At 39.4% G+C, this 144179-nt stretch overlaps 1 protein-coding gene and 1 long non-coding RNA gene across 3 annotated transcripts; one reads left to right on the top strand and one right to left on the bottom strand.

Moving 5' to 3' along the window:
- LOC106503234 lies at positions 43477-48333 on the top strand. The gene is made up of 3 exons (XR_001917037.1): positions 43477-43695; positions 44921-44993; positions 48027-48333. It is a non-coding gene; the product is annotated as an uncharacterized LOC106503234 (long non-coding RNA).
- MYL1 (myosin light chain 1) lies at positions 68592-92330 on the bottom strand. Of its 2 annotated transcripts, none has more exons than XM_005676482.3 (7): positions 91912-92330; positions 79002-79029; positions 74057-74200; positions 72172-72345; positions 71642-71719; positions 69747-69789; positions 68592-68912 (listed from the first exon to the last, which is right to left on the bottom strand). In XM_005676482.3, exons 1-6 carry the CDS (start codon positions 92029-92031, stop codon positions 69761-69763), a joined length of 573 nt encoding a protein of 190 aa, XP_005676539.1. In that variant the 5' UTR covers positions 92032-92330; the 3' UTR covers positions 68592-68912; positions 69747-69760. The 2 variants fall into 2 exon arrangements, with proteins under 2 accessions (XP_005676539.1, XP_005676542.1); XM_005676485.3 differs by lacking the exons at positions 79002-79029; positions 91912-92330 and adding exons at positions 79284-79308; positions 80038-80122.

Raw genomic sequence — 144179 nt, 5'->3', positions numbered from 1 at the left:
CCACCATCTTAGGACCACCACCCGCTCCCCTCACCCCCAACCCAGTCTCTGCTTTTTAATATGCTGCTTAGGTTTTTCATAGCTTTTCTTCTAAGGAGCAAGCATCTTTTAATTTCAAAAAATCTTCTTTTCTCAGGAGAGAGTATAATATCCTCGGTTCTGTCTTGCTGCAGCAAAAATGTGAAACGATGGACCAGTATTACAGTTCGGTTACAGCTCAGTTTTATTAAGCAAAGGACAGTACACCTTTGAGAAGTGAGGGCAGGCCAGCCCCAAAGGAGAGGCCTTAATCCTTCTAGGCCTCCTCCTTTTATACATTGGTCTCCTCCTCGCTGGGCCTGCCCTATGCAAATTGGGCTAGCCAAGAAGGGGGAGTGTATGTTTCACTTGAAGTTCTCACTCTGGTCCAGGGCTTTTCTTCTGTTCCATTTTGATGACCTTTCCCCTTTCTTTGTCTTTTAGCCACCACCATTTTGGATTCCCTTTTTCTTATTCTAACTACCTAACATTTCTTCCACAAGAGATGGGAGGTTGAATTCTTTGGGAGTAAGGCTGTTGAAGTATCTCTGGCTACTTCCTGATGAGCTGGGATGGCAAGGGGCACTTAGCCTTCCCCTCTTGCTAGTCTCAAGCCTCAGAGCCCTTATAGTGGTGTCCGTCTAAGGTTGAGTGATATTTTCTGTAGTTGGGTGTAGTTTTGTATATCCTTGTTCAAAATGGCAACTGTTTGTGATACCATGGACTGCAGCACACCAGGCCTCCCTGTCATCACCAACTCCCGGAGTTTACTCAAACTCATGTCCAAAGTCCATTGAGTTGGTGATGCCATCCGACCATCTCATCCTCTGTCGTCCCCTTCTCCTCCTGCCCTCAATCTTTCCAAGCATCATGGTCTTTTCAAATAAATCAGCTGTTCACATCAGGTGGCCAAAGTATTGGAGTTTCAGCTTCAACATCAGTCCTTCCAGTGAACACCCAGGACTGATCTCCTTTAGGATGGACTGGTTTGATATCTTGCAGTCCAAGGGACTCACAAGAGTCTTCTCCAACACCAGAGTTCAAAAGCATCAATTCTTCGGCACTCTGCTTTCTTTATAGTCCAGCTCTCACATCCATACCTGACTACTGTAAAAACCATAGCCTTGACTAGACATACCTTTGATGACAAAGGTGATGTCTCTGCTTTTGAATATGCTGTCTAGGTTGGTCATAACTTTTCTTCCATGGAGTAAGCATCTTTTAATTTCATGGCTACAGTCACGATCTATAGTGATTCTGGATACCAAAAAACATAAATTCTGTCACTGTTTCCATCGTTTCCTCATCTGTTTGCCATGAAGTGATGGAACCTGAGGCCATGATCTCAGTTTTTTGAACGTTGAATTTTAAACCAAGATTTTCACTTCTCTTTCACTTTCATTAAGAGGCTCTTTAGTTCTTCTTCACTTTCTGCCACAAGGGTGATGTTATCTGCATATCTGAGGTTATTGAGCATATATAGTGGTGGCTCTTTAGAATCTTTTGGGTCCTAATTGACACCCCACAAGTGTATATTTTGTTGGAATTGCCCAATGGTCTTGGTATAAGACCAGAGGGTCTGAGCCTCTACATCTAGGAAGAGGTCATTGACATAAACAAAAGGCCTCCCATATAGTATCTCATAAGGACTAAGACCAACCTGTTCCTTAGGGGCAACACGGGTGTGGAGGAGAGCTGTCGGTAAGGCCTCCTTCCAACTGAGGGAGGTCTCCTGGGTTATCTTTTTTATCATGGATTTTAAGAATTTGTTGGCTCGTTCTACTTTTCCTGAAGACTGAGGCCTCCAGGCACAATGGAGGTAATAAATAATGCTCAACTTATATGCAGAGTACATCATGAGAAATGCTGGGCTGGATAAAGCACAAGCTGGAATCAAGATTGCCAGGAGAAATATCAATAACCTCAGTTATGCAGATGACACCACCCTTATGGCAGAAAGTGAAGAGGAACTAAAAAGCCTCTTGATGAAAGTGAAAGAGGAGAGTGAAAAGGTTGGCTTAAAGCTCAGCATTCAGAAAATGAAGATCATGGCATCTGGTCCCATCACTTCTTGGTAAATAGATGGGGAAATAGTGGAAACAGTGTCAGACTTATTTTTTGGGGCTCCAAAATCACTGTAGGTGGTGATTGCAGCCATGAAATTAAAAGATGCTTACTCCTTGGAAGGAAAGTTGTAGATAGCATAACCCACCTAGATAGCATATTGAAAAGCAGAGATATTACTTTGCCAACAAAGGTCCGTCTAGTCAAGGCTATGATTTTTCCAGTGGTCATGTGTGGATGTGAGAGTTGGACTGTGAAGAAAGCTGAGCACCGAAGAATTGATGCTTTTGAACTGTGGTGTTGGAGAAGACTCTTGAGAGTCCCTTGAACTGCAAGGAGATCCAACCAGTCCATTCTAAAGGAGATCAGTCCTGGTGTTCTTTGGAAGGACTGATGCTAAAGCTGAAACTCCAATAGTTTGGCCACCTCATGTGAAGAGTTAACTCATTGGAAGAGGCCCTGATACTTGGAGCGATTGAGGGCAGGAGGAAAAGGGGACGACAGAGGATGAGATGGTTGAATGGCATCACAGACTCAATTGACATGAGTTTGGGTGAACTTCGGGAGTTGGTGATGGACAGGGAGGCCTGACATGCTGTGATTCATGGGGTCGCAAAGAGTCAGACATGACACTGAACTGAACTGAATGCTTTGGAGACCCTTGGGTGACCTTAGAAGTAAATTATGTCCTATTGCCACTTTGTAATGACCTGGGCACACCAAATCTTGGAATAACTTCATGGAGCAGTCTTTTTATTTTTTTTTCCTTTACCACCTGCTCAGCCTTCTCAGTCTGGGTGGGAAAGCATTCAATCCATCCTGTGGATATATCTATCATGACTAATAGGTATTTATACTGTTGAGAAACTGGCATCTGGGTGAAGTGCATCGGCCAGTCCTTTCCTGGGTAGGTCCCATGCCATTGCACAGGCTGGGCCATCTGGAGTCTTCAAGCTCCTTGGGGGTTGTTTAATTGGCACGTGGGACAAGAGGAGACCACTTGCCTTATAGTCATTTGGAGGCCTGTTCCTCTGAAAGACCTTTCTAGTAATATTTGGAGGGCCTTCTCCCCTAAATGAGTGATGACATGTAAGGAATTAAGCAACTTCCATTTAGAAGGTTCCCAGGCAGAAAAAGGAGTCCCTCCTTTTGGAACCACCCCATATGATCTTGAAAACCCTCATTACCTTTGAAAGTCTCACCTTCATCATATGAAGGTGTTTCTGACAAATTTGTCTGTGGAACTAAGGTGACAACCCCTTTTAGGTCATTACTCTGTAATGCTGCTCTCTTAGCTGCCTGATTGGCTGCTTGGTTCCCTTGTGCCACTTGCATGCTCCCTTTTTGGTGTCCTTTACAATGGGAGACTGAAACCTCAGCGAGCAGATGGACTACCTCCAAGAGCCTAAGGATTTGATCACCATACTTGATTGGGGACCCTTGGAATGGCCTCTTTCTTTCCAAGTAGCAGCATGTGCATGTAGCACCAGAAAGGCATACTTGGAGTCAGTGTAAATGGCTACTCTTTTTCCTTTTTCCAGCTATAAAGCTCGAGTCAGGACTATGAGCTCAGTTAATTGCGCTGAAGTACCAGTGGTCATGTATGGATGTGAGAGTTGGACTGTGAAGAAAGTTGAGCACCGAAGAATTGATGCTTTTGAACTGTGGTGTTGGAGAAGACTCTTGAGAGTCCCTTGGACTGCAAGGAGATCTAACCAGTCCATTCTGAATTAGATCAGCCCTGGGTGTTCTTTGGAAGGACTGATGCTAAAGCTGAAACTCCAATACTTGGGCCATCTCACGTGAAGAGTTGACTCATTGGAAAAGATTCTGATGTTGGGAGGGATTGGGAACAGGGGGAAAAAGGGATGACAGAGGATGAGATGGTTGGATGGCATCACCAACTCGATGGACATGAGTCTGAGTGAACTCCAGGAGATGGTAATGGACAGGGAGGCCTGGCGTGCTACAATTCATGGGGTCACAAAAAATTGGACAAGACTGAGTGACTGAACTGAACTGAACTGAACTGAACTGAACTGATGGAAAAGGTTTAGCTTCTAATGTCTCAAACTGCATATCTAGGTCTTGCTTTTCCATTCAAGGCAAAGCTGCTTTGTTCAGTGTACCAGATTTCATCAGGATTGGTCAGAGGATCTTCTGACAATCCCTCTTGGGGTTTTGTCCAGTGGTCCAAAGTTTCTAGGCAATAATGAAAGGGGAGAGAGCCCTTGGGGGTAGGCAGGAGGGTAGTTGGGTTAAAAGCCTCACAAGGGGATATAGTCTGGCCTGGATTTTGCATCATCACTACTTGATATCTGAGGATCCTTTGATCAGACATCCATATGTGGCCTCTCCCATTCAGAAGCTGTCTCACTTGGTGGCTGGTAAAAATAGTTTGCCCCCAAGAGAGAGTTTTAAAGCATCTTCTATCAGGACTGCAATAGCTACAAGATTTCAAAAGATCTCTTTCCAATAAGAGAGTAGGACACTCAGTGACCACCAGAAACTGGTGGGAAAATATTTGTCCATCCCAGCAACAAAGAAGTGCTCAGGTTTTGTAATTGTTTTTCCTGTAACACCTGAAATGGTACAGGTTTTGGAGGAGAAGGCTCTGGAATAGATGGTCAGGACAGAGTACGTAGCCCTTGTGTGAACCAAGAAATTCTCAAACCTACCTGCCACATCCAGCTGCACCCTTGGCTCAAGCCCCATGATGGTTATCTGTGGCAGGCAGGCTGGCTGGCTGGAGTGGGCTGTTTCAGTACTATTGAGCAATTGTGAGGAAATGCTTGGCACTTGACCTTGAGGCTCTTGGATCCCAAGGGTAGAGTGTTGACCAATGTTGATGGCATTTTTAGCCAGCCATTTTAGGGGGCTTGTTTGCCCATTGTCCAGTCTATCTACAGATTAGGCATTTGCCTTGTGCCTTGTCCTTCAAGGACTTGCTGTGTGCCATATGGCTTCCCTGGAGGGCGGCCAGCATCTGGGCATACCTTGTCTCTGCTTCTCTCCCTTTCCTGGGCCTTGGTCTCCCTCTCCTATTCTCTGTTATAAAAGATACTGGTGACTATCTGGACAATCTCATCTAAAGAGGCAGCAGGTTCCTGATACTGTAGCTGTTGTAACTTTATCGTGATGTCTGATGCACATTGGGAGAGGAATTTGTCTTTTAAAATCCCCTGTCCCTCGTCAGAGTCTAAGTCCAAATTAGTAAACTTTTGGAGGGCCTCTTTTAGCCTTTCCAGAAAGGCAACGGGGTTCTCATTGCGCTTCTGAGCTACTGCTGAGACTGGGCACAGTCCCACCACTAACAGGCCCCCTCCTATTAATAGGAGGTCCTCCTATAATAGGTCCTCCTATTTCCATGGGTGGACCTCCTTAGGGATAAGTCGTTCTGAAACTTATCCTACCTAGTACTATTTTAATCTGAGAACCAGGCATCCTTGGGTCAGGCTGAAGATCCCCAGGGAGGCTGAGGCATGACAACCTCCTGGAGATCGAATCCCTGGGCAGGGCAAAGCATGTAGGCCTCCTGAGAATTAGGTCCTTGGGCAGGCTGAGGCATGTCAACCTCCTGAGACCCCTGGACTGGTGGCTCCCAGAGCAGGTTGAGGCATGACAAACTTTCTAGGACCAGATTCGTTGGCAGGTCGAGGCAGGTCGACCTCCTTGGAACCCCATACTGGAGTTGGGCAACTCCAAGTTCTCCAGCATGACCAGTGCTGGGTAGGATTAAGGAGTTGTAATCTTAACTCATTGCTGGTCTGTTCCCCACGGATGGGAATAAATATCATGATGTAAAGCAATCCAAGCCTGTGCCCTGAGATTGGGAACCTGGTGAATCAGCCATAAACCTTATTCTCTTACTGTTCTGAGGAACGCAAGTCACTGATTTCATCCCCTCAGTTCAGTTCAGTTCAATTCAGTTCAGTCGCTCAGTTGTGTCCGACTCTTCACGACCCCATGAATCGCAGCACACCAGGCCTCCCTGTCCATCACCAACTCCCGGAGTTCACTCAGACTCACGTACAACGAGTCCATGATGCCATCCAGCCATCTCATCCTCTGTCGTCTCCTTCTCCTCCTACCCTCAATCCCTCCCAGCATCAGGGTCTTTTCCAATGAGTCAACTCTTCACATGAGGTGGCCAAAGTACTGGAGTTTCAGCTTTAGCATAATTTCTTTCAAAGAAATCCCAGGGTTGATCTCCTTCAGAATGGACTGGTTGCATCTCTTTGCAGTCCAAGGGACTCTCAAGAGTCTTCTCCAACATCACAGTTCAAAAGCATAAATTCTTTGGCACTCAGCCTTCTTCACAGTCCAATTCTCACATCCATACATGACCACTGGAAAAACCATAACCTTGACTAGATGGACCTTAGTCGGCAAAGTAATGTCTCTGCTTTTGAATCTACTATCTAGGTTGGTCATAACTTTTCTTCTAAGGAGTAAGCGTCTTTTAATTTCATGGCTGCAGTCACCATCTGCAGTGATTTTGGAGCCCAAAAAAATAAAGTCTGACACTGTTTCCACTGTTTCCCCATCTATTTCCCATGAATTGATGGGACCGGATGCCATGATCTTCATTTTCTGAATGTTGAGCTTTAAGCAAACTTTTTCACTCTCCTCTTTCACTTTCATCAAGAGGCTTTTTAGCTCCTCTTCACTTTCTGCCATAAGGGTGGTGTCATCTGCATATCTGAGGTTATTGTTATTTCTCCCGGCAATCTTGATTCCAGCTTCTGTTTCTTCCAGTCCAGCGTTTCTCATGATGTACTCTGCATAGAAGTTAAACAAGCAGGGTGACAATATACAGCCTTGACGTACTCCTTTTCCTATTTGGAACCAGTCTGTTGTTCCATGTCCAGTCCTAACTGTTGCTTCCTGACCTGCATACAGATTTCTCAAGAGGCAGGTTAGGTGGTCTGGTATTCCCATCTCTTCCAGAATTTTCCACAGTTTATTGTGATCCACACAGTCAAAGGCTTTGGCCTAGTCAATAAAGCAGAAATAGCCCCTAGTCCTCCATAAAAGCAGTTTTAGGGTGTTTCCAGTGGTAACCATTTCATTGTCATAGACCCACTTTGGGTAATAACAGAAGTAATGACAAAAGAGTGGGTTCTCTGGGCCTGTTATTTTCATAATAAGTTATTTTAATAATAAGCAGGGTAGAATGATGTTGCCTACAAGGGGCATGGTCCTGGTTGCAGGAGTTAGTAAGTGGCTTAAGAACAAATCAATAAGAGGCAACAGACCAGATGTTCCATAAAAGTGGAGTGGAGATTTGATCCAGGGGTATGTTTGTAACTTTAGGAGAAGAGTGGTAAGGGTTTGGGCCCAAACAGCCTTCAGGGCTAACACCCAAAGTGGCAAACATTATCCCTGGAACCCCAATTGCTCTTGAAGGGATGCCACCAACAGGTGGACTTCTAGCAGGCATTGTGTACCTGTCACCTGCCCCAGTGAGTCCACTGAGAGGTGCTGTTAACACACATCTTGTAGGGAACATGGAAGATCAAGGCCCGAATCTCTAGAGGGATTGGATATTATACAGTATTTCCCTCCCAACCAGAAAAGCTATTTTCTGGTTGTCCCTTCAGAAGATTGTAGAGGCAACATTGTGAGCCCAGACGGGGCTCAGGAAAACAGCATGAAACAGGAGGGAAGAGGGCAGGGCACAACTTTTGAAAGAATGACATAGCCCAGGAGCATAACATAAACCAATTAAAATCACATGGTTCCAAGATGACAGACAAGTCAAATTCAACTAAAGCTTGATTCTCAATCTGCAAGCTAAGTGACACACCAAGGGGCACCATGACAGTTCCAAGGCACTATCAAAAGACCCAGGAGTGGATGGTTCCCCAATTGTTGGAATGATCCTCCAGCTCATTCCCCAGCTCACAAAAACTAACCACACCACATTTCATGGCGCCCATACACCCTCAGCAATGGCACACATTCTGTGAACCTGTGCTTCTCTCTGAATCCAAACAAATGTACCTCTTAGCTATGTCTCTCACTGAATATTTTTGCAATGAGACACCAAGAACCTGAGCTTCATTAGGTCCTGAAACAGGCACATGGGTTTTGGCTAGGCTCAAGTCCCAGTTGGATATGACTGACTGACTAAGCATAGTACAGAGTCCCTGCCAGGTGGGTTTGAGTCCCAATCTTAGGTAAACAGTTGCAAACACAAAGTTCAGAAATGGAAAGATGATGTCCTGCCCAATACTTTGTAAGCAGTGGCATGGATGGAGAGAAGAGCTGAAGGATGGGACAAAAAAGCAGTGGGGAAAATGTGCCGAGGAATCCCCTTCATAACCTGATTAAAAATCTGCTAAATACCTGACCTGTGCTCACAGTTTTCATTGGCCTGATCTTTGGCACAAAGAAAATTAAGGACAGAGGAACCCTCACCCACTTGGGCAACAGTTAATAGGGCACAACAAATAGTGGAGCCTTCAGGACACACTGGAGAGAAGCTCCTGCCAGAGTCCCTCAGTTGCACCCACTGCCGCTTGCCTGTTCACAGGGGTTTCAAGGAAACAAGAAAAGAAAAATTGTAAAGGAATTACGATTTTGTTAGCCTTCCAACCATAGGGGTGAGGACCTCCTATCGTAACTGGAGGTCTGGAATCTGAGACTGAGCCGTGTGAGCTTTCTGCCAAGTTTGTTTTTGTTATCCTGGTTTCCAGCACACTAGGCTTCTTGTCCAGAGAAGGCGATGGCACCCCACTCCAGTACTCTTGCCTGGAAAATCCATGGACTGAGGAGCCTGGTAGGCTGCAGTCCATGGGGCCATTAAGAGTCGGACACGACTGAGCAACTTCATTTTCACTTTTCACTTTCATGCATTGGAGAAGGAAATGGCAACCCACTCCAGTGTTCTTGCCTAGAGAATCCTAGGGACGGGGGAGCCTGGTGGGCTGCCGTCTATGGTGTCGCACAGTCGGACATGACTGAAGCGACTTAGCAGCAGCAGCAACAGTAGTACACCTTCAAGGGGTGAGGGCAGGCCGACCTCAAAAGAGAGGCCTCAGTCCTTCTAGGCTTCCTCCTTTTATACATTGTTCCCCTCCCCGCTGAACCTGCCCTATGCAAATTGGGTTAGCTAAGAAGCAGGAGTGTTTGTTTCACCTGAAGTTCTCACTCGGGTCTGCAGGTTTTCTTTTGTTCCATTTTCATGGCCTTTTCCCTTTCTTTGCCTTTTAGTCACCACCATTTTGGACTCCTTTTTCCTATTCTAACCACCTAACACTTTCAAGGAGCCAGCATCTTTTAACTGAAGCTATAGGAGAGAGGAAAATTTGTCATGCAAGAAACTGCTCAGTCTTCACTGTAAAATGTAAAGAACTATTCATAACTAAAGGCATCTATTTTTAGAAAGCTAATATCAATCACTTCTCTTGCTGATCATGTGGTAGAGATGTTCTGATTTGAAAAAACACCTTGATTAACAATAGAATCGATACTCTGATAAAAGATCCTGATGCTGGGAAAGATTGAAGGCAAAAGGAGAAGAGGGCAGTAGATGATGAGCTGGTTAGATAGCATCACCAACTCAATGGACATGAATTTGAGCAAACTCTGGGAGACAGTGGAGAATAGGGAAGCCTGGCATACTGTCCATGGGGTCACAAAGCGTTGACATGATTTAGCAATTGAAGAACAACATGTAAACTGGTAGGGAGTGCTGGAATCTGAAGGAGCCCAGACTCAGACCTAATTATTCCTGTTAATTTTCCACCATGGTCTTTTGGTAAGTAAGAGGAAGTACCACTAACATTATACATTGTTGATGAGAAGTGCAAATTGTTACAACCTTTAAGAAATAAAATTTAATAATAACTATCAAAATCACACAAGTGCCTATACCTTTTGACCAGTAATGCAATTTGGGGGAATTTATCCTATAGCTATGCTTCCATACTTGGTAAGTGAACAATATATAAATTATTCTTTGCTCCTCCGTCCATGGGACTTTTCAGGCAAGAACACTGAAGTGGGTTGCCATTTCCTTCTCCAGGGGATCTTCCCAACCCAGGGATCGGACCCGGGTTTCCCACATTGTAGGCAGATGCTTTTACTGTCTGAGCCACCAGGGAAGTCCTCTTTGTAACATAGTTTGTAGTAAAAGAAAATGTAAATATTACACATGTATGGAATTGAGTAGCTAAGTTATATTCAGTCATATAATATGTCATGGGTGTATAAAAATGAGGACATACTCTACGTACAATATGAAAAGATCTCTGAGATATAGTTGTTAAGTGAAAAAAAGGGAAGGTATAGGATAATGTCTGTGGTGTGCTACCTTTTGAGTAACAAAGGGAGATAAGTAGAATATATTTTGTATTTGATTGTGCAGGTGTGAAGAAAATCTGACAAGATATACAAGAAGCAATAGTTCTTACTTGTGGGTTTTTCTGAGGGGAAGGGTAGTATTGAAAACTGAATGGATGGTGAACATGAGTGAGAGAGAATTTTCACATCTTACTTAAATTTCTAATACTATAGCAATGTATTACATTTTTGAAGTTAAGTTAAAAATTATACTTGAGTTTACAGAAGAGTCAATGAAAATCCAGCTGTCAAGAATGAAAGGAAACATGGGACTTCCCTGGTGATCCAGTGGCTGACTCCATGCTCCCAAAGCAGGGGTCCCAGGTTAGATCCTTGGTCAGGGAATTAGATCCCGCATGCCACAGCTAGGATCAGGTGCAGCCAAAAAAGAAAAAGAAAATGAGAAACAAACAAACAAACAAACAAACAGGAAGTGGGCATTGGAAATTCCATTGCCTTTGGAAGCAGGTAGGGAACTTCCCTGACCTTGACAATTTAGAACTTCCCCGACCTTGAGTTTAAGTGATTATCCAAAAGGTGTGGACAGAAACTAAGATCCTACATTAAACTGGAAACCTTAAAGGGCTACAATCTAAGTGAAAAGACAAAGAAAAATTCTGCTGTTGTTAAAAGAGTAGATCTTAGAAGTTATCACAAGAATAAAGAACTTGTAACTATGTGTGGTGGTGGATGTTAACTTATCGTGGTGATCATTTTGCAATATATACTTGCAGCAAATCCTTATGTTGTACACCTGAAACTAATATAATATTAAAAGGTAATTATTATCTCAATGTAAAAGAAAGGAAAAAACATTTGCCCAAAAGCCCAAGCAGGTAAGTGATCAGGAAACTTATGCATCTCAACTTTGGCTCTGAATATAGGGAAAAATATTCTCCTAAAGATTCATAACGATTGGCCTGACCTCACTTGGGTTAGGTTTCAAATACGCAGCCACAAGAATGGCTATAAATTAGAATAAGGCCAGGTTGCCCATTATTGCTGTAGTTAATATTTTACTGGAGTCAAAAGAAAATATATATGTAAAAATTGAAAAGGGAAAAATAATTGTAAATAGTGTTCTATCTCTGAACACCTAAGAAATTAAGTAAAGTAACTCTTTATACAATACAACAATTTAGTAAGGTAGCAGGAAAAAAGCAGTGTACAGAAACAGTAGTCTTCCTATATATGAACAAGTGGTTTGAACAAGCAGTAGACAAAATATTTTGAGCTGATGGAAAGAAGACACAAATATGTGAAAGACATCCTATGAAATAAATGTAAGTGAATTAAGCTTGCCAACTGAAAGACAGAAATTATCTGGTTGGATTAAAACCATTAAAACACTAATAATAAACTCCTAAAAAACACACTTAAATTCAGCTATAAGCTGTTTGTAGAAGACAAACTTAACACTTAAGAACCTGGGGACTTCGGAAGTAGAAATATAATAAATATGTTAGAAAAGACTGAACCAGTGGAAAGTCACGTACCTATTCAAGATGAGACAAAGTGGATTAATGTAAAAAAATGATAAAGAATAATAAGGTCATTTGATAGAATCCAATTTTAATCATGATAAAAACCTTTTAATAACCCAGAAATCTTAAACCCAATAAAGGGGTATATACAATATAATCTGCAGCAAATATTACAATAAATGTCAAAACCTCACAAGTATTTCCTTAATTTCCTTTCTAATATTATTTCTATCTAAAATTAAATTCCCTTAAATTAAATTAAAATTAGAAGAAGAAATAGAAGTTCTAAAGATTGAATAGGAAGTACAAAAGTTATTATTAGCAGATAAAGATTACCTATATTGCAAAAAACCCAAAAGTATTGCAACTGATTATTAGACATAAGATCTCATAAAGTATGAGATCAATATTGGACATTCAGTTGGGCTCTTATACATCAGCAAGTCAGAAAATGGGAATGTGAAACAGGTGACTGTGTACCAGACCAAGCACCTGTTCTTCATTATTATCAAGACTTTGTTATGTAACCTGCAACTGATGAGTAATTATGCCAATGATATGCAGTTTCATCAAAGAATGGGCACTAGTCACGTAGCCCTGAGGCTTTCAGTTCAGTTCAGTTCAGTCATTCAGTTGTGTCTGATTCTTTCCGACCCCATGAATCGCAGCACGCCAGGCCTCCCTGTCCATCACCAACTCCTGAAGTTCACTCAGACTCACGTCCATCGAGTCAGTGGTGCCATCCAGCCATCTCATCCTCTGTCATCCCCTTCTCCTCCTGCCCTCAATCCCTCCCAGCATCAGAATCTTTTCCAATGAGTCAACTCTTCGCATGAGGTGGGCAAAGTACTGGAGCTTCAGCTTTAGCATCATTCCTTCCAAAGAAATCCGAGGGCTGATCCCCTTCAGAATGGACTGGCTGGATCTCCTTGCAGTCCAAGGGACTCTCAAGAGTCTTCTCCAACACCACAGTTCAAAAGCATCAATTCTTCAGCGCTCAGCCTTCACAGTCCAACTCTCACATCCATACATGACCACAGGAAAAACCATAGCCTTGACTAGACAGACCTTAGTCGGCAAAGTAATGTCTCTGCTTTTGAATATGCTGTCTAGGTTGCTCATAACTTTTCTTCCAAGGAGTAAGTGTCTTTTAATTTCATGGCTGCAGTCACCATCTGCAGTGATTTTGAAGCCCCAAAAAATAAAGTCTGACACTGTTTCCACTGTTTTCCCATCTCTTTGCCAAGAAGTGATGGGACCAGATGCCATGATCTTAGTTTTCTGAACGTTGAGCTTTAAGCCAACTTTTTCGTTCTCCTCTTTCACTTTCATCAAGAGGCTTTTAAGTTCCTCTTCACTTTCTGCCATAAGGGTAGTGTCATCTGCATATCTGAGGTTATTGTTATTTCTCCTGGCAATCTTGATTCCGGCTTGTGTTTCTTTCAGTGCAGCATTTCTCATGATGTACTCTGCATAGAAGTTAAATAAGCAGGGTGACAATATACAGCCTTGACGTACTCCTTTTCCTATTTGGAACCAGTCTGTTGTTCCCTGTCCAGTTCTAACTGTTGCTTCCTGGCCTGCATAATGTAATAATTTAAAGGATAAATAATGTAAGAATATGTACTCTGTCATAGTTCTACAATAGAAGACTATGCCAGAGTTAAGAGGATGAACTAGAATTGGATGTATGATATGTATTTATATACTTAATATTACCTTGAGCATTCTTTGGCATTACCTTTCTTTAGGATTGGAATGAAAACTGACCTTTTCCAGTCCTGTGGCCACTGCTGAGTTTTCCAAATTTGCTGACATATTGAGTGCAGCACTATCACAGCATCAACTTTTAGGATTAGAAATAGCTCAACTGGAATTCCTCAACCTCCACTAGCTTTGTTCGTAGTGATGCTTCCTAAGGCCCACTTAACTTCACATTCCAGGATGTTTCAGCTCTAGGTGAGTGATCATACCATCGTGATTATCTGGGTCATAAAGGTCTTTTTTGTACAGTTCTTCTGTGTATTCTTGCCACCTCTTCTTAATATCTTCTGCTTCTGTTAGGTCCATACCATTTCTGTCCTTTATCGAGCCCACCTTTGCATGAAATATTCCCTTGGTATCTCGAATTTTTTGAAGAGATCTCTAGTCTTTCCCATTCTATTGTTTTCCTCTATTTCTTTGCATTGATCACTGAGGAAGGCTTTCTTACCTCTCCTTGCTATTCTTTGGAACTTGCATTCAAATGGCTATATCTCTCCTTTTCTCCTTTGCTTTTGGCTTCTCTTCTTTGCACAGCTATTTGTAAGGCCTCCTCAGACAGCCATTTTGCTTTTTTGCATTTCTTTTTCTTGGGGATGGTCTTGATCTCTGTCTCTTGTACAGTGTCATGAACCTCTGCCCATAGTTTATCAGGCACTCTATCAGATCTAGTCCCTTAAATCTATTTCTCACCCCACTGTATAATCGTTAGAGATTTGATTTAGGTCATACTTGAATGGTCTAGTGGTTTCCCCCACTTTCTTCAATTTAAGTCCTAATTTGGCAAAAAGGAGTTCATGATCTGAGCCACAGTCAGCTCCTGGTCTTGTTTTTATTGACTGTATAGAGCTTCTCCATCTTTGGCTGCAAAGAATATAATCAATCTGATTTCGGTGTTGGCCATCTAGTGATGTCCAGGTATAGAGTCTTCCCTTGTGTTTTTGGAAGAGGGTGTTTGCTATGACCAATGCATTCTCTTGGCAGAACTCTGTTAGCCTTTGCCCTGCTTCATTCTGTACTCCACGGCCAAATTTTCCTGTTACTCCAGGTGTTTCTTGACTTCCTACTTTTGCTTTCCAGTCCCCTATAATGAAAAGGACATCTTTTTTGGGTGTTAGTTCTAAAGGTCTTGTAGGTCTTCATAGAACCGTTCAACTTCAGCTTCTTCAGCATTACTGGTCGGGGCATAGACTTGCATTACCATGATACTGAATAGTTTGCCTTGGAAATGAACAGAGATCATTGTGTTGTTTTTGAGATTGCATCTAAGTACTGCATTTCTGACTCTTTTGTTGACTATGATGGCTATTCCATTTCTTCTAAGGGATTCCTGCCCTCAAACTACCACACAATTGCACTCACCTCACAAGCTAGTAAAGTAATGCTCAAAATTCCCCAAACCAGGCTTTAGCAATACATGAAACGTGAACTTCTAGATGTTCAAGCTGATTTTAGAAAAGGCAGAGGAACCAGAGATCAAATTGCCAGCATCTGCTGGATCATTGAAAAAGCACAGAAGTTCCAGAAAAACATCAATTTCTGCTTTATTGACTATGCCAAAGCCTTTGACTGTGTGGATCACCACAAACTGAAAAATTCTGAAAGAGACTGGAATACCAGACCATCTGACCTGCCTCTTGAGAAACCTATATGCCTGTCAGGAAGCAACAGTTAGAACTGGACATGGAACAACAGACTGGTTGCAAATAGGAAAAGGAGTATTCAGGGTTGTATATTGTTACCTTGCTTATTTAACTTATATGCAGAGTACATACATCTGAGAAATGCTGGGCTGGAAGAAGCACAAGCTGGAATCAAGATTTCCGGGAGAAATATCAATAACCTCAGATATGCAGATGACACCATCCTTATGGTAGAAAGTGAAGAAGAACTAAAGAGCCTCTTGATGAAAGTGAAAGAGGAGAGTGAAAAAGTTGGCTTAAAACTCAACATTCAGAAAACTAAGATCATGGCATCAAGTCCCATCACTTCTTGGCAAATAGATGGGGAAACAGTGGCTGACTTAATTTTTGGGGGGCTCCAAAATCACTGCAGATGGTGATTGCAGTCATGAAATTAAAAGACACTTGCTCCTTTGAAGAAAAGTTCTGACCAACTTAGACAACATATTAAAAAGTAGAAACATTACTTTGTCAACAAAGGTCCGTCTAGTCAAGGCTATGGCTTTTCCAGTAGTCATGTATGGATGTGCGAGTTGGACTATAAAGAAAGCTGAGTGCCAAAGACGCTTTTGAACTGTGGTGTTTGAGGAGACTCTAGTAGCCCCTTGGACTGCAAGGAGATCGAACCAGTCCATCCTAAATGAGATCAATCCTGGGTGTTCATTGGAAGGTCTGATGCTGAAGCTGAAACTCCAATACTTTGGCCACCTGATGTGAAGAGCTGACTCATATGAAAAGACCCTGATGCTGGGAAAGATTAAGGGCAGGAGGAGAAGGGGACGACAGAGGATGAGATGGTGATGCCATCACCGATTCAATGGACATGAGTTTGGGTAAACTCTGGGAGTTGGTGATGGACAGGATGCTGCGGTTCATGGGGTCACAAAGAGTCAGACACGACTGCGTGACCGAACTGAACTCAACTGAATATTACATTGAAGAGAGAATAATTTTACATATAAAATGGATTATATGGGGAGATACAGTGGCAACTAAAGCAGACTGGAATCTGTGTACCAGCCAAACAGGGCAGCCTGCACTCAGGGCTAGCTCCTTGTTATCTGGCAGGAATGTATACCCAATTGCCGACCTTCCAGTTTTTGAAGATGTCAAAAATTAGAATTTCTCTATTCAATACCCTACTATTTGAATATTGGTAAGTAATTAAAATGAAATCCAGCAGACAGATCTAACCAAGTAGAATTGTAGTTAGCTTCAGTTAGCAGGTTAATAACTTGCTTCCTCTTTGCAGTATAGATATGCCAACTTTAAGGCATTAAAAGTTTTGATTTCAGATCTGTCTTTTTATCCTATATATAGATTCAAATTTACTGCGTGGTGTTATAGGTATAGTTTTAAATATATTTTAAGTATAATAAAACATATGTATGGATGTGAGAGTTGGACCATAAAGTAAGTTGAGTGCTATAGAATCGATGCTTTTAAACTGTGTTGTTGGAGAAGACTCTTGAGAGACCCTTGGACTGCAAGGAGATCAAACCAGTCAATCCAGAAGAAAATGAAGCCTGAATATTCATTGGAAGGACTGATGCTGAAGCTGAAGCTCCAATACTTTGGCCACCTGATGCGATGAGCTGACTCATTTGAAAAGACCCTGATGCTGGGAAAGATTGAAGGCAGGAGGAGAAGGGGATGACAGAGGATGAGATGGTTAGATGGCATCACTGATTCAATGGACTTAAGTTTGACAAGCTCTGGGAAATGGTGAAGGACAGGGAAACCTGGGGTGCTGCAGTCCATGGGGTTGCAAAGAGTCAGACATGACTGAGTGACTGAACAATATAGTATAATAATGGATAGTGTTCTCCAGCTTGTATGCAGCTGACTATGATGTCTCAATAATGCTGGGCATTAAGTTCAAAGAATGCATAAATGCATTAACAAATAAGTAAACTAATACATAAACGTTAAGAGCTTAGTCTAAAGTTATACTGTCTGTTGCAACCTTTAGAATTTACATGTGTGATACAGGATGCTATGAAAATATTTCTAGCCTATCTGCACAACCAGATAACATTTATAAAATGCATTTTGGAACAAAACCAGAAGATGGCAATAGAGTAGCATAAATCTCAACTGTTGAGGCACTTTATGTAGTCTTATGTAGCCTTTGTCCTTCAATATACTTACATTGACTACTTCTTCGACCTTTTGTCTCATAATTCCTACAAATAGCTTGTTATGCAAATGGGTTGAAATGCATACTTATAAAAAGAAAAAGACAAGGACAACAAAACCCCACTAGTATCAGCATTTTCTTGCTCTGTACAAAAGAAGATCCAGAACTCTTTCTCAGTGAGTTTTCATTTCAAAAAGTTTGTGGGAATACAAAAGAGTAAAGACTGTCCAGAGAAAGAACTACACCCTAAAACACCCTAGAATAATCAAGAGACTTGCATGTAGGAATTGCTTTCAGCCTTAATTTCTATGGGTGATGTAACATCATTGACTTCCCAGATGGCACAGTACCTGCCTGCCAATGCAGGAGACACGGGAGATGTGGATTTGATCCCTGGGTCAAAAAGATCCCCTGGAATAGGAAATGGCATCCCACTCCAGTATTCTTGCCTGGAAAATCCCACAGACAGAGGAGCCTGGTGGGCTACAGTGCATGGTGTTGCAAAGAGTCAGGCATGACTGAGGGACTGAGCATGCACGCACGCAGAATAACAGCATGGGTAAGTACTTGGGCTCGCTGACAGGTCTGGGTTCAACCCTGATTTTATCATTTTACAGGCTCTGCGAAAGTTAATTTCCTCTTCTGTAAAACACTAGTAATAAGATATGTCACCTTAGGGTGAGAGTATAAGGATTAGATGAAATGATACATTTACCTCAGTGTCTGACATGTAACAGGAAGCTAAAAATTATTCTTCCCTCTATGTTTGGATGAAAGAAATTTGCTTTGTAATCAGTTTTCAAAGAATACTAACAATTGGAGTGTATCAGATCTTTTTATTGCTTGTTAAGTATGCAATTGAAACAAAATAAAAGAAAAATAAAAATTTCCTGAAACATATTGCAAGTTTCTGTTTATAGTGAACTGACTTCTGTGTCAGAACTAAATAGAGATTGGTGTCTTATTTAGAGCCCCCCTCCTTTTTTTTTTGGCCACAGATATATTATCCTTAACACTAAATTTAGTCTCCTCTAATCAGTTTGTCAAGTATACAGATTCATTTCCAGTTATTGATTATGGGATTATAGCTTTATCAAGCTGGACTATGTGAAGTGATCTTATTTGTATCAGTGTTAGTAAAAATATAATAATAAAGCAAGCTCTTTCCATTGCTCTCTCTGAGGTATCTGGTATTCAATAGGAACATATGAAGTTTTGCATTTTAATTTGCATAAAACAACAAATGGCATTCAGGCCAGCAGAGGGGCTCTGACCTCTCCCAAGAAGAGGATACCATTAAGGTACCACTTCATAAAAGTCTGTGAACCTGTAGGGAAAAACCAGCACCATAATTGATCATTTCTTTCAAAGTAGCTAAAGCAGGGATGAAAGTCAGTGAACTGTAATATATAGAATTATCCTGTTCACTGTCTTTATAGACATGAACAGTAGACCCGTCTACTGTCATTTTTTTCCTGTCTTTAAAATCCAGACAGCATCAATAATGAATGCTAAGCATTTTCTGTTTAAATACTGAAGTCAGAAGTTCTTATCTCACATTAGCAATACTTAAGGGTTTTAAAAATAACAAAGCCAGGGTGTCTTTCTAGATCTCCTAAATCAAAATTTCTGTAAGCTAGAACATAAATTATCTTAAAAATAAAAAGTTACTCAATTGATTCTAATACACATCCAAGATTGAGAACAACTGAGCCAAGTATTATGAAGTTAGCACTCCTAGCTTGGACCTGAACAAGCTTTTTATTAATTCCCTGTCCCATTTTCCCTAACTTTCTTGCAAATGTATGCCTCCCTGCACTTACCTCCTTCTTAACCAGATCAGCACATTTGATAGGATTTCCTCAGCTTTCCTACACTCTCTATACTTTCATGGGTCCAGTTTTTTCCCTTTGCCTCAAAGACAGAAGTGTCCTTTTTGCTTTGTTTTCAGTTTTCTCTTCCACCCTAAAGTCTTCTACTTCCTGTAGGACCAAGTTCCTTCAAATATTTTCTTTTGAATTTTCAGTTCAAGTTCTACAAATTTCTGAATGACTGCTACATGCCAGGTGCCAGGTCTTCAAAGGAGAGACAGTCAAAGAGTTCAGTCAAGAAGGGGAGACAGAAACTCAGGCCTAATACTGTGGTGTGATATGGATATATGTTAATATGTAAAGAACATGGAAGGAGCAGAAAAAAAAGGTGATTGTCAATTTTTCTGTTCCCAAATCCTCCTGTGCTAAAGAAAAATTCAGTTTTATATATCCTAAATGACAGTTGATTTTCCTTTATTCTTTTTTTTTTTTAAGATTTTCACCATTTTTAAAGTCTTTATTGAATTTGTTATTACATTGCTTCTGGCTTATGTTTTGCTTTTTTGATGATAAGCCATGTGGGATCTTAGCTCCTTGACCAGAGATTGAATCTGCACTCCCTACATTGGAAAGTAAAGTCTTTTTTAAAAAAAAAAATATAACAAAAATAAATATTTTCACTGAATGAAATATAAATGAATATAAATGAATAAACTGGGTAAGTATGAAAACATTACTGTTTTGTGGGAGATGAAGTCTTAACCACTAGACTGCCAGGGAAGTCCCAATTTTCCTTTATTCTTAAATTAGCTTAAAAAAATTTTTTTTTGGACTTCCCTGGGTCTTCATTGCTGTTTGACCTTTTTCTGGTTGTAGCATGCAGGGGGCTACTCTCTGGCAGCTGTGCACTGGGTTTCTCATTGTGGTGGCTTCTCTTGTTGCAGGGCACAGGCTCTAGAATGTGGGCTCAGTAGTTGTGTTGCATGGGCTTAGTTGCTCTGAGGCATGTGGGATCTTCCCTGACCAGGGATCAAACCCATGTCCTCTGCATTGGCAGGTTGATTCTTAACCACTGGATTATCAAGGAAGCCCCAAGTGTCCTTTTTTTCCTGCCTTTTCTTTCAGTGCCGAGTTTCTTCTGAGGGTAACTGACATTCATGTCTTTAGTTTCCCATACATTTCTTAACCTTTTTCCATTTTAGCATCTGTTTTTACTGTTAACATTGTCTGGGTCACCAATAACCTGCTTTTCAATAACCTGATTTCTCAACACCATCACATGCACTGAAATCTTCACTTCTGCTGGCTTCTGTGATGTTACATCTCCTCCATTTTCCTATTGAAAGTGAAAGTGAAAGTCGCTCAGTAGTGTCTGACTCTTTGTTACCTCATGGACTATACAGTCTATGGAATTCTCCAGACCAGAATACTGGAGTGGGTAGCCTTTCCATTCTCCAGGGGTTCTTTCCAACCCAGAGATTAAACCCAGGTCTCCCACATTGCAGGTGGATTCTTTACCAACGGTGCTATCAGGGAAGCCCCCTGATAATGGTTTTCCCATTATATCTCTCCATTCTGACCTCTCTGAGAAGTCTTCGTCTGTCTCTCATTTAGTTATTCTTCTCACACAGTAATTGTTGCTTTTTTTTGCTAAGTCGCTTCAGTCGTGTCTGACTCTGTGCGACTCCATAGACAGCAGCCCACCAGGCTCCCCTGTCCCTGGGATTCTCCAAGCAAGAACACTGGAGTGGGTTGCCATTTCCTTCTCCAATGCATGAAAGTGAAAAGTGAAAGAGAAGTTGTTCAGTCGTGTCTGACTCTTAGCGACAGCATGGACTGCAGCCCACCAGGATCCTCTGTCCATGGGATTTTCCAGGCAAGAGTACTGGAGTGGGGTGCCATTGCCTTCTCTGCACACATTAATTAGGTGCTCTTAAATAGTCTATCGAACTTCTGTCTTTTCCTACCTTGAAGATCTAATCAAACAATCACTTTTATCCAGAAAAACAATCTGAATGAATTTCCAGTCAAACAAACCATTAGCACATCCAGGGTAGGAACAGTAGTTTATTATTCTTTTTGTTTTCTTTTGTTTTTTTTTTAATCTCAAGTCCAGGTTAATTTAAAAAGATCCAATAAATGTTAGATTAATTCAACATAATCTCACAATAAACTTGACCATCCCCCAAGATTCAGTTCTTTCTTTTGGTCTGCCGGTTATCTCTATACACTCTTAAAAACATAATTTGTCCTGGCCTCCCCTGGTAGCTCAGTGGTAAAGAATCTGCCTATCAATGTGAGGAAACATGGGTTCCATCCCTGGTCCAGGAAGACCCCACATGCGGTGGAGCAACTAAGCCCATGAGCTGTAGCCTGCCAGGCTCTTCTGTCCATCGGATTCTCCAGGCAAGAATACTGGAGTGGGTTGCCATTTCCTCCTCCAGGGGATCTTTCCGACCTATGGATCAAACCTGAGTTTCTTATGTCTCTTGCATTGGCAGGCAGATTCTTTACCACTGTGCCACCTGGGAAGCCCTAACTAAGCCCCTGCACCACAAATATTGAGCCCATGCGTGCTCTAAGCCTGGGAGCTGCAACTACTGAACCTACGTGCCCTAGAGCCTGTTCTCCACAAGAGAAGCCTGAGCACCACAACGGAGAGTAGCCCCCACTCACCACAACTAGAGAAAAGCCTGCAGAGCAATGAAGACCCAGCACAGCCATAAAGAAATACAATTACATTTAAAATGTAATTTGCTGTAAACCTATCTTTTAATTCATTATCTTAATTTATTCATTTTTAAAAATAAAATGGACAGAACGACCACCAGGTACCATGCTAGCTGCTAGTGAACTGGTGAACAAAGATGTTGTGGTCCAGTTTCTTATCAGATTACCCTTTAAGGTAGTTCCTAATTACAATATTGCTACCATTTTTTTCGATATCTAGGCCTAAAAGGTTAAGATAACATATGGCTTCTTCTCATTCATTGAACAAGTTCTTAATAGTTTACCTTCCCAATAGCTCTAGTACAGCTGGATCACTGAGATATTCTCACAAATATTTTTCAATTTCCTTTTTTTCTAAACATGTTCCTAGAGCCCCATTCCAAGTGCTTTAAATTTCTGTTGAAATGCCTGCAGTGTTTTCCATTTCCCACTTCTCTGTTCACTTTCAGTGTGTTCAGAACCCACAGGCCAATATGCAGCATTCTTCTGGATCAGGCCCCGCCCACCTCTTTTGCAGCCACGCTCTTGTGTTGCTCTGTTTCATTTATATTCACATTCCAAGCAGACTGGTCTTCTTGCTGCTCCCTGGGCACAGATTTCACTTTCTTACCTCTGTGCCTTTGCTCTTGCTCTGTGTTCTGAGAAAATATTCCCTCCTTTTCTTTTCTTATTCATTGGAACCCAAGCTCAAATGCCTCTTTATCTCTGACCCCTTTAATCTCTATTCAGCATAAACTCTTCTACTTGGGAACTGCTATAGGGATTTGTTGAAATCACTGAAATGTTTTCCTAGAGCTTTGTGATCATCTCTTGTTGTACTTGTCACATATTATCTGCATTTATCTTTTCTGATAGCAATATTAATGCATAAGACAAATAGCTCCAGTTCAAATTACCTTTTCTATACAACATATCTTTTTTATTGCCCAAGTACATCAAGTTATTTTATAATATTAAGTTTTTTTATACACTCTTATGAGAGAATGACACAAAGAATATAGATTGCTCATCAAGTAACTGAGTCAGAACTCAGTATATAAATACTTTTAATAATCTTAATTATTCATAAGCCCAGAAAGAAGTGCACTGTGGGCTTATAATGTTCCGTGTTAGTCTGTTTATAGTTTTTAAAATTTACTTATTATTTCCTTTTGAATTCAGAAGATATTAAAAAACCAGTATGTACATTGAAGTGTTCAGGAATAAAGGAGAGTGATGTCTGCCATTTATTGCCTTATGTGTTATGAAAATGTTACTGATTATGAGTATAGTGAAGGATAGAAAGGAGTTATTTGTATTATTCTTGCAACTTTTCTGTTAGCTTGAAATTGCTTAATGATAAAAATTTTTAAAAATTAACCTGAAATATAAATATAATTCCTTCAATTCTTTGTGTTGAAAATAATGCCTGGGGAGTTCCCTGTTGGTCCACAGGTTAGGTCTCTATGCTCTCACTGCTGAAGGCCGTGGTTCAATCCCTGGTTGGGGAACTAAGACCCCACAAGGTGTTCTACTTGACCAAAACAGAACAAAACAATACAGTATATTTATTCATCTTTAAAAATAATTTGGGTAGCTATTATATTTTTGCATCAGAAATAAATATTTTCCAGCAAATACTGAGAACCTATTTTGTGCTAGGGCCTATTCAAGGTGCTGAGCATCATTCCTGCCCTTATAGAGCTTACATTCTGTGAGGGAAGAAAAATGCTGAGAATAAACAAGCACCCAATGGCATATCTGAAGATGATAAGGTTTAAAGTGATACATGAAACAAAAACGACAGGTGGTTAGGGTTGGTGATAGCATTCATCTGAGGAGAGAATCAGGGAAAGTAAAGGAGTTAGCCAAGAATGTAGCCAGTGGAAGTGGTGTCTAGGCGGTGGAATAACAGGTATAAAGGCCTTAAATGCTTATCATGTTTGGGAAGCAGCAAGGGGACTGGGAGAGCTAGAAGAGAATATGGAAATGGGAGAATGATTAGGGATGAAGAGAACGATGAAGTAGTAGTTGTTTAGTCACTAAGTCGTGTCTGACTCTTGAGACTCCAAGGACAGTAGCCTGCCAAGCTCCTCTGTCCATGAGATTCTCCAGGCAAGAATACTGGGTTGCCATTTCCTTCTTCAGGGGATCTTCCCAACCCAGGAATCGAACCAGGGTCACCTGCATTGCAGGCAGACTCTTTACCAACTGAGCTATGAGACCAGCTCCCAAAAGACACCTTATATTATTTTTCGGACAGAGCTCTATAAGCCAGACTCAGGCAAAGATAAATAACAGTCCATTTTGATCTTGGGAATGTTGGACAAAGGAGAAGAACTCTGTTTGACCTTCCCTGTTTGAATGATGTACTGGGTGCCAGATAATGTAAGGCCTTTCCAGACTTTGTAAGCTTATTGGCTTTTACTCCAAGTAAACCAGAAATGAATTGGAGGGTTTTGGGGAGGAAGTGAGATAATCTCATTTCTGAAGATAACTGTAGTTATGTTGCAGAAAACACTGTTAAGATGGATAAGACAAAGTTGATAAGTGAATTCTGAAGCTACTGTTGAGTTATATATAATCTAGTTGAGTTATATAATCTAGTGGCAGCTTGAAAACCAGGTTGCTATCTGTAGAGGTGAAGTGAAGAGTGGCTAGAATTTGAGACTATTCTGAAGATAGAGAAGACAGGGTTTATTAATAGATGGGATGTTGGTAGTAATAGAAAGTTGCAAATCAAGGAAGAATCCAAAGCTTTTCACTAAGAAGGGGAATACTGCTTGGGGAAAAAACTTTGGAAAGGGAAACCAGAATTTCAGTTTCAGATATGTTATGTTTGAGCTAACTTTGAGACATACAAAAGAGTCATTTCATTAGGAACTTAGGTATATGAGCTAAGAGAGAACTATGCTAGAGAACAGATTTGGGGGTAATCAGTATATAGATAGTATTTAAAGTAATGAAACTGAATGAGATCCTCTAGTAAATGATGAAAAGATAAACAGATGTCTAAGCTTCAGAACATAAAAGAGGAGATTAAAAAAAAAGATGACAACAACAGAGAATGTAGAGTTCTGAAGAAAGTGTTTGAAGGAGGAGAGAATAATCAGTTTTGTTAAATGCAACTGATAGGTCAATTAATTTAAGGGCTGAGAATTCAGTTATGAAATGAGCGGGGGGTGAACTACTGCCCTGATAAGAGGAGCTTTGAGCTTTGGTGATAAAAGTGGATAAAAGTGGAAGGCCAGTAGGCTCAAGGAGAAGAGGAATTGAAGACAGTAGTGGAGACGATGCTTTCAAAGAGCTTCACTGAGAAGGGGCACAGAGGATTGCGGAAGAGCTAAAAGGGACAGTGGGGTCAAGAGGGTTTTTTTTTAAATACACAGGATAAATTATAACAAGGATGTATATTGATGAAAATGATCAAGTAGAGAGGGAAAATTAACAATACTAGGGGTGGAGGAATTGCAGAAACTATGTTCTTAAGGAAGTGAAAGTGTTAGTCGCTCATTTGTGTCTGACTCTTTGTAACCCCCTGGACTGTAACCTGCCAGGCTCCTCTGTCCATGGGATTTTCCAGACAGGAATACTGGAAGAGGTTGCCATTTCCTTCTCCAGGGGATTTTCCCAACTCAGGGATCGAACCCGGGTCTCCTGCATTGCATGCAGACTCTTTACCATCTGAGCCACCAGATGGAAACTCTTGAGGAGATTAAGGGGAATGGAATTCATAGACAATGAGCAAGGTGGCCACAGCCAGCTTTTCCATAGTAACCAGAGGAAAGGTGAAATATGTGAGCAGAGGAATAAGCTGACAGAGAGAAGAAGAGTGCTTATGAAATCTCTCTTCTAATTTCTTTTATTCTTTCAGTGAAATGGAAAGCAAGGACGTCCTCTGAAAGTGAGATGAGGCAGGAAGTGTTGGAGGTTTCAGAGTAGAAAAGAAAGTGTGAGATAATCACCCAGTAGAGAGAGAAAGTAAATGTCTGAGAGAAACATAATGTTATTATTAACATATTGATATAAAATATTGTTAAACATAACAATGCACTAACTAGATGAAGGGTACATAAGGTCACAAATTTAAATTCAGACCAGTCTCTGTGTTTTCAGCCACTGTCAGCTGTGCAGGTGAAACCTTGGGTTTCACCAAGGTTGAGGTTGGCATGTGAATACTGCAGATGTAATACTCAAAAAGGGGCAAGGTATGCAGGGGTATGATTATCATTATGGACTATGGAAGTTAAACCAGATAAAGTGTGAAGTGAGGGCACAGAGGGGCAGTGGATAATCAAGTGGATCTGGGATCAGAGGTTTGCAGAGCTGTTGGATCAAGTGGCTAAAGTGGGTGAGGTAGAAAGTTAGGAAATGCTATGATGTTTAAATTTGAGATTTTAGAAGATATGCAGTTACTAAGAATGACAATAAGACTCTTGAGAGTCCCTTGGATTGCAAGGAGATCCAACCAGTCCATCCTAAAGGAGATCAGTCCTGGGTATTCTTTGGAAGGACTGATGCTAAAGCTGAAACTCCAATACTTTGGCCACCTCACGCGAAGAGTTGACTATTGGAAAAGACTCTGATGCTGGAAGGGATTGGGGGCAGGAGGAGAAGGGGACAACAGAGGATGAGATGGCTGGATGGCATCACCGAATTGATGGACAGAGTTTGGGTAAACTCTGGGAGTTGGTGATGGACAGGGAGGCCTGGCATGCTGCAATTCATGGGGTCGCAAAGAGTCAGACACGACTGAGCGACTGAACTGAACAGAACTGAACTGAAGAAGACAATGTCTAGGGGCATGTCCACGTGAGTAGGCGGCTGAAGTAAGATTAAAGGACATGATCATTGGAGTAGAAGAGGCCATGGTACTGTGAGTTCAGAATGTTGGAAAGATCATTTTCATGGGTATTTGAATCTTTAATACCTGTGACTGTGAGTGATCTGCAAATCCGCAGATGATGACAGCAAAGAGAGACAGCAGTTGAAATGCCTTGATGGCAGGAACTTCAAAGCTGGGGTGTTCCAGGAGCGAGAAGAATGTTCTGGAAGTGACTCAATTCATCTCCAGACCTTGTATATAGGAGGTGTGGAAAGTAAATAGGTCATGCTTGAGGGAGACACAGAGTTCTCAGGGAAAGATCAAATTTCAATAAGAGTAACAAGATGCAAGGACCTTGAAAAGACAGAGGATATACACTTTCTCTCTCTCTGTTCAATGCAGTTTCCTTTTAAAAATTAAGAAAAAAGTTTTAAAATAGAGATAAAGAAATGTACCTTCTACTGCAAACTGCCTGTCTTTTAAGAATGTTGCCATCCTTCATTTACTACATTAGCTGGAGACTAAATGTTTATGAAGTAATCTATATTTCCCTTAGAAAGCGTAGATTTTTTTGTAATAGAAATTTCAGTTGAATGCTCTAATGAACTGTAATGTAAGACATATGAGCTAATTAATCTAGAAGGCTGATACAAGAACAAGATTTTTTTGGTAGCCAGTCAGATGCTCTGTGTATGATTATCTGAACAGATAAGGATCAGTATTATGTAAATAAAAAAGGAAAAGAAAGGTAACTTGGATACACAGTTGTCTTACCTAAAAGTAGTTTCTTTTTTTTTTTTCCAAATGAGGATAATCATTTACAATTACATGGACTGACTTTCAAATAAGACGTCTGAAGACAGATGACTTCATCTAGATTTTTAAAAACTCAATTTCATACACACAACAACTTGAAGGGATCTCAAGGAAATTATTATGAGTGAAAAAAGCCAAGGCTGCTTTGGTTTCATTTTTATAACATTCTTGAAATAACACAATTATAAAGATGGGAACAAGTTAAGGGTTAGGAACTGGAGGGAAGGGTGAGTATGGCTACAGTACACATGGACATCACCAGATGGTCAACACCAAAATCAGATTGATTATATTCTTTGCAGCAAAAGATGGAGAAGCTCTATACAGTCAACCAAAACAAGACCAGGAGCTGACTGAGGCTCAAATCATGAACTCCTTATTACCAAATTCAGACTGAAAATGAAGAAAACAGGGAAAACCACTAGACCATTCAGGTATGACCTCAATCAAATCCCTTATGAATATACAGTGGAAGTGAGAAATAGATTTAAGGGCCTAGATCTGATAGATAGAGTGCCTGATGAACTATGGAATGAGGTTCGTGACATTGTATAGGAGACAGGGATCAAGACCATCCCTATGGAAAAGAAATGCAAAACAGCAAAATGGCTGTCTGGGGAAGCCTTACAAATAGTTGTGAAAAGAAGAGAAGCAAAAAGCCAAGGAGAAAAGGAAAGATATAAGCATCTGAATGCAGAGTTCCAAAGAATAGCAAGAAGAGATAAGAAAGCCTTCTTCAGCAACCAATGCAAAGAAATAGAGGGAAAGAACAGAATGGGAAAGACTAGAGATCTCTTCAAGAAAGTTAGAGATACCAAGGGAACATTTCATGCAAAGATGGGCTCAGTAAAGGACAGAAATGGTATGGACCTAACAGAAGCAGAAGATGTTAAGAAGAGGTGGCAAGAATACACGGAAGAACTGTACAAAAAGGATCATCATGACCCAGATAATCACGATGCTGTGATCACTCATCTAGAGCCAGACATCTTGGACTGTGAAGTCAAGTGGGCCTTAGAAAGCATCACTATGAACAAAGCTAGTGGAGGTGATGGACTTCAGGAGAGCTATTTCAAATCCTGAAAGATGATGCTGTGAAAGTGCTGCACTCAACATGCCAGCAAATTTGGGAAACTCAGCAGTGGCCACAGGACTGGAAAAGGTCAGTTTTCATTCCAATCCCAAAGAAAGGCAATGCCAAAGAATGCTCAAACTGCCACACAATTGCACTCATCTCACACGCTAGTAAAGTAATGCTCAAAATTCTCCAAGCCAGGCTTCAGCAATACGTGAACCGTGAACTTCCTGATGTTCAAGCTGGTTTTAGAAAAGGCAGGGGAACCAGAGATCAAATTGCCAACATCCGCTGGATCATGGAAAAAGCAAGAGAGTTCCAGAAAAACATCTATTTCTGCTTTATTGACTATGCCAAAGCCTTTGACTGTGTGGATCACAAGAAACTGTGGAAAATTCTGAAAGAGATGGGAATACCAGACCACCTGACCTGCCTCTTGAGAAATCTGTATGCAGGTCAGGAAGCAACAGTTAGAAATGGACATGGAACAACAGACTGGTGCCAAATAGGAAAAGGAGTATGTCAATGCTGCATATTGTCACCCTGCTTATTTAACTTCTATGCAGAGTACATCATGAGAAACGCTGGACTGGAAGAAACACAAGCTGGAATCAAGATTGCTGGGTGAAATATCAATAACCTCGGATATGCAGATGACACCACCCTTATGGCAGAAAGTGAAGAGGAACTCAAAAGCCTCTTGTTGAAAGTGAAAGAAGAGAGTGAAAAAGTTGGCTTAAAGCTCAACATTCAGAAAACAAAGATCATGGCATCTGGTCCCATCACTCCATGTGAAATAGATGGGGAAACAGTGGAAACAGTGTCAGACTATTTTTTTGGGCTCCAAGATCACTGCAGATGGTGATTGCAGCCATGAAATTAAAAGACGCTTACTCCTTGGAAGAAAAGTTATGACCATCCTAGGTAGCATATTCAAAAGCAGAGTCATTATTTTGCCGACTAAGGTCCGTCTAGTCAAGGCTATGGTTTTTCCAGTGGTCATGTATGGATGTGAGAGTTGGACTGTGAAGAAGGTTGAAAGTGAAAGTGAAGTGGCTCAGTGGTGTCTGACTCTTTGTGACCCATGGACTGCAGCCCACCAAACTCCTCCATCCATGGGATTCTCCAGGCAAGAATACTGGAGTGGATTGCCATTTCCTTCTCCAGGGGATCTTCCCGACCCAGGGATTGAACCTAGGTCTCCCACACTGCAGGTAGAAGCTTTAACCTCTGCGCCACCAGGGAAGCCCAAAGAAGGCTGAGGGCCGAAGAATTGATGCTTTTGAGCATTGGTGTTGGAGAAGACTCTTGTGAATCCCTTGGACTGCAAGAAGATCCAACCAGTCCATTCTGAAGATCAACCCGGGTATTTCTTTGGAAGGAATGATGCTAAACCTGAAACTCCAGTACTTTGGCCACCTCATGCGAAGAGTTGACTCATTGGAGAAGACTTTGATGCTGGGAGGGATTGGGGACAGGAGGAGAAGGGGACGACCAAGGATGAGATGGCTGGATAGCATCACTGACTCGATGGACGCAACTCTGAGTGAACTCCGGAAGTTGGTGATGGACAGGGAGGCCTGGCGTGCTGCGATTCATGGGGTCGCAAAGAGTCAGACACGACTGAGCGACTGAACTGACTGAACTGGGTAGCAAGAAGGAAACTTGTGGTTATGAAACAGTTCTGTATTTGATTGTGGTGGTATTTACCTGAAGCTACACATGAGATAAAATTATGTAGAACCATACACACACACAGACATCCGTGTGTAAATGGTGACATCCTAAATAAGCTCTGTGGATGATACTATTGTCAACTTCCTGGTTCTGTTACTGTGCAATAGTACACAAAGTGTCAATAATAGATGAGGAAGAATGAAGGATTCATGGAGGTTTCCCTGTGTATTTATGGGTAACCTCATGTGGAAATACAAAAATAAAACTTTGCAAAAGTTCTGCTAGCTTTCCCAAGAAACACAAAAACCAAGAAATCATAAGAATCAATGGATGCATGATATAGAAATAAATAGTGGGTTGTGGGTGAAGAATGGTATGAAATTCAAGAGTAACACTTAAAGAAGTCTTCCTATTTTCATACTGTTTAATAGAAACAATTGACTGCCATTCCAATTGACTTTTCTATATTTAAGAAACTAGGAAATTACTTTTAATACTTTCCACAAATTTTTATTTTCTTGGCTCCAAAATCAATGCAGATGGTGACTGCAGCCATGAAATTAAAAGACTCTTGCTCCTTAGAAGAAAAAATATGACAAACTTAGACAGCATATTAAAAAGCAGAGACATTACTTTGCCAACAAAGATCTGTCTAGTCAAAGCTACGGTTTTTCCAGTAGTCATGTATGGATTTGAGAGTTAGACCATAAAGAAAGCTGAGCACTGAAGAACTGATGCTTTTGAACTGTGGTTTTGGAGAAGACTCTTGAGAGCCCCTTGCACTACAAGGAGCTCAAACCAGTCAATCCTAAAGGAAATCAACCCTGAATATTCATTAGAAGGACTGAGGCTGAAGCCAAAACTCCAATAGTTTGGCCACCTGATGCAAAGAACTGACTCATTAGAAAAGATCCTGATACTGGGAAAGACTGGAGGCAGGTGGAGAAGGGGATGACAGAGGATGAGATGGTTGGATAGCATCACTGACTTGATGGACATGAGCAGGGTCCTGGAGTTGGTGATGGACCGGGAAGTACTGCAGTGCATGAGGTTTCAAAGAGCTGGACATGACTGAGTGACTGACTGACAAATTTGTCTTATCAACTGAGTTTTTTTTTGCTACACTCTTGGCATGATTGTCTTTGGAAATGGCTTCCATACAATATATGTTTCAATGCAGAAGAACTGTTAATGCTTCTTTTAGCAGATAATGATAGTGATATGTTCATTGCTTTTGTTTTTGCCTTGAGTGTTTGAAGTTCAGAGCTAATACATAAGAAATACAAAAAGATTTTCAGAGCAAAAGGGCTAAAACCCTAAAATACAAAAAGTTCAGAGCAAAAGAAATTACTTTCATACATAAGTACACAAATAAGATAAAGATTTTCAAAATGTTATTAGAGGTAAATGAGGAGTACTCTGTCACTTACCCTGACTTTGGTTCTTCTGTGGCCTCAATTTCAGTCTTTCAGGAATTAACCTTACCTTGTTACCACCTCTAATATGCATTTGACTTTAACCAACTTATTTCTTATTTCCAGAGCAGCTTGCCTCTGTTCAGCCCTCTTCCAACTCAGAATATATCTCTGAGAAAATAATCTTTTTAGCTTCATGAGCTACCTAAAGGAGAAATGAAAAAAGATGTCTATAGCAGATCCAGGTCCTAAGAAAGAGTGCAGCTTTTCTTAAGGCAACCTATTACTAACATGTTCACAAGACTCTGTGCTAGTGTTTGGGTGAAGTTATTTATTTAAATTCATACAATCATAGTATTCAGAAGGGAAAATCATAGTATTCTGAAGAGAAAGAATCTGCTTAACTTCATGCAACTGGTCAGGAATGGATCCAAGGGCCTACAGTACACCTTCAGTGAATTTTTTCAAATATTTCATGAGGTTTGGAAATGAATTGTTCATATGCATACACATTATGACCCTAATAAGTTGTGTAATAATTTTTAAATGAAAGGAATAATTATACTTTGAAATTTAATTGTAATAAAACTAGTCTTTGAAAATATGCTGCAATAATGGGGAGATTATATCTAAATTTAAATCTACATTTTCATCAATATCAATTTTTTCTATTTATATACTTTAAAAGATCCCATATAATTAAGCACTATTATGTGAAGAATCTTTCATTATAAAATGTTTTCTATGTCCTTGTGGATAGCAGATAATAACAATAGTTTACATTATCCACTGCTTTTATAGTTTCTCAAATATAATCATTCGGTATTCACAAAAACCAAGTGAAATAAGAAAAAATTGGTTTTGCCATCATTTTGTAGCTTAGAAAACTGGCCAGAGGCTTCCCTGGTGGTCCTATGGTTAAGAATCCACCTGCCAATGCAGGGGATACAGGTTTCATCCTTTGTCAAGGAATTAAGATCCTACATGCCCCAGGGCATCTAAGCCCAGGTGTCACAACTATTGAACCTGCACTCTAGAGGCTGTGTGCTGAAATGAGAGAAGCTAACACAATGAAGTCCACATGCCACAACTCTTTGTGACCCCATGGACTGCAGCCAACCAGGCTCCTCCTCCGTCCATGGGATTTTCCAGGCAAGAGTACTGGAGTGGGGTGCCATTGCCTTCTCCAAGAGAGTAGCCCCAGGTCACCGCAACTAGAGAAAGCTGGCACAGCAAAAAAGACCCAGTGCAACCAAAAAGAAATAAATAATTAATTAAACACAGACCTGTTGTTCTTTGAAAACAAACAAGCAAAAACTGGTCATGGCCATAACCAGTGGCAATTAGAACCCAAGTCTTCTGATGTTGAATTTAATGTTCCTCCATCTAAATCAAGTCAACAAATGTTGCTTAATCACCTGTAATGGAACAAGTTGTATCAACATGCTTTTTGCCACTCCATCAATCAGACCTGGCATATCTAAGGTGTAGGAGAATGCAGTCCAAGATGAATGTGGACCCTAGAAGTACACTTTATAGCTGGCAATATTTATTACTTACTCTTACTTCAATTATGGAGCAAGGTGTTATTCAAAATATAAAATATTTTTTTTCAGAAAGGATTTTATAAAAATTACATTAAACATTCAGGTAATATATAGGACTATTTAATGACAGTAGGGTTTTAACTTCTGTCATATCTATAAATTACATGAGAGGGCTCACCCAAAGTTTCTTTGCATGAGGACCTAGAAGCTACTGGGGTTACTCATTGAGGAAAAAATGGAGTCTTGCACCATACACTGGTTAAGTAAGAAAGCCTAGGATTTCTGTTTGGGGGATGGAAGGAAAGATGGTTCTGAGTCCTACATGATGCCTATTCCTTGATTTGGTTCCTTACTCTAGCCCCACTAAATGAATGCATGTCCCCTAGGGTATGTCCACCCTAGTGTCCACCCTTATGCACTCTATGCAAACTAGCACAACTAGAAAAAGCACCTCCTTTTGGCAGGTGCACCAGGGCTTCCCTGGTGGCTCAGACAATAAAGAATCTGCTCTCAATGTAGGTGACCTGGGTTTGATCCCTGGGTCAGGAAGATGCCCTGGAGAAGTGAATGGCTACCCACTGGGAATAGTTACCCACTCCAGAATTCTTGCTTGGAGAATTCCATGGACAGAGGAGCCTAGCAGACTACTGTCCATGGGGCTGCCAAGAGTCGGATACAACTAACACTTTCACCTTTTATTTTTCTTTGCAGATGCAGTCCTAGGAGCTCAGGGCTCAATGGCCTACCAAGATGATGTAGTCTTTGTTTGAAGAAAAAGCCTTCTCCTCTAAGGAGGTGAAGCCCTTTACCAATGAGTTGGCCCAGAGTGCAAGAGCTAACAACTACTCAGCTCTTACATTTGGGCACAAATGTACAGTCATGTAGTGCTCCATACCTGAACAAAACCTGTGCTGTGCTGTTGCTTCAGTCTTGTCTGACTCTGTGCAACCTATGGACTATAGCCCTCCAGGCTTTTCTGTCCAGGGGATTCTCCAAGCAAGACTACTGGAACCAGTTGCCATTTCTTTCTCCAGGGGATCTTCCCAACCCAAGGATCGAACCTGTGTCTCTTACATCTCTTGCAGTGGCAGGCAGGTTCTTTACCACTAGTGCCACCTGGGAAGCTTAATTTCATTTAAATTGTAAAATATTGACCACGACAGTAGTAGTGTATACGGACTCTTTAATAGCATTTAACATAAGGGGAGAATGGCATTGGCTCCTACCTAAAAAAATTTAATTAATTAATTAGTTTTGGTTGTGCTGGGTCTTCGTTGCTGCATGGGCTTTTCTCCAGCTGTGCTGAGTGGGGGCTGCTCTTCCCTGAGGTGTGCAGCCTTCTCACTGCAGTGGCTTCTTTTGCTGTGGACCTCAGGCTTTGAGGGCGTTCGGGCTTCAGCAGTTCCAGCACCTGAGTTCAGTTGTTGCAGCTCCCAGGCTCTAGAGCACAGGCTCAGTAGTTGTGGCACATGGGCTTAATCACTCTGAGGCATGTGGGGCTGTCCTGCACAAAGGATCAAATCCATGTTCCCTGCATTGGCAGGTGGATTCTTTACCAGTCAGCCACCAGGGAAGCCCTGGCTCGTACTTTTTAAGCTAAAACTATGTTGCACTGAAAATATAAAAGACTTCATTGACTCAACAGGGGCAGGAGATGACATGCCCAAATGCAGCAGATGCACCGTGGCAAATTGTGAGCATCCACCGGACATGCTAGTGCCCAGTGGGCCCTGGTGGAAGGTGGCAAGGGCACAACAGATACGGTAGCACCCAGCAGGTGCCACCATGCCAAGGTGTTCAGTAAGGCAGTTATGAAACTTGGCAGGAAGGACATGCATATGCCTCTGGAGTTTCCTGAGGACCCCCAGAACATTACTGAGGGCAGAGTGAGGGGAATACCCCAAGTAGGAGCTTGGAGGTCTTGTCCTAAGGTGATGGTGGTGGAGGAGGACACATTAGTGAGATTTGGCTTTCTGCTGTTATCGTCTGTCCATCTGTTCCTACAATCTGGTAGAAAGCCTGGAGTAACTCAGGTTTCACAGATAAAACATTAGAGATACACTGTATAATGAAGCCCATCCTTAATATCTTGCTTGAGGTCAAACATTAAAAAAAATTTAGAAAAAAATGTGACCTAGTGTTATTCCTATAGAAACGCTGTAATTTTTTTTTTTTTTTTTTAACAAAGGAAACAGAGTTTTGTACTTTTGTACAGTTCAGTTCAGTTCAGCCGCTCAGGCATGTCTGACTCTTTGCGACCCCATGAACCACAGCAATCCAGGCCTCCCTGTCCATCACCAACTCCTGGAGTCCACCCAAACCCATGTCCATTGAGTCGGTGATGCCATCCAACCATCTCATTCTCTGTTGTCCCCTTCTCCTCCTGCCCTCAATCTTTACCAGCATCAGGGTCTTTTCAAATGAGTCAGCTCTTCACATCAGATGGCCAAAGTATTGGAGTTTCAGCTTCAACATCAGTCCTTCCAGTGAACACCCAGGACTGATCTCCTTTAGGATGGACTGGTTTGATATCTTGCAGTCCAAGGGACTCTCAAGAGTCTTCTCCAGCACCACAGTTCAAAAGCATCAATTCTTCGGTGCTCAACTTTCTTTATAGCCCAGCTCTCACATCCACATATGACTACCGGAAAAACCATAGCCTTGACTAGATGGACCTTTATTGGCAAAGTAATGTCTCTGCTTTTGAATATGCTGTCTAGGTTGGTCATAACTTTCCTTCCAAGGAGTAAGCATCTTTTAATTTCATGGCTGCAATCACCAACTGCAGTGATTTTGGAGCCCCAAAAAATAAAGTCTGACACTGTTTCCCCATTTATTTGCCATGAAGTGATGGGACTGGATGCCATAATCTTAATTTTCTGAATACTGAGCTTTAAGCGAACTTTTTCACTCTCCTCTTTCACTTTCATCAAAAGGGTCTTTAGTTTTTCTTCACTTTCTGCCTTAAGGGTGGTGTCATCTGCATATCTAAGGTTATTGATATTTCTCCTGGCTATCTTAATTCCAGCCTTTGCTTCTTCCAGCCCAGCGTTTCTCATGATGCACTATGCATATAAGTTAAATAAGCAGGGTGACAATATACAGCCTTGACGTACTCCCTTTCCTATTTGGAACCAGTCTGTTGTTCCATGCCCACTTGTAACTGTTGCTTCCTGACCTACATACAGGTTTCTCAAGAGGCAGGTCAGGTGGTCTGGTATTCCCATCTCTTTCAGAATTTTCCACAGTTTATTGTGATCCATACAGTCAAAGGCTTTGGCATAGTCAATAAAGTAGAAATAGATGTTTTTATGGAACTCTCTTGCTTTTTCCATGATCCAGCAGATGTTGGCAATTTGATCTCTGGTTCCTCTGCCTTTTCTAAAACCAGCTTGAACATCTGGAAGTTCATGGTGCATGTATTGCTGAAGCCTGGCTTGGGGAATTTTGAGCATTACTTTACTAGCGTGTGAGAAGAGTGTTAAGCCATGCCATGTGGGGCCATGGCCAGGTCATGATGGAGAGGTCTGACAGAATGTGGTCCACTGGAGAAGGGAATGGCAAACCACTTCAGTATTCTTGCCTTGAGAACCTCATGAACAGTATGAAAAGGCAAAATAATAGGATACTGAAAGAGGAACTCCCCAGGTGGTAGGTGCCCAATATGCTACTGGAGAAAAGTGGAGAAATAACTCCAGAAAGAATGAAGGGATGGAGCCAAAGCAAAAACAACACCCAGTTGTGGATAGGACTGGTGATAGAAGTGAGGTTTGATGCTGTAAAGAGCAATATTGCATGGGAACCTGGAATATTAGGTCCATGAATCAAGGCAAATTGGAAGTGGTCAAACAGGAGATGGCAAGAATGAACATCGACATTCTAGGAATCAGTGAACTGAAATGGACTGGAATGGGTGAATTTAACTCAGATGACCTTATATGTACTACTGTGGGCAGGAATCCCGTAGAAGAAATGGAGTAGCCATCATAGTCAACAAAAGAGTCCAAAATGCAATACTTGGATGCAGTCTCAAAAACGACAGAATGATCTCTATTCATTTCCAAGGCAAACCATTCAATATCACTTTTGTACAAGCCACATCCAAATAATCCTATAATTCATTCTTAATATAAGAAGAAATGATACTCCACACCCCATAAATAGCTTTAATGAAAGTGTGCTAGCTGAACAGGTGCAAATTGACAAGGAAACTATAGTGGGGTCACTGTGTAAGTGATGAATAAATAGAAATTAACTGACTGATTAATTTCAGTGAAGAAGAAAATGACTTTTTGGGAGGTGAGAAAACCACTTAGAAAAGTTCTTTTGGTATTCGATTTAGTGATTAATTTTGCAGAAAGATGGCATGCTCCCATACAGAGGCAGTGCCATAGCTACATAGCCAGCATCGTCTTTTTATATGGAGACGGATAACAAAGAAATATGGTCCAAAAATAACTGCTTGAAGTGGGCTGGCCTTGATGGGATGCAGGCAGGAAATGGCTTGACTCAGTCTCACCACTCTCCTTTGGAGAGTCTCTCTGTTGAATATCTTCCCTCCTGGATCAAATCTTTCATCATTTACATAATGAAATTTCCAGTCACTGTTAGGTAGTAAATACATTCCTGTTACTTTAATGCCTATTAAAGCATTTCTTAAAAGCATATACACCATTCTTCCCCCCAAATTTTTACTCAATATAGTTTTCTACTTCTCATTACATAAAACATGAGTAGTAGAGTTAAATAGACATGAAACTGGAAGTAGTGAAAAATGATCCTTTCATTTGTTGACTTTGTCCCTTATCTGATGGAATACGTCTTGGATTAGAGGAGTCTTCCTGACAGAGAACATCTCCAGTTATTAAGTGATTTAATAGCTGTCCTGTTCCAAACTAGCACTGTTAAAGGGAACCACCAGTGCATTTGCTTTACATAATTGGAGCTTGCAAAGTGAGATAATAAGTGCCAGTAATTAAGTAAATTGGGGCCTTTTTTCTTGGAGGAGCACTTTAATTCTGCTTCTGGAAGCGCGTTAATCCCTCGTTCACTCTCCGCTTCAAAGGCTTGGGTCATTGCAATGACATTCTTAGATCTGCTTGCAATCTTCTGCACATTGAGCTCTGCTCTCTTGCTGTACCACAGGGAGTCTCTAGAGACCAACTCGAATTTCTCCTTTCAGGCAGGCCATTTTTATGACATTCGAGGTATTTGTTAAGAGGCCAATTCTTACATTTTCCTTTCTAAAATTATTTTAGACCTATCCATACAGTGACATGCATCTTTAGGATGACAGACAACCAAATAAAACTCAGGTAAAAGCCATGACCTTTCACTCCCTAATATCTTTTATATTAAATTCTGAAAGAAATTTTCAGAAAGAACTCACCACAAATATTTAAAGAAAAGTTAAGTGAAGAAATCAAAGATATTTGCTGTGATACACACACACACACACACATATAAAAAGAGCTTATGTTAATTATTGACAACTATTTGATATATATGTTAGGCATTTAGAATAGGAAAAAGGAATCCAAAATGGCAGTGGCTAAAAGACAAAGAAAAGGAAGAGGCCATGAAAAATGGAGCAAAAGAAAGTCCATGGACTGGAGCGAGAATTTCAGGTGAAACAAACATGGCCCCTTCTTGGCTAGCCCGGTTTGCATCTGGCAGGCTCAAGGTGGGTAGGAGACAAACGTGTAAAAGGAGGAAGCTAAGATGGATTGAGGCTTCTCCTTTGGGGTCAGCCTGCCCTCATGCCTTGAGGATGTACTATCCTTTATTTGTCAAATAAAACTGAACTGTAACCAAGTGGTAACACAGGTCCACCAATTCAAATCGGTGAGAGAGAATCGAGGAAATTACACTCCCCTGACATATCTGGTGCCATTTCTCGGATTTAATCTGGCTGAAATAACCTTAGGTCGCCTCCGTGAGGCGGAGGCCAAACACAGCAGAAGACCAACTCAGCAAAACCTCACGTGATGGAAGCTGAACGCGGCACAGTGGAAGTGACAAGAAGCCCAGAGTGCTGGAAACCGGGACAACAAAAACAAACAGCAGAAAGCTTGCGCGGCTCAGTCTCAGATTCTAGAAGACCTCTGGTTAAGGTAGGAGGTCCTTGCCCCTATGCTGGAAAAACATATGGCTAACAAATCTTAATTCCTTTACAACCTCTTGGTTCTTGTTTTCTCGAACCCTCTGTGAACAGGCAAGTGGCATTGGGTGCAACTGAGGGACTCTGGCAGGGGCTACTCTCCAGTGTGTCCCAAGGGCTCCACTGTCTGCTGCATCTAATTACCTGTTGTCCAAGTGGGTGAGAGTTCTTCTGTCATTAATCTTCTTTGTGCCAAAGATCAGGCCAATGAAAACTGTGAGCACGGGTCAGGTATTTAGCAGATTTTTAATCAGGTTATGAAGGGGATTGCTCGGCACATTTTCCCCACTGCTTTTTTGTCCCATCCTTCAGCTCTTCTCTCCATCCATGCCACTGCTTACAAAGTATCGGGCAGGACATCATCTTTCCATTTCTGAACTTTGTGTTTGCAACTGTTTACCTAAGATTGGGACTCAAACCCACCTGGCAGGGACTCTGTACTATGCTTAGTCAGTCAGTCGTATCCAACTGGGACTTGAGCCTAGCCAAAACCCATGTGCCTGTTTCAGGACCTAATGAAGCTCAGGTTCTTGGTGTCTCATTGCAAAAATATTCAGTGAGAGACATAGCTAAGAGGTACATTTGTTTGGATTCAGAGAGAAGCACAGGTCACAGAATGTGTGCCATTGCTGAGGGTGTATGGAGCGGCCATGAAATGTGGTGTGGTTAGTTTTTGTGAGCTGGGGAATGAGCTGGAGGATCATTCCAACAATTGGGGAACCATCCACTCCTGGGTCTTTTGATAGTGCCTTGGAACTGTCATGGTGCCCCTTGGTGTGTCACTTAGCTTGCAGATTGAGAATCAAGCTTTAGTTGAATTTGACTTGTCTGTCATCTTGGAACCATGTGATTTTAATTGGTTTATGTTATGCTCCTGGGCTATGTCATTCTTTCAAAAGTTGTGCCCTGCCCTCTTCCCTCCTGTTTCATGCTCTTTTCCTGAGCCCCGTCTGGGCTCACAATGTTGCCTCTACAATCTTCTGAAGGGACAACCAGAAAATAGCTTTTCTGGTTGGGAGGGAAATACTGTATAATATCCAATCCCTCTAGAGATTCGGGCCTTGATCTTCCATGTTCCCTACAAGATGTGTGTTAACAGCACCTCTCAGTGGACTCACTGGGGCAGGTGACAGGTACACAATGCCTGCTAGAAGTCCACCTGTTGGTGGCATCCCTTCAAGAGCAATTGGGGTTCCAGGGATAATGTTTGCCACTTTGGGTGTTAGCCCTGAAGGCTGTTTGGGCCTAAACCCTTACCGCTCTTCTCCTAAAGTTACAAACATACCCCTGGATCAAATCTCCACTCCACTTTTGTGGAACATCTGGTCTGTTGCCTCTTATTGATTTGTTCTTAAGCCACTTACTAACTCCTGCAACCAGGACCATGCCCCTTTTAGGCACCATCGCTCCACCCTACTTATTATTAAAATACTCTTAATGCCCTAACAGGGCCAGAAAACCCACTCCTTTGTCATTAAGTTCAGTTCAGTTCAATTCAGTCACTCAGTCGTGTCCAACTCTTTGCAACCCCATGAATTGCAGCACGCCAGGCCTCTCTGTCCATCACCAACTCCTGGAATTCAAACTCACGTCCTTTGAGTGGGTGATGCCATCCAGCCATCTAATCCTCTGTCGTCCCCTTTGTCTTCTGCCCTCAATCCCTCCCAGCATCAGGGTCTTTTCCAATGAGTCAACTCTCCGCATGAGTTGACCAAAGTTCTGGAGTTTCAGCTTTAGCATCATTCCTTCCAAAGAAATCCCAGGACTGATCTCCTTTAGAATGGACTGGTTGGATCTCCTTACAGTCCAAGGGACTCTCAACAGTCTTCTCCAACACCACAGTTCAAAAGCATCAGTTCTTCGGCGCTCAGCTTTCTTCACAGTCCAACTCTCACATTCATACATGACTACTGGAAAAACCATAGCCTTGACTAGATGGACCATTATTGGCAAAGTAGTGTCTCTGCTTTTCAATATGCTATCTTGGTTGGTCACAACTTTCCTTCCAAGGAGTAAGCGTCTTTTAATTTCATGGCTGCAATCACCATCTGCAGTGATTTTGGAGCCCCAAAAAATAAAGTCTGACACTGTTTCCACTGTTTCCCCATCTATTTGCCCTGAAGTGATGGGACCAGATGTCATGATCTTTGTTTTCTGAATGTTGAGCTTTAAGCCAACTTTTTCACTCTCCTCTTTCACTTTCATCAAGAGGCTTTTTAGCTCCTCTTCACTTTCTGCCAAAAGGGTGGTGTCATCTGCATATCTGAGGTTATTGATATTTCTCCTGGCAATCTTGATTCCAGCTTGTGCTTCTTTCAGCCCAGCATTTCTCATGATGTTTTCTGCCTATAAGTTAAATAAGCAGGGTGACAATATACAGCCTTGACATACTCCTTTTCCTATTTGGAACCAGTCTGTTGTTCCATGTCCAGTTCTCACTGTTGCTTCCTGACCTGCATATAGGTTTCTCAAGAGGCAGGTTAGGTGGTCTGGTATTCCCATCTCTTTCAGAATTTTCCACAGTTTCTTGTGATCCACACATTCAAAGGCTTTGGCATAGTCAATAAAGCATTATTTCTGTTATTACCCAAAGTGGGTCTATGACAATGAAATGTTTACCATTGGAAACACCCTAAACTGCTCTTATGGAGGACTAGGGGAGGAAATCAGTGACTTGCATTCCTCAGAACAGTAAGAGGATAAGGTTTATGGCTGCTTCACTAGGTTCCCAATCTCAGGGCACAGGCTTGGATTGCTTTACATCATGATATCTATTCCCATCCGTGTGAACAGACCAGCAATGAGTTAAGATTACAACCCCTTAATCCTACCAGCACTGGTCACACTGGAGACCTTGGGGATGCCCAACTCCATTCTGGGGTCCCAGGAGGTCGACCTTCCTTGACCTGCCTAGGGATCTGGTCCCCGGGAGGTTGTTATGCCTTAGCCTGCTCAGGGATCCAGTAGCCCAGGTTCTCAGGAGGTCTACCTGCTTCTACCTGCCTACAGATCTGGTCTCTGGAAGACTGTCACCCCTCAACCTGCTCAGGGATCCACCAGTCTTGTTGTCCCAGGAGGGCAACCTGCCTTGACCTGCCTAGGGATCTGGTCCCTGGGAAGTGGTCATGCCTCAGCCTTAGGATCCACTATTTCAGGGGGCCCAGGTGGCCGACATGCCTCGATCTGCCTAGGAATTTAATCTCCAGGAGGTTTTCATGCCTCACCATCCCTGAGGATCTGCACCCTGACCCAGTGATGCCTGGCTCTCAGGTTGCAACAGTACTAGGTAGGATAAGCTTCAGAAAGACTCATCCCAAAGGAAGTCCACCCATGGAAATAGGAGGAGGCCTATTAGTGGTGGGACTGTGCCCAGTCTCAGCAGTAACTCAGGAGCCCAGTGAGAACCCCATTGCCTTTCTTGAAAGGCTAAAAAAGGCCCTCCAAAAGTTTACTAATTTGGACTTAGACTCTTATGAGGAACAGGTGATTTTAAAGGACAAATTCCTCTCCCAGTGTGCATCAGACATCAGGATAAAGTTACAACAGCTACAGTATCAGGACCCTGCTGCCTCTTTAGATGAGATGGTCCAGACAGTCACCAATACCTTATATAACAGAGAACGGTAGAGGGAGGCCAAAGCCCAGGAAAAGGAGAGAAGGAAAGAGACAAGGTATGCCCAGACGCTGGTGGCCCTCCAGGGAAGCCAGATAACAGACCCCAAGTCCTTGAAGGGCAAGGCACGAGACATGTCAGCCACCTGGGCCCCCTGAAATAGTGGATCCTAAGGCTGAGGCATGACCACTTCCCAGGGACCAGATCCCTAGGCAGGTCAAGGCAGGTTGCCCTCCTGGGACAACAAGACTGGTGGATCCCTGAGCAGGTTGAGGGGTGACAGTCTTCCAGAGACCAGATCTGTAGACAGGTGGGACATTGGGGCAAAGAATGCCCAAATCATGATGTCTCCTAAAACGGCTTGCTACAAATGCCATCAATTGTGACATTGGGCAGCACTCTGCCCTTGGTACCCAATAGCCTCAAGGTCAAGCACCAAGCCTTCCCTCACGATGGTTCAACAGGACTGAAACAGCCCGCTCCAGCCAGCCTGCCTGTCACAGAAAACCATCATGGGGCTTGAGCCAAGGGTGCAGCTGGATGTGGCAGGTAGGTTCAATAATTTCTTGGTTCACACAGGGGCTACCTACTCTGTCTTGACCTCCTACTCCAGAGCCTTCTCCTCTGAAACCTGTACCATTTTGGGTGTTACAGGAAAACAAATACAAAAATATTCACCTGAGGACTTCTTTGTTGCTGGGATGGACAAACATTTTCCCACCAGTTTCTGGTGATCCCTGAGTGTCCTACTCCCTTATTGGGAAGAGATCTCTTCCTGCCTTCAAAACCTTGCAGCTATTGCAGTACTGATAGAGGATGATTTAAAACTCTTTCTTGGGGGCAAACTAACTATTTTTTACCAGCCACCAAGTGAAATAACCCCTGAATCGGAGAGGCCATTTATGGACATCTGATCGAAAAATAGCAATAACCTCAGATATGCAGATGACACCATCCTTATGGCAGAAAGTGAAGAGGAACTAAAAAATCCTCTTGATCAAAGTGAAAGTGGAGAGTGAAAAAGCTGGCTTAAAGCTCAACATTCAGAAAACGAAGATCATGGCATCCGGTCCCATCACTTCCTGGCAAATAGATGGGGAAACAGTGGAAACAGTATCAGACTATTTTTTTGGGCTCCAAAATCACTGCAGATAGTGACTGCAGCCATGAAATTAAAAGACGTTTACTCCTTGGAAGGAAAGTTATGACCAACCTAGATAGCGTATTCAAAAGCAGAGACATTACTTTGCAGACTAAGGTCTGTCTAGTCAAGTCTATGGTTTTTCCTGTGGTCATATATGGATGTGAGAGTTGGACTGTGAAGAAGGCTGAGTGCTGAAGAATTGATGCTTTTGAAGTGTGGTGTTGGAGAAGATTGTTGAGAGTCCCTTGGACTGCAAGGAGATCCAACCAATCCATTCTGAAGGAGTTCAGCCTTGGGATTTCTTTGGAAGGAATGATGCTAAAGCTAAAACTCCATTACTTTGGCCACCTCATGCGAAGAGTTGACTCATCGGAAAAGATTGTGATGCTGGAAGGGATTGGGGACAGGAAGAGAAAGGGATGACAGAGGATGAGATGGCTGGATGGCATCACTGACTTGATGGACGTGAATCTGAGTGAACTCTGGGAGATGGTGATGGAAAGGGAGGCCTGGTGTGCTGTGATTCATAGGGTTGCAAAGAGTCGGACACGACTGAGCGACTGAACTGAACTGAACTGATCAAAGGATCCTCAGGTATCAAGTGCTCTCTCCCTTTTCACTCTTACCTAGAAACTTTGGATCACTGGAAAAAACCCTGAGACGGATTGTCAGAAGATTCTCTGACCATTCCTGAGGAAATCTGGTACGTGAATGGACACAGCTTTGTCTTGCATGGCAAAAAAAGAGCTGGATATGCAGTAATCTCCAATTTTGAGACCATAGAGGCTAAACCTTTGCCACCAGGCACTTTAGCCCAATTAGTTGATCTCATAGCCCTGTCTAGCTCTAGAGCTGGGAAAAGGAAAAAGTATCCATTTACACTGGCTCTAAGAATGCCTTTCTGGTGCTACATGCACAGGCTGCTACTTGGAAAGAAAGAGGCGACTTGACCACCCGAGGGTCCCCAATCAAATAGGTGATCAAATCCTTAGGCTCTTGGAGGCAGTCCATCTGCCCGCTGAGGTTTCAGCCTCTCATTGTAAAGGACACCAGAAAGAGAGCAGCATTACAGAACAATGACCTAAAAGGGGGTGCCACCTTAGTTCCACAGACTTATTTGGCAGAAACTCCTTCATATACTGAAGGTGAGACTCTTACTTAAGTGTGAGGGCTTTCAAGATCATATGGGGTGGCTCCAAAAGGAAGGACTCCTTTTTCTGCCTGGGAACCTTTAACGGAAGTTGATTAACTCCATACATGTCATCATTCATTTAGGAGAGAAGGCCCTCCAAAGATTACTAGAAATGTCCTTCAGAGGAACAGGCCTCCAAACGACTATAACGCAAGTGGTCTCCTCTTGTCCCACATGCCAGTTAAACAACCCCCAAGGAGCTCAAAGACCCCAGCTGGTCCAGCCCATCCACCTGAGTGGGACTTACCCAAGAGAGGACTGGAAGATGGACTTCACCTAGATGCCTGTTTCTCGAGGGTATAAACATCTATTAGTCATGATAGATACATTCATAGGATGGATTGAAGGCTTTCCCATCCAGACTGAGAAGGCTGAGGAGGTGGTAAAAAAAAAATTTCCCCATGAGATTATTCCAAGATTTGGTCTGCCCAGGTCATTACAAAGTGGCAATGGGACATAATTTACTTCTAAGGTCACCCAAGGGGTCTCCAAAGCATTGGACATTACTTACTACTTACATTGTTCCTGGAGGCCTCAGTCTTTAGGAAGAGTAGAAACAGCCAACCAATTCTTAAAACCAGAAATAAAGAAGATAACCCAGGAGACCTCCTTCGGTTGGAAGGAGGCCTTACCGACAGCTCTCCTCCACACCCGTATTGCCCCTAAGAAAGGGGTTGGTCTTAGTCCTTATGAGCTGCTATATGGGAGGCCTTTTGTTTATGTCAATGACCTCTTCCTAGATGTAGAGGCTCAGACCCTCTGGTCTTATACCATGGCCATTGGGCAATTCCAACAGGAAATACGCTTGTGTGGTGTCAACCAGGACCCAAAAGATTCTAAAGAGCCAACACTATATGCCTCAGGGACTCGTCTTAATTAAAGTTTGGAAAGATGGGTCCCCAAAGGCTGAACTCCAGCCCATATGGAAGGGTCCTTCAGTTCAGTTCAGTTCAGTCACTCATTCATGTCTGACTCTTTGCGACCCAATGAATTGCAGCACATCAGGCCTCCCTGTCCATCACCAGCTCCTGGAGTTAACACAAACTCATGTCTATCGAGTTGGTGATGCCATCCAGCCATCTCATCCTCTGTCGTCCCCTTCTCCTCCTGCCCCCAATCCCTCCCAGCATCAGAGTCTTTTCCAATGAGTCAACTCTTTGCATCAGGTGGCCTAAGTATTGGAATTTCAGCTTTAGCATTAGTCCTTCCAAAGAACACCCAGGGCTGATATCCTTCAGAATGGACTGGTTGGATCTCCTTGCAGTCCAAGGCACTCTCAAGAGTCTTCTCCAACACCACAGTTCAAAAGCATCAATTCTTCAGCGTTCAGCTTTCTTCACAGTTCAACTCTCACATCCATACATGACCACAGGAAAAACCATAGCCTTGACTAGACGGACCTTTGTTGGCAATGTAATGTCTCTGCTTTTCAATATGCTATCTAGGTTGGTCATAACTTTCCTTCCAAGGAGTAAGTGTCTTTTAATTTCATGGCTGCAATCACCATCTGCAGTGATTTTGGAGCCCCCCAAAATAAACTCTGACACTGTTTCCACTGTTTCCCCATCTATTTGCCAGGAAGTGATGGGACCAGATGCCACGATCTTAGTTTTCTGAATGTTGAGCTTTAAGCCAACTTTTTCACTCTCCACTTTCACTTTCATCAAGAGGCTTTTTAGTTCCTCTTCACTTTCCCTGTAATATTTTCTACCCCAACAGCAGTCAAGTTACCAGGACATGACTCCTGGATTCACTACTCATAAGTCAAGCCATGAAAGAAAACAGAAGAAGACATTCAATACACCTGTGAGCCCCTGGGAGCTCTCAGTTACTTATTCAGGACTACAAATGTGTGCCATTCAGAAAAACAGCACCAAAACTAAATTCTGGGGATAAGTTTTCTCAGGATAGCTCCAAAGAGCCAACATAACTTGGCAGGGATTGTACTCCAAAATAGATAGGAGACAGATCTCCTGATCCCTGAATGAGGAGGGTCTTGAGCCATCTTGAATGAGACATGTTGTTTCTGGGTAAATACTTCTGCTAAGTTAAAGAAAGTCTCACAGTCCGCAAGATAAACATTCAAATCCTATGGAATATCAAAGAAAGAGCTGGAGAGTTCTCAGGATGGCTACAGTCTCTCTTTGAGGGATCCTTCTCCTGGCAAGGCAGGGATTTGGAGTTGGCTGAAGCTGAAACTCCAATACTTTGGCCACCTCATGCGACGAGTTGACTCATTGGAAAAGACCCTGATGCTTGGAGGGATTGGGGGCAGGAGGAGAAGGGGAAGACAGAGGATGAGATGGCTGGATGGCACCACTGACTCGATGGACATGAGTTTGAGTGAACTCTGGGTGTTGGTGATGGACAGGGAGGCCTGGCATGCTGTGATTCATTGGGTCGTAAAGAGTCAGACACGACTGAGTGACTGAACTGAACTGAACTGAACTGAATTCCCCTACTAATCCCTGTTATCACCATATTGATGCTGCTTATGATTGCTCCATGTATTATCAACTGTTACCTCATTTTGTCTCTCCCCAGGTCAACAAGCTATGAAATGCAGTGCTAGTTCAACAAGGATGCATAAAACTACATCCAACCGCAGAAAATACTCCTCACCACTCCTCACTCCTCACTGCTATAAGAACTCTGAGGCTTGAGACTAGCAAGAGGGGGAGGCTCAATGCCCCTCACCTTCCCAGCTCAGCAGGAAGTAGCCAGAGAAACAGTGATGCCCCTACACCCAAAGATTTGCCCTTCCATCTCTTGACGGGGGAATGTTAGGTAGTTAGAATAGGAAAAAGGAGTCCAAAATGGCAGTGGCTAAAAGACTAAGAAAGGGAAAAGTGTGGAAAACAGAACAAAAGAAAATCCATGGGCTGGAGTGAGAACTTCAGGTGAAACAAACATGGCCTGTTCTTGGCTAGCCCAATTTTCACAGGGCAGGCTCAATGGGGGAGCAGACAAACATATAAAAAGAGGAAGCCAAGATGGATTGAGGCCTCTCCTTTGGGGTCAGCCCACCCTTATGCCTCGAGGGTATACTATCTTTTATTTGCTAAATAAAACTGAGCTGTAACCGAGCTGTAACACTGGTCTGTCATTTCAAATCTTTGCTGTGGCAAGACAGAACTGAGGAAATTACACTCTCCCCCAACATATATAATGACTGACAACTATGTATTTCATATATATACACCTTTATCTATCCACACCTATATACAGAGAATAACTGCTACACATGCCAAATTCAGACAAGGGCACCTGGTGGACAGGCTGTCTAATCTCTATCATAGCTGGGAGATGTTTTTAATCCCTGTTTTTAAAGAAAAGGAAAAAGGAATTCAGCAGGATTGAGTGGCTTGCCTATAGTCTCATATCTAAATTTTTCTGACTTTTTAGCACATAACCTTCTATCACAGTAGTCTGCTCAAAGAGCAAAACAAATGCAAATAACTTTCCTCGGTACTTTATAAAATGGTAAGCAAGCCATCATTTATTCAATAAATATTTAATTTCTAATTGTATGTTCTACCTCATTTCAAAAAAAATGAAGAAGCTTATTAAATCAAATAAAGTCAATAGGCTATGAAAGAGAAAACAAAGTACAGAGAAAATAAAGGCAAAATATGTGAGTCATGAGAGAAAAAAATACTAGAAGGTATGCAGAAAAGCTGTATTGCAAGTGTAGACCTAAAGACTTACAAAATAAAAGGAATCCTCCTTACCTTTTAGTCACAGTGTTAAATTATACATTCCCAGGATTTCATAAAAGTTCTTTAATTTTGTTCTTTCACTGTAGTTGAATAGCTAGTCAAGCAACACATGAATAAGGAATTGAGGCTGATTTGCTGCTTTGATATACTTAATGATTTCCATCCCTGTTGATTTGTTTTGGATTTATGGAAACTATGCTTCCTATCAATATCATAAACACTTTCAGTTTTCAATTCATTTCTATAGAATATGTACAAAGTGCAATACATATTCAAATAATTTCAGAAAGACAAGTGCAACGCACTGCACAAACCCAGATAGTATGGCTGGACAAAGGGGAAGTGTTAACTGGTAAGAAATGGCACAAAAAGAGTTGGAAGCAGTGATTTAACTGGAGGCAAAACAAAGAAAAACAACGTATTTGGTATATGAGAAGTGATAAAAGTGTCACAAAATAGGGTCCAAAAGAATAAGACATACAAAAGAGGAAATTCAAAAAGTCATACACAAACACTCATGTCATAGAATTTTGCCTATGCAGATACTAGAGTCAGGTTGCAATTATGGCTAAAAGACATAACAGCAGAGTAAAGAACATTCATTACATATTTTACAGTAAAGTGGAAAAACATTCTTTGTCCTAGACAAATTTTCCTGGTTTCGCTTTTTTTTGAGGAGGAAACCTATGTTATATGAATACCTAATTTCTCTCCCTCTAAGAATCAAGAGTTTGCCATTTGGAAAAAATGTGTTTAATGTATGTAATTGACTTTTGTTCTCCGCAACCTGTCTGATACAGCTCAGAAATTCATCAGGTGACAAGACTGACCTTTCAGTTCAGTTCAGTTGCTCAGTGATGTCCGACTCTTTGCAACCCCATGAATTGCAGCATGCCAGGCCTCCCTGTCCATCACCAACTCCCAGAGTTTACTCAAATTCACGTCCATCGAGTCGGTGATGCTATCTGGCCACCTCATCCTCTGTTGCTGCCTTCTCCTCCTGCCCCCAATCCCTCCCAGCATCAGAGTCTTTTCCAGTGAGTCAACTCTTTTCATGAGGTGGCCAAAGTGTTGGAGTTTCAGCTTTAACATCAGTCCTTCCAAAGAACACCCAGGACTGATCTACTTTAGAATGGACTGGTTGGGTCTCCTTGTAGTCCAAGGGACTCTCAAGAGTCTTCTCCAACACCACAGTTCAAAAGCATCAATTCTTCGGTGCTCAGCTTTCTTCATAGTCCAACTATCACATCCATACATGACCACTGGAAAAACCATAGTCTTGACTAGACGGACCATTGTTGGCAAAGTAATGTCTCTGCTTTTGAATATGCTATCTAGGTTGGTCATAACTTTCCTTCCAAGGAGTAAGTGTCTTTTAATTTCATGGCTGCAATCACCATCGGCAGTGATTTTGGAGCCCCCCAAAATAAAGTCAGCCACTGTTTCCACTGTTTCCCCATCTATTTGCCATGAAGTGATGGGACTGGATGCCATGATCTTAGTTTTCTGCATGTTAAGCTTTAAGCCAACTTTTTCACTCTCCACTTTCACTTTCATCAAGAGGCTCTTTAGTTCCTCTTCACTTTCTGCCATAAGGATGGTGTCATCTGCATATCTGAGGTTTTTGATATTTCTCTCGGCAATCTTGATTCCAGCTTGTGCTTCTTCCAGCCCAGCGTTTCTCATGATGTACTCTGCATATACGTTGAATAAGCAGGGTGACAATAAACAGCCTTGACGTACTCCCTTTCCTATTTGGAACCAGTCTGTTGTTCCATGTTCAGTTCTAACTGTTGCTTCCTGACCTGCATATAGGTTTCTCAAGAGGCAGGTCAGGTGGTCTGGTATTCCCATCTCTTTCAGAATTTTCCAGTTTATTGTGATCCACAGAATCAAAGGCTTTGGCATAGTCAATAAAGCAGAAATTGATGATTTTCTGGAACTCTCTTGCTTTTTCGATGATCCAGCGGATTTTGACAATTTGATCTCTGGTTCCTCTGCCTTTTCAAAACCAGCTTGAACATCTGGAAGTGCTGTTCACGTACTGCTGAAGCCTGGCTTGGAGAATTTTGAGCATTACTTTACTAGCATGTGAGATGAGTGCAACTGCGAGGTAATTTGAGCATTCTTTGGCATTGCCTTTCTTAGGGATTTGGAATGAAAACTGAATTTTTCCAGTCCTGTGGCCACTGCTGAGTTTTCCAAATTTGCTGGCATATTGAGTGCAGCACTTTCACAGCATCATCTTTTGGATTTGAAATAGTTCAACTGGCATTCCATCACCTCCACTAGCTTTGTTCATAGTGATGATTTCTAAGGCCCACTTGACTTCACATTCAAGAATGTCTGGCTCTAGGTGAGTGATCACACCATAGTGATTATCTGGGTTGTGAAGATCTTTTTTGTACAGTTCTTCTGTGTATTCTTGCCACCTCTTCTTAATATCTTCTGCTTCTGTTAGGTCCATACCATTCCTGTCCTTTGTCGAGCCCATTTTGCATGACATGTTCCCTTGGTGTCTCTAATTTTCTTGAAATGATCTCTAGTCTTTCCCATTCTGTTGTTTTCCTCTACTTGTTTGCTTTGATCACTGAGGAAGGCTTTTGTATCTCTCCTTGCTATTCTTTGGAACTCTGCATTCAAATGTGTATATCTTTCCTTTTCTCCTCTGGTTTTCACTTCTCTTCTTTTCACAGCTATTTGTAAGGCCTCCCCAGGCAGCCAGTTTGCTTTTTTGCATTTTTCTTTCCCATGGGGATGATCTTGATCCCTGTCTCCTGTACAAAGTCATGAACCTCCATCCATAGTTCATCAGGCACTCTATCTATCAGATCTAATCCCTTAAATCTATTTCTCACTTCCACTGTATAGTCATAAGGGATTTGATTTAGGTCATACCTGAATGGTCAGTGGTTTTCCTTACTTTCTTCAATTTAAGTCTGAACTTGGTAATAAGGAGTTCATGATCTGAGCCACCGTCTGCTCTTGGTCTTGTTTTTACTGACTGTATAGAGCTTCTCCATCTTTGGCAGCAAAGAATATAATCAATCTGATTTTGGTGTTGACCATCTGGTGATGTCCATGTGTAAAGTCTTCTCTTGTGTTGTTGTAAGAGGATGTTTGCTATGACCAGTGTATTCTCTTGGCAAAACTATTAGCTTTTGCACTGCTTCATTCCATACTCCATGGCCAAATTTGCCTGTGATTCCAGGTGTTTCTTGACTTCCTACTTGCCACAATCAAGGAAAGAAATGTAATGGGATTTTAATTTTAATTCTGGTTACCTGTAGGTTATTATGAAGGACTTTTCAAATGCAAGTTTGATCTCTGAAGGAAGGAAACACACTATAAGAGAGTCCATTTTATCGTTCTTATTCCCTTGAGGGTCTTCAGATTTTACATTATTTTATTGTGTTACTTTTCACTTTAAAAATTTTTTCTTTTTCAGTTGGAACAGGAAGAAATGAAAATTTTTATTGTTTACAAAACTTTAATTCTCCTTTTATCTGGGTTTAGCAAACTCAGCAAATAATATGTTAAACTCACTCTAAAACCATGTGAATTTCAAGGGACATTAAATCTTTCTGATTTAGTTATACATTACTCATTGAAATATTATTTGTTGGAAAATGCTTGATGTCCAGAAATCTTATGAACCATTTTATCATCTTTTAAAAATTTGATTCAGCAGGTTGATTTTCATGGGTAGTAAATAAAGTTTATATCTGGAAAGGTGAAATCACCTAGTCTATCAATATAGTTATTATAGTTTATATCATCAGTTGTTTCCAAACAGACTTGATATGCTCACAATAAAAGTGCTTTCTATAGGGCAGTTAAAAATAAAGGTAAAAATTGAGGTAAAAGATTTACAGAAAAAAATAATTATATATGGAGAATTATAAATGTATTAAATTTATTCTGAGCTTTCTGACCACCAAGTCATTTCAGTCAGTTCTGTCACTCAGTCGTGTCCAACTCTTTGTGACCCTATGGATTGCAGTATGTCAGGCTTCCCTGTCCATCACCAACACGTGGAGCCTACTCAAACTCATGTCCATCACTTTGGCGAGGCCATCTCACCACCTCATCCTCTGTCGCCCCCTTCTCCTCCCACCTTCAATCTTTCCCAGCATCAGGTTTTTTTTTTTTTTTCCAAATGAGTAAGTTCTTCACATTAGGTGGCCAAAGTATTGGAGATTCAGCTTCAGCATCAGTCCTTCCAATGAATATTCAGAACTGATTTCCTTTAGGATGGACTGGTTGGATCTCTTTGCAGTCCAAGGGACTCTCAAGAGTCTTCTCTAACACCACAGTTCAAGAGCATCAATTCTTGGGTATTCAGCTTTCTTTTTAGTCCGACTCTCACATTCATATGTGACTACTGGAAAAACTATAGCCTTGACTAGATGGACCATTGTTGGCAAAATAATGTCTCTGCTTTTTATTATGCTGTCTAGGTTGGTAATAACTTTTCTTCAAACAACAACTGTCTTTTAATTTCATGGCTGCAGTCACCATCTGCAGTGATTTGGGAGGCCTAAAAATAAAGTCTCTCTGTTTCCATTGTTTCTCCATCTATTTGCCATGAAATGATGGGACTGGATGCCTTGATCTTAGTTTTCTGAATGTTGAGTTTTAAGCCAACTTTTTCACTCTCCTCTTTCACTTTCATCAAGAGGTTCTTTAGTTCCTCTTCACTTTCTGCCATAAGGGTGGTGTCATCTGCATATCTGAGGTTTTTGATATTTCTCTTGGCAATCTTGATTCCAGCTTGTGCTTCATCCAGCCCAGCATTTTGCATGATGAACTCTGCATAGAAGTTAAATAAGCAGGGTGACAATATACAGCCTTGATGAACTCCTTTCACGATTTGGAACCAGTCTGTTTTTCCATGTCCAATTCTAACTGTTTCTTCCTAACCTGCACACGGATTTCTCAGGAGACAGATCAGGTGGTCAGGTATTCCCATCTCTTGAAAAATTTTCCACAGTTTGTTGTGATCCACACAGTCAAAGGCTTTGACATAAAGCAAAGTATATGTTTTTTCTGGAACTCTCTCGTTTTTTTTTGAAGATCCAGCAGATGTTGGCAATTTAATCTCTGGTTCCTCTGCCTTTTCTAAATCCTACTTGAACATCTGGAAGTTCATGGTTCACGTGCTATTGAAGCCTAGCTTGGAGAATTTTGAGCATTACTTTGCTAGCATGTGAGATGAGTGCAATTGTGTGGTAGTTTGAGCATTCTTTGGCATTTCCTTTCTTTGGGATTGAAATGAAAACTGATCTTTCCCAGTCCTGTGGCCACTGCTGTGTTCCAAATTTCCTGGCCTATTGAGTGCAGAATCACAGCGTCGTCTTTTAGGATCTGAAATAGCTCAACTGGAATTCCATCACCTCCATTAGCTTTATTCTGACCACCAATGCAAAAGTCAAATCAAATTATTTTACTTGGAAGAAGTCTGACCCTTGGCTTTATCTTCTCATAAAGTACTTCTTAACAGAAATAGTTTAATTTCTGTCTTTTGAAATCATGGATGAAAGTTGTTTTTTTCACTGTAGACAAACTGAATGAAAACTGGGTTATTTGGTAATGGTATGGAAGTTTTCATGAAATATTTAATTTTTATTTGGACACCCATATTTTTTTAATGCTAAACTTCCTTTTGATCTTTTTTTTTTTTTTAAAAAGGTATTTGTCTTTAAATGAAATTTTTATTACTGAGATTTCCTTTTGGTATTAGTTCATGATGTTTATGTGATTTAAAAATTAAAAGAAACTTTCATATTGTTTCTAATTGCTAATTACAAAAGCAATATATCTTCTACTAATCAATCAAGAATGCCTACATAAAGAAAACATGGAAACAAATGAAAATTTCATTGTAAAGCAATTATCCTCCCATTAAATTTTTTTTTTAAAGGAAGAGAAAGGATATATAAAAAAATAACACCTTGGGATATTTTTAATCCTTTGAGTATATGTGTACATTGTATAGCATAAAGTTGTATTAAAAGTGAAGTCACTCAGTCGTGTCTGTCTCTTTGCGACTCCATGTACTATAGCCTACCAGGCTCCTCCATCTATAGGATTTTCCAGGCGAGAATACTAGAGTGGGTTGCCATTTCCTTCTTCAGGGGATCTTCCCAACCTAGGGATTGAACCCAGGTCTCCCACATTGCAGGTAGACTCTTTACTATCTAAGCCACCAGGGAATCTCACAAGTTGTATTGTGTTGTTTTATTTGTTAAAACTAATGGAACTTGAATTTGGAATATTGAGACAAAAATCAACTGCAGAGATGCACTAATTTTACTGGATTCATATTTGTAGATTTTATTTGCCATGTGATGTTCAAGGACTACAACATAATGAATTTGAGAGAGAAACTCTGAACTCATGTTGGTAAGGGGAAATAACGGAATGACTTAGATTACTATAGAGAATAATCTCTTTTCACAATTAAAGGACATTCAGTCACTGAGTTAACTTACTCTCAGCTTTTCCCTCAACTTTCTCTGGCCTTTCCTACTTTTCCTGTCCCTACCCTTCTTTTCCCTTGGGCTCTCTATTCCATCTCCCCTAATATATGTTTTTTTCTAGTATTATCACTTTCTAACTACCTATGATATTTACTTGTATATTTGATTATTTTTTCCTCCATCAACAGAGTGTAAATCCATGAAGAATACTCTTTTAAGAATATTTTATTCACTGATGTATCTGAAAATAGCAGAGCCCAAATGAATGATTTTTAAAAAGTGATCAGTTCAATAGTGTCTTTACAATATTTAATGTTATTGAAATAAACTCATTTGATGAAGAAAATTCCCTAGGCTCTTAGAAGCAGCAAATTCATGGCATGCATGTCACTATTTCCCCCTCTTATCTTACGGCAGATGCCATAACATTCACACACTTTCTTCCAGTTCTAATCAAGAACAACATTCTTTTCTATTAAACATGGGCTATATCATGTTTGCTTAAAAAAAAAAAAGTGTTTCAGACAAACACCATCAATTGAAAAGAGTTTGTACCCATTTGCCATCTGGTTCTGAAGGAAGAGACATACTTCAAGTTTATCCTACCTGTAACTGTGGGAGTTTTCCCTTTACTAATATATTCCTATATTTGTTAGTTTATTAATACATTTGTAAAACTTTTATTGGTTACCTACTGTTTTTTGTCACTCACTTAAACATTCAGGATACAAGTGTTAATATTTATTTAGTGTCAACCATGTACTAGGGACTGTTCTAGTCCTGAAGATACAGCTATGCTGTGATACAAACAAGTATTTTATACAATATTATAACTATAATAAGCACAAGGTGCTATAGGCACACATTGGTGAGTGTTTATGGGTAGGTGAAGTGAGGAAAAGTCAGTAGAAGAAATAAGACTTGAATAAAGTCTTAAAGATGTAAAATCATTTTTCTGAATAGACACTTTCATAACAATTTCAAGAGGTGACAATTATAATAAAAATCATGAGTTTGTTTATTTAGTCCTTACAATAAGTAAGCCTTACATAGGCACTTTATATGTTGTCTCATTTACTTCTTATGGCAGGGCTCCCTATTCTATTTTATATATAATATTAATATAGTCAAAGTTACCCATGTAGGATGTGACAGAACAAGTCTGTGCCACTACATCTTTACATCACGTACCCATGACATCCTTCAGCAGAAGAATAATTAAACTAGCAGGAGACAGAAACTGAAAAATTTCCTAGAAGCTCTTGTGTATCTTGATAATCTTTGAACTTTATCTTCTAGGCAGTGGGAAGTTATTACAGATTTAATCCAATATTTCCTAAAAAAACTCAGAGGCTAGTAGTAAAGAAAAGGAGAAGAAAAATATTTGAATGCTTGCTGCATGCAAAATAATTCACATTCTTAATTTATTTTAATTTAAAAAGCAGCCTTAATAAATGTCATTTTATAAAAAACAAACTTTAAGATTTACAAAGGTCAAATAACTGCAACATAGTCACACAATTCAAAAGTGATAGCAGTAGGATTCTAACCTAAGCCAGACTTCAAAGCACCTGCCTGCCATTTAAGATATTCTTCCTAAGAAAGTCTAATTGATGACAGTGTAAAAGTGAGCAAGAGTGAGAATATGTTTGCCATTTGGCCACTTTTGCTGAATTGTATTTCCAGTTAAGCTTTCCCAGTTGGAATTAAATGATTTACCACTAAGTATGCTTTTATAGATGAGCTATCATTAGTGAACTTTGAAAAAGTATAAAAATATTTCCCCAGATACATTTTTACTTATCACTTTTAAGCTTACATTTTTTTTTATTGTACCACCAAGCATTACTGATTATATACTACTATTCTTACAGCAGTACACTTTTTCCCACCCTACAGGATGAGTTGATATTCTCCTTCACAGGTTGGAGAAATAAACTAGGAAAAGACAATCTTTTTTGTTTTTTCAAGGATAGAAAGTAAAGGCTAACCTATTTGCTACTTGAATTCTTCTTTGCCACCTATATGATTATTGATGAAGGTATTCAACTATTATAATTTTAAATTTTCTTTATTGAAATACAGTTGATATAACAAGATTATGTAGTTTCAGGTGTCCTACACAGTGACTTGACATTTACATCCATCATGAAATTATCACCACAATAAATCTAGTAACCATCTGTCTACATACAAAGTTATTACCATATTATTGACCATATTCCTTATGCCATATTTATTTTGTAACTGGAAATTTGTGCCTCTTAATCCCTTTACCTATTAAGCAACCCCACCCCCACCCTTCACAGCTCTGGCAACAATTTTTTTGTTCTCTGAGTCTCTTTGTTACCAATCTTTCAGTCGGACCCCAACAAGGTTTCTCCTACCTGGTGTTGTGGGTATCAATAGATGGAGACTGAGTTCCATTCAGAAGCAACTGGAAAGCCTTATTCTTTCATGGGAGGATGGAGAGGTGTGAGTTCATGCTCTAACAGGGGTCCCCAACCCTGGGGATCTAATGCCTGATGATCTGAGGTGGAGCTGATATAGTAATAATAGAAATAAAATGCGCAATAAATGTAATACACTTAAATCATACTGAAACCACCTCCTACCCTCATGGAAAAGTGTTCTTCCACGGAACTGGTCCCTGGTGCCAAAAAGTTTGCGGACTTCTGCTCTAGGGCACTGGCTGTCCCCAGCAGGCTGTGGGGGAATACTGCTTTATATGGGTCTCATCAGCGGGGTCCTTACAGGGCGGGTGCAGTACTGCTTACCTTCCAGATCACAGCGCTGGTTGTCACGCTGCCGCACACGTCCCCCACCACCATCTTGAGTAGCAGTGTCTATGCAGGTGTGTTGAGCTGAAGCATCCAGAGCTCTAATCCAATGTGTAAGGTGCAAGGCCTCTGAACACGAACCCCTACAAGCAAGTGAAACCCGACCTAGCACAAAACAAGAGGTTAGACCTTATCATCTAGACTCCAACTTACGTTTCCCGGGAATCATTAACGAGCTTTGGGCTGGTGTCAAAATTCCTTCTCTGCCTTTTGTCCTGATTCTTATTCTTGAGGGGCACTGAGCGCTCAGGTCCCCATTCTGTAACTCCTCACTGCTGAGTGTGGGCATTGTTATAACCCCATGGAGAGAGCAGAGCCTCTCCCCAGGTGCATTTAGACATGTTTGAGTGTCCCCAGGTCTGAACCTTGATAGTTTCTCTCCCTGAGTGATTAGAAGTTTTATAGATTCTAACCTTTTGGTTAGAATGGTGAATAGTTCTGACAAAATGTGGTCCCCTGGAGAAGGGAATGGCAGTATTCAGTATTCCTGCCTTGAGAACTCCATGAACAGTATGAAAAGGCAGAAAGATAGGACACTGAAACATGAACTTCCCAGGTCAGTAGGTGTCCAGTATGCTACTGGAGAAAAGTGGAGAAATAACTCCAGAAAGAATGAAGAGATGGAACCAAAGCAAAAGCAACACCCAGCTGTGGATGTGACTGGTGATGGAAGCAAAGTAAGATGCTGCAGGGAGCAATATTTCATAAGAACCTGGAATGGTAGGTCCATCAATCAAGACAAATTGGAAGTGGTCAAACAGGAGATGGCAAGAGTGAACATTGACATTCTAGGAATCAGGGAACTAAAATAGACTGGAATGGGTGAATTTAACTCAGATGACCATTATTTCTACTACTGTGGGCAAGAATCCCTTAGAAGAAATGGAGTAGCCATCATAGTCAGCAAGAGTAAGAAATTCAGTCCTTGGATGCAATCTCAAAAACGACAGAATGATCTCTGTTCATTTCCAAGGCAAACCATTCAATAATCCAAGCCTATGACCCGACCAGTAATGCTGAAGAAGCTGAAGTTGAACCATTCTATGAAGATCTACAAGACCTTCTAGAATTAACACCCCCAAAAGATGTCCTTTTGATTATAGGGGACTGGAATGCAAAAGTAGAAAGTCAAGAAACACCTGGAGTAACAGGAAAATTTGGCCTTGGAGTATAGAATGAAGCAGGGAAAAGGCTAACAGAGTTCTGCCAAGAGAATGCACTGGTCATAGCAAACACCCTCTTCCAACAAAACAAGGGAAGACTCTACATATGGACATCACCAGATGGCCAACACTGAAATCAGATTGATTATATTTTTGCTGCCAAAGATGGAGAAGTTCTCTACAGTCAGCAAAAAGAAGACCAAGAGCTGACTGTGGCTCAGATCATGAACCCCTTATTGCCAAATTCAGACTTAAATTGAAAAAAGTGGGGAAAAGCACTAGACCATTCAGATATGACCTAAATCAAATTCCTTATGATTATACACTGGAAGTGAGAAATAGATTTAAGGGACTAGATCTGATAGATAGAGTGCCTGATGAACTATGGACAGAGGTTCGTGACATTGTACAGGAGACAGGGATCGAGACCATCCGCATGGAAAAGAAATGCAAAAAAGCAAAATGGCTGTCTGGGGAGGCGTTACAAATAGCTGTGAAAAGAAGAGAAGCAAAAAGCAAAGGAGAAAAGGAAAGATATACACATTTGAAAGCAGAGTTCCAAAGAATAGCAAGGAGAGATAAGAAAGCCTTCCTCAGTGATCAATGCAAAGAAATAGAGGAAAACAATAGAATGGGAAAGACTAGAGATCTCTTCAAGAAAATTAGAGATACCAAGGGAACATTTCATGCAAAGATGGGCTTGATAAAGGACAGGAATGGTATGGACCTAACAGAAGCAGAAGATATTGCTGGGAGCCAGCACGGGAGATCTCACCTATGACAAGGTCATGCAGGGAGGCCTGATGGGCAAGGCGAGTCAGGCCTCAGGGGTTTCCCCTGAGTTTCCCAAAAAACCAGAATCTGCCTGCCTTATTGTACTGTGCTTTTCCACTCTTCTGACACTCTCTGGAAAAAGTTAACTCGGGGCTTCAGTCTTCTGCATTTGAAAGGAATGTTTCAGTTCAACACCCCCCCCCCCCACATTACTCTCTAACTTGCCTAACAGGTTCCCCTGGACTTTTTACAGCTTGTGAATTGTTTACAGAGCCCCAACCACCAGAGGCTCAAAGCTTAAAACATCTTAAAGATACAGAGCCTTTTCTAAAGAGCTAAAAATCCTATTGGTGACGGATTTCACTGTTGCCTCAATGATTGCTGCCAGGCCTCCATATTCTTTATCTTTTAGGCACCTGGGAAGATATTAATCAATGTAATCGGGATATGAAAAAAGGTATATAGTAGTTTTGATGTTAGCAACACTAGACTTTTTAGTTAATTACTTTTCTTTTGCTATAAATCATTGTACTCCTTTTACTTGTTATAAATTGCTATATCTTTGCTATGTGAGAATGTAACTTTATTTAGTGCTTTCTGAGAGTGGCACCAGACTTTGAGAAGAACAACACAAATAAGTCTTCTGGTTGACAAACCCTTATCAGAAAAGGGCCGTAAAATGTTAATTGGCCCTTTGGCTGGAAGATGATGCAAATCACCTAAGACTTGTGTATACAACTAGGTATGCAGAGAGAAAAGCCTGGTTTTGATAAGAGTCTGGGCTGCTAATGCTGCATAACTTTGTGTTACCCATTGATCTCCATGTACTATCAAAAGTATAAAAAGCCTTCTGAACAATAAAGGATGGACCAGTTTCTTGGACTAGTCTCTCGAACTAGTTTCTTGGAAATCTGGTTTCCCCCATGTCTCTTCTTTACTCTATTTTCTGGCTGAATTCCCATCTGGGGCATGGAGGCTCACCATGTCCACTTACTTGCCCCAGCTTTTAAGTTCCAGGGGAGAGGGAGTCCAAGGCGGGGCACCCTCTGATATTCAAGAGGACACCGGTAGCTTAATGTAGATGGTGCAAACTTCTTGTCCTGAAGTTTTATTAGTTCTCCATGCAAACCAAGTTATTCAGCCTCTTTTCTCCACTTTTTTTCTACTATACTATTATTTCCTAACCTTATATTTCTAAATAAATAAGTTTTTCCTCACCTATCCATCTCCCCTTCAAATCGCCCTGGATCCACCAGGGCTGGACCCCAGCAAGATGTTAAGAAGAGGTGGCAAGAATACACAGAAGAACTGTACAAGAAAGAGCTTCACAACCCAGATAATCATGATGATGTGATCACTCACCTAGAGCCAGACATTCTTGAATGTGAAGTCAAGCGGGCTTTAGAAAGCATCGCTATGAAGAAAGCTAGTGGAGGTGATAGAATGCCAGTTGAGCTATTTCAAATCCTAAAAGATGATGCTGTGAAAGTGCTACACTCAATATGCCAGCAAATCTGGAAAACTCAGCAGTGGCCACAGGACTGGAAAAGGTCAGTGTTCATTCCAATCCCTAAGGAAGACAATGCCAAAGAATGCCCAAACTGCCACACAATTGCACTCATCTCACACGCTAGTAAAGTAATACTCTCAATTCTCCAAGCCAGGCTTCAGCAGTACGTGAACCATGAATTTCCAGATGTTCAAGCTGGTTTTAGAAAAGGCAGAGGAACCAGAGATCAAATTGCCAACATCTGGTGAATCATCGAAAAAGCAAGAGAGTTCCAGAAAATCATCGATTTCTGCTTTATTGACTATGGCAAAGCCTTTGACTGTGTGGATCACAATAAACTGTTGAAAATTCTTCAAGAGGTGGGAATACCAGACCACGTGACCTGTCTCTTGAGTAATCTGTATTCAGGTCAGGAAACAACAGTTAGAACTGGACATGAAACAATAGAATGATTCCAATCGGGAAGAAGTGCATCAAGGCTATATATTGGCACCTTGATTATTTAACTTATATGCAGAGTACATCATGAGAAATGCTGGGCTGGAAGAAGCACAAGCTGGAATCAAGATTGCTGGGAGGAATATCAACAAACTCAGATATGCAGATGACACCACCCTTATGACAGAAAGTGAAGAAAAACTAAAGAGCCTTTTGATGAAAGTGAAAGAGGAGAGTGAAAAAGTTGACTTAAAGCTCAACATTCAGAAAACTAAGATCATGGCATCTGGTCCAATCACTTCATGGGAAATAGATGGGGAAACAGTGGAAACAGTGGCTGACTTTATTTTTTTGGGCTCCAAAATCACTGCAGATGGTGATTGCAGCCATGAAATTAAAAGACGCTTACTCCTTGGAAGAAAAGTTATGACCAACCTAGACAGCATATTCAAAAGCAGAGACATTATTTTGCCAATAAAGGTCCATCTAGTCAAGGCTATGGTTTTTCCAGTGGTCATGTATGGATGTGAGAGCTGTACTATAAAGAAAGCTGAGAAATGAAAAATTGATGCTTTTGAACTGTGGTGTTGGAGAAGACTCTTGAGAGTCCCTTGGACTGCAAGGAGATCAAACCAGTCCTTTCTAAAGTAGATCAGTCCTGGGTGTTCATTGGAAGGACTGATGTTGAAACTGAAACTCCAATACTTTGGCCACCTGATGAAAAGAGCTGACTCATTTGAAAAGATCCTGATGCTGGGAAAGAGTGCAGGTGGGAGGAGAAGGGGATGACAGAAGATGAGATGGTTGGATGACATCACCGACTCGATGCACATGAGTTTGAGTAAACTCCAGGAGTGGTGATGGACAGGGAGGCCTGGTAGGCTGCAGTCCATGGGGTCGCAAAAAGTTGCACACAACTGAGCGACAGAACTGAATCTTTTGGAGACAAAAGGACATCAGACAATATCAGGTACATGGACCCATATACCTGCAAGAGAACAACGGTTATTAAGCAGCCCAGGGAAGGTAGAAGTCAAGTGATCCCAGGAAGGGCCTACATTACCCTGCTCCATGGTTGTTCCATTGGGTTCTGGTAGCCAAATTGCATTTTTCAGAAGCCTATCTGCATTTACTCTAACCAAGCCACTTGTGTTGAGGAAAAAGCAACCTGATATATTTTTGGCCAGTGTGCAGACTCTCCCTGGTCAGCTAACACCATTTAGGGCAAATCAGTTATCTTCAAATCTCTACTGCTTGGCAATGCATACAGTTACTTATCTTTTCCTGGTTTCTGGAAAAGAAGACTTAGATCCGAGAGATTCACAAGAATAATGGTCGGGGGGAGGGGTGTGAAGGGAGTTTTTCATTGTCTTGGATTGTCTTTCCATGGGTTAGGGCCTGGATGCCTTCCTTACTTGAGTTTAATGTACCCATGGAGCAGTCCCCTAAAACTTCAGGGAAACATGAGTGGTTCAGGTCCATTCAGTCACTCAGTTGTGTCTGACTCTTTGCCACCCCATGGACTGCAGCATGCCAGGCTTCACTGTCCATCACCAACTCCAAGACCTTGCTCAAACTCATGACCATTGAGTTGGAGACACTATCCAACCATCTCATCCTCTGTTGTCCCCTTCTCTTGCTTTCAATCTTTTCCTGCATCAGGGTCTTTTCCAGTGAGTCAGCTGTTTGCATCTGGTGGCCAAGGTGTTGGGTTTCAGCGTCAACATCAGTCCTTTCAAAGAATATTCAGGGTTGGTTTCCTTTAGGATTGACTGGTTTATCTCCTTGCAGTCCAAGGGACTCTCAAGAGTCTTCTCCAATACCACAGTTCAAAAGCATCAGTTCTTCAGTGCTTAGATTTCTTTATGGGTGGTTAGGATCACCAAGTGGGGTCTGTTCCCGTTACGAGTGAGCTGATCTTGTGGGCTGTTGGTTTTCCCAGTTTTTTGGTGCACCCAGTCTCCCATGTGACCTGAGAGGGGCATGGAGCTGGTGCTGGCTCACTGGTGGGTGATATTGTATCAGCGCATGACTGTCTACTCAGCCGGAATGTGCCGGGCTAGTGCCTACTTTCTGGTAGGGTGAGTAACCTCCTGGCACTAATTAGGCTGGAGGGAGGATTCCAAAATGGTTCTTGCCTGTGCCAGTACTACTGCTGTCAGATGTGCTGCTCAAATTGACTGCTGCCAGCATCTCTGTCCTCAGGGGAAGCCCCAAGGTTCTTTTTCTCTCTTTGGGAGGGTTTCCAAGATGAACAAATGGGTCTGACGAAGGCTCATTTCAAACTACTGCCTCTGCACTGTAATTCAAAACATGTGAAATTTTGTGCACACCCTTTGAGAGCAGTCTTTGTTTTCTGTAGCTTTCTAGTTTCTTCTGAACATAAGTCTCACTATGTTCTGGGGGCTTGTTTTCATGGTGAAGGACACCTAGGCTGGGAATCCCAATATGCAGCTTAGAGTTCCTGCCCTTTAGGGAGGACTTTACAATTGTGCGTGCATATGTGCTCAGTCATGTCCAACTCTTTTGTGACTCCATGGACTATAGTCCACCAGCCTCCTCAGTCCATGGGATTATCCAGGCAGGAATACTGGAGTGGGTTGCCATTTCCTGCTCCAGGGGATCTTCCCGACCTGGGGATCGAACCCGTGTCTCCTGCATTGGCAGATGGATTCTTTACCACTGAGTCAGTGATATCCCTTCTATTTGTGGGTTGCTGATTAGAGTCCTGACTATGTCATGTCTCTGCCCCTCCTAGCATCTCACTGTGATTCTTTCTTTATGTCTTTACCAGTGGAAAATCTTTTCTGTTAGTTTTCAGGTTGTTTTCATAGTTGCTCTGAAGGTAGTTGTCATTTTCGTGTGGGTGAAGAGTTGAATTCAGGATCTTCCTACTCTGCTATCTTGATTGCCCTAACCTCTATTATTTTTTAAAAAGTTCAACTGTACTAGAAGTATTTCTAGTGTTATTTGGAGTATTTATGGACAACCTAAAGATCTGCCCCTAGAAAATCTGAATTTAATCTTTTCTCAGCAGGTCCACCCCTATTTTTGCAGGCCTGGGACAAGAGTTCAATTTGAGGTCCACTTATCATAAATTTAAATAAATTTAAATTGATTAAAAGTTACCAGTCAAATAAAAAAACTTACATAATGTATACTCTGGTACTCCCTTGACAAATATAGCTTCATAATAGCTTGGAAGGCCAAGTTATACTTCTTGGACTCCTTGGTGATATGGTGGCCTGCCCTCCTTCAGTTTCCACCTCCAGTTCCATCCTGCACTGCAGGGACCTTAACGTTAATTCTATCCTCACTTTAAGCAAAACGAAACAAAAGCAGCTGACTTTAGCCATCTCTTGGTGTTTGTTTTGCGGTCTTCCTTTAGGAGGGTAGACCTAGGAAGAATCCCACCTATTCCTGGAAGAAAGCTTGGGGCCATTTGGGCTAGGAAGTCTGGGTCATGGGTATAGAGAGTGTGTAGAAGTGGGGGCATTGTTTCCAGAAGTGGCATGCTCTATTTCTGTGTAGATTCCTTGACTCTGGAGGAGAACCAGACTGTGAGGTCTACAGTGTGAGGTACAGGATGTGGCAACATTGGCTAGGGCGGTTCCGCCTCTCAGTGTCACGGTAAAAACAGACTCTGGCCAGTCACAGTGTAGGAGCTGGCAAATGAAGGACAAAGTAGGGTAGAGCTAGTACTTTTTCCTACCATAAATTAATGAATAATCGAAAAAAAAAGTATCTTGATATGAAGTTTCCGGAAAAATTCTCAGCAGATGTTTTAAACCCCATCATCCTTCCTTTTGCACTGTCTCTCCTTAGCCTGGGGCTCACTCACCAAACTGCAAAATTGAGATCATTGTTTGAATTATTCCATCATTTTGCTCTTCCTTGGTTTCAAGAGAGTATAACTCTTTAATTTGGATTCCAGAAACTTGCTGTTTAATCACTTTGTTTTTTGGACTTGGTTTGTCAACTAAATCTATGGATTCATAATTTTTCTCTTGACTTAGGATTTAAAGGAAGATATTTTTCCTTTACTCTTTTAAGTTTCAAGGTATATTTGCCACTGTGGAAAAAAACATGTAAATCCAGTTAGAGAAAAAGATGTCAAGAGTTATTTTGGATACAATGTTGCTTGAGAAAAATAAAATTTTATTTCTCTAATTTGATAATCATTATTTATTTCATTCATAAAGGAGAAAAATTAAGTTCTGTGTGCTGTTTTAAATATACTTTAAGGCAAAAAATTAACAGAATATTATATGACATTAATATATGTCAGGAAGGTAACTTGAACATAGTTAAAAAACAAACTTGAAAATATTTGCTTTGCTGTGCAGGCTTTTCAAGTTATTTTTAACGAATGAGGAATTAAACACCTGTCACTTTTGCCAGCTGGTGTGAATGTTAAAAATTGCTGTCACTCTCTTTTCTGCTACTCTATTTTGCACCTGCTACAACTTGAGTCATGGGCATCTCACACATGGTAATTTAATAAGGATAGGTCCCATGACGGTATATTCAATATTATCCCATGGGGAGTTAAAGCAGTTTTATAAGGTCTTGAGGGTAAAATATTAAATATCAAGCTTGAGAACTAAATATTCAGTGCCTTGTGGACATCACATTTTTTCTGAAAATCATTAAAGGAGTGTCCAAGATGAGAAATTTAGCCTCATGTTCCAAAATAAAAACGAGCCTTTTAGGATTGGGTTTTTTGTACCAATTGACTTCTCTACATACTGAGTGTTGTAATTTTTAAAAACACATTTTATTTCCTGATGTAACAACACAAATAGGAATGTGTACTGAGAGCTGATCCGTTCAGTATGTATTCATGAGTCACAGAGGGCTATTTTAATTAATTAAAATGAGATACAATTAAAAATTCAGTTCTGCAGTCACACTTGCCACATTTCAAGTTCTCAGTCACCAGATGTGGCTGGCTAGTGGTTACCATATGAGACAATATAGATAGAGATTTCCATTTTTACTGAAGTTTCTATGGGATAGTGCTGTGTTAAATTTCCAATTTCTGGTCTTAAGCTAACTTGACCTTAAAGATCTTGAGGTCATAGTAAATTCTCCTTCGAAAAATGATTGCAATGTCCCAACCTTATCTTGGCTACAGAGACTTAGGCCAAATTTAAAGCTGATGGCTACTGAAATCTGAGTGACCTTTGCTAAATAAAGGAGCATGATGACCTGAAGTGCCTGACATCAGGACAAAGCTGTTCTAGCTTCCAAAAATGTATAGACAGGCAGGTACTTTTCAGAGATTTTAAAATCCCGTATATTTTAGAGATATTTATCATTTCATCTCTTCTAAATATCCAGCTACTAACTTGCAAATTCTGTTTCTATTCTTAAAATAAAAAAGTGATAGGATGTGATAGTATGAAGTAAGTTTACACTGTGAATTTATCTATCAGCTGATCTTACTATTCAGAGCATGTGTTAAAAGATGAAATCAAGATTTTGGGACATGGACATACAAAGTAGGAGAGAGGCTATTAATAGATAGAGTCTTGAGTAAGAGTGTCATTCCCAGAGAGGTTTTTTTTAAAAGTAACAGCTGAAAGGTCACTTTAAATTTTATCCTTGAAGACATTCAGTGAGACAGATCAAGAGCTTATTACAATTTTCCAATAGGCCAGATTGTCACTAGAAGTGAAATAGTTCAAGCTATGTATACGATGATTTACACAAAGCTGAAGAAACGTGCTTTCTCTTAAATTGCCTGGATGTTATTGTTTAGTTGCCGAGTCATGTCTGACTCTTTTGAGACCCCATAGATTGTAGCCCGCCAGGCTCCTCTGTCCATGGGATTTCTGAGGCAAGAATACTGGAGTGGGTTGCCACTTCCTTCTCCAGGGTACCTTCCCAACCCAGGGATTGAATCCACATCTACTGCTTGCCACATGGATTCTTTACCACTGTGCCACCTGGGAAGGCCAAATTGCGTGTATAATTTATATTAAACTATCTCTATCTGAATTTCCTCAGTTTTCTATTTTGCTTTTTCAATAATATATGATTATCATTATTATTTAGTTATTGCTCTATAGACTGTAATTATTCTCTTAAAATTTTATAATTCATCAACATTAAGAAAAGAACTGGGATTTTGAAAAATTAGTTTCTCTAAGCAGGAAGATAACAATGCAATGCAAAATGAACATTCCAGACTGACCAAAATTATTTATTGATTTATTATTTTAAGGATGTTCTTTGGCCCATGGTAGAAAATATAGAGGAGGGCTTGGATCTGAGATTGTCAGTATTTCACCATTCTTGTCTAGATCAGCAGACACTTACTCTGTGTGGTATGAATATAATTCAGAGAGAAACATAAAAGGTATAAAAATTCAGGGAGTCCTTCAGTTTAGAATAGTACAAATTGTTTTGTTTTTCTAAATGATGGTAAACAGATTTGGACAGTTAGTCATGGGTGTTCTTAAAATAAGGTTCAGCCAGTCTTCATAAACAATGCTTGATCTATAAAGGAAAAGGGAAAAAGAGTTAGATGTTGATTGCATCTTTTCAGAAAGAAAATGGGGAAGGAAATAATGTAAAGTGAAAAAGAAGGAAAAAGCACAAAATGAACCATCAGTTCCAAGCGATGGCATCTCCTTGCTGCACAAACCTGGTTTCACGTGCTATACTTTGGACTGTGATAATATGCTTTTCTAGAGCAATAATTATTAAAAACTACTTTAATACAGTTTAGAGTTATTCAAAGAACCTAGGATAAAACCTAGCTTTTACTGTTCTTATGTTCCAATTAAATCAATTAGTTGCGCTCTGGTTTCTTGACTCTCCATTGCATAATTATAGTACAGATTAAGATATGGTCTATTTGTTGTTGTTTAGCTTCTAAGTCGCTTCTGACTCCTTTGTGACTTCATGGACTATAACCTGCCTGGCTCCTGTGCCCATGGGATTTTCCAGGTAAGAATTCTGGAGCGTGTTGCCATTTCATTTTCTACAGAATCTTCCTGACTCAGGGATTGAACCCATATCTCCTGCATTGGCAGATGGGTTCTTTACTGCTGAGCCACCAGGGAAGCCTTGATATGGTCTATAAATGGAAGCAAAAACCTCAAAAGTTTTTGCTTGTACACTTATACAAAGATAATCTATTTCTAAATAACCCATCTCAAGGAGTTATAATAATATAACTCATTAATATTAATATAATATTAATCATATTAATGTGTTCTGGTTAATATGAATATTTATTCTAACTATTAATAACTAATATGAATAACTCTTTACATTAAATACAATGTTGAGAAAGCCTTATATATTAAAGAGGGAACAGATAGATACCTTGAGAGCTCCATTTAGTTAGACATGATGTGCTTGACAAAAGCTGTAGGGATAATACAGTTTAGAGTTAGAAAAGAGTCAAATTTAATAAAAGAACAGTATGGTAAGTTAACTTAATTCTAATTATTCTTAGCTGTAACTCTAGAGTTTATTTAAACTCTGTATAGCCCACTATTAATACTAGATTTATGGCTTTTCCCCTGATTTTGTAAATTTAGCTTTTTAAGTGTTACATTCGCATGGTTAAATGTTTTTCTTGAAAGTATGAAAGAGTTTATAAGAAAAAATGTTCCTCACCACTGTCTCCTAGCTATCTAGTTCCTTTTTATAGCTAAGCTGGTGGAGTTATTATGCTTGCTTAGCAAGCATACAGGAGTGGGTAAGCCTTTTCCTTTCTTCAGGGGGTCTTCACAACCCAGGGATCGAATCCAGGTCTCCCACATTGCAGGCAGATTTTTTACCATCTAAACCACAAGGGAAGCCCCCCCCCCCGATACAAATATATGTTATATAATTATTTTTACACAAATGGTGGCAGTTCTACAAACCGTTTTGCTCTTATTTTTCTCACTGCATAATGTACTGTCTTAGAAATATTACCATAACCATAAATAAGGGTGTCCTTGTTGTTTTTTAGAGCTGTGGGGAATGTCATTGTGTAGATGTACCAAAATCTATTTGATGCATTCTATATTGTTGGACATTGTTCTTTGTTGTCGTTGTTTAGTTGCTAATTGTGTCTGACTCTTTGTGACCCTATGGACAGTTGCCTGCCAGGCTCCTTTGTTCATGGAATTCTCCAGGCAAGAAAACTGGGTTACTATTTCCTTCTCCAGGTGACCTTCCCACTTATGGCAGTAACTGAATGTAAAATGTTGTTTATAGAAAAAAGTAAAGTTTAACCAAGATTGTCAGTGTAGCTATGCTTAGCTGAGTATTTTCTTTTTCTCCTATCCTTTCCTGTCCTCTTCTCTTCTCTCTTTTCCATTTCTTTCCCTCCCTTCTTCTCCCCTCTGTGTTTCTTGTCTTACTTTATCCAAGTTATTAGACTTTGTAAGTCCATATTGACATCAAAGCTATCAACATACTTTATTGAGATGTGGTGAGATTAGTCTTTTTGGGAGGGTGGATAAGTTTCTCAGTTTTATTGCAACATTTCAAATTTACAAGTTATGTCATGCAGTTTTATCTTGTATCTTTTTTTTGGGTGGTGCATTGCTTTTCAGACCCTCTGGGTGAAGCTGCTGTAAACTGGTGGCAGGAAATAGATAATTGGATACTATGAGATAAATTTCGTTTAAGAAAGAACACCAGATAAGGAGAACTAAATTTTAGCACCAGCCTTGCTATTAATTATGTGACCTTCACTAAGTAGCTAAACATCTTCAGCACTCAGATTCTTCATTTTCATCACTGCTTGCTGCAAAGGATTTTGTGATATCTTCAGTTGTAATATTAAAGAATTAATATTACATTTAATATTAAAATTTATTCTGATACAAATGCTGTTTTACAGAGGTGTCGTGAAGATCTAGTAAGATGGCTGATTCATGCTGATATATGGCAGAAACCAATACAATCTTGTAAAGCAATTTTCCTCCAATTAAAAATTTTAAAAAAAATTTATAAAGATCTAATAAAAAAGTAAAAACACATTTTAATCTGTATAACAGTGCACAAAAATGTTAAAACCCACTGAAATAAAGTTTATGTATATAGTCAGATCCTTACAAGATATCTTTTTAGGGTTATTGTGTAATTGGTTGATAATAAATAACATGTGTATGTTCAATAAGAGAGTAGAGAAAAATAAGTTGTTTTAAACTCAAAAGGCATCCGCCATCAACCCAATCAGTTCAGAGTTGCTGTAACCACCAGAGCACATGAAATTATACCTTCGTAGTTGATGCAGCCGTTGGAGTCTTCCTGACCTGCCATCAGGGCTTCCACTTCTTCTTCTTTCATCTTTTCACCTGATGAAACAAAACTCTTTGTTCAAGAAGAAAGCCAGAGAATATTCTCAAAATTACACCATAAGTGATGAGATTTGTACTCCTGGAGACCTCTTATAGGAGAGACACCAAGACTCCTGTTCCTTTGGCAGGAAGTTTGCCAATAAATTGTTTTTGAATAAATGAATTAAATACACATTATACCTGATCATCCACCCTCTATCCGGTAAGAACTACAATGCCATATGTTACTTATTCATAACCAATAATTCAAGTTATTAAGACTATTTCCCCCAAATAAACTCACTGACATTGAGGCTAATTGAAATGGTCATTAACTTTTGACTATTCCTTTTCATTTTCCCTTTTTAGTCTTTCCGCCTACTTATTTTGGTTATAACATGATTCCCCTAAGTCATGCTCCTTCCTACATACTCTATCCTATTAAGTCCACTGAAATGAATTTTTCTTACCTAGTGTGGCTAGAACATGACGAAGTTCAGCACCCATGACAGTGCCATTGCCTTCCTTGTCGAAGACACGCAGACCCTCAACAAAGTCTTCATAAGTGCCCTGGTCCTTGTTGTTGGAAATAGCTTGCAACATGGGCAGAAATTGTTCAAACTCAATTTTCTTGGCATTCATCTCTGAAAGAAATTGCAATTTGGAGAGTTATCAGCTATCATAAAATGCTACCACTGAGTTACAAATTAAGCTTGAATGTTCATTCTGAATCATCAGAAAGATCTTCATACAGCTTAAATTTCAGTTGGTAAATGGCTGCTGACAGAAAGTTTGTAACAGAGAATAGCATGACCTCTGGAGTTCTAGTGCTTGAGCTTTTATCCTTAATTCACCATTTATAAATACGTGGCAAGTTTCTTAACCTCTTTGTGCCTCAACTTTTTAATCTTTCAAAAGAAATACTTTGTAGTGCTATGTGAACATTAAATGAGGTAATAATGCACAGTCTATTACAGGACCTGGGACAAACTGAGTGCTTGATCAGTGTCAGCTACTATTTTATTAGTATTGCCAATTAATAAATACTATAAATACTAGGGAAGCAATATAGAAATATACTGATAACAAACCTATTGGCATATAAATATAGCAAAACTAGCTGAACTTTAATATGTATTCCACCATTGTTTGAGCTTTTGCAGAGCTTTCAATTTCTTTAAATTTTAATTTTAAAAAAAGAAGCCTATGAGAAGAATGTGCATGTTAAATACTTTGTGATCTCCTGACTGCGGTTTTAGAAGTCTGGAGATGATAACAATTTCTTTAGTAACCTTCTGGCAAGGTTAATGGTATTCATAGCAAAAGTATAAAACAGACTAATCAGATGTACACAAATAGATAAAGTTATGTACCCATAAATCAAAATTGCATTTACCAGTCTTTCCTTATAGTGTAGAAATCTAGTACATTGAGAAAATTAAATTCGAATGCTAAATAAATGAACATTTATGTAATAATTCCATTAAAGACAGAAGTTTGATAAGTTAGAAAATGGCAGTTAAGAATGAATTTGGCTAACTGAGCTCTCACTTCATGTGATATTCTCAGCTAGTTTTTGAATAAGTTATGTGGACATTTTTGTCCAAAGGAACTATAATTTGAGGAAAATTCCAGCAGACTGATTTAGAGGTAGTTTTTTTTCTTAATCAAATATTTTTCTTTTGTAACAAAGGAACATAGTCTTTTCTAGAAAAAAAGAGATTGCTTTCCAGCGTTATTTTCATTACAGTAAAGATAAACTGAGATATCTACTTGAAAAAAACTTCAGTTTTGTCTCTTCTGTTTTGTTCCGAGTGGTATTTCCCAACAGACTATTATACTTTGCCATGAACCATGGGATTAGAAAAAATTTCCTTGTTGTTGACTAATACCCAGCAATCACCTCTGCAGTTTTGCCACTTACATATTTCACTAGCTTTTGCCTTAGGATTTTCTTTGGGCAACCAAATGCAGGTTTTGGCTTAAGATTTTTAATTCTTTCCAGAATTTTTCTTAAGGTGTCATCTGTCTGTTCTTAATTAAGATAGCCAAGTTTCTTTTAAGACGGTCACAGAAGCAGGGTATATTTAGATAGCATGATGATGATGATATTAGCATTAGGTATTGTTTCCTTTCATTACACGAAATTATGCTTATGAATTCTCAAAGGAAGGTTAATATATCTTATGGAGGAAAAAACTGAGACTAGATAGCCAAGAAACACAGTTACCATCAGGAGTAAATTAAATCCTATTCTATGGAACTTGTTTCTCAATAACCCTCTCTCTCTTATATATACACACACTCCCACGCATGCACACACACTCCCAGCTTCTTGGAAAAACATGTGGTTACCTTCATTGCTGGGGTTTCCCAGAACCTTCTTGACCTCTGCATTGGTGGGATTTGTGCCCAGAGCCCGAAGGACATCACCAACTTGGCTTAAGGTGATCTTGCAATCACCTGTTCTGTCGTACAGGAGAAACGCCTCCTTGAATTCTGCACGAAGCAAGAAACATTTGGTTGCTTTTTTTCTGTCTCAAACTTATAAAGGAACCCAAACTTCATCAGTTCAAACTCTCCTCTATTTTGTAACTTGCCAGTCTCTGAAGTTGCTATCTTTGGAATTTCCTTTTTCTGAGTTCAATGTCAACCCTCTTTTGACATTTCTTTTTGGGACTGTTTTAAAGCTGCTGCTGCTAAGTCACTTCAGTCGTGTCCGACTCTGTGCGACCCCATCGATGGCAGCCCACCAGGCTCCACCATCCCTGGTATTCTCTCGGCAAGAACACTGGAGTGGGCTGCCACTTCCTTCTCCAATGCATGAAAGCGAAAAGTGAAAGTGAAGTCGCTCAGTCGTGTCCGATTCTTCACGACCCCATGGACTGCAGCCTACCAGGCTCCTCTGTCCACTGGATTTTCCAGGCAAGAGTACTGGAGTGGGTTGCCAGTGCCTTCTCTGTATTTTAAAGCAGCATTTCTAATTTCAAGTCATATTTTCAGTTCAGTTCAGTTCAGTTGCTCAGTCGTGTCCGACTCTTTGTGACCCCATGAATTACAGCACACCAGGCCTCCCTGTCCATCACCAACTCCCGGAGTTCACTCAAACTCACGTCCTTCGAGTCGGTGATGCCATCCAGCCATCTCATCCTCGGTCGTCCCCTTCTCCTCCTGCCCCCAATCCCTCCCATCATCAGAGTCTTTTCCAATGAGGCAACTCTTCGCATGAGGTGGCCAAAGTACTGGAGTTTCAGCTTTAGCATCATTCCTTCCAAAGAACACCCAGGACTGATCTCCTTTAGAATGGACTGGTTGGATCTCCTTGCAGTCCAATTATTAGATATGGAAATTGAGAATCCTCACCATATTTGTTCATATCTCCTTCATCTGCCTTGGAAACAGGACTGGGTTAAGAAATTCTGATGCCTGGAGAAATCTTAAGAATTCCTCATAAAATCCCTCATATAATTAACAAAGTTAATAAAATTTCAAGAAAACAAACATTCAATTTGGGTTGTGTCATGTTAGGTTAACCCAAACTTCTCAAGTTATATAGAAAAACTTCTCTTGAGGTACAAACTTCCTAGACTCTCTTCTTAACTAATTTTCTTCAGGAGTAACTTCATTTTTCAGGAAAATTTTAGAAAGATGACACAAATCTCTAAGTTCTCTGGTGTCCTTTAACCATCGATGCATGACTTTAAGAGGCTCCTAGAGTTGGACACGATGGAAGCGACGTAGCAGCAGCAGTGTAACAGAGTCAGAAGGAAGCATATTTATTTAAATCTATTGTTATAGTGATTGCTTTAAACTTTATATTTTTCAGGCATGACATATGATAACATGTTGCTATATTAGTTTTATTATGCAGATACATATTTTAATTAAAAATTTTGTGAAGATAATTGTAGATTCACATGCAGTTTTATGAAATACAAAGAGATCTCTTAAATACTCTGTCTGGGGGAAATAGCGTTTCCCTCAATAGTAGCATTTTTCAAAATTATAGTATATGATATATATACACTATATATATATGTATATGATCATAACCAGAATATTCACATAACCAGAATATTCACTTTGATAAGAGTCCACATATTTTACTCAGATTTCCCTAGTTGTACTTGTATTCATGGGTGTATGTAAGTACACATTTTAAAAGTGTTGTCTGTTTTTATAACAGTCACTCTGTTGATTGTGTGCGTGTGTGCTAAGTCACTTCAGTCTTGTCCAACTCTTTGTGACCCTATGGACTGTAACCCACCAGGCTCCTCTGTCAGAGGGATTCTCTAAGCAAGAATACTGGAGTGAGTTGCCTTGCCATCCTCCAGGGAATCTTCCCCACACAGGGATTGAACCCACATCCTTTATGTCTCCTGCACTAACAGGCGAGTTCTTTTTTTTTTTTTTTTTTGTTACCACTAGTGCCACCTGGGAAGCCCCATTCTATGGCTTACTTGCCCTAAATTTGGTCACTTTCCTTTGATAGAATTGGTTTTGCCTTTCAGGATTACATTAACCCCAAATTAAGAAGTGTACACCAAAAAGACAGAAAGAGGTGCTACTATGGATTTAGGAGCAAATAAAGACATTTTAATTGAAACTACAAAGCTAAATTGAATCACTTTTCCTGGCAAACCTAAAAGTACTGGTGGTGATCTGTTGGAGTTTAATACCAACACTTAAAAACTCATTTGTGAATGAGCTGGTAGAAGTGAAAGCATTCTTTTTAGGCCATTAGTGGCCTCAGATCAAGAGATACTATCTAGCTAGATGACTCAGAAAAATATCTTAACTATACTTTTATCCTCTAATCCAAGACTACTAGACATTGAATTCACAATCAACTATAGATCATGTTACCACTCTTTGCTGAAACGTCCCCTTCAAATTCTATTCAAATTGACATCACAGATAATTTCCCTTACCTAAAAGACATGCTCTAGGTCCTGTGGGGTCATTAGTCAAATACAATTTTTCATTTTCTAAGGGAATTGTGAAACTGAACTGCTCTTATTACTGGCTCCAGGCTTTCAAGCAGATTGCTCAGGGGGCTCCCTATTATACTGGTCAGATGCTGATATAGAAATAGGGTTTTATGGGCTGTAATGGAATCTCTTTGACAGTAACTCTTTTGTTGATTTAAAGGCCAAGAACAGAAAGATATTGCTCTTCTTACACCAGATTTTTAAAGCTTAGTTATTCCCTTGAAGAGTCTAAAACATGGGTTAGTCAATGACTATCTACAGGCTGGCCACCTCTTTTTGTAAATAAAGTTTGATTGGAATATAGTCAGGCCCATTCATTGATGTATTGTCTATGACGTTTCATACCTCAGGGACAGAACTGAGTTGTCTCCACAGAGACTGTAGTGCCAACAAAGGCTTAGCTATTTACTATTTAGCCCTCTAGGAAAAATTTGCCAGCCCCTAGTGTAGAACAACACTGTTCTAGGATTTTTTGTGATGATTGAAATGTTCTGTATCCAGGCTTCCCAAAAAGGTAGTAGTAACAAGCTGCCCATGGCTTTTGAGCATTAAAATATGACTAGTGCAAAGCAGAAAGTAGACTTTTAAATGCATTTATTTTTACTTAATTACATGTTAAATTTAAAAAGCCTCATGCGGCTAGTGGCAACTTTTCTGGATGGCACAGGCCTTAACACCTTTAGAATGCTATAATTTTCTGGTGTTCCTGTCTTTACTCCAAACTTGTGATACATTCAAATAGAGCAGCCGTGAGAAAAGCTAATCATTGAAGAAGGAAACAAACAAAGTATGCCTTTATTTATTTCTTAAAATATAAGTTTTCCTTTTAATTTAAAGGTCTCTCAAAGGGTTTTTAAGGCTTCTGTTTCTTGGTTCTACCATAGTTTGGCAGTCATAATGACACTGTAAGTTAGATATTTGAGAGGACTGGATACAGTACCAGATATTGTAGAAGCATCATTAGTTAAAATAGATTAAAAATCAAGCAAACCATAGCAGAATTACCAACTGCTTTCAAAGAAAAACTAGTCCTTTTAGTACAATGTCAAGTGATCTTGAGCTGAGTCATCAAATCATCTAATTTGTCTACATGAAGGCATTGACCATGAAATAGATATAAATGAGTCTGCTATAGCAAATATCCTTTTATTTTCTTTCCTTTTTTGAAATATTTAACTGATGTCCAAATGTGAGGTATTCTTGACACTCAAGAAAAAGCTAAAAAATGTTGACTCCTTTAGGTATAGAATGGAGTATAATTATAATTATATTCTTACGAATATCTTCACAATTATTTTTATATTATATAGCATAAATATATAATATACACCTACTTATTTTTATGACCAATATTTGTACAATATTATATAACTAAAATTTTATTATTTTATTCCATTCTTTCTATAGATGTATTGTTGTCTCAATTTATCTAAGTATGTGACTTTTTTCCATTAAACATTTTGTCCTACACTTTCCAGTAAAAAAACAAGATTCATAGGCCATGGGATCTCTTAGATCTAAAGACCTGAAGAAGAAACAACGAAAGTGTTGGTGAAACTATTCAGATTCTTTAGAATCTCTTTGAGCTTAAAGTCTTGCAGTTAGAAATTGTTTCTGTGAAATAAATTCCTAATTAATTCAGCTGGTTTTGATTTTGATGCTATCATTAAGTTTTTGGATCTTTAAGGCAGTCTCAACATCCCTCTGGGAGTCTGTCCTGCATCTCTGAAGATGGACTAGGAAATGTCTAAGTTTCCTTCCACAGTTTTTTTTTGTTTGTTTTTAAATAAATCATTTCCCCCTCTATCTCTGAGTGTACTTTTCCCCCTAAACCCACTTCACCCTCTATTTCTCTCAACTCACTGTGGTGCCCATTTAAATCATGTGTATTTGGTAACTGGGTAGTATTATAATCAATTTTATTTTCTAAAGTGAACAATTTAGATCTGCCAAATTTCTGTTTAGGTATTTGATTAACAAATCAGCCATCCAAGATCCACATCCTTTTGGGGGGTATATGTATAGTATTACCTACTATATCAAATTAGTTCTATTTAGAAATCAGTGAACACAAGGAATTATTTTGTACTGTTTAGCTTTTGTTTGCTTAAACCTTTGATTACTGATTATAAATGAAGCGTTCCTGGTGAGAGAATTTATATTTAGAGGGATTGAGAGCATTTATATTTAGAGTGACAGCACTAGTGGGGATAATCAGAAAGAGCTAATCTCATCTCAAGGGAGTTGGTTTTCTCACATGCCATCTTTATGAGTGTGCACATATTAACAACTATATCGTTTAAACTTACCATCCTGCTGTTGCTTAGAGAACTCGATCTGTTAGAAAGAAATTAACCACAAAGAATATTTTAACCAAACAAAAATGTCCTGATTTTATAAATGTATCCAAGCTCATTCCCTGAGTAATCGTCAAAGTAAGCTCAAAAGGTATGCCTACTTTTCAGAGTTCAGGCATAGCTTGGATACTCACAGTTTGAGCCACACAGTAACATGCCTTGGAGATGAGTATTATTTCAGAAACTGAGCAGTGCTTTGCCTACCTCTGAAGTAGAGAAGCTCAGTTCACTTACCAGCAATCTGCTCAGCACTGAAGGACTGCAATGGCGAGAGAGAGGAAGAAAGAAAGAAACAACTAGTACTCTTTCAAATGCATTGACAGAAGGGAGTGCTCTCTGCTCTGAGGTTTTTAGGAAGCCGTGTAGGTGTCAGAGAATAAGAAGTTTGCCTTAGGATACTTTTGAATCTAGGAAAAATAAAAAGCTATTGCAAAACATAGTTAGGGAATATATCTCTGTATCTTAACCCATGAGTCAATAATTTAACAAATATTAAATCAAATTCTTCCTGGAACAATATCATAGTCTGAGGTGCATTTAAGATATGTCTAGTATAGATATACTATATTAAGAACTACAGACACACTGCATTAAAAAGATCACTTTAAGTCTTTCTTCTATTTAACCAGTATGTTTTACTCAATGCATCAAAAGTAGCTTATTTAATTTTAGTTATCAGCATCATTGGATTGTTTTTTTAAGGTGCAATATTTTGCTATAATTGCAGGTTTCCCCCCTAAATTTAGATATAATAAACCTTATGAGGTATAGAAAGTTGGTGAAGCATAAAGTACTTCTTTTGCAAGTAAGATGTATTTTTCTAGTTGGCATAATAGCTTGAATTAATCTTGTCTATCCTCAACACACCTGGATAAAAACCAAAAGTAGATTCTACAGATTCACACTGAGTATGTTCTCTCCTCAATTTCATTCCTATCTACTATCACATCTGCCTATAAATCACAAATAGTTTTCTCATAAGACCCACCATGATGGAGCTGCTGGGCTGCAGACAGTGGCGAAGCTGAAGAGTGAGTTGAGGGCCGCTCCAGTCCCTGAGTCGGTCCTCCCTTGCTGAGGCTGCCTTTTATTTCTGGAGAAGCTGTGACCTCACAGCTAGCATCAGGTTCCAGAGAGAAGTAGCCACTCCTCTTGGAGGGTTTTTTAACTTTCTTAGGGCAAAGGGAAGGAGAGATCTGTACCCTGAGGTCTATTTTTAGGAAATCAGAACCTAAGAGTGGATGGCCATGGTGAGACCAATGCCTATCAGTACTTTTATGGTCTTTATTCCTGAGACAGTCTCTTGAAGTGTCTTCCTTGAAGAAGATTCTTATTTGTTCAGTGGCAGAGGGGCTTAGAATTTCTCGAAAGACTCTACCTGACCTCTTCTCTTAGTGAATTATGGACTTTGCAAGCTTTAAGTCAGCAGTGTGTGTATAAATGGAACTTACTGGATGGGACTGGTTTGGGGTTTCAAATGGCAACTGCTATAGAAGGAAGAGCCTCTGGAGCTCTGTCCTCTGTGGTAAAGTTCAGAGGACTTGAAAGGGACACACACATTCCATGTGCTTCTTAAGGTCCTACCAAGTGAAAATCTGGTCAGTTTGTGAAATCTCCAACTAAAGACCATTCTTTTGCACATTGTACTCTCAGAAGTATAGAATTCATTTAAGCCAGGTATGGTTTTAATCTCCATTTTTAGTATTCTTCCTTAGCATTCTTACCTTAGGGGTAGGTATTAGATTCCTTCCTTGTTCTCTTTAGGAGAAGGAAATGGCAACCCACTCCAGTATTCTTGCCTGGAAAATTCCATGGACAGAGGAGCCTGGCAGGCCACAGTCCATGGGGTCGCAGAGAGTTGGACTCAGCTGAATAACTGAGCATACACTCTTCCCTTTATGGTGGCTGACTAGTCATATTTTTTGAATTTATGAAATTCCTCTAGGAGGGAAAGCTGATGGGCCATTTTGTATTCTTTTTCCTCTCATTCTATACATATTCTTTTAAAATTTATAAATGTTGCTTACTTTCTTACTAGAACATGCTGTTTCCCTTCCTGTCATGTCAAACACTTTGTGACTCAGTCACCAGACTGAGAACCAAAAGAATCCAAAGTGAAGACTGTGAAATGCAAGTTGTAATTTAGAATTTTGAAGGTGTCCATGGGATTGGTATTAAATTTTCATGGCAGCTTACGTGAAAATAGGTAATTTCCTATTTCCTACACTTCCTAGAATGATATTGGGAAAAGATCAGTCTAGATGCCCACTGAAACTCAGACATGTTTGTCAGTTTTCTATATACTTAAAAGCAGCTCAAAGGCATAACAAATGTTAGAGATAAATTCTAATTTGAGTGCTGTTTTAGCAACTATTTTTAAGAAAATAATCACAAAAAGCATAGTCTCCCTCTGCTAGACAGAGGTATACTTTGCAACTTTCCCCAAGCCATTTGGAAAGAAATCAACATTTAAATGTATGTCATTCTTTTTTTTTCTTTTTGTCCAAAGTCTGCAAGTAGTGAAGAAAATCTGATAGAATCTGAATCCCAAAATGAGGCTTGAAAGTATAACTTAAACAGTATTAGAAGCTATATAAACACATTTTCATGAATAGATTGACATTTTGAAAGGTTGTTGGGAAATAGAAGTTAATAAAAAAATTTAAATCCTTTGAATCATTAGGGGAAAATGAAAGAGAGGGACCAAGGTGGGAATTTGTCACCTTCCATAACTGTAATTGGAATCTCGTGACTTTTGATGCACAAATCAAAGCCATTACAGCATACCATTTTTCTCTGTTTTAGTTTTAGGTATTGAGTCATTGCATTTGAATCGCCCTATGATCAGCGTTGAGAACTGTCGTATTCTTTATTAAATCGTCAAAGCTCCCCTATATCATACTCATCATATACCCTACATCATGCTCATTTTCTTTTTCTCAGATAGAAAAATGAGTCCTTGAATACATATAAAATACAATGTGTGTAAAATCTGTCGTGTAAACTGGAAAGTCAATTTAATAGCTGTATTTATGTTATAAACAAGTTATTCATAGCCACTTGCATATATGTAAAAGTTTATTATTTATTAAAATACAATGGAGGCAGTTATTACACTACTTCACTTTAGTTTTTAATTCATATAGTTATCACATAAAGAATGAGAGTTTGTTTTTCTTAATGCTTATTGAGGAAAGAAAACATTTTTAAAAGTTATCGATAATGCTAGAGAAGGCTACAGTCTAGTCTAGTCTAGAGAATAAAATGTAGTTTAGAAGTCAAAAGACCTAGACACTGGCCTCATAGAATAAATGGAAGATGATATTTATTCTCTGGTACAATTCACACTTTGACAAATGGTAAAAACTTTCACTTGTATCTCTTCCTGGGTGTTATAATGATGGAGTAATCAACCCTTTTCACAAAGGCATGATATGGATACAAAATGTCAGTTGATTTTGGACTCGGTTTGCTATATGGAATCATTTTATTTTGAAAATTAGATTTAAGTCTCTTCTATCTGGAATGTTCTCCTGTCATCTCTGTTTCTTGGAAATTAATTATCCTTCAAAACCCTTGAAAGAACCTTTCCTATTTGTCTAACTCCTTTCTCCCACGTCAGTATGTTTAACCTTCCTGATTGCAAACTTCTGGGGAGCACAGGCTGCTGCTGGAGACCAGTTCCCTTGGTCCATGATGTGAACCTGAGTGTGAGCCAACCGCTCCCTCCTGGAGTGCTGCCCCTGCCTTATTCTTAGATCGTGTCCCCCATGATTCTATACAATACCTTGTCAGCATTAGATACTCAACAGAATTTTCGTTAAATTAAAATCTTTAGAACAGGGACTTCCCAGGCGGCACTAGTGATAAAGAATCTGCCTGCCAATGCAGGAGACCTAGGTTCGATTCCTGGGTCAGGAAGGTCCGCTGGAGAAGGAAACAGCAACCCACTCCAGTATTCTTGCCTGGAGAATCCTATGGACAGAGGAGACTGGCCGGCTACAGTCCATGGGGTCGCAGAGTCAGACACGACTGAAGTGACTTAGCACGTAGCACAGCACAGAACAGGTGTACAGTAAGCTCCTCCTTCAAACATGTTTCCTCCTCTAGAATGTTATCTTCCTGGAGGGGAGAGACTGTGTCAGTTCCTTTAAAGAGCTTATATTCTAGAGGAAGGGGCACTCATGCGCTCATTCTCCTCTGGTACTGCATCTCCAGCACCTAGAACTTCCAGGCACATAGTTAGTAGGCATGCTCATTTAAAATTATTGATATTATGTGCATGTGTGCACATTAAATCACTTTAATCGTGTTTGACTCTTTGCGACTCTATGGACTGTCAGCTGGCCAGGCTCCTCTGTCCATGGATTCTCCAGGCAAGAATATTGGAGTGGGTTGCCATGCCCTTCTCCAAGGGGTCTTCCTGACCCAGGGAATGAACCCGCATCTCCTGCGTATCCTGCACTGCAGGTGGATTCCTTTCCGCTGAGCCAAAGGGAAGCCCTTATTGATGTATATGCCTTTATCTTTCCAGAACATATCTTAGATTTTATATAAATGTTATGATCAGGACTTCTAATTGACCATCCCCTATTTTTTTAAAGCTTTTTTTTTTTTTCATTTTAGTCTACATACTAAAATGACTGTTGGTAAAATAACTACATTCCACATTTTTATGATTCATATAGTAAACAGTATTGGATTTAGATATGTAGTAGATAAGATACTGGTACTAAAAAAGATTTTTATTGCAATGTTTTCAGATTGTTTCTTACTTTGAGAAATATTTTTCTAATAGTAATCATGAGGTTTGGTTAACTGATTAAAGACAAGACAAAGCTGCTGGTATATAGAAAGAGTTGATTTATAGGAAAAATATTAACATGCATTTACTCAAACAGGCTGTTGGACTGATATATGTTAATCTTAAGTATAATACGAAGAGCTATAATTAAAGATGATCTGGGAGATATGTGATGTTGAGTGCTGAGGGCTAATGCCCTAAGAAGGAAGATAGACTGTAGTTTTAAAGAGCTCAATCATCACTGCTAGATACAAAGGAGAATGACTGGTGAGGTTAACTAAAGACCTTACTCTAACCACTTTTCAATCTAGAAAAAGTTGTTGCATGTTCGCTGAGTTAATGCCTGGCAGGGAGAACAAAGACCTGGATGTAAGCAAACCCTAACAAAAACTTAATTATTTTTACTCTAACCTTAGAGTTATGAGGAATTATTGTAAAAGGCAGGCAGAAGTACCATTTTGGAACTCTGAGAGTTTTGTGCTTCAGAACAGTTCACTTCATTTAATTTATTTTATTGCACTTTTTATTTCAACAAAGGATATATTTAGCTTGGTGACTCTAATATGGTGTAAAAAGGAGAAATTAAGAGCAACGAGAATACAGTACCAGCCTGAGTTGTCTAATATAAGAGTGAAGAGATGGCTGTATTGGATAAATTGATCCGAACAGAAGAAGAAATGAGTAATTCTGTGCTTAGGATGCCTTAACTAGTCACCTGAATTCACTCACATTAGAGCAAAGGCTGGATTATTAAAACAATACATTTTAGACCTATAGGAATTAACAGAGAAGTTTAAGTGAATTTTAATAAAAATTTTAAAATGTGACTTAAGTCTGTACTGCTTTGGATTTCTCATCAGCTTTCCCATTGTTAATAGTTGATAAACAAACCTAAGATTTCTTGAGTTGCTCCTGTTCTACTTTGTGCATTTTTGCGTAATTTAATTAAAAATCCAAGTTGTGTTTATGTTCTTTCCTTCCTTTTTTTATTTTTAAAATAAGAGCATTAGAATAAAAGTCTTTGTGTATGTATTTTAAGGAATTATAAGTATCTTCTTTTTCCTACTTTTCTGGAGTAGAACTTCCTTTTGTAACAACATGGATATGTGAATATTGACATTATTATTTTGGTGATTTCAGGTTTTTCGATAGGGTGGAAAAAGTCCTAGAGGGGTTTGAGGTATTCAAAATTTTGTTCTGGTGTGTCTGTAATGAATCATGTCTTTTGATTAAATAACTTCTCTTATCTGGGTTATCAGTTCAGTTCAGTTACTCAGTCGTGTCTGCTCTTTGCTACCCCATGGGCTGCGGCAAGCCAGGCTTCCCTGTCCATCACCAACTCCCTGAGCCTACTCAAACTCATGTCCATCGTGTTGGTGATGTCATCCAGCCATTTCATCCTCTGTCATCCCCTTCTCCTCCTGCCTTCAATCTTTCCCAGCATCAGGGTCTTTTCCAATGAGTCAATTCTTTGCATCAGGTGGCCAAAGTATTGGGGCTTCAGCTTCAACATCAGTCCTTCCAATAAATATTCAGAACTGATTTCCTTTAGGATCGACTGGTTGGATCTCCTTGCAGTCCAAGGGACTTCAAGAGTCTTCTCCAACACCACAGTTCAAAAGCATCAATTCTTCTGCGCTCAGCTTTCTTTATAGTCTAACTCTCACATCCATATGTGACTATTGGAAAAACCATAGCTTTGACTAGACAGACCTTCGTTGGTAAAGTAATATCTCTGAGTTATAGCTTCCTCAAATAAGAAATATTATTCTGCATGGTTTCTAGGATTGTTTGTGGTTCTATAATGTTTTGAGTTTTTCATCCTTTTCTCAGTAGTATCTACAGCAAGTCGCTTTTTTCCATGGAAAAAAAAAATTGCCTAAAAATTTGATATATTACTTTGAACCAGTTTAGATAAAGAGAAGTTGAGCAAAACAAAATTTTGTAACACTGTTCTAATGAGTGTTTTATATCTCACTTATAACAGAAGATGGTATATCATTGGGTACCTAACTAGGAAAAAGAACCTCACTTGTCACAGTGAAAGGAAGAAAGTCAAGTTGAATAAGATGTAGTTTTATTTTAAGGAAAAAATTTTCTGCTCTGGCTCCAATCCACTATTATTGATTTATGATCAAGATGACAAGGGTTTATCATCTATATAATTGACATTTTCACCAGTATAATTGAAGCCATTACTAGTTATATATATTGCAATTTTTGCCTTCCAGATTCTGATTTGGGAGGAGAAACAAACTGTAGAACTTGATATAGGAACAAATTATAGAAGATCTCCTTTTCATACAAAAAGTATTCTAGTATGAAGAGAAGAAGAAAAAAGTGTAGTATCAGCAGACTAAATATAATCCTTGCCACAATTTCCATGAGTCAGATGGTGTTTAATGCTGGGTAATTATGGAAAGGCTTCTAAAGACAACTTGCCAGGGGGTTCATTCGCAGCACTAAAATGTCAAGAGGCTAAATTTGGCACTGTCACTTTGTGGTCTCCTTGTTGCAAAAATTTCATTATCTTTAAAATTAAAAGTGCTATTCACTAATTATTGGTAAACATTCCTATTCCTTTCCAAACTGCCTTTACTTTGCAAAGACATTATCTAGTTAAATGTTATTTAAAATATAATTTTAGACAGAGTTACAGAATGCCCTTTAATATTTTCTCACTCCACTCCACCTGTTCTCTTCTTTTGCAGGGTAGATGTTTCAAAGTGGAAACTTGATACCAATACTTAGTGATAGTTTCAAATAATTTTTGATTTGCTCCTGAAGTTATAATCATGCCACAAATGGATGAATATTGCAACTGGTTGACATTCTAGTTGTATTAAAAGGCCAGGGTAAAATAAGACAGATTCTTAAAATTATATGAAGAAAACTTAGAAACAACTTACATCTTCACATATTCCTTCTAATTAGAAATTGACTATATGTCTCCTTTCTCTCTTTCTTTTCGTCAGACTAGTTACGGTTTAATCATACATGTGGCATTATGTTCCTTTATATCACCCCAAAGAATATTTGGTTGAGATTTCCAGTTGTTTGTAAACAAAATATAAACCCATACTATTCTTAGAATATTAGTTTAATGGCAAAATTTGCATGTCAGGTTTGACATAAGTTCATGTTTAATTAAACGAAAGCAAAATTATTCTAAAATTCAATAAGTTTCACTACTTTTAACAACATTTAAATATACTTTGGTATAATTTTTTTCCAGCTTTATTGAAATATGATTGACATATAATATTGTATAAGTTTAACGTGTACAACCTGATGATTTAACACGTGATGATTTTGATGATTACCACAATAAGTTTAGTTGGTTAATATAACCATCATATTGCATAGTTATCTTTTTTGTGGTGAAAACCACATAATTTGCTCTCTTAGCAATTTTCAAGTATACAACATGGAACTGTTAACTATAGTCATTGCACTGTATTTTAGATCCTTAGAACTCAGTGATCTTTTAACTGCACGTTTGTACCCTCTGATAATATTCACTCTTTTCTCCCATCCCCACCCCACCCTGGCAATTACCAGTCTACTCTCCTAACAGCATTTTTGATATCCATGTTCCATTTACAACTTTTTACGGGAAGCTGGACCAAAGTGATTAGGGTGTCTTTCTGGGATTCTAATATCTCACCTTCCATCTGTAAATGAGAACACCCAACCTGTCAGCAACATGTGTTAAGATAAGGGAAAGCTGAGGAAAACAGAGCAGTAATCAATTGCCAAGATGAAAGGTCTCAATGAACTAGCTCTGATGGGTGCCAGTAACCCCCTCCCCTGGCTGCAGAGGGCTGTGCAGGGCAACATGAGAGTCACTCTTACATTGATCACTCTTACCCTCATCTTTAAGAGCAAAAAAGTTTTCTTTTCACATTCTTAGAAACAGCAACTTACCCTTTATAACAGGAGGTAGTTTAGGAAATAGTTAATACAGTTGACTCTGGATTTATCCTGGTAGGTTATCCTAGGTCTATTACATACTTATTATTTGAACATGGACTTGACACTGGACCTCATTTAGGTTTGGTTTCTTGCAAAATGTAGCTAAAAACAACCTAAGTGTAATGTTTTGACTATTAAATATTATAATTAGGCACAGAATAAATTAATAATAAATATTGATTATTAAAAGAGCTTTATAATATTCAAACCTTTTCATAAGCTATGAGCTCATTTATTTTTCCAACAATTCTTCTAAGTGGGACTGGGTTTGTGGTTGTTAGTGAAAGTCGCTCAGTCATGTCCGACTCTTTGCGACCCCATGGACTATACCATCGCATGGACTATACAGTCCATGGAATTCTTCAGGCCAGAATACTGGAGTGGGTAGCCTTTCCCTTCTCCAGGGGATCTTCCTAACCCAGGGATTTAACCCAGGTCTCCCGCATTGCAGGTGGTTTCTTTACCAGCTGAGCCACAAGGGAAGTCCTAGCTTTGTTAGGGATGAGAAAAAATAACTTAAATAGATTAACACCAACAATCCTATACCTGGACCAGAACACGTCAGATGTTGCAATGAATACATAATATTTGCCTCCACCGAATACTCATCAGTAAAGAGATACATTTATTGGGAATGTTATATTTCCACCTTATCCATTAAATTGAAAGTTTAAGGCTTCCCAAACACATGGTCAATTGTTGCTGTGAGACTTGTTATTGACGAGTTTCTGTCAATGCATTCTGTACCTTTACAACTTTTTTAAAATGTTGCCCGCAGTATATTGTCAGGGATGACCTGACTGAGTGATGACTACAACAAGAATTAAAATTTAAACAGCACAATGACAGACATATTCAAAATCTCATCACTTCAGAGCAATCCCAACATACCAGCTAAGGCATGCATCATGCAAAAAATTTGCTTAAAGTGAAGATCTTTTAAAATCTAGGCAAATGATCATCTCATTGCTTATCTACTTCTGTTATTTCATTTGGTTGTAGTTTTGGGTGACAGGTGTTAAATCTTGTTTGTATTTGCAGCTAAACTCATGGTGGGTTTTACTTCCTACATTTGCAATTCTGCCAGGCAATGTTCTACAGTATCACTCTCTGAAAGCAAAGAGTGCTTAGAACCACCCAGGACAATAGCTTTAACGCTCAGATATCAGCATAGCTGATGTTTGAAAAGGATACTCATAAAAAATCCATGGGGCAAGAGCATATCAGGTAAGCCATCCCTCAGAAAATATCAAAGGTTTAATGTCAGAACAACAAAAGAAATGTCCTAAACAAATAACCAATAATGCGGGAAATAGGTTGGAAAACACATTTAAGAAATTGATAAAACCAGTTCATATTGTTCATAGTTTATGGAGAGTCAAATATATGGCTAGTAACATAACTGGGATAGTACTGAGGGATTAAATATTATGATTGCTATGATTACACTACACAAAGATAGTTCCACTTAAACTTCAGCCCTAATCAAAGTATAAGGAACAGCTAGATTTCTAATCTTATATGATTTATGAAAGACAGTGTAAAATCCAATTAAGTCTTTTTCCCTTTATCGAGTTTTCAGGAAGTTAATGAACGCATATAATAGCTCTATTAATTTCTTTAAAGTCCATTTTCTCTGCTTGAAAAAAGTTTATAACTTATATGAGGTAATATATTTAATAATATCATCGAGTGATTAAAAAATCATAATATGAAATGTTTTAATACACATCTTAATTAGCCTTCTTACCTATTGGGATGAAATTAGATTTTATAAATTTCTCAAGTTGCATCACATTCTTTGGCTATGTTATCATATGTATAAATATGTTCTGATTTCATAGTGTTGAATACATATCATTAAAGCCATTTAAATTCTTTTACAAAAATATATTTCAATTCTGTTTTATTCTTTTTTCTCTTTCTGTTAAGAATGAGCTCTCTGAATAAAAGATAATGTTTCTTCTAGATTCATTTAACGTCCCTTTTCAGTTTGTGTCCCTTATTAAAATCCATCACCTCTCTCATTCTACAATGAAATAGTGAAGATGGAGTATATCCTATCCTTACAGAGACTCTCTAGGAGAAATTCCTTCTTTTTGTGTATGTGTGCTAGCTCACAGTAGCATTAATTCAAGATACAGATGAAAGGAAAACCAGTTTTCAAGATACAGAAAAGCACCACTTCTCTGCTACAAAGAAGCAATCAGTTTAATTTTTGGATTTAAAAAATGATTCCTTACTTGTCTTTTCTTGGAGACTTTTACCTGCCAAACTAAAATTTTATTTACATACTTATTCTTACACAGTTCCTTGGGGAAGAAAATTAATGCCTGTTTTCATTAGTGGGATACTTCATTTTCTCCTTAAGAAGGCACATGTTTTTCCTTTCCAAATGCTTGGAGTCCCAGATACAAAAGGGTGATATTGTCTTATAAATCACGATAAATATAAAGAGGAATCACTTTGACAGTGATTCATATCTTTAGTGTTAATATAAAATGGAGAGTCAAAGAATAGAGGTAGTCGAAATTATTGTAGTGTCTGTAATCTTGCTTATTGTACAATGTAATCAGTGTGCATGTATATGATACATTAACCAGTATTGCTAGAGATGAAAAATTTGATTTTCTCCTAATGAACTGTATGCATACAGTTCTCAGGATAGAAAAACATTTATTGGAAGATATGACATTCATTTCTTCTCCTAAGTGGATATTCATTAAGAATAGTTCCTAACCAATATTAGATTCTATGATGAACTTTTTTCAAATATGACTTCAGTGACTTACAAACTCAAGATAAAATATCTACGATGATCTACTTCTACTTTGAAATATAAAATTTCATGTTTAACTGTACTATTGTAAAAATTTTAAATATATTTACTTAATGTTATCACATACATCTAAGGGTAATCTAATTCAATATTTTTGTCAAAATATTTTAAATATCTACAATTATACTAAAATAGTCAATGAATTATTTTTTATAGGTTAGCTTGATTGTTGCAACTAAACAACATATTAAATACTAACAAGGATTAAGTTAGCAAAATTCAGATTTATTAAGCACAGAACTGTTGGCTTCAGTGAAATGATCACCTCCTAGGCACTTCAGCTACTAGTTTTCCATATAAGGCAGGGTTCCTTTGATGAAGATTTTCAAACTGTCATTTGGACCAATCAGAGCCCAGTGAATGAAGAGACAGTGCACATTTGATAGGTCATATTACTGAGAAGTAACAGGCACATCCATAGCATCATTTTTCCAAAAGCCGATAACCTTTCAGCAGTCGAGAACTTTGATCACAGCAAAACGTTGACACAAAAATCAATCACATTCTCCTTAGTTCAAGATCAGTATGCAAGGAAGAGCTCAAAGACAGAAGCTCAAAGCCATATAACTAACAAGTTTTACAATATTGGTGGTGGGGGAGGTTAGTTTCATTTAGAAGCAACTCACATTTTGAATTAAATGCTGTATATAAATAAGCAAGATGACAGTTATAGTCACTGAAACACTTGAGTGCATAGTTATCTGCACTGAGATCTCATTTAGTGTTGTATCAAATTTTATTAAGCAAAGCTGAAGGGGGAATTAACTTGAGTTGCAAAAATCTCTTTTTCAGATGAAATACAGCAGCTGTCATATACATCTAGGACAACTGGGTCATCAGCTGTTTTTAAACTTTTGGAAACAAGTAGGGACTAAAACTCTCTTTTTAATGTAGCTTTAAGGAAGAGTTTCAGTTTCCAGGGATTTTATTTAAAAAAAAGAAACCATTGGTTTAAATGTTTGTAAAACATAGACTTTGACAATTGAGGGAAAAAAAGAAACAGAAAACAAAGAGTACAGCAAACACAGGTTTCAAATATAATGCCATACTCGTAATAATTTTTACTGAAATTGTATGCTGCAGTTTTAAGTTTTTTAAAATCAGGATTCTCCTCTACCCAGATCTATCAGTTTGCTTAGTAATTCCATTCCTCTCCATGAAAAACGTGCCCCCTCTCCAAGTCCCTAGTGTTCCCCACTGTTAAGAGATGTTTCAGTGACCAAACAATTCACCCTTTTTGTTACCTTGATGGCAGAGAGGTCAATCTTTTCTTCTTTGGGTGGGGCAGGTGCAGGTGCTGGGGCAGGGGCCGGGGCGGGGGCAGCAGCAGCAGCAGGTTTCTTTACATCCTTCTTTGGTGCCATTTTGTTTAAAAGGATGGGTTAAAAAAAAATGAGAGAGAAGGAGCACCTCCAAAAGAACCTGTCAAAGTGATTCTTGGAAGAGGAGTGGTGGTTCGGTTGATCCACAGCCCAGTGTCTTGCAGGTGGACCCAGAGTGTTAAACGGTATAAGGGCATGCATATATATTTCACTTAGTGCCTAACAGAATCTTAACACTTGGGGCTGGATTGGACAGTTCCCTAGTCCAGGGGGATGGCATTCCGGCTCAGACTATAAATGGAATCAAAAGGGTCAGGGCTTCATCAATTTTTTTAACTCCTCTTGCTTTCCACCCCATCCTCCCTGCCCCCACCACCTTCATATATAAAGGTGAAAGAAGTATGACAAAGCCAGCCAGCTTTAGATCCTTTGATGACAGTAAAGTAGATTGATTGATACTTTCTCTTCATAGAATTACAGTTCTGCTGAAGTTGTAAATCATTTTTTTTTCCTATGCCTAAGAAACTTTAGTGAAGGATTTGGTTTCAGCTTAGAATTTTGGCAGAGTATCACCAACTTTCACCCAGCTTCTTTGTGCATGCTCCTCCTCTCTTGCCATAATATGCAAGAAAATGTTTGTCAGCAGAAAGGTAGTGGTGTTTAAAAATAAAAAGCAGACGTATAAGGAAAGCCCATTAAGTCTTAAAGTGGCTTCCCTTCTAGGGAGCACAAACTCTGACTCCCTCTCTCTTAAACTGTGGTGAACAGTATGCTAAAACGAATAATTCGCAGCTGCTTCCTATCACTTAACTTTTTTCTATAATGAAAAATATAAAATGGGGAGGAAATAATAGGAAGATTTACCCTCTTGCCAAACACTTTTTCTAAGAGTAAAGTAACTTTCAATCACAGTAGATACTTAATCCATTTTACTTCCTAAATGGAACAAAGTCTAATTATTTATCATCTAATTTTTTCGTCCATACTAGGGACATAAGATAAAATTTTAAATTTACTTAAATGACCAGAGAGATAAAGAGAGAAAAGGACTTTATCATTAGGTGGAAATTTTGGTGAGTAACTTGTAAGTTTTTCCTTTTCTGTCCTTGACTTTCTCAGTTAACAAGACTAGACTCATATTAAGAAACATGATTAGCCAATGTACCATCCTCACTCTTGTTAATTTGTGAGATATCTAATTACTGAGTAGTGATTAATTAGTCAGAAAAGAACCCAATAGCAAGTCTGAGATTTTAAAAGAGCATATTTACGCATTGTTGTTGTTCAGTTGCTCAGTCACGTCAAACTCGAACTGCAGCATGCCAGGCTTCCCTGTCCTTCACTGTCTCACAGAGTTTGCTCAAGCTCAGGTCCACTGAGTCAGTGATGCCATCCAACCATCTTATCCTCGGTCACCCCTTCTCTTCCTGCCCTCCATCGTTCCCAGCATCAGGGTCTTTTCCAATGAGTCAGCTCTTTGCATCAGATGGCCGACGTATTGGAGTTTTTTACATGTTATATATATTTACACATTAGATGTATAAGATTATATATATATTTATATGTATACATATTATATATATATATAAAACATGTAAACAGATGATATATATTCTAATTGTTGAATATAATTGTGCTTATAGATTTTAGCCATTTTCTTTTGGTCTGATTAAAAGCATTCCCCAACTTGGTCACTGTTCCTCTCTATTGCTAAGAAGGATTGAGACTCATATTAGCAATAATTCATTAAGTCATAGCTGATCCACAGTTAGTCTGATTTCACATCGTGGCCTGACCCACTGGATTATATTATCCACATAGGTTCAAGAGAAGCTTTTTTTGTTACTCCCTCCTCCTTGCTGTCCCACATCAAAGACTCAATCATTACCTAAATTATGCTACTCATTTCTTATAGACAAGAGAGTCATGAGAATCTGAACATATTTTACCTAAGTATATTGCTTGTCTCAAATTAAAATAATTAGAATTCAAAAAATAATGCTATATTTGTAATAGAAACTATTTTTGTAAATAGCAGAAATTTTGTCTACCACTTTGTTTTCCTTCGGATTATCAAAGAAAGTACTGAATAATGGAAATGTTCTTCCTTTAACTCATAGCCTGTATTAATACTTTGCTTCATGTGCAGAAATCCCTTAAAATCTGTGTCAGGCTTACAAGTAAAAGAACTTTATGGGCTCTGAGCAAATCAATTTGAATTTGGAATACTTTATTTCATGATAAGGGGGAAATGGCTTGATCTCACTATGTATCTAAATCCTTTCTTGTTATCAAATAAATATCATGGTTTATGAATTCACAGAGGAAAAATATATTGGTGTAGAATTTTCTGCTTGAAAAGTGGAAATCACAAAGGTATAATGTCATTCATGTCTTATCAAGGGTATATGCTGTCAAAACATGACATTACTCATGATATTAATGTTGACCAAGAGGGTGAGATGGTGTTTGACAGGCTGTTCCTCAAAACCCATAACCTAGTCTAATCATGTGAAAAATCTAAGCCCCAATTGAGGGATACTGTACAAAATTCCTGAAGAGCACTTTAAAAAACAGTCAAGATTATTAAAATCAAGGAAAGTCTGAGAAACTTTCAGAACCTAGAGGAGACTAAGGACACATGATGAGTAAATTAATGTGGTATCCAAGATGGAATCCTAGAATAAAACAGGGACATTGGGTAGAAACTAAGGAAATCTGAATAAAGCATAGACTTTAGTTAATGCTAGTATATCAGCACTGGTTCATAACAAATGTACCATATTAAACCAAGATGCTAACAATAGAAGAAACTGGGTGTGCAGTACATGGGATCTCCCCTCAACTTTTCTATAAATCTACAACTACCCTAAAATAAATACTTTATTTAAAAATCCCAAGAATGAAAAACCCTAAAACTAATTCACCCTGAAACTTCAAAGAAAGGAATTGTAAGATCTCATTCCTGCTTAGTCAACAATCATTGTGTTTTGGTCAGGCATATTATAGAAGGGAAGTCCAAGCATGCACACCATTTACAGCCCTGAGGCCTTTTCTGAAATGGTTAGTCTATTGGACATGATGTATACGTTACTTTGATAGATGTTACTAACCAGACAGAGAAATTATCTGTGGAGAAAGAAGAATTTAGAGCCTTTCTTGTAACTGTGATCTTGAGTAATTTAATATAGTAATTAAAATCAAAGTGAAATTTCTCTCTTGACTCTTCCTTTTTATAGGCCATGTGACAAGGTTTACTTGTAAGGAGAAAGAAGGGCAACAGCTGAGGAGTCATGTTCTCAGTGACAGCTGATTTGCCAGTGAGCAGATCTCCAAGTGTTCTTCATGCTTAACTGTGCCATTTGCTGTATAAGTTTTTTTGAGGCTTACCAAAGTGCAGGGGAATAGTAGAGAAGGGATAAATTCACTACTAAAGGTGGACTGTCATATCCTACCTTCTAAACCCTTTGTATTTTTTTTTTAACTACACGGTCAAGATTTGATACACATCAATCTTTTTCTTATGTAATGGTGTAGGTTTTTAGGTTCTTTTGGACTAAGATAAAGTATTTGTTTTCTATTTGGAAATGTAGAGCCTGGAAAACGAGAGGAAGCAGTATTTCCCCTTCTCTGCCCTGGTCCTTATAATAGCCTAACAATCTCATCCACCGACCAGGCAACCACAGGGATTTATTTATCACACCTTCTGATCACTTATAATATGCTAGGTGCTTTTATAATAGCATTCATTAGGCTTACTGGGTGAACAAGATGGATTTGGTTCCTGTTCTCTTGGAGTTTTGCTGGAGATGGGGGCTGTGAAAAACAGTAATCAAGTAAATGAAAGGATGGCAAATTGTCACAAGGAATAAAGAAAACCAAGTGCTGTGAAAATAATTATTTGAAGTGGAGTGGACACTCACTTGTATATTTGAGGAGATGCCATTTTAGCTTAAAAGGAGACCCTTTCTTTGTACTTGATTTATACTTTTAGATTTTCTGAAACTTAGAACAGAAGAAGTAATGATATTATAAAATTTGCAATTATATGGAATTTAACCATTTACAAAATGAGTCCAAAGTGTAAAATGTATATATCCTGCAACTCTGCAATGCTAATTCTTCACAATTAGTAATGACTAATTGGATGACTGGTTGGATATTAAAATTGCTTGTGAAGATTTTATTAAATTCCCATGCCTGGGTTCAAGAAATTGTTTCTTTCAGAATTTCTTCCAGAAATTCTGATCTAATGGGTCTGGTGTGGGGAAGGGGCAGCAGAGCATGGGCAGCAGTATTTTTTTAAAAGCTCTGTGGATGATTCTAATGTAAAGCTAGTTTTGAGAAACACTAGCCATAGTGAAACACTCATGCCTATGAACCAAGATCCTGTACAGCATTGTTTCTAACAGGAAAAAGATCACAACAAAAATGCCTATCAATGAATATTGATTAAATTGACATGGTCCATGTGGTGTTTTTCTATACGGTTCCATGGGATAAGGAAAGATCTGTAAGAAATGAAAATAGCAAGTTACAGAATTTGATACCATATATGTAAATATATCCACAAAAATCTACATAATTACCTTTGTATGTATAAATACATGTCTAGGTTGATTCCTGTTGAGACAGGTGAGAAATGAGTTAAGAGGACTGCAAAAATTTCAAGGGACTTCCCCAAAGGTCTAGCGGGTAAAGAATCTGCCAGCAATGCAGGAGACACAAGGCATGCAGGCGTGATTTTTGGGTTGGGAAGACCCCTTGGAGAAGGGCATGGCAACCTACTCTAGTATTCTTGCTGGGAAAATCCCCTGACAGAGGAACCTGGCTGGCTACAATCCATGGGGTTGCAAAGAGTCAGACGTGATTGAAATGACTGAGCATACACAGAAAGCTCAAACTGAGTGCTGATGGAGGGATTGTAGAGAAAGTTTAGGAAGACTACTTCCCATTACTCCTCTTCTGAACACTGAAGCTGTTATCCTGATTTAGGATACGACTTGAAAGATGACATTCCTGTGCTTCTCAAAATGCTCATGGCTGTGTATGTTGCAGAAGAAAGGTAATAGTATAGGGGGGCTTGAGATCCGTGAAGAGAAGCTACAGAGACTCACTTCTACAATCTCATTTGTTGTGATGCTCTCTTTGATGGCACTGTTCCTTCCTCTCTACTCTTTCTCATTTGTGCCTGAACTGTGGATCTCGGGGATACATACCCTCCACACACACACACACACACACACACCCCTTTACAAGGACACACACTCTCTCTCTCTCTGTCTCTCTCACACACACACACACAGCTACAAGGACACACATACTCATACACACCTTTCTTCAGCAACCAAACATAGCCCTGAAGAATTAGATCATGCTAAGAGCTTCTTACTACTTATCAAAGGAGATGAGTTTTGAATGCTTATAATATTCTCTAGGAGTGAGAGAGGAAGAGACTTGGGAGTTTTGAAGTACTAGAGAATGAAACGACAAAAAATTGTAATAAGAGTTGTAATGGACTTAGCTCTTGGACTTTTATTTTTTGATGTTTTAGAGAAAGAGAAATGATAAAATGTAGAAACGATTGTTTGGGCTAGATTTCTTTAACTGACATGACTGAAGCAACTTTGCATGCATGCACTGAGAAGGAAATAGCAACCCACTCCAGTATTCTTACCTGGAGAATCCCGGGGACAGAGGAGCCTGGTGGGCTGCCATCTATGGGGTTGCATAGAGTTGGACATGACTAATGCAACTTAGCAGCAGCAGCCCCAACGCTCAGTGTTGTGGCTGATTTATATTAGATGCTCAAAATTTACAATGAATAGATAATTCTGGGTAATAGCATGTAATAATTAAATGAATCTTATTTGAAACCACAAGGAAAAACAAATTGACTTTTATAAAGTCAGTTTAATTAAAAATGTGTCAACTAGCAAGTGAGTAAATGCAACAACCTCAGAAGAATTTTTGGATTTCTGTTTTGTATTAGGGCTGGGAGCTAATTTGGTACACCTATTTCTTAGGTATAGGTTATATTGTTGCTGAATTCAGAGTCAAATCTTTCCTTAAGCCATGGACAGAGAATAAAGATTTACTTTATATTCCTGTTTTGATGATAATACAGTATACAGGGCCTATTATATATATTACTATGAACTGGGTTTATAGCAAGCTGTTCTTAAAGAGGAATTACTCACTTTAGACATAGAATGGGTAAAAATGGTATTATTTATGAGTCTTGAAAAACTGTGTGTTCAGTTACTAAGTCATGTCTGACTCTTTGCAACCCCATGGGCTACATCATGCCAGGCTCCCCTGTCCTTCACTATCTCTAGGAGTTGCAATCAAATTAGGTAAAAAATATATTCTCAGGAAATTTTATTCCACAAACACTAAATATTTACCATGTCTTGTGTACCATGCTGGACACTCTGAATACAATTGTGAGCAAAAACTTGAGGTTATAGTCTGTTGAGGGAGAAAAGCACTGGTGCATCACCCATATAAATCTAAAATTATACTGAGATGGGTATTTGAAAGAGTATATAAGCAGGGCTAGGAGAATATGGAGTTGGAAAAACTTAAAGGTATCAGTGAAGTCTTCCCTAAGGAAAGGATAATTGGATTGAGAACAGGAAGAAAGGCATAATACATGAAGGGAGCAGGGATGAAGATTCTAGCCAATAGAAATGGCAGTGCACAAGCCACCTTAACAAGAGTTGCCATACACAACAACAAAATATCTGTATAAATAAATATTAAAGCAAATGAAAAAAATTAAATGAGGATCACAATTAAAAAGAAATTGAAAGTGGCCCCATCAATTGTTCTTCATAACAAATCAAAAAGACATTCGAGTTTCAAAGATTTGCCTTCTTGGCTGAGTCTGTATCTGCAAAGTAACTTAGAAATCCCATCTGTCCAGCCAACTAGAATAAAAGTAGGTAACAGAAAACTCGGAGAAATCTTGAGAATGCAAAGTATGTAATGGATTTTGCCTATCTTCATTTTCAGGGAAAGGACGTGAAAGTGAAAGTTACTCAGTTGTGTCCTACTCTTTGCGACCTCATGGACTACACAGTCTATGGAATTCTCCAGGCCAGAATGCTGGAGTGGGTAGCTGTTCCCTTCTCCGGGGGATTTTCCCAACCCAGGGATCGAACCTGGGTCTTCTGCATCGCAGGTGGATTATTTACCACCTGAGCCACCAGGGAGGCCCTGTGGAAAGGAGGAGACAGGTAATATTACTCCAGCTTCATAGCAAGGACTTTGAAAAAGACACATTGACCTCATCAGCTCCCAAAACTCAATGTGTTTTCTTGCCTCCTACCAATTATTTTGCCCAAGTAATCAGAAAGTTTGTGTGTGTGTGTGTGTGTGTGTTCCCTGAATATATAATTCCTCAGAAGCATAGACAATTATTTTATATTTCCCCACATATAGGGACCATTAAAAGTTTTTAGTAAAGTCTTGTTGAATTAGAATGGAATTTGTTGTCATAACTCTCTTATACAATCCTGAAGAAAATTTGTTAATTAATTGAGTACAATTGGGTCTTCATATCCATGGGTTCTGAATCCTCAGATTCAACCAACTGTGGATCAAAAATATTTGAAAAAAATTCCAGAAATTTCCAACTTGCTGCATGACAGCAACATTTTTGGAGAAGGAAATGGCAACCCTCCCCAGTATTCTTGCTTGGTAAATCCCGTGGGCAGAGGAGCCTGGTGGGCTACAGTCAATGAGGTCACAAAAGAGTCTGACATGACTTAGCCACTAAACAACACAGCAACAATTTACATAGCATTTCCATTGAATTAGGTATTATAAGTAATCTAGAGGTGATATAAAATATATGGGAGGATGCACATGGGTTATATGCAAATTGTTGTTGTTCAGTCATTAAGCTGTGTCTGACTCTTTGTGACGCTATGGACTGCAGCACACCAGGCTGTAGTCTATGCAAATAACACACCATTTTATAGGAGACTGGAGCATCTACAGAGTTTGGTATCTTTGGAGAAGGAGGGTTTCCCGAATCATTCTCCCTTGGAGACTGAAAGATGACTGTATGTAGTAAACAAAAAATGTGAAAATTTTAATTTCTCCATATGAAATGTCCTTTTCATTTGTGATAATTATTTTTTCTTGTAACAAAGTACTATATTAGGTTTAGAAGTTTGCCTCAATTTCCTCTGTTATGCCTCTTTAGGTAAAATAAGAATTAGCTTGGATATGTGAAGAATTACTGTGTGCATGTGTGTGGATAAAGAGCACAGTGTTAATAATAGTTATTTCTGAGTGAGAAAAATATGAATGAGTTTCCTTTTGGTAACGTATATTTTCTATTTTTCTTCTGTGGTTGCGGTTTGTTTATGTAATACATAAATGATAAACTAATTCAAAAAGCCAACAATAAGGATTTGATATGGGTACAATACAAAGAATTCACATAAAAGCCCACTTGGTAAACTTTCAATTAAGATTCAGGAATTTTTTCCCTTTATGCTTATATAGCTAAGTTCATGTCCGTGTGATGACTATATGAAAACTTGCCAATGACAGGCACATGGAATAAGGGGGCTTCACCTAATTCCATGCCCCAACAGCTACTTATCTAGATTTTAGTTGACATATCCACAAGGCCCCAATATTTGCTTATTATAGCTCTTCTATCACCTACAATTTACTTCCTTGCTTGAGCTTTGTCTATAAATTACAATCCACATTTGGTGGGTGAGAATTGTATGGAAATCATATCTTCTTATTGGCTTTTCCCACTTAACAAATTGAATAAAAAGTAGAGTTTATGTCTCTGAGTCTCTCAAGCCTTCATAAGTAGCATGCATTAAATCATCCACTTCTCCAATCACAATTTGCCCCAACAGGAATAAGACTGTATCTGTGATTTATTTAGGTAGTGATTGTGTAGTTCGTATGGCCCAACCTCAAAGCTAAAGCAAGCAATGAATTGTTGAATTATTTCCCCATGAGAATATTAACTAGGGAAGTCTGGTTTACTCCCAAGGAAGGAAGAAAGGAAGGAAGGAATAGAGGAAAGAAGGAAGTTACCATTGACAGTTGTTTTAGTTTTAGAGAGGCTTAAATACAAAATAAGAGAAATTGATAAGGTACAATCCATCATCTCTTTTTACTACAAAGTTCTATGAATTTTGCTTGTGAACAGCATTATTATAGTGGCAATCCATGGATGGTTATCGTGTGTTATCTTCATCAAAACTTGCAACAGTTTTGAGGTAGAGATATATCCTACTCTCCATTTTACAGACCGAAAGACTCAGCAAGGTAAAATAATGTATTAGTTACACACAGTAAAAGTGTCAAAAACAGAAATAGAACCTGGTCTTGATAATTAAAAGCCTAAGCTCTTTACTATTGCTTCCTACTGACTGAGAGAAGAGAAGTTACATGTGAAAAACTATGTGGATTACACATCAGCTGTCCAGTTATGTTAGAATTAAATCTTGTTGATCCATTTGAATGCTGTGTTTCAGAAGAGAGACTCAAAGAGGGAAAATAACTACCCAAAGGCTAGAGACTCCAATGTCTGAGAAATCTTGGGAGTACTGGGAAACACAAAGTGGAACAGAGTAGACAGTAGTGATAGGACCATACTCCTGGCATATTTTTGAATGCTTTAATGAATGGGAGTGTGCCTTTTATTTATATTTATTTATTTATTGACTCACCGTGAGGCACGTGGGATCTGAGTTCCCCAACCAGGGATCAAACCTGTGCCCTCTGCATTGGGAGTGCACACGTCTTAATCACTGGACCACTAGGAAAGTCATTCTCCTGGCATTTATTATCCAGAGAAAAACATTTATGGGATCTTTTAATAATGGAATTATGACCTATGGAACTTGCAAGATGAACTCCTAACGTTGTTCAACAAGGTGGATTTGACCTAATTCCCACCTGCCTCCCTTTACTACTTTTATCTTTGCATGTAACACTGTAGTCATACCGACCATTCCGCCTTAGGGGTGCATTTTGTTGTATGTAGGCTGTTGTTGCTATATCTTTGCGTGCAATACTTTTCCACACAGCTTTTCATGCCAGTCTCCTGGGATTACTGAGATTTCAGTCTTCAGTGTTGCCTCTTTAGAAAGACCTTCCCCAGTCATGTTATCATAAGGAGTCCCTATTTCAGTCATTATCTAGGCCAGTATTTGATTTTCCTCATAGCCTTTATAAATTTCATATTTTATAATTTGTCTTCTAATGTATTTTAGGAAGTGTGCTGCTCCATGAGATCAGGGACTCATCTGTCTGGTTCTACAGCAAACCTCAAGCTCTCAACTCATAGTAAGTTTAAAACAAGTATTTATTTATTGAATGAATGAATAAATAAGTGAGTGGTATGGGTTTTGACATTGGTTAATGATAATTAAATGACTCAGGCAGTTTGGAGCTCTAATTTTTGAGAGCTTGGAAGAACTTGGATAGCTAGATTAGAAAGGCAATGAATAGAAAATTGACTATCAGAACCCATTCTGAGATGATAAAGACTTTGGCATTATTTAGTGGAAGGAAGGGACAACAGTGACTAAAAAACAATTTTAATTATGTAAAATGTAACAAGAGAACATTCATTAGTGCTTCTTAATATGAAACTAAGTAGGATGAGTGAAGAGACTTTCTGATAAAAATAAATAATTCACCAACTGAGGATTAAGAGATACTCTTAAAAGTGTTCTGAAATGTTGTAAACAGTTTCGTTTTAAGAGCAGATAGGTATTTAACTGCAGGCTTTTTAAGGGACTAGGAGTGGATAATAAAGATAATGTTTTTTTTCTTTTTGATATTTACACTCCTTTCATCACTAAGTTTTTAATCAGTGTTATTTATTTAACTCTCAGTAAATCCCATCCTTGTGTAAATAGGAGCTGGTGTTTTTTTCTTCTACTGCTCTTAGAGTTACCTTGCTAGAGGTCATGCCACATCCAGGGCAAGCCAGGATCACTGCTTAGGAATCCTTCCTTCAGAGGGAGATGGTGAGCCATGTGGAAAAGGAGTCAGCGCGATTCCTTGCATGGTTAGCATGCTGCTTCCCTTGGGGGCGGGGTGTAAGGTTTCTTAAGGAAGGACATTTATAGTGATTAAAATTGCTCAGAGCTTGCTTCATTGTGTAATTCTGATACTGTAGTATGTGATTTTGGCAAGAGGGGAGTATGAAAGGGACAGAAAATCCCAGACGGTGACATAGAAGGGCACATGGAGTAGGCGCTACCTCAAGTAAAGGGTCTGCGGCAGCAGACGCACAGGAGCCGATTGGTCAGACTCCGGGTCAGAAATGCCTCCTGGTCATCTCCGGAGAAGGACAGCCGAGAGCACAAATGCCCGAGGACAGCGACTGTCTGTTAGCTCACGGTCATTCTATAATACCTGCCATCGTTCCAAGAACAAACTGGCAAAATAAGCATTTGCTGTTTTTCTGGGAAATAAAGTACAAAGTAACTCCCAGGGCAAAAACGTTAAGAAGTACTAATTATGTGCCTACCTTAAAAATCAGTAATTCTACTGCTATAAACATACCTTACCACAATGTCTACATGTGGGCATAAACCTTCTTAGCAACATTATTCATAGTAGCACAAAGCTGAAAACGATTCAGATATCCATCAACAGTAGAGAGGACATGTAAAGCACAGTGTATTCATATAATGATGCATTACACAGCAGTAATAAGGAACAAACTACAGGTATATAGAATAACGCGATCAGTCTCATGTAGTGTTGACTTAGGGAATGCTGATTAGAAAAAACAGTATAATAATGTGATTCTATTTATATGAAGTTCAAGACCAAGTGAAATGGACTGACTGCATAAGAAGATAGGGTGGTGGTTAACTCGGAGAGGAGGGTCAGGTAGTGGAGAGATTGGTAGCTGCATGAATATATTCACTTTGTGATTATTCATCAAGCTGTACACTTATTTTGCCACCGCCCCAAATATATAACTTAATAAAAAGCTCAGTAATGAAAAGAAGTAATACTGCCCTTCAAAGTAAAATGAGTGAGGGTAGACTGACTCAATGGACATGAATTTGAGTGAATTCCAAGAGACAGTGAAGGACAGGGAAGCCTGGTGTGTTGCAGTCCATGGGGTTACAGAGTCGGCCACGACTTAGCAACTGAACCACAGATGAAGTCGAAGGAACTGAGGGCTGCTGTTTTCAAGTGTGTTTTAGGGGCTTCAGGGGGCGTGAGTGTCGCTGTCTCCATTTGGAGGATGGGCAGCAACTGCAGGGACAGGAATAGCCATGGCTGACTGTGCATTTGCTACTTCTCCCGGTCAAGGTTTTCTAATTCAGGCCAGGAGAGTATCTGTGACTCCAGGAGGCCACACTGTGGCACGTTAAACATTCTCTAGGGACTGGCAGCCTTAGCCTGTGCGTTTGGAGGAGTTCTAGAAGAGAGGATAGCACAAAGAGCATGCTGGGCCCACTCCAAAACGGCACCGGGATCTAAAAGATGCCAGACACCTGTTCCCCATAATAATAAACTTCAATGTGAGATTTCTTGCTTTTTAAAAATTGCCCCATACATTCTTGTATATCACACAACTGTGGGCTTTTCTGACATGGAGGAAGTTAGGACCATGAAAGCTGGGAAGAAGGCAAAATGGAACAGCAGTGGCCTCTTTCTCAGCTTGTAATGAACTATTTGCAGTCAAGACCAAGCACGCTTATTGATTCTCATCAAGTGAGATTCTTTGCAGAGTGAAAGCCTCGCCTGCCCTGAGGTGAGCCCCATGGGATTGTTCCTGCTGCACTCTTTCAAACAAACAGATTAAACTCCTCATAAGATGCTTCTTCTGACACATCCACACTGTATATATGAAAATCCCCTCGGTGTCCTTTTGGCAGTTAAGATGCTTGTAGCTTCAGTGCACTGCAGACTGTGTACCAGCTGGCAAGGTGATTTTTTTTTTCCTTCCCAGGAATGCGTAAAGGAAGAATTAGATTGCTGTTTGTTGAAATAGACTGTATATCTCACAAGTCCCATTTCAATAATCTTCTGGAGGCGAGAATGAATTTTGGATTGGAAAGGGCATTACAACGAGGCTAAATAAATAGCATGAGGCCCCTCGGCACCTAGCCAGCAAGCAGAGCTACAATGTGACTTCCAGCCTTTACATTTCACAGTCTCTTTCTTCAGCAAACAGAGTCTGAAAGGTCTTACACAGAGGCAGAATTTTAAGTCTGAACACTCAGGAAACTTGGTCTTCGAACTCCAAAGCTGTCGTATAATCCCCTGAGAGGTGTCAGAAACTTTCCAACTAAACTTTTTATGTCTTCAGTAATTGTTAAATCCAATATGCCTTAGGTTTCCCCTCAAATTCAGTCTTTGAGCTACATATATATTCCTGTACTTTTCTCCAACTTTAAGACTGGACTCCACCATCAGAGGCATATGAAAACCCTCTATAGGGCTGTGCATTGATACTACAAGTCTAGAAATCTAAGATATCCTGGTAGAGGGAGAAAGACCTTTGGCTGGGGCTTGGAGGAGTGGGAAATCTGAGTGCTCAAGTTTGACGTGTGGTTTGGTCCCATTTCTTCGTTGTTGTTGTTCAGTCGCTAAGGTGTGTCCGACTCTTTGTGACCCCATGGACTGCTGCATGCCAGGCTTCCCTGTCCTTCACTATCTCCCTGAGTTTGCTCAGACTCATGACCACTGCGTCAGTGATGCCATCCAACCATCTCATCCTCTTTCTCCCCCTTCTCCTCCTGCCCTCAATCTTTCCCAGCATCAGGGTCTTTTCCATGAACTGGCTCTTCGCATCAGGTGGCCAAAGTATTGGAGCTTCAGCATCAGTCCTTTCAGTGAATATTCAGGGTTGATTTCCTTTAGGATTGACTGGTTTAATCTTTCTGTCCCATTTCTTTCTCAGTTTATATTTCTTTAGGTGTGAAGGAAAGGGTGTATCTAAAGCAGGCCTTGTGTGTGAGTGGAATTATTTTTATAGTTTGCCTTCTCACAATGAACCTATTTTTCCTAGAATATTGAAAAAAAATGGATGAACTCCCACCTTATCCCTGCTAACCTCCTCCTCATTCATGGACTCTTGTCATTTGACTCTTCAGCTTATTCATTATGTTTCTGTGCCTCAGGACCTTTGAAAATGCTATTGTCTCTCCCTGCACTGACCTTTCCACCTTTCTTTCAGTGACTGTATTTTCCTGTCCAACAACTATTAGCTTAGATGTCATCTCCTCAGAGAAACCTTATCTATCACACTATCCAAAGTAGGTTTTACTTCCCCTATTCCTTATCGCAACACTTCATTTGATGGACTCATGGTATTTATAAGAATTTGAGTTATTTATTTACCTGATTATTATGCAATTTTACCTATTATTATGTAAATTATGTGAGACAGCATTCATGGCTATCTTGTTTACTGTTGTAGTTCTCTAATGTGGAATAGTATCTAATATATAGTATTATCAGTTCAGTCCAGTTCAGTCGCTCAGTCGTGTCCGACTCTGCAACCTGATGAATCGCAGCTCACCAGGCCTCCCTGTCCATCATCAACTCCCGGAGTTCACTCAGACTCACGTCCATCGAGTCCATGATGCCACCCAGCCATCTCATCCTCGGTTGTCCCCTTCTCTTCCTGCCCCCAATCCCTCCCAGCATCAGAGTCTTTTCCAATGAGTCAACTCTTCGCATGAGGTGGCCAAAGTACTGGAGTTTCAGCTTCAGCATCACTCCTTCCAAAGAAATCCCAGGGTTGATCTCCTTCAGAATGGACTGGTTGGATCTCCTTCCAGTCCAAGGGACTCTCAAGAGTCTTCTCCAACACCACAGTTCAAAAGCATCAATTCTTCGGTGCTCAGCCTTCTTCACAGTCCAACTCTCACATCCATACATGACCACAGGAAAAACCATAGCCTTGACTAGATGGACCTTAGTTGGCAAAGTAATGTCTCTGCTTTTGAATATACTATCTAGGTTGGTCATAACTTTTCTTCCAAGGAGTGAGCGTCTTTTAATTTCATGGCTGCAGTCACCATCTGCAGTGATTTTGGAGCCCAAAAAAATAAAGTCTGACACTGTTTCCACTGTTTCCCCATCTATTTCCCATGAAGTGATGGGTCTGGATGCTATGATCTTCGTTTTCTGAATGTTGAGTTTTAAGCCAACTTTTTCACTCTCCTCTCTCACTTTCATCAAGAGGCTTTTTAGCTCCTCTTCACTTTCTGCCATAAGGGTGGTGTCATCTGCATATCTGAGGTTATTGATATTTCTCCCAGAAATCTTAATTCCAGCTTGTGTTTCTTCCAGGCCAGCGTTTCTCATGATGTACTCTGCATAGAAGTTAAATAAGCAGTGTGACAATACACAGCCTTGACGTACTCCTTTTCCTATTTGGAAGCAGTCTGTTGTTGCATGTCCAGTTCTAACTGTTGCTTCCTGACCTGCATACAGATTTCTCAAGAGGCAGGTCAGGTGGTCTGGGATTCCCATCTGTTTCAGAAATTTCCACAGTTTATTGTGATCCACACAGTCAAAGGCTTTGGCATAGTCAATACAGCAGAAATAGATATTTTTCTGGAACTCTCTTGCTTTTTTGATGATTCACCAGATGTTGGCAGTTTGATCTCTGGTTCCTCTGCCTTTTCTAAAACCAGCTCGAACATCACGAAGTTCATCTTTCATGTATTGCTGAAGCCTGGCTTGGAGAATTTTGAGCATTACTTTACTAGCTTGTGAGATGAGTACAATTGTGCGGTAGTTTGAGCATTCTTTGGCATTGCCTTTCTTTGGAATTGGAATGAAAACTGACCTTTTCCAGTCCTGTGGCCACTGCTGAGTTTTCCAGATTTGCTGGCATATTGAGTGCAGCACTTTCATAGCATCATTTTTCAGGATTTGAAACAGCTCCACTGGCATTCCATCACCTCCACTAGCTTTGTTCATAGTGATGTTTTCTAAGGCCCACTTGACTTCACTTTCCAAGATATCTGGCTCTAGATTAGTGGTCACACCTTCGTGATTATCTTGGTCCTGAAGATCTTCCATGTATTCTTGCCACCTCTTCTTAATATCTTCTGCTTCTGTTAGGTCCATACCATTTCTGTCCTTTATAGAGCCCATATTTGCATGAAATGTTCCCTTGGTATCTCTAATTTTCTTGAAGAGATCTCTAGTCTTTCCCATTCTGTTCTTTTCCTCTATTTCTTTGCATTGATTGCTGACGAAGGCTTTCTTATCTCTTGCTATTCTTTGGAACTCTGCATTCAGATGCTTATATCTTTCCTTTTCTCCTTTGCTTTTCACCTCTCTTCTTTTCACAGCTATTTGTAAGGCCTCCCCAGACAGCCATTTTGCTTTTTTGCATTTCTTTTCCATGAGGATGGTCTTGATCCCTGTCTCCTGTACAATGTCACAAACCTCATTCCATAGTTCATCAGGCACTCTATCTATCAGATCTAGGCCCTTAAATCTATTTCTCATTTCCACCGTATAATCATAAGGGATTTGATTTAGGTTACACCTGAATGGTCTAGCGGTTTTCCCTACTTTCTTCAATTTAAGTCTGAATTTGGTAATAAGGAGTTCATGATCTGAGCCACAGTCAGCTTCCGGTCTTGTTTTTGTTGCCAGTATAGAGCTTCTCCATCTTTTGCTGCAAAGAATATAATCAATCTGATTTCGGTGTTGACCATCTGGTGATGTCCATGTGTAGAGTCTTCTTGTGTTATGCTCAATAAATATTTGTTGAGTATATAAATGAATAGGCTTATTTTGGGTGATACATTTTTCTTTGTACTGTGCAAGGTTTTTTTCTGAGGCTAGTGTCTTAGATATTTTTCTCTCTTAGAGGCTTATAATCCTTTTTCAAATATTAACTAATTAATATTTGCCTGTGCTGGGTCTCTGTTGCTGTGCGGGCTTTCTCTGGTTGTGTTGAGCAGGGATACTCTCTTGTGGTGCATGGATTTCTCATTACAATGGCTTCTCTTGTTGGTGAACACGGGCTCTAGGGTAGGCTTCAGTCATTATGGCACACAAATTTATTTACCTTGTGGCATGTGGATCTTCCCAGACCAGGGATTGAACCTGTGTTTCTTGCATTGGCAAGCAGATTCTTAATCACTGGGCCACTAGGAAAGTCCTATAATCCTTTAAGTAGAAAAAGTAAATGATAGTTGTTCAGTCATGTCCAACTGTTAGAGACCCCATGGACTGTAGCCCTCCAGGCTCCTCCATCCATGGGATTCTCCAGGCAAGAATACTGGAGTGGGTTGCCATTTCCTCTCTAGGGGATCTTCCTGACCCAGAGATTGAACCCGGGTCTCCTGCATTGCAGGCAGACTCTTTATTGTCTGGGCCACCAGGGAAGCCAAGAGAAACATATATTACAGTTTTGGAGACAGGAAGAAAGAGAGTTGGTCTTATTTATCTTTCCAACCTTGTATTAGTCATCTGTTGCTGTATCGCAAACTACCCCAACATGTGTAATAGCTTAAAGCAACAATAAACATTCATCTCACATAGTTTCCATGAATTGGGAACTCACAACCAGCTTAAATGAGTATTTCTGGCTCAGAGACTCTCATAAAGTTTTAACTAAGATGTTGTCTGGGGCTGCAGTCATCTGCAAAGGCGCCGGTGGTCCACGCCTATGGCTAGCTAGCAGGGATGTTGACAGGAGCTCTCAGTTCCCTGCCATGTGGGTTTTCTGTGTGGCTGGATGAGTGTTTTCACAAAATGACTGCTAGCTTCCCGCAGAGCAAGTGATTCAAGACAGGAAGCTGAAGCTGCAGAGTCTTTCATAGCTTAGCCTCAGGTGTCACACACTTTTATTCTCAGCATAGTTATTTATGTCAGTCCCGTTTGATGCGGGAGGGGACTACATAAGGTGTGAAAACCAGGAGGTGAGAATAACTGGAGGCCATTTTGGAGGCCAGCTTCTTCAAATCCCAATGTGGCTGTGTTCTTTAGTTTCTGGGGTTTTTCCTCTTGTTTCTGTTTCTCTCCCTCAGTCAGCTAATAGCAACATCAACTCTCTCATAAGGAAATATCTCAGGACCCAGAGACAATGTAATAGACATCTGCATGTGAGAATGAAACATTGTTTGTGCTTCCTAAAATCAATTTCTGCATGCACAGAGCTCCCCTTGGGCCCACTGTGCCTATACAATGGAAAAATACACAGGAAGTTCTCTAGTAACATATATATAAAAGAATGAAAAAAAAAAAAGGAATCTGTTTTTTCCCCTCATGAACCTGAGGTCTGGTTTTGTGCTGTGACTTACACAATTTCCAGCCTTCAGAAATACACATCAATTTTAATAATAAAAAAAAACCATGCTGTTAATTTTTAACTTTCATAGTCTGGGTAGATGCCTATCAGACTTGAAACCCATTCAACACAAACCAGACAATTCTTTCACTTTCACAAATGGGCAGTTTTATCCCTTTCTTCTCTCTCTTTCTTTTTTAAGTATTTGCATTTGTTGAAATTTATTCTGGCCATTAAGTTTAATGCCTAATACACAGAATAGGTATTTTAATCCTTTACCTACTTAAATTAGTTATAATCCATTTCCAGAACTATTCTATAAATGTTGTCCCTATGGACCTAACTACTGTCATTAAATTTATATCCTACTTATCTGTAAAATGCTTTTGGAATTTAAAAAGTATCCACACTCCAATAATGCCTACATAAGTTATTTTTCCTTAAAAGGTTCAAAACACATAAGATCCTTCTTTAACAATGGAGTATCAAGTGACATTTTATATCTTAAAAATATCATTTATTGTGATTCTCATTTACATGATTTGGTGGCTAGGCTTTGCTAAAGATAATTTTAGAGCACTACCAGAAAATTAAAACCAAGAACTCTGATCCAGTGCTTGTGGGAGTATACATTTATGGTATAACTACTTTGTGGATTGGAGTTGAAATTGTGTACTTTCTATGGACCAGTAATTCCAGTCCTGGGTATTTATATATTACCTCATATGCAAAAATGTGTATTGCAACGTTGTTGGAGTGAAAAATTCGGAAAGCATAAAAGCAAAAGCATAAATGGATGACAACATAAACCATTACCAACATAAAATATTGATATAATTCATATAACAGAATATTCTACAGAAGCAAAAATCAATAAAATAGTACATACATCAACTTAGGTGAATCTCACAAGCATTATGCTGAAAGATAAAAAGCAGTTTCTACAAGCAAACACAGTGTCTGAGACTCCATTTATAGCCTAAAACGTCCAACCAGTATTATATTGTCTATGGTCTAAACAGACAGAATAAAAATACAATATACATGAAAATTACAAACCTCAAATTTAATATAGAAATGTTCCTTCTAAGAAAGAGCGGGGATGAATAAGATATGGGGGGGTAGATAGACGGATTTAATTGTAGTTGTAATATTTTATTTCTTGAGCTATATGGTACTTATATGGATTTTTGTTTTACTATTTGTACCTTGCAAAACAATTCATAATTTTAAAAATTTGAGTGAAATGGTGAGATCTTTTCAGAATCATAGTTTGGCTACTTGATGGTGAGAACTGAGATACAGTTATTAATATAACAACAGTCAACATGAGTGCAAACAACATTTTATGTGATTTTTAAAATTGGAGTTTCCATGTTTTTATATATACCTCTGCTGCTGACAACATTGATTTCCCCTTTTATCCAAGTGATCGTTTTGACTGAAATCAAATGTGCCCCTTTCTCTCTTTGATCTGTAAAACTGCATTGGTTGCATCAAGTCATTTTTGGTCTAATGTTTTATATGGCTATAACGCTTGGTTGAAGTATAAAAACATGAGTATTAAAAATAAAGACCTTGAAGAAGAAATCTAGGTTCACAAAAGGGAGAATTAAAAATTTCTAAACTGCTTCCTCGCATATTCTAAATAATCTTTGAAGCACAAACATTTAACAGTTATTTGCTCTTCTGCTGTTTGCCTTTCTAGTGTTACAGAGTGGATCAGCAAAAGAAAGAAAGAAAAGACAAAGGAAGGGGCGTTCCAAGGGTGGCTAGTTTTTTTCCTGTATGTGGTAGAGTTACTGCACTTTTATCACCAGGCAAGCGCTCAGAGATTTGCAGATTAAATTTCTGCAAGTACTTTGAAAGTTCCCTCATATAGTCTGTGAGCATACTACCCTTAGTTGGAGAAATACAGGTTTTGACACTGGGCATTGGCTATGCTGGAGTGGCTATCCTATTCTAATGACTATATTTAAATCTCTATGATTTTAAGAAAATGACATCTCAATATTATGGGGTGAAATTTCTAGCATTCTAGCTGTCAGCAATATGGTAAACAAACAGACAAAACAAAAACCAAACCCTGTAAATGAAAAAAAGGAAAAATAAATCCCAGATGCAAAAATATAGTTGTCCCAAGTTTCATTAAACCATTGGTTCTCAACCTTGACTGCACATTGGAATTACTTGGGGAGTTGTTAAAAAACACTGATGCTTGGTCTCATTCCCAGAAATTCTGATTACAGCCTGGGCATCAGAATTTTTTTTAATTATTTACTTTTAATCAAAGGATAATTGCTTTACAATGTTGTATTGGTTTCTGCCATATATCAACTTGAATCAGCCATAGGTATACATATGTTCCCTCCCTCTTGAACCTTCCTCCCACCTGTTCCTACCCCTCTAGATTGTTACAGAGTCCCAATTCGTTTCTCTGAGTCATACAGCAAATTACCATGGGCAGTTGTATATGTTTCCATGCTACTCACTACTCTCTCCATACCCTCCATCCCCAAGTCCATAAATTTGTTCTCCCTGTCTGCTCTCCATTGCTTTTGGACATCAGAATTTTAAAGAATCTTCCAGGTGATTCTAATGTAAAGTTTATGAACTACTTACTGCATTAAATTAAAAAAATATTTTTCCTGTATGAGAGGGCCTGAAAGTGCAATTGAAAACTTATTGACTCTCAATTCACAAATATTCCTACCCACCATTGAATCAGTTTATACAGATTAAAGGTAACTAATTAAATCAGTGCTATTGCTAGCCAGACCCATGCACACCGAAATGAGAGCTGGCAGCCAGGATGCAAAGGAGAAGGAATAATATCCATTTTTTCCCTCTCCTTGAAGATGAGTCAGAAATGGCTTAGTGACTAAATAGTAACAATTGAGTAGAAGCAAAAACTTATCATTGGTGTCTGTGGGTTAAAAGCATCTGTGAAATGGTATCATGAGTACTTAGCAGTGCTTTGGACATAGTGAGCACTGAATATATATTCACTGAATAAAGGGATGAATACATTAGTAAATGAAGGGAGCTTTGAATACAAGGAATACTCAGTGAAAGTATCATGTTGGTGAGAACCAAAATCATCTAGCGGTTCTATAACACTTCTGAAAAAAAGTTGAACGTCCCACATCTCTGTTCTATTTATTCCCACGGCATTTGTTGAAAGGAGCTATATTTTTGTAATGTTGATTCTTCCTAATCTTAAGTGGGAGAGAGACTGCTGATCATCTCAGTTCCAGTTGGAATTCACCTGTCATTCAGTTCCCTTGCAGGACACTGGGAGAGGGAAACTCTTCACAGCTGTCCAAGATCAAAAGTAAAGTGTTTGTCGTTCAGTCGTTTCTGACTCTTTGTGACACTATGGACTGTAGCCCACCAGGCTCCTCTGTCTATGGGTTTCTCCAGGCAAGAATACTGGAGTGGGTTACTATTACCTTCTCCAGGGAATCTTCCCAACCCAGGGATTGAACTGGTGTCTCTTTCATTGCAGACAGATTCCTTACTGTCTGAGCCATCAGGGAAGCCTGTCCCAAAATCAAGAGGTTCCCCAAATTAAACACTGAACATTCAAGAATATTTCAAGATGAGATATACTTCTTTTTTTACTATCTCAGAAATACCTTAAGTATTGAAAAGAGCATTTGATAGGTGATAGTTCTGAGATGATTTTTAATTTCCTTATCAGCTCAGGAAGCTGTTCTGCTTTTCACTCCCCTACCTTGGCGCCCCTGCCCTCTGTGCCAAACTCTTGTAAACTGGTTCGCAGAAGAAGATGTACTTTCGCTTTGAGACCGCGGTTAGCTTGCTTCCATCAATTCAGTTAAAGGGGCTTCATCTCAGGATAGTTCACCACTTCAGGTTGAAATTAAGTTCTCCTTAACCTGCCCAGGGGAGGTAGGGAGATATTGAAGTGCTTTCCTCATCCTTCTGCTAAATCAATACTGCCCTTGACTCATTATGTGAGTATTAGAGAAAAATTTCTTTCAACTAACGTTAAGGAGGATTGGACCAAAATACAGGTACCTAAGTTTGTCAGACTAATAAGCACAGGGGAAAAAAAAAAAAAAACCCAAGAAGTAAATTTTAGTTGACTATTTTTGTGTTTTGTATGAGTCCTAAGGTCCTGATACCAGGTGGTCATTTCCTTGGGGACCCCAACAGGGAAGAGAAGAAAGGAAGAGGAAGTGTTTGGGTTTTTTAAACAGTAAAATTATTGCCACTCATTTACCTTCAGAAAAGTCTTATTTTTAATCCAGACAAAAGTAAAAATTTTAACATGAAAACAATAGTGGACCTGTGGCTGATTCTTGTTGATGTATGGCAGAGGCTAACACAACATTGTAAGGCAATTATCTTCCAATTAAAAAAAAAAGAAAAAAAGCAATAGTGGGTATAAGACTCCAGGATGTGAGTCTTTGGGTTAATGTATTTTATTAAAATCTTTGTTGTTTTTCTTTTGTATAACTAACACCTGTACATTTAAATACTGTAGAAGTCTATAATTTAGAAAAATATATTTCCCATAATTCCATTCCCAGTAATAATATTTTAGCATATGTTTTTCACATTTTTCTATATATAGCCTAATATTAGTAACAATTTAAAAATGGTATTTTTTTATAAAAACAAGATTATATTTTACACATTATGTGATATTTTTTGGTTTTGTTTCACAATATATACTAGTTATCTTTCCATCTATATGGGGATATATTATATTGTCAGTTTTAAATTACTTCATATAAAAATGCATGTCAAATTTTCATGTTTCAACTGGATTAAAAAACTTTATCCTTAGGCACCTGAGAAAGGATTTTTGTCATCATGATTGTTTATTTGCATTCACAGAAATAATAGCCTAAATCCATCTGGAAAGGCACCACAAGCATTTACTGAACACGCACATCTGCTGTGTGTAGGGTGGTACAAAGATGAATAAATTGTGTGCCTGCTCACGGTCTAGTGCAGGTAACAGAGAGGGTTAAATATTGTTAAAGCCATTGAGTTTTAAGTTCCCCAACAGTGGTCTAAGTGAACTTTCTGAGTAGAATAGGGGAGGGAGAGACTAATTCTGACTGAGGGGAATGGGTGAAATTTTGGGAAGGAAGTGTGGTTTGCATTAGACCTCAAAGGTTGTGTTGGATTTTGATAAGAGAGTAAGAAAAAGGTCTGGTGCAAACAGTGTGACCTAAAGCATGTGACCCTAAAGGACATGATATGTTCAAGGAAATGTGAGAGTTGAAGAACACGTACAGAGCAAGCGGTAGAATATAAAGCCACAGAGATATCTCCAGGCTAGATCCTGGAGGCCCTTAAATGGAAGGCTTAGGCATCTGACGTAAAAGAAATTGAAAGTCTGTTGATGATCTCTGATCAGGTGGTTGACTACATATATCACACACAACTCTGTTACAGAACGTTGCAAGCTGTGCTGTGACTGTTTACTTATGTGATTTGTAAATATCTTCCACACGCAAAAAGTGAGCTCTTTTGGAACAAGAGATCATTTTAAACAATTCATCTTTATAGCCCCAATATTGGTAAAGCAGCTGTCGTATTGCATATTCATAATGTTAAATTGGTTTTTAAAAGCTATTCAGTGAGTAACTGCTGTGAGTCAGGTTCATAACACATCCTGTCTCAGTCACTCTTATAAGTAGTCAAGCTCTGTTTTTCCTGTCTACTTTGTATTTTTCTTTTCTACTCCACATTGGAAGGAAAGTTATGAGCAACCTAGATAGCATATTCAAAAGCAGAGACATTACTTTGCCAACTAAGGTCCATCTAGTCAAGGCTATGGTTTTTCCAGTGGTCATGTATGGATGTGAGAGTTGGACTGTGAAGAAAGCTGAGTACAGAAGAAATGATGCTTTTGAACTGTGGTGTTGGAGAAGACTCTTGAGAGTCCCTTGGACTGCAAGGAGATCCAACCAGTCCATCCTGAAGGAGATCAGTCCTGGGTGTTCACTGGAAGGACTGGTGTTGAAGCTGAAAACTCCAATATTTTGGCCATCTGATGCGAAGAGCTGACTCATTTGAAAAGACCCTGATTCTGGGAAAGACTGAGGGTGGGAGAAGGGGATGACAGAAGATGAGATGGCTGGATGGCATCACCGACTCAATGGACATGGGTTTGTGTGGACTCTGGGAGTTGATGATGGACAGGGAGGCCTGGCTGCGGTTCATGGGGTTGCAAATGGTCAGACATGACTGAGCGACTGAACTGAACTGAACTCCACGTTACTTCCTAGCAGAAATTCCCATGTTTAGAGTGAATTTCTGAGTTATGATGGAGGCTTTATATTAGGATATACTTACACTAGAAAGTTATTTTATCTGAAATTCAATCTTAACTAAGCACCCAGTACTTTTATTTGCTAAATCTTGCAACCCTACTTACATAGAGTTAGCCTTCCCTAGTTAGTCCAGTTGATATCTTTTTCCTCTTTCTTTTGATTTTTTTAAAACACTTTCAAATGCAGCCTCTAACAGATGTGCCACAAAACACTGTGATTCACTGCACAACTTTAAAGGGATATTCTCGAGGCCTCTGCATTACTTGCTTGCTTTTAATGTTGTCAGACTCCCACCTCTTTGGGAAAGGAGATTGTTTGTGTGTGGTTTAAAACAGATAACCATCACTTCAGTTCAGTTCCATCACTCAGTCGTGTCCGACTCTTTGCGACCCCATGAATCGAAGCACGCCAGGCCTCCCTGTCCATCACCAACTCCCAGATTTCACTCAGACTCATGCCCATCGAGTCAGTGATGCCATCTAGCCATCTCATTCCCTGTCTTCCCCTTCTCCTCCTGCCTCCAATCCCTCCCAGCATCAGAGTCTTTTCCAATGAGTCAACTCTTATGTAAATATAAATTTTCTCTCAAGAAATTTTGGTTAACATAAAACCCATTCTGGACTTTGAGTTAACTCCATGCCTATTATAGCTGTCATGGGGTACAGTGAAAAAGAATACTGGTTGTTTACTTTCTGTATTCATAATAAAAGTCTTTATTCTGTTTCCTTGCCTATAAAATTATGAAGTATTTAATGCATATCCAGCTGGGCTGGATGAAGCACAAGCTGGAAGCAAGATTGCCGGGAGAAATATCAACAACCACAGATATGCAAATGACACCACCCTGTGGCAGAAAGCGAAGAACTAAAGAGCCTCTTGATGAAAGTGAAAGAGGAGAGTGAAAAAGTTGGCTTAAAGCTCAACATCCAGAAAACTACAATCATGGCATACAGTCCCATCACTTCATGGCAAATAGATGGGGAAACAGTAGAAACAGTGAGAGACTTTATTTTTTGGGGGGGGGCTCCAAAATCACTGCAGTGATTGCAGCCAAAAAAGTTATGACCAACCTAGACAGCATATTAAAAAGCAGAGACATTACTTTGCCAACAAAGGTCCATCTAGTCAAAGCTATGGCTTTTCCAGGAGTCATGTATGGATGTGAGAGTTGGACTATAAAGAAAGCTGAATGCTGAAGAACTGATGCTTTCGAACTGTGGTGTTGAAGAAGACTCTTGAGAGTTCCTTGGATTGCAAGGAGATCCAACCAATCCATCCTAAAGGAGATCAGTCCTGGGTGTTCATTGGAAGGACTGATGTTGAAGCTGAAACTCCAATTCTTTGGCCACCTGATGCGAAGGGCTGACTCATTTGAAAAGACCTTGATGCTGGGAAAGATTGAGGGCAGGAGGAGAAGGGGACGACAGAGGATGAGATGGCTGGATGGCATCACCGACTCAATGGGCATAGGTCTGGGTGGACTCCGGGAGCTGGTGATGGACAGGGTGTGCTGCAGTCCATGGGGTTGCAAACAGTCAGACACGACTGAGCGATTGAACTGAACTGAATACATATAAAAATTAGGGACGTATAATAAATTATGCATACACTTCTGTATCTTGCTTCATACATTTAGCATTGTTTGAGATTTATCCATACTGATACATGTTGCTCAAATCAGTCATTTTCATGACTATGTAATATTTCACTGGTCAAATATCACATAATTTATTTATCTGTTCTCCTGTTGAAGCTGTTTGAGCATTCTTATATATATGTCTTTGTATACTTGCAAGAGTTTCTTTAAGATATATAGAATAGACTTGCTAGTTCATAGGATATAGGTATTAACTTTACTACATATTGTTGGATTGATCTCCTAAGACAGACTTCATTGTCCTGTCATATTTGAGAGTTCCAAGTTCTCACTAAAACTTGGGAAATAATTAGATTTTAAAAATATATTTCAATCTGAATAGGATAAATTAATATTCTTACTTTACTTAGCATTTTAATTATTAATGAGGTTGAACATTACTATTGATATGCTTACTGGCCATTTAGAGTTATCTTTTGTGAATTGTATGTATATAGCCTTTGCCCATTTTATGGTTAGGTTTTTTTGCCTTTTTCTTATCCATTTGAATGAGCTCTTTATTCTGAATACAAATAATTATTATATGGCTTGTAAATATGCTCTCTTTGTGATAGACCTTTTTATTCATATGTTGTTGTATACAGGTTTCTAATTTCGAAGTTGTCAGTTTTACTAACCACTTCTTTTAAAGGGTGTGGTTTTTGGTTAAGAAATCATTCTAAAGAAATTATTTCCTAATCCAAATTCTCTAAGGTATGAATATTTCCTATATTGTTTTCTATATTTCTGTGTTTTTGACTATGGTGTAAAATGGTGATTCTTTTTTTAACATAGAAATAAAATGTCTTGAGTCTACGTATTGAACAGTCTGTTTTTCCCACTGTAAACAAGTTTCCATATACTTTGTAATGTTTCTGGAGTTTTTACTGTTCCCTTTTGATCTATTTCTCTATGCCTATGCTAAAATCTCAAGGGACAGCCTCTGTAGTTGTACAGTAACCATGCTATGCAGAAGGATGTTTTTTCCAATGATTCCATTTTGGAGAAGTATCTTTTCAAATGTGTTGATGGTTATATTTAAATTAAAATACATTTAGTGCTAATTTTATGATAAAAAGAAGAAGCCAGGTACCTCCTTATTCCTTCCAGTTCTCTCATTTTTATATTGTAAAGAAAAAATTAAATTCTCAGCTATAAGATCTCTTTCTCTAAATTCAAGCTTTGCAAAGGGTACTTAGCATGCTTGAAGGTCACTGCTGATGAACAGCTTGGAATCAGGCTATTAATATTCACAGAACATGCCTATGCTAAGTGACATGATTGTAAAATATTCTGGAAGCCAATGTTGTAGTGCTTTCTGGTAGTATTAAGTGTTCCCAATAAAATCACATTAAAGAAGGGAGATTAGTGTCGCTAGTATCAACTATATATATTTTATCTTTTCACTATAATTTTATTAAAAATGAATCTAGTGTACATAAACCTTTCTGTCTTTGAAAGTTGATCATTTTTTAAATTTTTTTTGTCTTTTTTTTCTAGTTAGGAGTTTTATACTCCTCATTGGATAACTTTACATTAAAGATACTTACAAATATATTTCACTGTGAACTTTAACAATTAAGCAGTTTTACTGGCTTCCCCCTGATTTCTTAACATTTAAGTACACATTTACCTTCTCATTTCCTAGAATTTGTTGATGCAATCTGGAATTGAAGATTCAGAGCATTATCTTTTATTATGAATCTTCTTCAAAAAACATTTTTATATTAATAATTATTCGCACAACTCTAAAATCCATTGAAAATTTTGTCTTCTTCCTCAAATTACTTTTCCATGTTATTAATCTACATCAAATTACTTTTCAAAGCTGCTTTAATAGGCTTAATTGGTAAATAATAGACTGAATACGTTTAAATGTACAGTGTGTTATAAATGTATATATCTATCTACATCTGTATCTGTGAAACCACCTCAGTCAATATAATAAGTATATCCATTACACCTAAGGTTTCTTACGCCCCTTTAAATCTTTATTTGAATTTATGGTTCTTGTCCTTGAATGAAAATTTCAAAACAAGATTTCTAGCAATTTTACCTAACCATCCAGCCTTTACATGTGGGTTGTAGAAAGTTCATGGATCCCCATTCAGTGTAGACTCCTTTACTAACCTGGAGATTCAGGCAAGATTGGAGTTACTCCCACAGTTACTGCTCCATCCTTTTGTCATTTCCATCTTATCTTCTGATTGAGGGGATTTTAGTGAATGGGTCAGGGACAGGAGAAATTTTTTTCCCCTTCTGGTTGGCTTCTCCCATGATTGTGATAAATAGTGACTAGTGTTGCTTCCCCATAGTTCCTATATTTCCCATGGAATTTGCTCCAAATGCCCTGTTCTTGGTGGGGTTCAAATTTCCTTCACAGGTAGTAAGGGTCATTCATATAGTAGGGGAATGCCTCAGGGGTTTCCAGTTATTGGTAAAGCTACTGTCACACTGGATTGTGGGTGTCAGAACTTGGATACACCTGGCAGAAGTGTTTAGTAAACATTTATTGCATAAATAGTAGATGAGTTCCAATTAGAGTAGGGGTAGAGGACTAAGCCACATTCTAGTGTTTCCTACACTGAGGAAACACCAGCTCATGAGAAATGCCTCAACTCAGTTTTGCTACTTTCCTTATTGATGGGTTTCTGATTTTAATCTTAATTAATTTCATAATGATTTTATTATCCAACAGTTGCAGGGTTTTTCTTTAGTTAAAGTGTAAATATCAGTTTATTTAGTAAATGCTGCAAATCAAATAAGTAACTCATAATAAGAATTAACATGCATCCAGAATGGTTTAAGTATTTTAAAAATTTAGTGCTTTTAATAACTAAATTTAATGATAAATGTTTGTAAAGATCTGAGGGTCTCTTTGAAATTATTAAGACCTAACATTTCGCATGGACCTCTCTGGACAAGCACATTTTGTTTCCAACTGGAGCTTTTGAGTCAGTGCAAAGCTCTCTTTCGAATTCAATACCATTGCATTTAATTGAAGGTTATTGTAAAGTATAATGAGGCTTTTAGGCTGGTATTTGTGTAATTAGTCCTGAAACACATCTTGTTGATTGTGTGAAGGATTAAAAGGGAAAGGGACAAAGCTTCAACTCTGGTATTAAGCTGAACACCAGCAGAATATTTCCAAACTCTCGTTTCTGAATCTGTTTGTTCTCCATTCTCAGAGATTATGTGAACAATATTCTTTTCTCCTGAGCAGTTCAGAATAAAATGAATGAGGAAAAATTCCAGGAAAACAGTGCTGGGAAATGTTCATAGCAATAAGACATCTGCAACCAGGAAGACTTTCCAACTAGAAATCTAGATTGCTCAAAAATATAGTGTTTTATTTGAAGCAGACTTCAGTGTAGAGGCTTTTAAGTGCCTGATCTCAGTGAAATATCTTTTGGAACTGATGTCACCCATTTATTCATTGTTTCAACAAAGGCAATGTTAATGTTATGGTAGAATTTGTAAAATTTTGTACTTGCCCTGCCAAGTTTGAGTATGAATTTTACTAGTGGATATACCAGTTTGTTTTCTCTCTCTTCTTTGTTATAATTCTTGTTCAGACAGATGATAAGTGGCAAAAACTATAAACAGTTGATGGGATAAGTGTCTAGGTGTGTGGGTGCAAACTTGGGTCTTGATGACACTGCATAGCCACTCTTGCTAGAATCCTGAGAAATGCTCCAAGTTTGCATACAACTTCTTTGTCTTTAGGGATTTGATTTTGAATCCTTCTGAATCCCTGTGGTCTTTTATCTTACTTTGTCCAATCAGTATAAATTTGATGACTCTTTTACCTTAGATTTGCTTTTACTTTTTTAGCTTAAGATTTGTTGCAGGTGAAAAGAACCTGCTTCTGTTTTCCTTTTGCTGAGGTCTTAATGAGGCTTTGCAGCTTACATTTAATTAATAGAGAAGGAGGTAAGGAAACATACAGAAAATGGAGACTGTATCCTTAATTCCCCAATCAGAACTGGCCTGAACCTTAGTTGACCTTTGTTCGGTTCTACTAGGTCTCAGGCTTCCCTGGTAGCTCAGCTAGTAAAGAATCTGCCTACAATGATTCCAAGTCACTGGTTTGACTCCTGGGTCAGAAAGATCTGCTGGAGAAGGGATAGGCTACCCACTACAGTATTCTTGGGTTCCCTGGCGACTCAGCTGATAAATAATTTGCCTGTAATGCGGAAGACCTGGGTTCAATCCCTGGGTTGGGACAATCCCCTGGAGAAGGGAATGGCTACCCACTCCAGTAGTCTGGCCTGGAGATTCCATGGACTGTATAGTCCTTGGGGTTGCAAAGAGTCAGACAGGACTGAGTGACTTTCACTTTCAGGTCTCATCTGACATCCAAAATAGGATGGGAGATGCTTCCAAGTCCCATTTACCATACCAGCCAGCTGCAGGGGAGAAAGAGGAGAGAGAAAAAGCACTTATAGAGGAGAATTCTAGGAGGAACACAAAGTACTACGAGAAAGTGTTTGTTCTAGTGCTTTTTTTTTTTTTTTTTTACTAAATCTTTATAATTTATGGGTTCAGGTATATGTGTCTTATGACTCCATTTTGCCCAAGGTTGAGATCTAAACTTCTGTTCCTGGAGAGCAGGGTAGAGGAGGGGAGAATGGGAGTCAATGTTGATGCTTGGAGAGTCATTTTTATTGCTGTTTCAACAGTCCAAGATGTGTACTTGAGTATGAAATGCAGACTTTATAGATATATAACACATACCAAATGTATTGTTCATGTTTAATTTTAAATACTTAAATACTTTACAACAGGGAGTGTGATACACTTGCACATAGTTTCTTTTAATGTATTTCTTAGGAGCAGGAATGCTATGGAATTGTTCCTTAGCATTTGAAACTTCAATGAGTGTGGATTCCAGGGACAATAAAGCCTGCAAATGTGGCTCTTTGAATTCACATTAGAGAGTTCATTAACTTGTGTAAGGGGAGTTGTTCGGTCACTCAGTTGTGTCTGACTCTTTGCGACCCCATGGACTGCAGCACATAAAGCTTCATTGTCCTTCACTATCTGCCAGAGTTTGTTCAAACTCATGTCCATTGAGTCAATGATACCATTCAATGATCTCGTCCTCTCCTGTCCGCTTCTCTTCCTGCCCCCATCAAGGTCTTTTCCAATGAGTTGGCTCCTTTCATCAGGTGGCCCATAATATTGGAGCTTCACCTTCAACATCAGTCCTTCCAATGAATATCAGGGTTGATTTCCTTTAGGATTGGCTGGTTTGATCTCCTTGAAGTTCAAGAGACTCTCGGGAGTCTTCCCCAGCACCAGTTCAAAAGCATCAGTTCTTTGGTGCTCAGCCTTCTTTATAACCCAACTCTTATACCTTTACATAATTACTGGGAAAACCATTGCTTTGAACAGATGGACCTTTGTCAGCAAAGTGATGTCTCTGCTTTTTAATACACTGTCTATGTTATAGCTTTTCTTCCAAGGAGGAAGCATCTTTTAATTTCGTGGCTGCAGTCACTGTCTGCAGTGATTTTGGAGTCCAGGAAAATAAAGTCTGTGAATACTTCCAGTTTTTCCTCATCAATTTGCCATGAAGTGATGGGACCAGATGCCATGATCTTAGTTTTCTATATGTTGAGTTTTAGGCCATCTTTTTCACTTTCTTCTTTCACCTTCATCAAGAGGCTCTTTAGTTCCTCTACACTGTCTGCCTTTAGGGTGGTGTCATCTGCGTCCCTGAGGTTGTTGATATTTCTCCCTAGAGTCTTGATTCCAGCTTGTACTTCATCCAGCCCGGCATTTCACATGATGTACTCTGCATATAAGTTGAAAGGACATTGATTAATCAGCAATCACAAAAGCATCCATACAGTCATACAGCCGGTTCAGGGAAGCTCTGTGAAGTCCAATTCCCTGTCCTTTAGGCACGAATGAGCACGTAGTGCAAATGGTGTCCCAAGACAGATACAGTGATGCTCTAGAGGCAAGATCAGCAACTTTCTGGTCAGGGCAGTCAACTGAATACCGGGTTCACTTGTAGGGACCAGCGAAAAATTGGTCCTTGAAATAGAGCACCTTCTAAAGGATGTAAATTATTGATTTTTACCATATTTATAAACTCCTTTATAAACTTGTGATATGAAGGTAACAATATACAACCTTGATGTACTCCTTTCCCACTTTGGAACCAGTCCATTGTTCCATGTCTGGTTTTAACTGTTGCTTCTTGATCTGAATATAGGTTTCTGGGGAGGCAGGTAAGGAGGTCTGGTATTCCCATCTCTTTAAGAATTTTCCTGTTTGTTGTGATCCACACATCAAAGGCTTTAGTGTAGTCAATGAAGCAGGAGTAGATGTTTCTTCTAGAATTCCCTTGCTTTTCTATGATCCAACAGATGTTGGCAATTTGATCTCTGGTTTGTCCGCCTTTTCTAAATCCAGTTTGAACATCTGGAAGTTCTCGGTTCACATACTGTTGAAGCCTAGCTTGAAAGATTTTGGACGTCATCTTGCTAGCATGTGAAATGAGTGCAATTGTGTGGTAGTTTGAACATTCTTTGGCATTGCCCTTGTATGGGATTGGAATGAAAACTGACCTTTTCCAGTCCTGTTGCCACTGCTGAGTTTTCCAAATTTGCTGGCATATTGAGTGCAGTACTTTAACAGCATCATCTTTTAGCAATTGAAATAGCTGAGTTGGAATTCCATCACATCCATTAGGTTTGTTTGTAGTAATGTTTCTTAAGGCCCACTTGACTTCACACTCCAGGATGTCTGCCTCTAGGTGACTGACCATACCATCCAGTTATTCAGGTCATTAAGACTTTTCTTGTAAGGAGAGTTAGAGATAATTTTTCAATGATTATTGAGTGGTGTTAAAGATATGTGGGGATCTTCCTGACCCAGGGATCAAATCCGGGTTTCCTGCATTGCAAGCAGATTCTTTACCATGTGAGTCACCAGGGAAGCCCTAAACATATGTGGTTTAGCTGGAAATATAGAACAGGGGCTTCTGAAAAGTTTATAAATATGGTAAAATCAATAATTCACACCCTTTGGAAGGTGCTCTATTTCAAGGACCGATTTTTTCGCTAGTCCCTACAAATTACCCTGGAATTGAGTTGACTGCCCTGACCAGAAAGCTGCTGATCCTGCCTCTAGAGCATCACTGTATCTGACTTGGGACACCGTTTGCACTACGTGCTCATTCGTGCCTAAAGGACAGGGAATTGGACTTCACAGAGCTTCCCTGAACCGGCTGTATGACTGTATGGATGCTTTTGTGATTGCTGATTAATCGATGTCTATATGAATGACAGAATTCTGTCTGAGATTTGCTTCTTAGATAATATTCCAACCTAGTTAGCCAGGTTACCAGAAGATTTTGCTCTTACCTGTCTCTTTCACTGTCAGAGGCTACTGATATCTATCCAAAGAACCAACCAATTGTGAAGCTTAAATTGGCTTTTTTTCCCCTAATTTTCTTTTTTTTTTTTTTAAATTGAGGTATAACTTACTTAAAGTGCACAATGAATTTTTATTATCATCTAGATCAAGTTATAGAATACTCTTGGCACCTCAGAGGGTCTTTTATGCCTCTCTGGAAAGCTGTTTTGAATGATTTTCAGATAAAGTTGATTATCAAGATTCACTGTCAAGTTTTCTATCTGGTTTCAAATCCTTTGAATTCAAAGGATCATGAAATTGCTATAGCAGCAGGGATCGATAATCTCTTTCCATAACTCCAAGGAAGGTAGCAAAGAAGCAGAACGGGGAAAATACAAGCAGAGAGAGTGGGATACACATAGAGGAATAAGTACCATCCAGCTTCTCTTTCTCCTCACTCTTTTCAGAAAGGGTAAACAGCCAGCTGTTTGTGTTTTACATAGTACTCTATAAAAGAAACAAAGGAAAGAAAGAAGGCAGGCAAAAAGAAAGAAAAAAAGAGGAAGAAAAAATGATGGTCACCAGGAGCCTGGGGCCAGACATCATGTTAGACTTGTATATTATCTTGTCAAACCCTTACAACTGCCTTATAAAGTGGAGAACAGTCATTGCCTCCATTTTGCACCTGGGGAATCTGAAGTCCCAGAAATGTTAAGCAGTTTGTCCTAAAACACAACAACTTGTATGTATTGGAACAAGAATTGCAATCTTTTCTGCCATTGTAACCAATCTTCTGCTAGAAATTTAAGTGCTGTTCCAATGCCAATGTTTCATCTCTAAAATAAAAGGTGGATTTATCACTGATGAAATGACTTTATTGGCATAAGATTTTCTCTAGTCAGTATCACCGGTTCACAGTTTATAGCTAACTAGGCAGATAGGAAGAGAGAGAAAACAAAACTAATGGCAATTAGTATTGCTTTCTTTTATTCCATGTTTACCTGCTTGTATTTTCTCTATATATATTTGAGGGCAGTATATGAATTTACAGAGGGAAGCTATTTCATGTCAGCACTGAATCAACTACAGTGACAGAAGGAAGGTTCTTAGTAATCTAGTAACCTCAGAACAATGTCATTTGCAGTTTTTTGTGGGTTTGGGGATTTTTCCTGCAGTTAGGGATTCCAAGACGTATGTACATAGGGAAGGAAAAGGAGAGAGCTGAACCAATTATCTGAAGACACAAATACATGTTTATGTGAACTATATAAAATTATAGTTTTTGTAGGTCAGAAACAGTAGAATATCATCACGGTAATGTGATTCACGGAGAAGGCAATGGCACCCCACTCCAGTACTCTTGCCTGGCAAATCCCACGGGCAGAGGAGCCCGGTGGGCTGCAGTCCATGGGGTTGCTAAGAGTCGGACACGACTGAGTGACTTCACTTTCACTTTTCACTTTCATGCATTGGAGAAGGAAATGTGATTCACGGAGAAGGCAATGGCACCCCACTGCAGTGTTCTTGCCTGGAGAGTCCCAGGGACGGAGGAGCCTGGTGGGCTGCCATCTATGGGGTCGCACAGAGTCGGACACGATTGAAGCGACTTAGCAGCAGAATAGCAGCAGAATGTTGTTCAACTGAGTGTTACTGCAATGGATGAAAAGTTGTGATTTGAGTTGCAACTATCTTCAAAGATGAAATTAGATATTATTCTTAAATTCTAACCTTATACCCTCTCTACAAACAGAGCCAGAGTCTGTTTGCCCAAACTTCCCATTTGACTTCCCATTCTTAAGAAATGCCCTTTTACTCTAAAAAGTCACCCAGCGTGTTCTCTCTCTCCCAAGAAGACCTCATTAGTTTATTTTTGAAGGGTGATGATTGTAAGCATGTGAAGACAAAGAAGTGTCTTCTGTGATGTTATGGAACAGCTGCACAATTGGTTTGCAGGACCTTGGTGTCCCTCACAGTGGCTATGGTATGTGGTACTTCTACTTGAGGAAGCTTCTCTCAGTGACAAGGCAGCGTGGGCTTCGCCAGTGAGAAAGTGCCAGGCCTTAAAACGGGAGCGAGGGGACTTGGGGACTAAAATAAAACTAAACCAAATGGTGGAAACATGCTCGACCCCTTAATTTATCTGATTAGAGCCAACAGGCGCCACTGTGTAGAACATTTGCTCCCTTCCCAAACGCCATCAAGCAGCAGGGGAACTATTTCTAGGCTTGGCTCCAGACTGAGGGGGGAGGAAGTCACGGTGGATTTGGTTTCAGCCTGGAGTCACTGGGAGATGGTGACAGACTGCAGTCACTGCAAAAGTCTAGGGGCATCAAGTGTTCTCCAGAGCACATACCGCCCTGGAGGAGGTTGCACAGCCTCTAAGGAACGTTCCTCTAACTCTAATCTCAAGGCAACTCCAAATCCTACCCTATATTAGTCTGCTTCATTCTCTGAATACAGCTGTACTGATTGCTTAAACTTTAGAGTTTTGCAAAGACCTTGGTGGCTAAGCTAGTTTGGTGTACTAGGCTAGCTTAATATTTGTTTCCCTCAAATTTGCATTATATTGTGTAAAGCATACAAAGAGGGACAGAGCTACCCTGTGCTATTCTGGGATAGTAGTTATCAGTAAGAGGAATAAAAAATAGAAGACTTTGTTCCAGGGAGTGATTACAAATTCTGACAACCCTCCTCTGACCTTCTCTGAAATCACCCCTCCACCCCCAAGCAATCTGCCACTAGCTGTGTGTCCTTGAATTGCTTACCCTCCTTGGGACTGACTTCACACATTTGTAAAAGGAAGCGTTCAAAGATCTCTAAGGATCTTGAAAGTGCTAACATGCTATGAGTATAAATGTAAAAGTACCTTTAAAGATTAAAGGATTTGTGTGGCCAATTGTTATTGTACAAAAATCTTCCTCAAATTAATCCTTTCCAAGTCTGCTGTTAGTTGACTAATCAACTCCATTTTAGAAGTGGAGGTTATTTTTCTAATAATTTAATTGAAACGTTTATTGAGCACCTGTGCTAGGTACAAAAGTTTATTCAGGTTTGTTGGAACTGAATCTTCTATAATTTGGGGACTCAATTTATAAAAATGCAATTAGAAACACAAGCTTAGGTGAACAAGTGAATATTCAGAGTGAGAAATCATAACAAGTTACTGAAGCTTAGAGATTTAACTTTCCTCTGAGCTCTCTTTAGGCAATTTACCAAAATTGCTTACATAGAAATGCTTGTGAATGAAACCTGGCTTTCTCCTCACTTAGACAGAACATTGTACAGTTCCCAGCTACTCCTAGCGCTCAGTGGGACCTGTTTAAGTGAGCAGCTCTGAAGTTTAAGCTTCATGAAGCTTCAAAGTAAATCTGCCTCTAGGGTTTTAGGAAATCAAGGAACATTGGGTAGGGTTCCCAGCCTCATGGGCTTCCTTTGTGGCTCAGATGGTAAGGAATCTGCCTACAATGCAGGAGACATTGGTTTGATCTATGGGTCAGGAAGATCCCCAGAAGAAGGGCATGGCAACCTACTCCAGTATTCTTACCTGGAGAATTCCGTGGCCAGAGGAGTCTGGTGGGCTACGTCCACTGGGTCACAAAGAGTCAGACACGACTGAGCAACTATCACTTCCCACTTCCACTTCCCAGCTTCAAAATAATTATAGTAGGCTGTAGCCATTAGACCTCCCAAGAAAAGAACTACTGGTGTTATTCATCTAACTGCATGTCAGCAAGAGGATTCAAATGATGAAAGTTATTTATTTCATTTAAAAATTTAATTTTAAAATAAATTTAGACTTAAAAGGAAGATTGTAAAAATAGTAGGTAGAGCACTTGTGTAGTCTTTGTCCACCTTCCCCTAACATGGAACAATGTACAATTATTGACACCAGAGAGTTAACACTCTTATAATACTATTTACTGAAGTACAGACTTTCTTAACATTTTACCTGTTTTTCACCAAATTTTCACCAGTAGTTAATTTCTACTTTAGGATGTAGTTCAGATCCCACACATTTGGTTGGCATGTTGCTTTAGTCTCTTCCTATTTGTGTGATAGGCCCTCAGTCTCTTTTTTACTTTCATGACCTTGACACTTTTGAAAGTACTGCTCAGTATATTGTAGAAGGCTCTCAGTATGTGTTGTACAATGTTTTCTCATAATTAGATTGAGGTTTTATGTATATATATGTGTGTGTGTGTATATATATATATACAGATTGAGGTTTTATGTATATATATGTGTGTATATATATTTATATGTGTGTGTGTGTGTGTGTGTGTGTGTGTATTTCTGGCAAGAATACAACAAAAGTGATGTGCTCCTGGATCATCATCCAGTACAAGCATACCTCATTTTATTGAACTTTTGCTTTAGTGCAATTTGCGGATATCACGTTTTCTTTTACAAATGGAAGGTTTGTGGCAACCCTGCATCAAGTACATCTATTGGTACCACTTTTCCCACAGCATTTGCTGACTTCTATTGGTCAGTCTCACAATATTTCAAACTTTTAAATGTTTTATTGTTTTGTGGTGATCTGTGGTCAGTGAACTTTGATGTTAGTACTATGACTTATGGAAGGCTCAAATGCTGATTAGAATTTTTCAGCAATAAAATATTTTTTCTTTTTGAAAATTTATTTTTAACTGGAGGATAATTGCTTTACAATGTCATGTTGGTGTCTGTCATACATCAACATGAATCGGCCATAGGGATACATATGTTCCCTCCCTCTCGAACCTCCCTGCCACGTCCTACCCCATCCCACTGCTCTAGGCTGTCATGGAGCACTGGGTTTGAGCTCCCTGTGTCACATAGCCAATTCCCATGGCTATCTGTTTTACAATGGTGATTGTATATGTTTCAATGCTACTCACAGTCTGTCCCACCCTCTCCTCCCCTACTGTGTCCACAAGCCTGTTCTCTGTCTGCATCTCTACTGCTGCCCTGCAGCTAAGTCCGTCAGTACCATCTTTCTAGATTCCATATATATGCGTTAATATATGATATTTGTTTTTCAGTTTCTGACTTCCTTCAATCAGTATAACAGGCTCTGCTGCTGCTAAGTCACTTCAGTCGTGTCCGACTCTATGTGACCCCATAGATGGCAGCCCACCAGGCACCCCCTGTCCCTGGGATTCTCAAGGCAAGAACACTGGCCATTGCCTTCTCTGATAATAGGCTCTAGGTTCATCCATACCATTAGAACTGACTCCAATCCTCTCCTTTCTGTGGCTGAGTAATGTACCATTTTTCCTGTGGTCGTGTATGGATGTGAGAGTTGGACTGTGAAGAAGGCTGAGCGCTGAAGAATTGATGCTTTTGAACTGTGGTGTTGGAGAAGACTCTTGAGGGTCCCTTGGACTGCAAGGAGATCCAACCAGTCCATTCTGAAGGAGATCAACCCTGGGATTTCTTTGGAAGGAATGATGCTAAAGCTGAAGCTGCAGTACTTTGGCCACCTCATGTGAAGAGCTGACTCACTGGAAAAGACTCTGATGCTGGGAGAGACTGGGGGCAGGAGGAGAAGGGGACGACAGAGGATGAGATGGCTGGATGGCATCACGGACTCGATGGACGTGAGTCTGAGTGAACTCTGGGTGTTGGTGATGGACAGGGAGGCCTGGAGTGCTGCAATTCATGGGGTAGCAAAGAGTCGGACACGACTGAGTGACTGAACCGAACGAACCGAATGTACCATTGTATATATGTGCCACACTTCTAATAAAGTATTTTTTAATTAAGGTATGTACATTTTTTCTAGACAAAATGTTATTGTACACTTAACAGAGTATGCACTCAAGACTATGCACACTTAAGAGTACACACTTAAGGGAGTATGGTGTAAACATAACTTTTATATGCACTGGAAAACTGAAAAAAGTGTGGTTTGCTTTCTGACACTCACCTTATTGCAGTGGCCTGGAACCAAACCCAAATTATCTCTGAGTTACACTTGTACTATTATTTTCTTGCTAAATTGTTTCAGCATATGGCTCTTAGGAGTTGTGACTTCTGTGTCATGTCAGTGTTCCCACAACCTTTTTTCAAGCATTTCTTTGCTTTGTGGCACCAAAGGATATTCCAGGATCCTCTTGTAGTTCTTTTCCCTTGCCCTGGAATTGATCACTTCCACAAGAAGCCCAATATCAGGTCTTTTTGATTAGTATGTTATTTTTGTTCTTACAGTCCTGGGTCTTGGATAGGCTGTTTCCTAAAGTAGCACAAATGCATGCATTATTGATCACTAAGACTGGGCTTGTGTAATCCTTTTCTAAATTGTAATCGCAAAATAAAAGAAACTGGGATGTGAGTTCTGGCCACACTATTAAAAACCAAGTGTGCTAGCCTCCACACAAGATTCTCAAGGAAGTTAAAGAAATAGATCCTCCTTGACATTTTCCTTGCTTCCTTTCCCATGTCTGACTGGCCGCCATCCATCCTCACAAATTCATTTCCTTCACTCATCTTCCATGTGGATGCATAAGTCTTCCATTTGCAAATCTAGCCTTATCTTTCACTCTGCTGAAGAAAAAAAGAGGATGGTTTTTCTGAAAACCTATGATTGGTATTATGGCCCCCTAATATAGATCACAACAGTTCTCAAATTATGATAAATTGGAATCAGCTGAAGGGCCTATTAAACCACAGATTGATAGGTTCTCCCCAACTCCCCACTAGATTTTGGAGTTAGCAGGTCTGTGATGGGGGCTTCCTTGGAAGCTCAGCTGGTGAAGAATCCACCTGCAATGCAGGAGACCCTAGTTCGACTCCTGGGTTGGGAAGATTCCCTGGAGAAAGGATAGGCTACCCACTCCAGTATTCTTGGGCTTCTCTGGTGGCTCAGACAGTAAAGAATCTGCTTGCAATTCAGGAGACCTGTGTTGGGAAGATCCCCTGGAGGAGGACATGGCAACCCACTCCAGTATTCTTGCTTGGAGAATTCCCATGGACAGAGGAACCTGGGGGGCTGTAGTCCATGGGGTCACAAAGAATTGGATATGACTGAATGACTAAGTCCAGCACAGTGCAGATCTGTGATGGGGTCCTAGAACATGTACTTCCAACAAATTCCCAGGTGATACTGATGATGCTGGTTCAGATAACCACTGGCAGACAAGATAATATCCAGATTCCTTAAGAAGAAACCTAAGACCCTTTTACAATTACGTCCTTGGACTCACCTCCCACCTGGCCCCTTTCCTCAAACATGCCATCTTTTTTCACATCTTTTATTTATTGATTTATGGCGGTACTGGGTCTTCATTGCTGCACACAGGCTTTCCCCAGTTGCAGTGAATGGGGCTACTCTTCGTGTGGTGCACAGGCTTCTCTCTCTTCAGAGCAAGCACGAGCTCTAAAGTGATGGCTGAGTAGTCATGACACACAGGCTTAGTTACCCCATGGCATGTGGGATCCTAGTTCCCTGACCAGGGACGGAACCACTGTCCTCTACATTGGCAGGCAAATTCTTAACTCCTGGATCACCAGGGAAATCCTTTTTTCACATCTTTGCATGGCCCCTAAATGTCCTAACCCCCTTGACTGGTCTGTCCATCCCTCCTGTCTTCACATTTCTCTACATTTGTGATAACTATCCTGGCTTTCATTTCTGCAGTCATCCATATTCCTCCAGCCTCAGAAGGACTGTCTCTCTTATACTTAATATTATTTATACAATAAATAAATAAATAGTAAAATAGTACGATCATGTTTAATAATATTTACTATGAGAGTTACAAATTAGTGTTGGATTTGTTTGCTTACCCATTTGATTCTTCCAGTAATTTATGAGTTCTCTAAAGGCAGGGTAGTACCAAAGTCAGCTGTCACTCCTTAGCACTCAGCCCTCACAGCATCAGCATAGAATAGGGACTGAATAAATGTTGATGAATGAAATACCACCTTTTCTAGAATGGTATTATGCCGTTTACACTAAAGAAGGTAATAAAGAGTTTACAGGAACACTTCCAGATTTATTACTGCTTCATTACAGATGAAAAGGATATTTTAAATAAGAGACTACCCTAAGATATAGAATTAGCTAAATGACTTAGGGATTCTTATCAGTTCTTTAAAACAGGTAATTAGCATCAGTCTGGGTTGGACTACATGACACAAAGTGAAATAGAGATTTGGTAATTCTGTGATCAAGATGGGTAATTTAACCCTCATATCTGTCCAGGTTGTTAATTAGCTAACTAAGAAATTGCCATCCACATTTGCATCCTAATTTTGCTGTCAACATGTGCCAGCGAGCACCCCTTAGTCCTCTTAACTGCCTCATACCCATTTTACTATAGAATCGGAGTTCTTGACCAACGCTTAAAAGTGTTAGTTGCTCAGTTGTGTCTGACTCTTTGTGATCCCATGGACTGTAGCCTGCCAGGCTCCTCTGTCCATGGAATTCTTCAGGCAAGAATACTGGAGTGGGTAGCCACTCCCTTCTTCAAGGGATCTTCCCAACCTAGGGATCGAATCCAGGTCTCCTCCATTGCTGGCAGATTCTTTTCCATCTGAGCCACAAATGCAGGAGACAGGTTTGATCCCTGGGTTGTGAACCCCTGGAGAAGGAAATGGCAGCCTACTCCAGTAATCTTCCCTAGGAAATCCCATGGACAGAGAAGCCTGGCGGGCTACAGTCCATGGGTCACAGAGTCGGAAACAATGGAGTGACTAACACTTTTACTGACCAGCCCTTGGTGGTCATTAAATAGATTTGTTGATCTGCAAACATGGATTGAAAACAGTCATGCATTAATTTTCACCAAGTTCTAGCTGAAATTAAGCATTTCCTTCAGTTGTTAATGTAGACAACAGACACAATTGTCTTCGTACTACCTGAGGTCTTATAATTGATTGAAATCACCCATATTTTTACAGCATATGATAGCAGTTATTTCTATTCATCAGTGATTCAATATTACAATGGTTTTTAGATGTATCACCAGATTTTGTTATTAGATGTCTTAACGTAGAAGCACATGTACTGCATCACGTTTAAAACTCTTTTGTTATCTGTATTTCAGTGTAGTCTATGTCCTTTGTAATCCTATATATTAAAATGTTATTTACATATGTTTAAAAAACCTATGTATTTTATTTTATATATTTAAAACGCTATTCTGAGAAGGAATCCACAGGCTTCAACAGACTGTGAAGAGCATCCATGATATCAGAAAGGTCAAGGCCTCTGAGGTAGAAGGTAAGGTTAGGATTGAATTCTGTCAACATTTACTTTGCAGCATAAATCTGGAAAAAGAATTTTTAAAAAGCAGCAGAAAAAAATTCGAGTTCACTGGATGCTCACATTTCCATTTAAGGACTTCATAAAAGAATACAACCTTTAATGCATTGTAGTGGAACATTTTCTTCTATTATTGTGTACAAACTGCTAGTGAAACATTCTTTGATTTCTTGGGTTGCATGGTCACAGCACAGTAATAGATTAATTTCTAATATGTCTCATCTCATTATAGACCTATGGAATCGTCTCTTTCAATTTAAATTGAGCTTCAGGGAAGATTAAATACTTAGGTATTTATTTCAGTTTGTATAAAATTTCTGGACCCATACAAATTAAACTTCCTCTGTCTAAATGACCCTAATCATTCTAATTTAACTAGATAGAGCTTATTTCCTTTTGACAGAGCTTGTCATGTTGAATCTTATCCCTGGAGATGAACAGCATGCCAAATAGGTAATAAGTATTCCAGATGTCGCCTTGCTGCTTTTCAGCAAAGTTATTAATAAAAGTCAGTTGCTTCCTGCCTTTTAAAAAATCTTCTAATATTGCTGAGGGTACAAACTTCCTTTCTCCTTATTAAAGTACAGTAATTTAAAAGTACAAGAACTGAGCTGCTGTAGAGGAAGGTGATTTTTATAAAGTTGCCTATCTATCGTGCATGGTACATTGGGGACTCTTAGGGCAGTTTGAGGGACTGAAGGTGGGAGAGCGTGAAGGAGGGTATGAAGACAATTGTGATAGAGTTCTGAGTTTGACACTGCTTGTGTATTGGAGGGCACTGAGCAGCATCAAGAAATCTGTTTCATTCACTTTTGGCTGGGAATAAGCCAGGATAATAGGAATAGCTACCATAACAGCCACTGGGTTAGAATGGACCTGCCCTAGGTAAAGGGCTTCCCAGGTGGCTCAGTAATAAAGAACCCACTGGCAATTCAAGAGCCTCAGGATCTTGGGTTCAATACCTGGGTCAGGAAGATTCTCTGGCAGAGGAAATGGCAACCCACTCCAGTATTCTTGCCTGGAAAGTAATTTCTGTAGAGAGAGGAGCCTGGCAGGCTACAGTCCCCGGGTCACAAAGAGTTGGACAAGAGTCGGACATGACTGGGAAACTAAGCACAAGCATGCCCTAGTTAAAGTGAGGCAGGATGCCTGAAAGACATTTGTTTTTTAATTGAAAAAAACTGTATTTATTTTTGGCTGCACTGGGTCTTGGTTGCTACTCGTGGGTTTTCTAAAGTTGCAGCGAGTGAGAGCTACTCTCTAGCTGTGGTGCTTGGGCTTCCATTATGGTGGCCTCTCTGTTGCAGAGTGGGTTCTAAAGTGTGCAGGCTTTGGTAGTTGTGACAGGTGGGCTTGGTTGCTCTGTAGCTTGTGAAATCTTTCCTGAGCGAGGATCAAATCTATGTTCCCTGCAATGGCAGGCAGATTCTTAACCACTGGACTGCCAGAGAAGTCCCTGAAGGTCTCTTAATCCACCTTCTACCTATTGATGCTTCCAAAGGCCCACTTGACTTCGCACTCCAAAATGTCTGGCTCTAGGTGAGTGATCACACCTATTGTTGTTCAGTAGCTAAGTCTTGTCTGACTCTTTGTGACCCCATGGACTGCAGAATGCCAGTGACTGTCCTCTACTGTCTCTCAGAGTTTGCTCAAATTCATGTCCATTATGTTGGGATGCTACCTCACAATCTTCTGCTGCCCTCTTCTCCTTTGCCTTCAGTCTTTCCCAGCATGAGGGTCTTTTTCAGTGAGTTGTCTCTTCGCATCAGGTGGCCAAAGAACTGAAGCTTCAGCTTCAGCATCAGTCCTTCCAGTGAATATTCAGGTTGATTTCCTTTAGGATTGACTGGTTTGGTCTCCTTGCCTTCTACCTGTACCTTTGCTATGTCCCTGCTACTGCTGCTGCTAAGTCACTTCAGTTGTGTCTGACTCTGCACAACCCCATAGATGGCAGCCCACCAGCCTCCTCTGTCCCTGGGATTCTCCAGGCAAGAACACTGGAGTGAGTGGGTTGTCATTTCCTTCTCCAATGCATGAAAGTGAAAAGTGAAAGTGAAGTCACTCAGTCATGTCCGACTCTTGGCGACCCCATGGACTGCAGCCTACCAGGCTCCTCCATCCATGGGATTTTCCAGGCAAGAGTGCTGCAGTGGGGTGCCATTGCCTTCTCCAGCTATGTCCCTGAGGGAGTCCTAACAGATATCTATGTAATGACCACTGTGTTGATGAGATTTCATGTAGTATCTGTCCTCAAGGCACTGAAAGAAAGGTGTGGTTGGAGTGGGGAGAGAACACCGGAGGATGGTAGGGTATAGGAACCTCAAAGAGTCAGAGGCCAAAAGATAGAGATCTGATTCAAGGACACAGCTTTAGATAAAAGTAGGCTTTTCATGCTCACTAGAAAGATCTAACTTTCTTAGGCATGAAAAAATTAGATATTCAGAACTAAGGAAAGTATAATAATAGAAATGATAATTATAATAATTTTTCCTTGTGATGGCTTTATCAGTCTCTTCTGGGTTTGATGAATTTTCTTCAATTCAATTCAGTTCAGTCGCTCAGTCGTGTCTGACTCTTTGAAACCCCACAAACCGCAGCACGCCAGGCCTCCCTGTCCATCACCAACTCCCAGAGTCCACCCAAACCCATGTTCATTGAGTAGGTGATGCCATCCAACCATCTCATCCTCTGTCGTCCCCTTCTCCTCCTGCCCTCAATCTTTCCCAGCATCAAGGTCTTTTCAAATGAGTCAGCTCTTCGCATCAGGTGGCCAAAGTATTGGAGTTTCAGCTTCAACATCAGACCTACCAGTGAACACCCAGGACTGATCTCCTTTAGGATAGACTGGGTTTGGGTGGACTTTGTGAGTTTGTGATGGACAGGGAGGCCTGGTGTGCTGCGGTTCATGGGGTTGCAAAAAGTCAGACATGACTGAGCGACTGAACTGAACTGAATTGAAGGAAAACACACCACAGTTCAAAAGCATCAATTCTTCGGCACTCAGCTTTCTTCACAGTTGAATTCTCACATCCATACATGACCAGTGGAAAAACCATAGCCTTGACTAGACGGACCTTTGTTGACAAAGTAATGTCTCTGCTTTTTAATATGCTGTTGGTCATAACTTTGGTCATAACTTTTCTTCCAAGGAGTAAGCATCTTTTAATTTCATGGCTGCAATCACCATTTGCAGTGATTTTGGGGCCCAGGAAAATAAAGTCAGCCACTGATTCCACTGTTTCCCCATCTATTTGCCATGAAGTGATAGGACCGGATGCCATGATCTTAGTTAAAAAAATGATATTTTGGGCTCCTTTTTTCCTTGCCCTCTCTCCTTTTAAGTAAGGTTATGGAAAAATCTTTGGATTTCTAAAAGTATAAGGGTATGGCTTAATATTACTCTCAAGAAAGAAGAATGATTCAAATAAGTGAAAGTGAAAGTGAAAGTCAGTCGCTCAGTCATGTCCGACTCTTTGTGACCCCATGGACTAGTCCATGGAATTTTCCAGGCCAGAATACTGGAGTGAGTAGCCCCTTCTCCAGGGGATCTTTCCAACCCAGGGATTGAACCCAGGTCTCCAACATTACAGGTGGTTTTTTACTAGCTGAGCCATGAGGGAAACCCAAGAATACTGAAGTGGGTAATCTATTCCTTCAGCAGAAGTGAAATAAAGTCTGATCTATAGAGCCTTAACCAGCATCATAACTCACATTATATAATCTTCTATGTACAGCCCTGCACTTCCCTCACCTCTCACGATTTTGGCTGTGGCTAACAGTAAGTTAATGTCTGATTTAAACCGCTTTGAACTTTGATGTGGAAGAAATTCACCACTGAGGCAATATTTGTTTTAAAGTCAATACTTGCAGCATTTCCAAGATGCCTGAATGGTTGTATGGGTTTTTTGATGTAAAAGTCATCTCCTCAAACATCAACAACAAAAAAATGCTACTCTGGCTGCAAATATTTTCTCCCTCCCATCATCTTCATTAATTTTTCAAGTTCATTAACAAGTGAAATTATTAAACTGAGCTCTACTGACATCTGCTGGACAAAATCTGTTTTTCATTATATTATCAACTCATTAATGCTTACTATTCAATAGTTATTAATAGATGATTGCTTGTGCTTAGTGGCTCACTTTTGTCTGACTCTTTTGCCACCCCATGGACTGTAGCCTGCCAGGCTCCTCTGTCCATGGGATTCTCTAGGCAGGAATATGGAGTGGGTTGCAATGCCCTCCACCAGGGTAACTTCCCGACTCAAGGATCAAACTCATGTCTCTTTTGTCTCCTGCATTGGTAGGTGGGTTCTTTATCACTGGGAAGCCCAGCTAGATGGTTATTACCAATCAAACAAAGCTGTATTAAACAAAATGGAAAATAGAACTAAGCTAAACATAAATCATTCATCAACAAGCAATAAATCTATGTAAAGTTTTCTAAGTCCATTTCTCCAGTCAGTTGAGCCATGTTCAGTTTGGTGGTTTAATACACACTTTCTGAGGGCCCTCTATGCATTGCCCTCTCTATATACACAGTGGGTTCAGTACTTGGACAGGGCCTTTTGCAAGAAGTGGAGAGTCTGGTGGGGAAAAACATATCTAAACAGATGATTTCAGAATGTGTTCTATCCAGAGGGCTTCCTTTTTTAGCAGCAGGGCAATCACATGGTACACATTGTTCCAGGACCATCTTTGCAGAAAGAATAAACCAGAGCAGTATCATTTTTCCCATTAGGCAAAACATAGTGCCTTGGGCCTAGGTATTTTTCCTTTTATTTTTGTTTGTGCCCCTTTATTCTGGGCCTTTTTTATTTTTATTAATTTATTTTAATTGGCAGCTAATTACTTTATAATATTGTGGTGGTTTTTGCCCACTTTGAATCAGCCATGGGTGTACATGTCTCCTCATCTCAAACCCCTCTCCCACCTGCCTCCGCATCCCATCTCTCTGGGATGGGTGCACATGCTTTGAGTGCCTTTTCATGCACTGGCCGTCTATTTCACATATGGTAATATACATGTGTCAATGCTATGCTCTCAAATCATCCCACCCTCGGCTTCTCCCACAGAGTGCAAAAGTCTATTCTTTATTCTGTGTCTCTTTTGCTGTCTTGCACATAGGTCATGGTTACCATCTTCTTAAATTACATATATATGTGTGTTAATATACTGTATTTGGTGTTTTTCTTTCTGACTTACTTCTCTGTGTATAATAGGCTCCAGTTTCATCCACCTTATTAGAATGGACTCAAATGCACTCTCATTTATAGCTGAGTAATATTCCATTGTGTATATGTACCACAACTTTCTAATCCATTCATCTGCCAATGGACATCTAGGTTGCTTCCATGTCCTAGCTATTGTAAACATGCTGCAATGAACATTGCGGGTACACGTGTCTCTTTCAATTCTGGTTTCCTTGGTGTGTATGCCCAGCACTGGTGTTGCTGGGTCGTTTGGCAGTTCTTTTTCCAGTTTTTAAAGGAATCTCCACTCTTTTCTCTATAGTGGTTGTACTAGTTTTCATTCCCACCAACAGTGTAAGAGGGTTCCCTTTTCTCCACACCCTCTCTAGCATTTATTGTTTGTAGACTTTTTGATGGCACTCATTCTGAATGGTATGAGATGGTACCTTATTGTGGTTTTGATTTACATTTATCTGATGATGAGTGATGTTGAACATCTTTTCATGTGTTCATTAGCCATATGTATGTCTTCTTTGGAGAAATGTCTGTTTAGTTCTTTGGCCCTTTTTTTGATTGGGTCATTTATTTTTCTGGTATTAAGCTGCATGAGCTGCTTGTATATTTTGGAGATTAATTCTTTGTCAGTTGTTTTGTTTGCTATTATTTTCTCCCATACTGAAGACTGTCTTCTCACCTTGCTTACAGTTTTCTTTGTTGTGCAAAAGCTTTCAAATTTAACTAGGTCCTATTTGTTTATTTTTGCTTTTACTTCTGTTACACTGGGAAGTGAGTTATAGGGGATCTGGCTGTGATTTATGTCAGTGAGTGTTCTCCTTATGTTTTCCTCTAGGAGTTTTATAGTTTCTGGCCTTAAATTTAGATCTTTAATCCATTTTGAGTTTATTTTTGTTTATGGTGTTAGAAAGTGTTCTGGTTTTATGCTTTAAAAAATTTTTTTTTAATTTTTACTTTATTTTACTTTACAATACTGTATTGGTTTTGCCATACATTGACATGAATCCACCACAGGAGTACATGTGTTCCTAAACATGAACCCCCCTCCCACCTCCCTCCCCATAACATCTCTCTGGGTCATCCCCATGCACCAGCCCCAAGCATCCTGTATCCTACATCAGACAGAGACTGGCGATTCGTTTAGTATACATGTTTCAATGCCATTCTCCCAAATCATCTCACCCTCTCCCTCTCCCTCTGAGTCCAAAAGTCTGCTCTACACATCTGTGTCTCTTTTGCTGTCTTGCATACAGGGTCATCATTGCCATCTTTCTAAATTCCATATATATGTGTTAGTATACTGTATTGGTGTTTTTCTTTCTGGCTTACTTCACTCTGTATAATTGGCTCCAGTTTCATCCATCTCATTAGAACTGATTCAAATGTATTCTTTTTAATGGCTGAGTAATATTCCATTGTGTATATGTACCACAGCTTTCTTATCCATTCATCTGCTGATGGACATCTAGGTTGCTTCCATGTCCTGGCTATTATAAACAGTGCTGCGATGAACATTGGGGTACACGTGTCTCTTTCAATTCTGGTTTCCTCGGTGTGTATGTCCAGCAGTGGGATTGCTGGGTCATAAGGCAGTTCTATTTGCAACTTTTTAAGGAATCTCCACATTGTTCTCCATAATGGCTGTACTAGTTTGCATTCCCACCAACAGTGTAAGAGGGTTCCCTTTTCTCCACACCCTCTCTAGCACTTATTGCTTGCAGACTTTTGGATTGCAGACATTCTGACTGGTGTGAAGTGGTACCTCATTGTGGTTTTGATTTGCATTTCTCTAATAATGAGTGATGTTGAGCATCTTTTCATGTGTTTGTTAGCCATCCATATGTCTTCTTTGGAGAAATGTCTATTTAGTTCTTTGGCCCATTTTTTGATTGGGTCGTTTATTTTTCTGGAATTGAGCTGCATAAGTTGCTTGTATATTTTTGAGATTAGTTGTTTGTCAGTTGCTTCATTTGCTGTTATTTTCTCCCATTCAGAAGGCTGTCTTTTCACCTTGCGTATATTTTCCTTTGTTGTGCAGAAGCTTTTAATTTTAATTAGATCCCATTTGTTTATTTTTGCTTTTATTTCCAGAATTCTGGGGGGTGTATCATAGAGGATCCTGCCATGATTTATGTCAGAGAGTGTTTTGCCTATGTTCTCCTCTAGGAGTTCTATAGTTTCTGGTCTTACATTTAGATCTTTAATCCATTTTGAGTTTATTTTTGTGTGTGGTGTTAGAAAGTGATCTAATTTCATTCTTTTACAAGTGGTTGACCAGTTTTCCCAGCACCACTTCTTAAAGAGATTGTCTTTACTCCATTGTATATTCTTGCCTCCTTTGTCAAAGATAAGGTGTCCATACGTGTGTGGATTTATCTCTGGGCTTTCTATTTTGTTCCATTGATCTATATTTCTGTCTTTGTGCCAGTACCATACTGTCTTGATGACTGTGGCTTTGTAGTAGAGCATGAAGTCAGGCAAGTTGATTCCTCCAGTTCCATTCTTCTTTCTCAAGATTGCTTTGGTTATTCGAGGTTTTTTGTATTTCCATACAAATCTTGAAATTATTTGTTCTAGTTCTGTGAAAAATATCACTGGTAGCTTGATAGGGATTGCATTGAATTTGTAGATTGCTTTGAGTAGTATACTCATTTTCACTATATTGATTCTTCCGATCCAAGAACATGGTATATTTCTCCATCTATTAGTGTCCTCTTTGATTTCTTTCATCAGTGTTTTATAGTTTTCTATATATAGGTCTTTAGTTTCTTTAGGTAGACATATTCCTAAGTATTTTATTCTTTTCGTTGCAATGGTGAATGGAATTGTTTCCTCAATTTCTTTTTCTACTTTCTCATTATTAGTGTATAGGAATGCAAGGGATTTCTGAGTGTTGATTTTATATCCTGCAACTTTACTATATTCATTGATTAGCTCTAGTAATTTTCTGGTGCAGTCTTTAGGGTTTTCTATGTAACTAAAGCCCACTTAGTTATCATGTATGATCTTTTTAATATATTGTTGGATTCTGTTTGCTAGAATTGTGTTGACTATTTTTGCATCTATGTTCATCAGTGATATTCGCCTGTAGTTTCCTTTTCTTGTGGCATCTTTCTTTGTTTTTTGTATTAGGGTGATGGTGGCCTCATAGAATGAATTTGGGAGTTTACCTTCCTCTGCAATTTTCTGGAAGAGTTTGAGTAGGATAGGTGTTAGCTCTTCTCTAAAGTTTTGGGAGAATTCAGCTGTGAAGCCATCTGGTCCTGGGCTTTTGTTTGTTGGAAGATTTTTGATTACAGTTTCAATTTCCGTGCTTGTGATGGGTCTGTTAAGATTTTGTATTAATTCCTGGTTCAGTTTTGGAAGGTTATGCTTTTCAAAGAATTCATCCATTTCTTCCAAGTTGTCCATTTTATTGGCATATAGTTGCTGATAGTAGTCTCTTATGATTCCTTGTATTTCTGTGTTGTTTCTCCATTTTCATTTCTAATTTTATTGATTTGATTATTCTCCCTTTTTTTCTTGATGAGTCTGGGTAATTGTTTGTCTATTTCATTTATCTTCTCAAAGAATCAGCTTTTAGTTTTGTTGATTTTTTGCTATAGTCGCCTTCATTTCTTTTTATTTATTTCTGCTCTGATTTTTACAATTTCTTTCCTTCTACTAACTTTGGGGTTCTTCATTTCTTCTTTTTCTAGTTGCTTTAGGTGTAAGGTTAAGTTATTTATTTGTTGCTTCTCCTGTTACTTGAGGTAAGCTTGTATTGCTCTGAACCTTCTCTTAGCACTGCTTTTACTGAATCCCATAGGTTTTGGGTTGTTGTGTTTTCATTTTCATTTGTTTCTATGCATATTTTTATTTCCTTTTTGATTTCTTCAGTGATCTGTTGGTTATTCAGAAGCATGCTGTTTAGCCTCCATATGTTTGTATTTTTGATAGTTTTTTTTTTCTTCCTGTAGTTGACATCTAATCTTACTGCATTGTGACTAGAAAAGATGCTTGAAATGATTTCAATTTTTTGGAACTTATAAAGGCTAGATTTTTGGCGTGGGATGTGATCTATCCTGGAGAATGTTCTGTGTGGACTTGAGAAAAAGGTGAAATTCAGTATTTTGGGGTGAAATGTC

This window comes from Capra hircus, chromosome 2 (genome assembly GCF_001704415.2).
Source record: "Capra hircus breed San Clemente chromosome 2, ASM170441v1, whole genome shotgun sequence".
Classification (NCBI taxonomy): Eukaryota; Metazoa; Chordata; class Mammalia; order Artiodactyla; family Bovidae; genus Capra; species Capra hircus.
Note: the sequence above shows the minus strand (reverse complement) of the source record. Positions and strands in the feature narration are given on the sequence as shown.

Excerpts from the sequence above, each read along its gene's own strand:
- MYL1 (XM_005676482.3), bottom strand. The coding sequence starts at position 92,031 with ATGGCACCAAAGAAGGATGTAAAGAAACCTGCTGCTGCTGCTGCCCCC. Across the intron at positions 74,201-79,001 it reads CTCTAAGCAACAGCAGGATG|AATTCAAGGAGGCGTTTCTC; the intron begins GTAAGTTTAAAC and ends TGCTTCGTGCAG. Across the intron at positions 71,720-72,171 it reads TCATGTTCTAGCCACACTAG|GTGAAAAGATGAAAGAAGAA; the intron begins GTAAGAAAAATT and ends TTGTTTCATCAG.